Source organism: Salmo salar, chromosome 27 (assembly GCF_965601325.2).
Source record: "Salmo salar chromosome 27, fSalSal1, whole genome shotgun sequence".
NCBI lineage: Eukaryota > Metazoa > Chordata > Actinopteri > Salmoniformes > Salmonidae > Salmo > Salmo salar.
The window spans coordinates 10,125,221-10,247,116 of record NC_138317.1 but is presented as its reverse complement, the minus strand read 5'-3'; the positions used below and the strand labels follow the sequence as shown (position 1 = coordinate 10,247,116).

The 121,896-nt window shown below is 42.9% G+C and overlaps 9 protein-coding genes across 38 annotated transcripts in view; 4 read left to right on the top strand and 5 right to left on the bottom strand.

Annotated features, from left to right (window-relative positions):
• Window positions 1–457: 457 nt before the first annotated feature.
• On the bottom strand, window positions 458–4,320 carry LOC106588290 (serine/threonine-protein kinase SBK1). The gene is made up of 4 exons (XM_014177124.3): window positions 3,731–4,320; window positions 2,410–2,554; window positions 2,094–2,296; window positions 458–1,556 (listed from the first exon to the last, which is right to left on the bottom strand). The coding sequence occupies exons 1-4, from the start codon at window positions 3,734–3,736 to the stop codon at window positions 753–755; spliced, it is 1,158 nt and encodes a 385-aa protein (XP_014032599.2). The 5' UTR covers window positions 3,737–4,320; the 3' UTR covers window positions 458–752.
• A 2,801-nt stretch (window positions 4,321–7,121) lies between these two features.
• LOC106588457 (uncharacterized) lies at window positions 7,122–27,373 on the bottom strand. Its single transcript, XM_014177489.3, has 5 exons — window positions 27,224–27,373; window positions 17,234–17,394; window positions 17,029–17,124; window positions 10,362–10,532; window positions 7,122–9,822 (listed from the first exon to the last, which is right to left on the bottom strand). The coding sequence occupies exons 1-5, from the start codon at window positions 27,369–27,371 to the stop codon at window positions 9,658–9,660; spliced, it is 741 nt and encodes a 246-aa protein (XP_014032964.2). The 5' UTR covers window positions 27,372–27,373; the 3' UTR covers window positions 7,122–9,657.
• Window positions 27,374–27,468: 95 nt separating this feature from the next.
• mag (myelin associated glycoprotein) lies at window positions 27,469–45,650 on the bottom strand. 7 transcript variants are annotated; one of them, XM_045709175.2, is made up of 10 exons: window positions 45,497–45,650; window positions 45,314–45,395; window positions 34,410–34,778; window positions 33,059–33,142; window positions 29,866–30,177; window positions 29,117–29,383; window positions 28,849–28,945; window positions 28,706–28,724; window positions 28,304–28,393; window positions 27,469–28,136 (listed from the first exon to the last, which is right to left on the bottom strand). In XM_045709175.2, the coding sequence occupies exons 1-10, from the start codon at window positions 45,518–45,520 to the stop codon at window positions 28,053–28,055; spliced, it is 1,428 nt and encodes a 475-aa protein (XP_045565131.2). In that variant the 5' UTR covers window positions 45,521–45,650; the 3' UTR covers window positions 27,469–28,052.
• LOC145850381 (formyl peptide receptor 2) lies at window positions 36,853–42,564 on the top strand. Of its 2 annotated transcripts, XM_082969985.1 has the most exons (3): window positions 36,913–37,077; window positions 38,384–38,699; window positions 40,298–42,564. In XM_082969985.1, exon 3 carries the CDS (start codon window positions 40,299–40,301, stop codon window positions 41,340–41,342), a length of 1,044 nt encoding a protein of 347 aa, XP_082826111.1. In that variant the 5' UTR covers window positions 36,913–37,077; window positions 38,384–38,699; window position 40,298; the 3' UTR covers window positions 41,343–42,564. The 2 variants fall into 2 exon arrangements, with proteins under 2 accessions (XP_082826110.1, XP_082826111.1); XM_082969984.1 differs by lacking the exon at window positions 38,384–38,699 and having other exon boundaries at window positions 36,853–37,077.
• On the top strand, window positions 36,947–57,431 carry LOC106588455 (formyl peptide receptor 2-like). Of its 2 annotated transcripts, XM_082969987.1 has the most exons (3): window positions 36,947–37,077; window positions 44,233–44,328; window positions 54,162–57,431. In XM_082969987.1, the coding sequence occupies exon 3, from the start codon at window positions 54,163–54,165 to the stop codon at window positions 55,204–55,206; it is 1,044 nt and encodes a 347-aa protein (XP_082826113.1). In that variant the 5' UTR covers window positions 36,947–37,077; window positions 44,233–44,328; window position 54,162; the 3' UTR covers window positions 55,207–57,431. The 2 variants fall into 2 exon arrangements, with proteins under 2 accessions (XP_082826113.1, XP_082826112.1); XM_082969986.1 differs by lacking the exons at window positions 36,947–37,077; window positions 44,233–44,328 and adding an exon at window positions 46,205–46,591 and having other exon boundaries at window positions 54,162–57,430.
• A 19,122-nt stretch (window positions 57,432–76,553) lies between these two features.
• On the top strand, window positions 76,554–86,399 carry LOC106588458 (zinc finger protein 706). Its single transcript, XM_014177490.3, has 4 exons — window positions 76,554–76,670; window positions 77,575–77,716; window positions 84,546–84,676; window positions 84,817–86,399. The coding sequence occupies exons 2-3, from the start codon at window positions 77,582–77,584 to the stop codon at window positions 84,639–84,641; spliced, it is 231 nt and encodes a 76-aa protein (XP_014032965.1). The 5' UTR covers window positions 76,554–76,670; window positions 77,575–77,581; the 3' UTR covers window positions 84,642–84,676; window positions 84,817–86,399.
• A 46-nt stretch (window positions 86,400–86,445) lies between these two features.
• Window positions 86,446–101,140, bottom strand: LOC106588459 (bone morphogenetic protein 8B-like). Of its 2 annotated transcripts, none has more exons than XM_014177492.3 (7): window positions 99,531–101,140; window positions 97,789–97,981; window positions 97,215–97,363; window positions 96,769–96,963; window positions 96,516–96,595; window positions 96,170–96,280; window positions 86,446–87,228 (listed from the first exon to the last, which is right to left on the bottom strand). In XM_014177492.3, exons 1-7 carry the CDS (start codon window positions 100,102–100,104, stop codon window positions 87,079–87,081), a joined length of 1,452 nt encoding a protein of 483 aa, XP_014032967.1. In that variant the 5' UTR covers window positions 100,105–101,140; the 3' UTR covers window positions 86,446–87,078. The 2 variants fall into 2 exon arrangements, with proteins under 2 accessions (XP_014032967.1, XP_014032968.1); XM_014177493.3 differs by having other exon boundaries at window positions 96,784–96,963.
• Window positions 91,589–95,235, top strand: LOC106588460 (uncharacterized). Its single transcript, XM_014177494.3, has 14 exons — window positions 91,589–92,090; window positions 92,352–92,489; window positions 92,596–92,667; window positions 92,754–92,837; window positions 92,961–93,107; window positions 93,197–93,277; window positions 93,399–93,548; window positions 93,666–93,715; window positions 93,837–93,906; window positions 93,998–94,084; window positions 94,178–94,276; window positions 94,399–94,479; window positions 94,580–94,684; window positions 95,127–95,235. Exons 2-14 carry the CDS (start codon window positions 92,367–92,369, stop codon window positions 95,211–95,213), a joined length of 1,236 nt encoding a protein of 411 aa, XP_014032969.1. The 5' UTR covers window positions 91,589–92,090; window positions 92,352–92,366; the 3' UTR covers window positions 95,214–95,235.
• Window positions 101,141–102,514: 1,374 nt separating the features above from the next.
• The window catches only part of LOC106588461 (microtubule-actin cross-linking factor 1, isoforms 1/2/3/4/5), a 278,087-nt gene continuing 258,705 nt past the window's right edge, over window positions 102,515–121,896 (bottom strand). For 12 of the 21 annotated variants that reach the window (XM_082969975.1, XM_082969977.1, XM_082969979.1 and 9 more), the window contains 17 exons: window positions 121,453–121,647; window positions 120,906–121,178; window positions 120,608–120,796; window positions 120,390–120,501; window positions 119,980–120,137; window positions 119,585–119,747; window positions 118,642–118,796; window positions 118,396–118,470; window positions 118,253–118,273; window positions 117,066–117,083; window positions 116,072–116,189; window positions 112,600–112,662; window positions 112,072–112,104; window positions 110,559–110,770; window positions 108,052–108,162; window positions 105,054–105,165; window positions 102,515–104,863 (listed from right to left, as the gene is read on the bottom strand). In XM_082969975.1, coding sequence (XP_082826101.1) covers window positions 104,619–104,863; window positions 105,054–105,165; window positions 108,052–108,162; window positions 110,559–110,770; window positions 112,072–112,104; window positions 112,600–112,662; window positions 116,072–116,189; window positions 117,066–117,083; window positions 118,253–118,273; window positions 118,396–118,470; window positions 118,642–118,796; window positions 119,585–119,747; window positions 119,980–120,137; window positions 120,390–120,501; window positions 120,608–120,796; window positions 120,906–121,178; window positions 121,453–121,647 — 2,253 coding nt within the window. In that variant the 3' untranslated portion in view covers window positions 102,515–104,618. The remainder of the gene's footprint in view (window positions 104,864–105,053; window positions 105,166–108,051; window positions 108,163–110,558; window positions 110,771–112,071; window positions 112,105–112,599; window positions 112,663–116,071; window positions 116,190–117,065; window positions 117,084–118,252; window positions 118,274–118,395; window positions 118,471–118,641; window positions 118,797–119,584; window positions 119,748–119,979; window positions 120,138–120,389; window positions 120,502–120,607; window positions 120,797–120,905; window positions 121,179–121,452; window positions 121,648–121,896) is intronic. The other 9 variants (XM_082969965.1, XM_082969964.1, XM_082969970.1 and 6 more) reach the window with 9 other exon arrangements.

Genomic DNA, 121,896 nt, shown 5'->3' with positions numbered 1-121,896 from the left:
TAGAGCATGGTGTTTGCAACGCCAGGGTTGTGGGTTCAATTCCCACGGGGGACCAGTATGGAAAGAATTTATGAAATGTATGCATTCACTACTGTAAGTCGCTCTGGAAAAGAGCGTCTGATAAAATGTAGTTTTCACATTTTAGTCATTTAGCAGACGCTCTTATCCAGAGCGACTTACAGTAGTGAATGCATACATTTCATACATTTTTTCTCCGTACTGTATTGTCTTGGTTAAAGTAATACAGTAGAGTAGCTAGATAACTTACTATAGAATCAACACAAAGTGCAGAAGACTGTAAATATCACAGCAATCTAGAGAGGAAAACTTTGAATTTATGAGTTTAATCCAAATGTTAAATCATAATAAACATTTTATTAGACTCAATTCCAACCACAGGACATTATGACATACAGATGATATTTACATATTATAAAAAACTTACTGTAGTCACACTTACTGTAGAATTTACTAGATTGAACACATCAACATGCTAATTTATAAAGTGCTTACAAGTCCCTATACTAACCAAATGCAACTGTGTCTATCCCCAAAGGCTATCCAGTATCAACAATGACTTGATGGCTATTTATCTTACAAAAAGTGCAACTGTAGTGGTATTATATTCTGTACAGGGTCTTTTTTAGCACCAATGTGACACATCAGAGGATATGGATTGTTTTCTGGAGGTCAGAAATATTGTCTCTTTCACCTCTGAGTGTGTAAGTTTATGATCTTGTGTCGCCACTCCCTTATCTCTCCACCCTTCCCTCCCTCTCTTTCACGTTTCTGATTACCTCTCTCCCTCTAATTTTCTTCCTCTCCTCTTCCAACCGTGTCTTCTCCTTCTTCCGCAACCAGTCTCCCCCGAGGTAGCCCAGTACATCGTCGGGCCTACTGCGAAGCCTAGGCTGTGGGTGGAGAAGTGCCTGGAAAAGGGAGCAGGCCAGTGGGGTGAAATAGGCAAACTGGGGGGCGACCGGATTGGATTTTTTCTCGTTCAGATTCTGCTTGTCTTCATCCAAACTCATCATGATGTCCTCGTCTTTTCCTTCCCCCCATAGGTCTAGTTCGTCGTCCTGACCATCTTGATCTTTCTCCTGGTCAAACCACTCTTTGTACTTGATGTACGAGCGGTCGTCGGATGCGGTCTCCGTCCAGGGTAGACTGCCAGTCAGCATGGCGTAGATGAGGATCCCCAAGGCCCAGCAGTCCGTACTGGCCTCCACCGACACCCACACCCTCTTGATCTTGTTGTGCAACCCATTTCCTCCATCAGGTTTTGAAGCAGTATTATGTCTACTATCCTCCGACTCCTTCGCTATCTCTGCCTCGGGTGTACAGTAAGCAGAACTGTACCACACACCGGGTACCTTGGTTCCCGTGGCCTTGGCCATGCCGAAGTCGCCCAGTTTGACCCAGCGGCAGGCAGCGTCGACCAGGAAGATGTTCTCGGGCTTGACGTCGCGGTGGACGAAACCCAGGGAGTGGAAGTGGGTTAGGGCACTGCTCAGCTGGGACACGACCCTCTGGACACAATCCTCCTCCACACCCACCTGGGAAAAAGACAGAGGCAAAGTTGAACTACATTTCCCACTCTTACGGCTCTGTTCAATTAGATCCACTTTAGTTGACTTCCATAGGGTGGGTGTTTTGACAGTGTCGGGAGGTGGAACTGCATTATAGGTCTCAAATCCACAAGTGGCTCCCGGCATTATACCTGAAGCGGGCATTGCTATTGGCTGCAGGGAGTCACATGAACAGAAATCCCATGCAGCCTTGTTTACAAGTTTGAACACTAGAACGTGAGATGTAATCTACACCTCCAATACGATGATAGAAACCCTTATAATTTTATTTCAGGATTTTTCAATTTGAGCGTCATTATTTCTATATAGCCTACACTTTCTAGTTTTGAATTTGTAATGTGTGGATCGCAAGAGCAGCTGCTCACCGATTTGACATTACACCTCCAAAACAGGCTCTATGCAGGTGTCTGCCATTGCCGGTTAATTCTTGATCTGATTGGATCTAGACCTTAGTTAACAAAGATGCATACGAGAATAATGACACATTTCCCACATACACTATACCTCGGGGACAATGACGTCGTACAGATCACCGAAGAGGCTAGCTTGCTGGGCGAAAACGTAATGTGAGGGGGTGGAGAAGGCAATGCCGAGGGCCTTGGTCAGGGACGGGTGGGTGCAGAAGGAGAGGGAGAGGTTATACTCTCGCAAAAAGGCGAAGAGATTTGTGGAATCACGAGGAAAGAACTTCAGGGCCATTGGAGTTCCTTGAGGGAAGGAAGAGAGAGTGAAAAGTGATCAGAACAAAAGAAAGAGAGAAATTCGGTCGATATGAGGCCAGACAAACTGGGTTTAGGGTTAAAACAAACACGTAGTTTACCTCTTTTCCTATGTACAGCCAACATGACCTTCCCGTACGACCCCTCCCCTAACATCTTGACCACCTGGAAGTGGTCCGAGGTCTCCAGTGATGTAAACGACTGGACGGTGAGATGGCACATCTCGTCCAATAACCTTGTGGCAGCCTGCGGAGATGGGAACATATATCTGTTATGATGCTTGTCGTCATGACGATTTTGGCAGCACTAAACCAGGTATAAACACATCCCTTTATAGCTCTATGAACAGCTCAAAGGCTCTTATTGGACAGTTTTTGGACACCCCCCTTTTCAACAAGCCTTTGATTTATCCGTTCGACTGTTTACTTTTTCATTGGCTGGCACCAGGCAGGCGATTGTGTGATTTTTCTATATGAGCCAACCGGATTGACCCCAAGACATCCCATTAATACATAGAGAGCCATGGATATATATACATCTCTGAGTGGCATAGCTAGCTCCACAGGGGTAAGCCCTCCCCGGACCCCTGCCAGAGCGGCATAACCTGAACAGCCTGTAGGGACATGGGCTCAACACCTTGGTTATGTAACTTCGTGTTGGGGGAAACGGAGGCGTATGGTTTGGGTTTAAAGTTGTACTGCACTGTACCCAACTTCTGACTACTGCGCCATATGTTAATGAATTACAACATGCAATGCTTAGGAACATTTGGTATCAATAGTGTATGCATCAAAAGTATAGGGATTGATTAGATATGAATATGAATAAATATAGCGGGTAAGCATTTTATAATACCTATCATGAACAAGCATTAGTATACAGTTAATAGGTATTTCATTATACATGTTTATTTATTTATAAGCATTACAAGGATTCCAATTCATAAGCTTCTATAACGTTTCTAATAATTAATACAGCATTTAAAAACATGTATAAGCATTTCAAATGGCTTTTGCATGAACGTTATTATAAAGTGTTACCAAATAGTACATACTACATAACCAATTTTCCTTATCTAATAACCTGCTGTCTAATATCAGTAACACATTTGATCCCATTTTGTCACATAATGGGGACATCTCACATCGGTTTAAGGCACTGCTGTTGCCCCCCCACACGCAATAATTGAATACATTTCCCTGTTTATATAATGGCGCAATAAAATGTTATTTTGAAGTAATACATTTCGAAAAAATAAAGGAAGTAAAACTATATTAAATCAATTTCATAAGAAGTCAGCATCTTAGAAAACTACTACAAATGTCTACCTAAACATTGATGAATGTTGGCTGAATGAAACACATTGTTCATAATTCTTTCTTGGTTGCAGAGGAAAATGGGGTGAACGGATAGCTTCCTTACTGTCATTTTGGCTCTGTGGTTGACTTCAGTCTCTTTCACAGTGATATTGTGATGTTCCTCACAGACAAGTTACAGTGAATCTGTATCCCTGCCCACATCGACCAAGTAGTGCACCTTTCAATACCGCTTCCACAACACATAGGCTGCACATTAGCTCTTCCAACTATAAGGTAAAAGAGTTGCTCTAGAGATCTTGTAGAGTAGTTGTCCGCGTCTGTCTTTCTCAGCAGAGGCTCCACTATCTCTCCTGTTTGTGAGTTTTGATATCTCCAACCCCTACTTTGATCCCTGCATTATCTCGCTCCCCTTTTCCTCTTCTCCTGCACTCCTCTCACATTCTCTCCATCCCACCGGATTCTCTGGTGAGCTGTCTGTCCCACCAGTCGACGGCCAGCCCCTCCCAAGGCCAGTCAATATTTTGAGTTTGTTCTGTCAATCAGTAAATGAACGCCTGTGTCTATCCAAACACTTGTCTAGACTCTCTCCCTTTTTCCAATGGCACCTCTCACTCACTCACTCACTCACTCACTCACTCACTCACTCACTCACTCACTCACTCACTCACTCACTCACTCACTCACTCACTCACTCACTCACTCACTCACTCACTCACAAACACATACAGTGGACACACATTCTCTCTCTCTTTGTCTCTCTTGCTCGCTCTCTCTCTCTCTTGCTCTCTCTCTCTCTTGCTCTCTCTCTCTCTCTACGCTTGCTGCATTCCACCTTTGAAGAGGAGCGAGAGAGGGCATGCCACTCTGACAAACGTGTGCTTGAATAACCACTTCTGACCTGTGCTTGGATAACCACTTCTGACCTGTGCTTGGATAACCACTTCTGACCTGTGCTTGGATAACCACTTCTGACCTGTGCTTGGATAACTACTTCTGACATGTGCTTGGATAACCACTTCGGACTTGTGTTTAACAAGCGGCTCACACTCGATCACAGGCTTTCAAATGACTGCCTCTTTTTTTCTGAACTTTTCCACCTGTTTTGTGCCTCTTTCTTTCTCTCTCTCCAACTCCCTCCCTCCCCTCGTTTGACAAACCGAACAGCTGAAGGAGGTCGCGCACCAAAACAGCTTTATAGTGCGATCCTCTCGTACCTTGAGTGCCTGTCAACTCTATTTCCTCCAGCTTGCCAACTATCCAAATATCTCCCCCACCTTCACCCATCCAACCAGCTATCCTGGCCAACATATTTTCTAACTCCTCCAGTCCCAAGGAGGATCCCTTTCTCTGCGACTAGAATTACCACGCAACTTACACCTGTACTGTCACTTTAGCTGTGTTAGCAATATGTCATCTGTGTTACGTGTTCATGTGTAGCAGTGTTCTGGGTGACACTTCCTTCAACGGGTACCTACATAAATACTTATTAACACAATCATAACCTATACGTAATGAATTCATAAGCAGTTCATAAGCATTAATAGAACAGTCTGTGACTCAGGTGGCTGGGGTCCCTGTTGATTGTCTTAGCCTTCCAGCAACACATGCTGCTGTAGGTGTCCTAGAGGGCAGTCAGTGTGCACTCACTGGTGCGTTCGGCTGAGCTTACCACCCTCTGTAGCGCCTTGCGGTGAGCGGTGGAGTTGCCATACCAGGCTGTGATGAAGCTCGACAGTATGCTCTCGATGGTGCTCCTGTAGAACACTGTGAGGGCCATTGGGGACAGGCAACATTTCTTCAGCCTCCTGAGGTTGAAGAGTCGCTGTCGTGCCTTCTTCACCACAGTGTCCTTGTGGTTTGACCATTTCTGCTCCTCTGAGAAGTGTACGCCAAGGAACTTGAAGTTTTTTACCGTATCCACAGCGGCCCCATTGATGAGGATGGGGGCGTGCCCAGCCTGGTTTCTCCTGAAGTCCACAATCAGCTCCTTTGTTTTGCTGACATTGAGGGAGATGTTGTTTACCTGGCACCAGGCCATCAGAGTGCCTACCTGTAGGCCGTTGTTGGTAATCAGGCATACTATTGTCGTGTCATCAGCGAACTTGATGATGGTGTTGAACCTATGTGAGGCCACGCAGTCGTGGGTATACAGAGCATACAGGAGGGGACTGAGGACACACCCTTGTGGGGCCCCCATGTTGAGGAAACGTGTTGAGAAGGTAATGTTCACCACCTGAAGGGCAGCCCATCAGGAATTCCAGGACCCAGTTGCATAGGGAGGACTTCAGTCCCAGGGCCATGAGCTTTGCTGTGAGCTTCGAGGGCACTATGGTATTGAAGGCCGATCTGTAGTCTATGATCAGCAGGTAGCCTGGCGGGTAGGAGCATTGGGCCAGTAACCGAAAGGTTACTAGATCGAATCCCTGAGCTGACAAGGTAAAAATCTGTCATTACCATCCCTGAGCAAGGCATTTAACCCACTGTTCCCCAGGCGCCGGTGATGTGGATGTCGATTAAGGCAGCCCTGTGCACCTCTCTGATTGAGACAGGTTGGGTAAAATGCGGAAGACACATTTCAGTTAAATGCATTCAGTTGTACAACTGACTAGGTTTCCCCCTTTCCTCACATATGCATTCCTTTTGTCCAGGCGGGTGAGGGCAGTGTAATGGCGATTGCGTCATCCGTGGATCTGTCAGGGCGGTAGGCGAATTGGAGAGTATCGAGTGTGCCAGGGAGGGAGGAGGTGATGTGGTCTTTGACTAGCCTCTCGAAGCACTTCATGGTGACAGAAGTGAGTGCTACGGGTCGGTAGTACTGCTATGAAAGCATGATGAATGTGTTATGAAGTCATATGTACAATTAAATGAAGTTACCCAAACAGTATGTCATTTTACATTGAATGATGTAAAGAAATGCAGGACAACATGGTAATATATCACTGTCTTTAATTTTAGATGGGCAAACCCCACGGATATTATAATGTATTTGTATAAAAATATGTGATGCCAGCATCACAAATATAATAGGCTCATATATGACACACTTGGGTCATAAATAACTATACATTCAGTAAATACAAAACAAAACAGGGTCATAGGCTCAGTCAGATTTAGGGTTATGATCAAGGTTAACCCTAATTCAAGCACATTCTTCAGTAACAGCACTGTAATAAGGATATAATAAATTACTGTATATTAAAGAAGAGGAATTTGCATTTCAACATGTAAATGACCTAACATGCTGACTAGACTTGACACGCACGTGCGTCCGTATGCGCCATCGCGTGCATGTTGATTTTGTCCATCCACAATAGATGGGATCAGGATGTGCAGGTTTAAATATCAAAACGAACTCTGAACCAACTATATTAATTTGGGGACAGGTCGAAACGCATGAAACTTTCATGGCCATTTAGCTAGCTTGCTGTTGCCAGCTAATTTGTCCTGTGATATAAACATTGGGTTGTTATTTTACCTGAAATGCTGAAAAGGTCCTCTACTCCGACAATTAATCCACAGATAAAAGGGTAAACTGAGTTAGTTTCTAGTAATCTCTCCTCCTTCAGTCTTCTTCTTCTTCTTCATCTTTGGACTTTATATGGCGGCTGGCAACCAACTTTAAGGTGCATTACCACCACCAACTGGATTGGAGTGTGGACCTCAGTTCAGCTTTCAATCACCCACATGGGTATATGCTCCCTAAAAACCAATGAGGAGATGGGAGAGGTGCGACTTGCAGTGCATTCGCGAGCATAGCAAAATAAATGTACACATACATGTTATTCAATCATTTCATCCAAACTGCTCATGCGCGTCAACGAGCATCTGCACAGCCAGGCGCTAAAATAGAAATTGGCTTTATTTTTTACGATTGACGCGCTCCAGTCCAGTTGGTGGTGGTAATGCACCTTAAAGTTGGTTGCCAACCACCATATAAAGTCCAAAGAAGAAGAAGAAGAAGAAGACTGAAGGAGGAAAAAACCTACACTCGATCCCTCCGATGTCAACAACTACAGACCAGTATCCCTTCTTTCTTTTCTCTCCAAAACTCTTGAACGTGCCGTCCTTGACCAGCTCTCTTGCTATCTCTCTCAGAATGACCTTCTTGATCCTAATCAGTCAGGTTTCAAGACTGGGCATTCAACTGAGACTGCTCTTCTCTGTGTCACGGAGGCTCTCCGCACTGCTAAAGCTAACTCTCTCTCCTCTGCTCTCATCCTTCTAGACCTATCTGCTGCCTTTGATACTGTGAACCATCAGATCCTCCTCTCCACCCTCTCCGAGCTGGGCATCTCCGGCGCGGCCCACGCTTGGATTGCGTCCTACCTGACAGGTCGCTCCTACCAGGTGGTGTGGCGAGAATCTGTCTCCGCACCACGTGCTCTCACCACTGGTGTCCCCCAGGGCTCTGTTCTAGGCCCTCTCCTATTCTCGCTATACACCAAGTCACTTGGCTCTGTCATATCCTCACATGGTCTCTCATATCATTGCTATGCAGATGACACACAATTAATCTTCTCCTTTCCCCCTTCTGACAACCAGGTGGCGAATCGCATCTCTGCATGTCTGGCAGACATATCAGTGTGGATGACGGATCACCACCTCAAGCTGAACCTCGGCAAGACGGAGCTGCTCTTCCTCCCGGGGAAGGACTGCCCGTTCCATGATCTCGCCATCACGGTTGACAACTCCCTTGTGTCCTCCTCCCAGAGTGCTAAGAGCCTCGGCGTGACCCTGGACAACACCCTGTCGTTCTCCACTAACATCAAGGCGGTGACCCGATCCTGTAGGTTCATGCTCTACAACATTCGCAGAGTACGACCCTGCCTCACACAGGAAGCGGCGCAGGTCCTAATCCAGGCACTTGTCATCTCCCGTCTGGATTACTGCAACTCGTTGTTGGCTGGGCTCCCTGCCTGTGCCATTAAACCTCTACAACTCATCCAGAACGCCGCAGCCCGTCTGGTGTTCAACCTTCCCAAGTTCTCTCATGTCACCCCGCTCCTCCGCTCTCTCCACTGGCTTCCAGTTGAAGCTCGCATCCGCTACAAGACCATGGTGCTTGCCTACGGAGCTGTGAGGGGAACGGCACCTCCGTACCTTCAGGCTCTGATCAGGCCCTACACCCAAACAAGGGCACTGCGTTCATCCACCTCTGGCCTGCTCGCCTCCCTACCTCTGAGGAAGCACAGTTCCCGCTCAGCCCAGTCAAAACTGTTCGCTGCTCTGGCACCCCAATGGTGGAACAAGCTCCCTCACGACGCCAGGACAGCGGAGTCAATCACCACCTTCCGGAGACACCTGAAACCCCACCTCTTTAAGGAATACCTGGGATAGGATAAAGTAATCCTTCTAACCCCCCTTAAAAGATTTAGATGCACTATTGTAAAGTGGTTGTTCCACTGGATATTATAAGGTGAATGCACCAATTTGTAAGTCGCTCTGGATAAGAGCGTCTGCTAAATGACTTAAATGTAAATGTAAATGAGGAGAGATTACTAGAAACTAACTAGGTTTACCCTTTTATCTGTGGATTAATTGTCGGAGTAGAGGACCTTGTGCATTTCAAGTAAAATAACAACCCAATGTTTATATCACAGGACAAATTAACTAGCAACAGCAAGCTAGCTAAATTGCCATGAATGTTTCATGTGTTTCAACCTATCCCCAAATTAATATAGTTGGTTCAGTGTTCGTTTTGATATTCAAACCCGCGTGTCCTAATTGCGTCTTTTGTGAGCCCGTGCTCGGTCTAGTCAGCATGTAAAAGTTGAGTACCCCTGATTTAAGACCACAGGGGGAAGTAAAAAGCAATTGACCGTATAGAGTGCATTATGTTTGAAAGAACGACAACATGTTACAGTAAGCTGAATCTTAGATACTCAAGTTGAACACTTCTCATTCACAGTAAGTAAGCGTACCTAGAAAAGTGGCAGAAATCTTTAGTTAAATTCAAAAAGTTAACAGCGCTTTGGAGGAAGGCATTTGTTGTCGCAAAGAGTAGGAACCTAGGTGGCGGGAACCTTGATGTCAAAGGCCCTGAACCTGTGACTTAAGGAGGACCAGCACTCTGGTAGACCATTGACAGTAGAATCCTAACCGTTCAGGAATCTCGTAGGAGAGGAGGACCACGTCCCAGGTTGTGAGTCGAGTTGGGAAAGAAGGAATGGAAATCTGGGGTAGTGGGCACGCGATCTATAATGGTGGGAAAAAGCGGGGTGGGAAAAGTTAGAATGGTGTCAACTAAGAATGTTATTTTACTGTCAAATATTACATCTTAACATACCACAGTCAATTATCAAAATCCAAACAGATTTTCCATATTTGTTATATTATATAGGTCGTTTTTTCCCCACAGAGTGACTAAGCTAAAATGCTTGGGTACATTAAGGTTTCTACCACTGGCATTAGTCAGCTCTTTTTGTGCCACCTCAGCTGTGCGTCATATTGATCTGAGTGGAGTAGGATGACATTGCCCCTATACTCTTCTAAGGTCAGTTATTTTTTCTCTCACTTATGGATAAGGTTAGGAATCTGAGAGCATAAGTGGATCCTAGATCTGTACCCAGTCTAACTATTACGGTGGCAAGGCATGTGAACTAAACGGTTATAGAGCAAACAACCTAATTATGACAACACATAGGTTGTAATATGGATTTATTTTTCTGGCCTGGCTTCCCCAGTGATTTTCCACACACACCGCTACTGTACCCAGAGTATATTGAGCTACCTACCTGCTGTAGCGCAGTGGAGCAGAGGCTTAAGATATGCTGTAGGCCTCTAGTGACCTCTACTGTCTTGAGAGAGACCGGCAGGCTCATACTGACTCGGACATCAATCAGCCAATCAAGGTGCAGCTTAAAGGAGCGGAAATCCGTGTAAAGTTGGGAGAGAGAGTCGTTTAGCTGGCAGAGGGGAGAGAGGGTGACAAGGTGTGAGTTCTAAAGACTCGGGACTTGACAATGTGTTATAAACACATGATTTAGTACAACATCAAAAAGCTTCTGAAAAGTGTTCCGGGTGAATTGATAAAGCATCCCTGAAGCATTCCTCACAATATAGTAAATAAACCGAGCGGTGATGAATTATGGAATACATTTATGTCGCTTTAAGTCACCACATTTATGTCACTTTGTCAATTTCACTCAATGTAGCACTGTATACAGTGCCTTGCAAAAGTATTCAGACCCGTTGGATTTCTTCACATTGTATTGTGTTACAAAGTAGGATTACAATTGATTTAATTGTCCGTTTTTGTCAACAATCTACACAAAATACTCTGTCAAATTTGATTTTTTTTTTTTATATAGATGAATAAAAATGAAATAACTAAAATATAGTAGTTGCATAAGTATTCAGCTCCCTGAGTCAATATATGTTAGAAACACTATTGGCAACAATTATAACTTGTTGGGTAAGTCTCATAAGAGCTTTGCACACCTGAATAATTCAGGTGAAAAGAATAATGGCCAAATATAGTGCAATATTTGACCATTATTCTTTTCAAAATTCTTCAAGCTTTATCAAGGTGTTTGGGATCATGACTAGACAGCAATTTTAAAAGTCTTGCCATAGATGTTCAAGCAGATTTAAGTCAAAACTGTAACTTGGCCACTCAAGAACATTCACTGACTTCTTGGTAAGCAACTCGAGTGTAGATTTGGCCTCGTGTTGTAGGTTATTGTCCTGCTGAAAGGTGAAAACCTCTCCCAGTGTCTGGTGTGAAGCAGATTGGAGCAGGTTTTCCTCTAGGATTTTGCCTGTGCTTAGCTCCATCCCATTTCTTTTCATCCTGAAAAACTCCCCAGTATTTGTCGATGTCAAACATACCCGTACCATGATGCAGCCAACAGTATGCTTGTAAATAAATAGGCAGTTACTCAGTGATTTGTTGTATTTGCCCCAAACATAAGGCCTTGCATTTATGCCAAAAAGTGTATTCCCTTGTCGTTTTTTTTTTTGCAGTATTACTTTAGTGCCTTGTTTACTTTAATGTTTTGGAATATTTTTATTCTGTATATTTGTATTCTTCTTTTCACTCTGTCATTTAGGTCATTATTGTGGAGACACAAACTTGTTGTTGATCCATCCTCAGTTTTCTACCATCACAACCATTGAACTCTGTAGCTGTTTAAAAATCACCAATGGCCTCATGGTGACATTCCTAAGCAGTCTCCTTCCTGTCCTGCAGCTCAGTTCAGAAGGACGACTGCATCTTTGATGTTCTGGGTGGTTTAATACATCATTCACAGCATAATTATTAACTTGACCATGCTTAAAGATATATTCAATGTCTGATTTGTTATTGTTAACCATCTACTAATCACTGCCCTTCTTTATGAGTCTTTTCCCATGGTCTTTGTAGTTGAATCTGTGCTTAAAATTCAATACTTGACAGATGTTGTATGTATGAGGGACAGTGGAAGGGGTAGTCATAAAAAAATTATGTCAACCTCAATTGTTTCACACAAAGTGAGTCCATATAACTTATTATGTGATTTGTTAAGCCAAATTTTACTTCAAAACTAATTTAGTCTTGCCTTAACAAGAAGGGTGAATACTTATGCAACGACTATATTTGTGTTATTTAATTTGTAGAATTGTCTCTTCACTTTGGCATTATGGAGTATTTTGTGTAGATCAATGATAAAGAATTGCAATTGAATCTATTTCAATCCCACTTTGTAACACAACAATACGTGAAAAAAGTTCAAGGGGATGTAGACTTTCTATAGGCACTGTATGTACTGTGTCTTCTGAAAGTGTTCACACCCCTTAACTTTTTCCACATTTTGTTGTGTTACAGCCTGAATTTAAAATGTATTACATTTTGATTTTGTGTCGCTGATCTACACACAATACCCCATCATGTCAAAGTGGAATTATGTTTTTGGAAATTTTTTGCTAATTAATAAAAAATTCAAAGCTGAAATGTCAGTAAGTATTCAACCCGCTGTTACGGCAAGCCTAAATAACTTCAGGAGTACAAATGTGCTTAACAAGTCAGATAATAAAGTTGCATGGACTTTTAATGACTACCCTATCGCTTCTCTACATCTCACACAGAATTATCTGTAAGGTCAAAATCAAATCAAATCACATTTTGTTGGTCACGTATACATGGTTAGCAGATGTTGACGCGAGTGTAACTAAATGCTTGTGCTTCTGGTTCTGACAGTGCAGTGATATCTAACAAGTAATCTAACAATTCCCCAACAACTACCTAATACACCCAAATCTAAAGGGGTTAATAAGAATATGTACATATACATTTATGGATAAGCGATGGCCAAGCAGCATAGGTAAGGTGCAATAGATAGTATAAAATACAGTATATACATGTGATATGAGTAATGTAAGATGTGTAAACATTATTAAAGTGGTATTATTTAAAGTGGCATTGTTTAAAGTGACTAGTGATCCATTTTTTTTTAAAGTGGCCAGTGATTTTGTCTCAATTTAGGCAGCAGCCTCTCTGAGTTAGAGATTGCTGTTTAGCAGTCTGATGGCCTTGAGATAGAAGCTGTTTTTCAGTCTTTCGGTCCCAGCTTTGATGCACCTGTTCTGATCTCGCCTTCTGGATGGTAGCGGTTTGAACAGGCAGTGGCTCGGGTGGTTGTTGAACTTGATGATCTTTTTGGCCTTCCTATGGCATCGGTTGCTGTAGGTGTCATGGAGGGCAGGTAGTTTGCCCTCGGTGATGCGTTGTGCAGACCGCACCACCCTCTGGAGAGCCTTGCGATTGAGGGTGGTGCAGTTGCCGTACCAGGCTGTGATACAGCCTGACAGGATGCTCTCGATTGTGCATCTGTAAAAGTTTGTCAGGGTTTTGGGTGACAAGCCAAATTTCTTCAGCCTCCTGAGGTTGAAGAGGCGCTGTTGTGTCTTCTATACCACACTGTCTGTGTGGGTAGACCATTTCAGTTTGTCTATGATGTGTACGCCGAGGAACTTAAAAACCTTCCACCTTCTCCACTGCTGTTCCTTCGATGTTTATAGGGGGGTGCTCCCATTGCTGTTTCCTGAAGTCCACGATCATCTCCTTTGTTTTGTTGACGTTGGGTGAAAGGTTGTTTTCCTGACACCACACTCCGAGAGCCCTCACCTCCTCCCTGTAGGCTGTCTCGTCGTTGTTGGTGATCAAGCCCACTACTGTTGTGTCGTTTGCAAACTTGATGATTGAGTTGGAGGTGTGCATGGCCACGCAGTCGTGGGTGAACAGGGAGTACAGGAGGGGGCTGAGCACGCACCCTTGTGGGGCCCCAGTGTTGAGGGTAAGCAAAGTGGAGATGTTATTTCCTACCTTCACCACCTGGGGGCTTCCAGCTTGATGATGAGCTTGGAGGATACTATGGTGTTGAATGCTGAGCTGTAGTCAATGAACAGCATTCTTACATAGGTATTCCTCTTGTTCAGATGGGATAGGGCAGTGTGGAGTGTGATGGCAATTGAGTCGTTTGTGGACCAGTTGGGGCGGTATGCAAACTGAAGTGGGTCTAGGGTGGCTGGTAAGGTGGAGGTGATATGATCCTTGACTAGTCTCCTTAAGCACTTCATGATGACAGACGTGAGTGCTACGAGGCGGTAGTCATTTAGTTCAGTTATCTTTGCCTTCTTGGGTACAGGAACAATGGTGGCAATCTTGAAGTATGTGGGGACAACAGACTGGGATAGGGAGCGATTGAATATGTCCGTAAACACACTGCGTATGCTCTGAGGACGCGGCTAGGTATGCCGTCTGGGTCAGCAACCTTACAAGGGTTAACACGTTAAAATGTTTTACTCACGTCGGCCACGGAGAAGGAGGGGGGGTGCAGTCCATGTTAGTGGGCCGCGACGGTGGCACTGTATTATCCTCAAAGCGGGCAAAGAAGGTGTTTAGTTTGTCTGGAAGCGTGACATCGGTGTCCGTGATGTGGCTGGTTTTCTTTTTGTAGTCTGTGATTTCCTGTAGACCCTGCCACATACGTCTCATGTCTGAGCCGTTGAATTGCGACTCCACTTTGTCCCTATATCGGCATTTCACTTGTTTGATTGCCTTGTGGAGGGTATAACTACACTGTTTATATTCAGCCATATTCCCATACTTCTTTCCAAATTCGATTGTTCGCGCGTTCAGTTTCCAGTCTGCGTGATCAAAACAATCTTGAAGCTTGGATTCCGATTGGTCAGATCAGCGTTGAATAGTTCTAGTCACTAGTACATCCTGTTTGAGTTTCTGCTTATAAGACGGTAGGAGCAAGATGGTGTTGTGGTCAGATTTGCCGAAGGGTGGGCAGGGGAGGGATTTGTATGCATTGCGGAAGTTAGAGTAGCGGTGATCGAGTGTATTACCACTGCGCATAGTGCAATCAATATGCTGATAGAATTTAGGTAGCCTTGTTCTCAAATTTTCTTTGTTAAAATCCCCAGCTACAATAAATGCATCCTCAGGATATATGGTTTCCAGTTTACATAGAGTCCAGTGAAGTTCCTTGAGTGCCATCTTGGTGTCTGCTTGAGGGGGAATGTACAAAACTGGGACTGTAACTGAGGAGAATTCTCTTGGGATGTAAAATGGCCGTTTGATTGTAAGGAATTCTAGTTCTGGTAAGCAGAAGGACCTGCATGTTGTTATGATTACACCATGAGTCGTTAGTCATGAAGCATACACCCCACCCCCGCCCTTCCTCTTCCCAGAGAGGTGTTTATCTCTGTCGGTGCGATGCATGGAAAAGCCCGGTGGCTGAACAGATTCCGACAACATATCCCGAGAGAGCCATGTTTTCGTGAAACAGAGAATGTTACAATCTCTGATGTCTCTCTGGAAGGCAACCCTTGCTCGAGTTTTGTCTACCTTGTTGTTAAGGGACTGGGCATTGGCGAGTAGTATACTCGGGAGCGGTGGGTGAAGTGCACGACTATGGAGCCTGACCAGGAGGTCGCACCGTCTGCCCCTTCTGCGGCTCCGTTGTTTTGTGTCGGCTTCTGGGATTAGATCCATTGTCCTGGGTGGTGGTCCGAACAGAGGGTCCGCTTCAAGAAAGTTGTATTCCTGGTCATAATGTTGGTAAGTTGATGTCGCTCTTATATCCAATAGTTCTTCTCGGCTGTATGTAATAAGACTGAAGATTTCCTGGGATAACAATGTAAGAAATAATACATAATAAAACTAAATACTGCATAGTTTCCTAAGAACTCGAAGCGAGGCGACCATCTCTGTCGGCGCCATCTTGCTCAGTTGAACAGTTTTCCAATGCCTCGCAAAGAAGGGCACATATTTGTAGATGGGTAAAAATTCAAAATTAAAGCAGACATTGAATATTTCTTTGAGCATGGTGAAGTTATTAATTACACTTTAGATGGTGTATCAATACACCCAGTCCCTACAAAGATACAGGCGTCCTTCCTAACTCAGTTGACGGAGAGGAAGGACACCGCTCAGTGATTTCACCATGAGGCCAATGGTGATTTTTAAACCAGTTCCAGAGTTAAATGGTTGTGATAGGAGAAAACTGAGGATGGATCAACAACATTTTAGTTACTCCACAATACTAACCTAAATTATGGAGTGAAAAGAAGGAAGCCTGTACAAAATAAAAACGTATTCCAAAACATGCATCCTGTTTGCAATGAGGCACTAAAGTAATACTGCAAAACATGTGGCAAAAAAAACTAACTTTTTGTACTGAATACAAAGCATTATGTTTGGGGCAAATCCAACACAACACATCACTGAGTACAACTCTTCATATTTTCAAGCATGGTGGTGGCTGCATCATGTTATGGGCATGCTTGTCATCGGCAAGGAATAGGGTGTGTTTTAGGATAAAAAGAGAAGGACTGGAGCTAAGCACAAGAAAACCTGGTTCGGTCTGCTTTCCATCAGACACTGGGAGACAAATCCACCTTTCAGCAGGACAATAACCTAAAACACAAGGCCAAATATACACTGGAGTAGCTTACCAAGACGACATTGAATGTTCCTTAGTGGCCTAAATACAGTTTGGACTTAAATCGGCTTGAAAATCTATGGTAAGACTTGAAAATGGTGTCTAGCAATGATCAACAACCAACTTGACAGAGCATGAATTTATTTTTAAGAATAATGGGAAAATATTGAACAACACAGCTTTGCAAAGCTCTTTGAGACTTACCCAGAAAGACTCACAGCTGTAATCGCTGCCAAAGGTGATTCTAACATGTATTGACTCAGGGGGTTGAATACTTATCGAATCAAAATATGAGTGTTTTATTTTCCATTAATTATTATTATTATTTGTATTTTTTTATTTACATTACGTAGTATTTTGTGTAGATGTTGTAACACAACAAAATGTGGAAAGGGTCAAGGGGTGTGAATACTTTCTGAAGGCTGAAAGCATGCAATAAGGACTGGACTCGAGAAGACGGGATACATACCTTCAGTGAACTGAGGTGATTTGCCGTGTGTTCCATCTCTGGAAGAGTGTCAAGGTTGTATTCCAGAAGCTCTATACCGCTGAACTCACTTTCACTCTGAAGGAAGAGGGCATAGGTAAGAGTTATATTGGATGGTCAACTAATGAGAGTATGTTGACTAGCATTGACTGTGCTGTGCCTAACAAAATACGGTCAACTCACTCACCTGAAGATTCCTTGTCAGCATCTGCAGGTTTCTCATTTGCTGGACCATCATTGTCAGACGGGCACAGAGGGGGAACTTGTGGCTTGGGCGTGACCACGAAAGGACAAGCAGCTGGGCTAGTAGCAGCAACAGGAGGAGAGACTGTGTTGAGTTAAGCCACGCTGCAGAGATAAGAAAAAAAATCCTCATTTTAAAGAGGTACATTGTATGAGGCATTGGATCAGGGTTACATTCAAGATCGCAGCATTCATTTACGTTTCAAAATAGGTTTGCTTTGAACAATTGCCACTGTTTACAATGCTATGAAACATTATTCAACAATTACAAAGCAGTGATTTAATAGCCTGGTACCAGACCAAATGGTAGGCCTACATTAGAGTGAGTGGACATGCTGATTGGTTGCCACGTAACAGGGGTTTGTCTTCCCAGAGAGCAAGAAGCCATCGTGGAACCAGATATATTTTTTTTACCTGGCCACTCTCCCCTTCACTTTGGCACAACATGCCTTTACCATGAGATGCCATATGCTACCATGAGCAGGAAAAACATAGATATGATAGGTTCCATTTCAAAAAGAGGTTCCGTTTGATGAAGGAGTCATCCAATCACCATGGAGTCCAACTGTTTCATCATTGACTCATCAAGCCGACAACTTCAAATAATATTTTCTAGACTAGGGGTATATTGCTAGCTAGCACTATGACTCAGAGTTTAGACAGTAGGCTAGTGATTCATTTGATGCAACCAAATCATGAGTATTGATGTCAACTGTTTTCCTAGCCAGCAGACTGCATCAGAAACACTGCAACCAAACCTTCATATAAATCCCCAACCAGAACTAAACAAGATATTTCAGTTGAAGCCAAGTCATTGATGAAGAATGCTGAGTATGTTGTAATAGACATCTTAGGTTCCTTGTAAACATAAAGGAGCAACATGTTGATGACCAGTACACCACCAGTAGAATAATACAGTAGCATCTATATCCCCTATACACTTCTTATAAACCATTATCAATGCTTGAGAAACAGGATAGGGTTTGAAACAACTTCAAAGAAAGTCACCATTTCCTGTACAATACTTTCACTTGATTGAAAAATGCATTTGTCATTTCATTACCTGATAAATAGAACGCAGTCTGACGCAGGCAAAAGTCTATGATCCTTTTAACATCTTCTTAAGGTTAGAAACAACGTACTTATGTTGTTAAATGTCATCAATTTAGCCATGGAGTTAAAGAGAGTAACCTTAGAGGTAACCATTTCCTGTTCAGTCATTTCATGTAAAAATGATTGTCACTTGCACTGTCAAAAAGTTATTTCTGACCCAGTTTTCATACAGATGTTCAGCTGATTCAGATACCACTGAACTGAAGTTTCATGTAGCCTTGGGCTGACCTAACACACCCCCATGTATTTGAGAATTTCCTTAGAAATTCTCCACACATTGTTGCTTGTAAGTGCATTGCCTTGTCTACGTACAGTGGATTAGTATTCTGGAAATGTATCATTATAGTGTGTTGGATATGCCTATATTACTCTCCTAAATAGAATAAAATTGCTTAAGTTATAAGTTCAGTGGTTTTATATATTTATTTATTTGTGTATTTGTTTCCATGTTGTTTGCCCAAATCCTCTCTTAAATGGATTGTGTTGATTTCAAATCCTATTTAGATGATTGGGAATGAAATTGCAAACGTTCTAAATGGTGAAGATTGATTTACATGAGGAATTGGTCCAAAAGTGCTAGTGTGGATTGCAATCACTCTTTGTCCATAGACTGCTTTCAAGGTAAAAAATCAAATACAGACATGCTCAAATTTGTTGGTACCCTTACAGCTCATTGAAATAATGCTTCATTCCTCCTGAAAAGCGAGGAAATTAAAAGCCAATTTTATCATGTATACTTGCATGCCTTTGGTATGTCATAGAATAAAGCAAAGAAGCTGTGAAAAGAGATGAATTATTGCTTCTTCTACAAAGAGATTCTAAAATGGCCTGCACACATTTGTTGGTACCCCTTAGAAAAGATAATAAATAATTGGATTATAGTGAAATTTCAAAGTAATTCCTTTCTTTAATTAGTATCACACGTCTCCAATCTTGTAATCAGTCATGCAGCCTATTTAAATGGAGAAAGGTAGTCACTGAGCTGTTAGGTATCATTGTGTGCACCACGCTGAACATGGACCAGAGAAAGCAAAGAAGAGATTTGTCTGAGGAGATCAGAAAGAAAATAATAGACAAGCATGGTAAAGGTAAAAGCTACAAGACCATCTCCAAGCAGCTTGATGTTCCTGTGACAACAGTTGCAAATATTATTAAGTTTAAGGTCCATGGAACTGTAGCCAACCTCCCTGGGCGCGGCCGCAAGAGGAAAATCGACCCCAGATTGAACAGAAGGATAGTGCGAATGGTAGAAAAAGAACCAAGGTTAACTGCCAAAGAGATACAAGCTGAACTCCAAGGTGAAGGTACGTCAGTTTCTGATCGCACCATCCGTCACTTTTTGAGCGAAAGTGGGCTCCATGGAAGAAGACCCAGGATGACTCCACTTTTGAAAGAACAACATAAAAAATCCAGACTGGAATTTGCTAAAATGCATATTAAAAAGGCACAATCCTTCTGGGAGAACGTCCTTCAGACAGATGAGTCAAAACTGGAGCTTTTTGGCAAGTTACATCAGCTCTATGTTCACAGACGAAAAAATGAAGCTTTCAAAGAAAAGAACACCATACCAACAGTGAAACATGTAGGAGGCTCGGTTATGTTTTGGGGCTGCTTTGCTGCGCCTGGCACAGGGTGCCATGAATCTGTGCAGTGAACAATGAAATCTCGAGACTATCAAGGCATTCTGGAGCGAAATGTACTGCCCAATGTCAGAAAGTTCTGTCTCAGTCGCAGGTCATAGGTCCTCCAACACGATAATGACCCAAAACACATAGCTAAAAGCACCCAAGAATGGATAAGAACAAAACATTGGACTATTCTGAAGTGGCCTTCTATGAGTCCTGATCTGAATCCTATCGAACATCTATGGAAAGAGATGAAACTTGCAGTCTGGAGAAGGCACCCATCAAACCTGAGACAGCTGGAGCAGTTTGATCAGGAAGCGTGGGCAAAATTACCTGTTACAGGTGCAGAAGACTAATTGAGAGCTACAGAAAACGTTTGATTGCAGTGATTGCCTCTAAAGGTTGTGCAAAAAAATATTAGGTTAGCCTCTCTAGGGTAGGGGGCAGTATTTTCACATCCGGATAAAAAACGTACCCGATTTAATCTGGTTATTACTACTGCCCAGAAACTAGAATATGCATAGAATTGTTTGATTTGGATAGAAAACACCCTAAAGTTTCTAAAACTGTTTGAATGGTGTCTGTGAGTATAACAGAACTCATATGGCAGGCAAAAACCTGAGAAGATTCTGTACAGGAAGTGCCCTCTCTGACCATTTCTTGGCCTTCTACACTCTCTTTATTGAAAACAAAGGATCTCTGCTGTAACATGACACTTCCTACGGCTCTCAGAAGGCGCCAGAACGTTGAATGATGACTTTGCAGCCCATGGCTGAAAAACAGTAGCGCATTTGGTAAGTGGTCGATCTGAGAACAATGAGACGGGTGCGCGCGTGCACGTGAAGAGGCCATTTTCAACTTTGAGTCTTTGAACGAAAACAGGGTTTCCCGGTTGGAATATTATCGCTTTTTTATGAGAAAAATCGCATAAAAATTGATTTTAAACAGCGTTTGACATGCTTCGAAGTACGGTACTGGAATATTTAGAATTTTTTTGTCCACCCTTCGTCACCCTTCGGATAGTGTCTTGAACGCAAGAACAAAACAGAGGATATTTGAACATAACTATGGATTATTTTGAACCAAAACAACATTTGTGGATGAAGTAGAAGTCCTGGGAGTGCATTCTGACGAAGAACAGCAAAGTTAATCCAATTTTTCTTATAGTAAATCTGAGTTTGGTGAGTGCCAAACTTGGTGGGTGTCAAAATAGCTAGCCCGTGATGGCGAGCTATCTACTCAGAATATTGCAAAATGTGCTTTTGCCGAAAAGCTATTTTAAAAATCGGACATAGCGATTGCATAAAGGAGTTCTGTATCTATAATTCTTAAAATAATTGTTATGTTTTTTTGTGAACGTTTATCGTGAGTAATTTAGTAAATTCACCGGAAGTTTGCGGTGGGTATGCTAGTTCTGAACATTTACATTACATTTAAGTCATTTAGCAGCCACTCTTATCCAGAGCGACTTACAAATTAACGTCACATGCTAATGTAAAAAGCTGGTTTTTGATATAAATATGAACTTGATTGAACAAAACATGCATGTATTGTATAACATAATGTCCTAGGAGTGTCATCTGATGAAGATCATCAAAGGTTAGTGCTGCATTTAGCTGTGGTTTTGGTTTTTGTGACATTATATGCTAGCTTGAAAAATGGGTGTCTGATTATTTCTGGCTGGGTACTCTGCTGACATAATCTAATGTTTTGCTTTCGTTGTAAAGCCTTTTTGAAATCGGACAGTGTGGTTAGATTAACAAGAGTCTTGTCTTTAAAATGGTGGAAAATAGTCATATGTTTGAGAAATTGAAGTAATAGCATTTCTAAGGTATTTGAATATCGCGCCACGGGATTCCACTGGCTGTTGAGTAGGTGGGACGATTTCGTAGAGAGGTTAAAAGTGCTTCCCTCACAATCTTAAATAAGCATGCCCCATTCAAAAAATGTAGAACTAAGAACAGATATAGCCCTTGGTTCACTCCAGACTTGACTGCCCTTGACCAGCACAAACACATCCTGTGGTGTTCTGTATTAGCATCGAATAGCCCCCACGATATGCAACTTTTCAGGGAAGTTAGGAACCGATGTACACAGGTAGTTAGGAAAGCTAAGGCAAGCTTTTTCAAACAGATATTTGCATCCTGTAGCATTAATTCCAAAAAGTTCTGGGACACTGTAAAGTCCATGGAGAATAAGACCATCTCCTCCCAGCTGCCCACTGCACTGAGGCTAGGAAACACTATCACCACCGATAAATCCACGATAATCAATCATTTCAATAAGCATTTTTCTACGGCTGGCCATGCTTTCCAGCTGGCTACCCAGACCACGGTCAACAGCTCTGCACCCCCCATAGCAACTTGCCCAAGCCTTCACCCAAATCCAGATAGCTGATGTTCTGAAAGAGCTGCAAAATCTGGACCCCTACAAATCAGCTTGGCTTGACAATCTGGACCCTCTCTTTCTAAAATTATCCGCCGCAATTGTTGCAACCCCTATTACTAGCCTGTTCAACCTCTCTTTTGTATCATCTGAGATCTCCAAAGATTGGAAAGCTTCCGCAGTCATCCCCCTCTTGGGAGACACTCTAGACCCAAACTGTTTCAGACCTATATCTATCCTACCCTGAATTTCTAAGGTCTTTGAAAGCCAAGTTAACAAACAGATCACCGACCATTTTGAATCCAACCGTACCTTCTCCGCTATGCAATCTGGTTTCCGAGCTGGTCATGGGTGCACCTCAGCCACGCTCAAGGTCCTAAACGACATCATAACCACCATCGATAAAAGACAATACTGTGCAGCCGTATTCATCGACCTGGCCAAGGCTTTCGACTCTGTCAATCACCGCATTCTTATCGGCAGACTCAACAGCCTTGGTTTCTCAAATGACTGCCTCGCCTGGTTCACCAACTACTTCTCAGACAGAGTTCAGTGTGTCAAATCGGAGGGGCTCTTGTCCGGACCTCTGGCGGTCTCTATGGGGGTGACACAGGGTTCAATTCTCGGGCTGACTCTTTTCTCTGTATACATCAAGGATGTCGCTCTTGCTGCTGATGTTCCTCTGATCCACCTCTACGCAGACGACACCATTCTGTATACTTCTCGCCCTTCTTTGGACACTGTGTTAACAGACCTCCAGATGAGCTTCAATGCCATACAACTCTCCTTCCGTGGGCCCCAACTGCTCTTAAATGCAAGTAAAACTAAATGCATGCTCTTCAACTGATTGCTGCCTGCACCTGCCCGCCCGTCTAACATCGCTACTCTGGACGGTTCTGACTTAGAATATGTGGACAACTACAAATACCTAGGTGTCTGGTTAGACTGTAAACTTTCCTTCCAGACTCACAATAAGCATCTCCAATCCAAAATTAAATCTAGAATCGGCTTCCTATTTCGCAAGAAAGCATCCTTCACTCATGCTGCCAAACGTACCTTCGTAAAACTGACTATACTACCGATCCTAGACTTTCGCGATATCATTTACAAAATAGCCTTCAACACTCTACTCAGCAAATTGGATGCAGTCTATCACAGTGCCATCCATTTTGTCACCAAAGCCCCATATACTACCCACCACTGCGACCTGTATGCTCTCGTTGGCTGGCCCTCGCTTCATATTCGTTGCCAAACCCACTGGCTCCAGGTCATCTATAACTCTTTGCTAGTTAAAGGCCTGCCTTATCTCAGCTCACTGGTCACCATAGCAGCACCAACCCGTAGCACGCGCTCCAGCAGGTATATTTCACTGGTCACCCCCAAAGCCAATTCCTCCTTTGGCCGCCTTTCCTTCCATTTCTCTGCTGTCAATGACTGGAACGAATTGCAAAAATCACCGAAGCTGGAGACTCAAATCTCCCTCACTAACTTTAAGCATCAGCTTCAGGGCAGCGTACAGATCATTGCACCTGTACATAGCCCATCTGTAAATAGCCCACCCACCTACCTCATCCCCATTTGTTTTGCTCCTTTGCACCCCAGTATCTCTACTTGCACATTTATCTTCTGCACATCTATCACTCCAGTGTTTAATTGCTAAATTGTAATTATTTCACCATTATGGCCTATTTATTGCCTTACCTCCCTAATCTTACTTCATTTGCACACACTGTATATAGACTTTTCTATTGTGTTATTGACTGTACGTTTGTTTATGTGTTACATTTATGTTTAACTCTGTGTTGTTTGTGTCGCATTGCTTTGCTTTATCTTGGCCAGGTCGCAGTTATGAGAAGTTGTTCTAAACTGGCCTACCTGGTTAAATAAAGGCAAAATAAAAACATTTTAAAAAAGTCCTCCGACACATTGGTGCGGCTGGCTTCCGGGTTAAGTGGGCATTGTGTCAAGAAGCAGTGCGGCATGGTTGGGTTGTGTTTTGGAGGACGCACTGCTATTGACCTTCGGCTCTCCCGAGTCTGTACGGGAGTTGCAGTGATGAGACAAGACTGTAACTACCAATTGGATACCATGAAATTGGGGAGAAAAAGGGGTAAAAAAATATATATTCTAAATGTAAAAATGTAAAAATAAATAAATATGGAATAAACAATGGTGGATGCCAATTACTTTTGTCAGTTTAAATTTTTTTCAGAGAAAATAGTGCATTCTTCATTTTTGTGGAGGGGTACCAATAAATTTGAGCACTTCTGTATATAAATATATCATAATCGCGGAACTATACATTCAATTTGCACCCCCCCCCCCCACACACACACACACACACACAGACATACATCCCCAGTCAATAGTATATCAGAAATACTTACTTTTCATTGTCACCCCAAAATCCAAAAGCTGTAAAAAAAAACTGTCAGCAGCCTCAATCGTTCGTCCCTCTAAATGAGTTCACAAATCCAAACGTTCTCTTTTATAGAATCTGTACGATGACACGTCACCTGAGTCACCCTCTCCATTCATAGAAGAATGCCCCCGCAATTCTCCTCTCCCTCCTCCCTTCTAAAACACGGCTATTCACTTTCTTTCTTTGTTTTCCATCATACCGGTTGGGTTCTTTATACTGGTTGGGTTATTTTTACTGGTTGGGTTCTTTATACCAGTTGGATTCTTTATACTGGTTGTGTTCTTCGTACTGGGTGGGTTCTTTATACTGGTTGGGTTCATTAGTTGGGTTCTGGTTGGGTTCTTTAAACCAGTTGGATTCTTTATACTGGTTGGGTTCTTTATACTGGTTGGGTTCATTAGTTGGGTTCTGGTTGGGTTCTTTAAACCAGTTGGATTCTTTATACTGGTTGGGTTTTTTATACTGGTTGGGTTCATTAGTTGGGCTCTGATTGGGTTCTTTAAACCAGTTGGATTCTTTATACTGGTTGGGTTCATTAGTTGGGTTCTGGTTAGGGTCTTTATACTGGTTGTGTTCTTTATACTGGTTGGGTTCATTAGTTGGGTTCTGGTTGGGTTCTTTTTACCAGTTAGGTTCTTTATACTGGTTTGGTTCTTTATACTGGTTGTGTTCTTTATACTGGTTGGGTTCTTTATACTGGTTGTGTTCTTTATACTGGTTGTGTTCTTTATACTGGTTGTGTTCTTTATACTGGTTGGGTTCTTTATACTAGTTGGGTTCTTTATACTGGTTGTGTTCTTTATACTAGTTGGGTTCTTTATACTAGTTGGGTTCTTTATACTGGTTGGGTTCTTTATACTGGTTTGGTTCTTTATACTGGTTGTGTTCTTTATACTGGTTGGGTTCTTTATACTGGTTGGGTTCTTTATACTGGTTGTGTTCTTTATACTGGTTGGGTTCTTTATACTGGTTGGGTTCTTTATACTGGTTGGGTTCTTTATACTGGTTGGGTTCTTTATACTGGTTGGGTTCTTTATACTAGTTGTGTTCTTTATACTGGTTGGGTTCTTTATACTGGTTGTGTTCTTTATACTGGTTGTGTTCTTTATACTGGTTGTGTTCTTTATACTGGTTGGGTTCTTTATACTGGTTGTGTTCTTTATACTGGTTGGGTTCTTTATACTAGTTGGGTTCTTTATACTGGTTGTGTTCTTTATACTGGTTGTGTTCTTTACTGGTTGGGTTCTTTATACTAGTTGGGTTCTTTATACTGGTTGTGTTCTTTATACTGGTTGTGTTCTTTATACTGGTTGGGTTCTTTATACTAGTTGGGTTCTTTATACTGGTTGTGTTCTTTATACTAGTTGGGTTCTTTATACTAGTTGGGTTCTTTATACTGGTTGGGTTCTTTATACTGGTTGGGTTCTTTATACTGGTTTGGTTCTTTATACTGGTTGTGTTCTTTATACTGGTTGGGTTCTTTATACTGGTTGTGTTCTTTATACTGGTTGTGTTCTTTATACTAGTTGGGTTCTTTATACTGGTTGTGTTCTTTATACTGGTTGGGTTCTTTATACTGGTTGGGTTCTTTATACTGGTTGTGTTCTTTATACTGGTTGGGTTCTTTATACTGGTTGGGTTCTTTATACTGGTTGGGTTCTTTATACTGGTTGGGTTCTTTATACTGGTTGTGTTCTTTATACTGGTTGTGTTCTTTATACTAGTTGGGTTCTTTATACTGGTTGGGTTCTGGTTGGGTTCTTTATACTGGTTGTGTTCTTTATACTGGTTGGGTTTTTTATACTGGTTGTGTTCTTTATACTAGTTGGGTTCTGGTTGGGTTCTTTATACTGGTTGGGTTTTTTATACTGGTTGGGTTTTTTATACTGGTTGGGTTCATTAGTTGAGTTCTGGTTTGGTTCTTTATGCTGGTTAGGGTCTTTATACTGGTTATGTTCTTTATACTGGTTGGGTTCTTAAAACTGGTTGGGTTTTACTGATTGGGTTCTCCTATCAGGCTGTTCTATGGAATAATCTTGGCTTTGAATTAGTGATGCAATCAGACACTGGAAAAAAAATTGTCCCACTCCTTAACGCTGATATCATATGAGTTGCATTGAGGCTCACCTAAAAGAGATTATTCAAAACTAACATTTATCAGACATGTTTGATACTGTATTTGAAACGGTTGCTAAGTGGTGATTCATTTTTATCTGAATTTTAAATCGTTCTCCTCCCTTAGTAAAATAATCCCCAAAAATGTCCCCACACTGCACCCCACACACAACCCACCCAACCGTCTCTGTAGCTATCAAGTACTGTCAGATCTCCCTGTTAGCATTCTGCCTGTTGTTGTTTCATGGATGGACATGAACGCAAAGAGACTCACACAGAGCAGACAAAGGAGATGAGCGCGCCATGATGTCATCAAAGATCCCCCACTTCCCTCCTGGTGGGAAATCAGGGGGCCCCAAGGGGAGCAGGGAGGGGGGAGGGTCAGAAAGTGATGTCAGATCACGCCCTGCTTCTTTTGCCATTCCCCCCCGACCGGCCACCCACTCCTCTACTTTCTTTCCTGTTCATTGATGGAGGCAATGGAATGTGTGGAATTTCAAGAGAGAAAACACGGTAGAATGGCATTAACAGATTTATCCGACTGATTACCACACAACCCACAATCCCCTGCATGGTTTAACATCCTTTACAGAGAAGACGACAGCAATACACTGATGATGCTCAACCACAAACCAAAATCCTTCAAGAACAATTTAGTACTATTTTAGGAAATACAACTATCAGTGCATAAAGCATTGCATTAATCCAGATACACAGTCTTACACATTGAGATGTAAATACATAGCTCACAGGGGCAACACAGAGGCATTATGCCCATTGAGTTTATCCATTTGTACACTGAAAATACAGAAGTTATGGTTCATCTTACGCATGAATCCAAAGATATCCAATTTGGCCATCAATGCCCCCTTTTTTTAAAAATCAGGTGCATGACGCCTCTGAATCATTTTGAACTCTTTCAGGCGAAGTACAGTAGCAGAGGTGATGACATTCAGAAAACATCAGGTTAAAATATATAATATCATGTCTTTTGTGACTAAAAATGATATAGTATAATCCGAAGCAAAAGATACAAGATGATCATTTTCCATACGAAAGCTAAAATGAAAAGGTCAAATCTGGAGCTGTTTTGCCATGTGGTTTCAGGGCGCAGCTATTTCACTTCTTCTGCCAATTCCATTGGGGTTTTCATGAGCGTGAGCTTTACCTGGGGCAGCCCTAGTCATCTGTCAGAGGAAAACATTGTGTATGGACACACAAACACATTTATGATTTTTAACTGTACCTTATTCAAATGAATCCTCACACATAACAGTTAGCTTAAATACCTAAAAACTCAAACTTGGTATTTTGTTGTTTTGAGTTTATATTTGAGGTTTTTCTTCATAGTCACCTGGAGTTCGTCATAGTCAGAGCTGGTGCTGGCGATCCTTAGGTTGGTGTATGTGTTGTCCGCTTTCCCTGAGAGGGAGAGCTCGATCTGCTAAAATTTTGAGGATAAATCATTTCATGTAAACAGAGGAGTCATATTACCCAACAGAGGTAGCAATACTATATAATATTTAATACGAAATAGGAGTATTAGCGTTACACGTTTTATACAAAGCCCCAGTAAATTTTGTCAAAGACGCAACATGTATAATAGTCATACTGAGAATTGTTAAAGTTTTGACGTGGAATTTAACACATCAAACTCTGAGTATCAAACCGCGTCATCAACTGCCAATGTCTTAAAATTGCTCAGTGGTTGAGGTTGGTTAAACAGAATATTATGAAATGAAAATGTTCCTCTTACTTTCAGTCTTCTGGAGAGACTTAATAGGGAAGGAAAAGGGGGAACTTGGGTTAGAACAAAGAGGATTGGAACAGTCCTTCAAGAAATCTATTATATAAATCTATTCCTAAACTCGATGGGCATGACTACGTAAACAATGATACCTTTTATATTTATACACATCCACGGTGACGGTCAGAACATAAAGCAACACCATCACTCCACAGATGATGTAGGGGGCCATCTTAAAAAATTGGTCACCTGAAAACAATCGGAATAGAACATGTGTTTTTAAAGTTAATTTGTTGTCCATTTGTCTTGAGTGTTATCCACAACAGCACTTTTCAACAAATCAAATGGCACTCTATTTCGTATAGTGCACTATTAGGTCAAACGTAGTGCGCTATTCATAAAGTGAACAAAATGGCTTACTTTCGAACTCCAGAGGCATGGCCTTTGACCTCTGTGATCCGTTCTGGTTGTGGGCCTCACAGAGGTAGAGCCCGCTGTCCGCCTTGCTGACCAGGAGGACTAGTGTCTGCCCATTGGCCTTCCAGGTCACCTGCCCACTGATGTCTTTGTACCAGGAGTAGCGCTCCACCGGTGGGTTGGCATCACTCTGGCAGGTCAGGGTCACTGCCCTACCCTCAGGCACAGGCCCTGTTGGGTTGGACAGGGCTACAGTGTTTTTAGGGGCATCTGGAAGACAAAATCCACACAGTTAATTCAACTTCCTGTGAAGTATACAAGCTCATTTTGATTTGAAATATTAAACACCAATTCCCACGGGGAACGTTCGTCATGTGAGCGTCAACAAGCGTGCGAATGATAGAAATATAACGTATTGAAGTGAATGAGAGAAAACAGAAAAAAATACAAATTATTAGTGTCATTTTGAAGTCTCACTAGTGAGCTGGAAGGTTGCCATAGTACTGAGAACTTGATCTCGAAAGCACTATTGAGAAGATACACATACAGTGTACAGTATGAGGATGGGAAGAATCCTTGCACAGGTATGATTAGCTTAATCACTGCCTATTATCTGCTAATTCATGTCTAACCAGTTCGTTTGTTATGCCCTGTGCTCTTTAATACTGTTAGCACTTAACAGTTAAATCACTAAACATGTTTAAACACAGAATAAGGAGATTACACTACTGTTTATGGTTGTGGTCTCTCACACAGAACATTGAGGGTCAGGTTCCCCTGAGTCGTCTTGGTGGTGCCCCCTGGCTGCAGTGTGTAGCGGGCAGAGCATTTGACCATCAGCCCGTGATGGGGGAGGGAGGCGGTAAAGGTCAGGGTGGAGATCATGGTCATGAGCCCATCTATACCCTCCTGTAGCTGGCTCTCAACACTTCCACCCAGCCCAGAGGTCCAGGTCAGGGAGGGTGGCAATGTAGGGCAAGGGGCGGGGGCAGAGCAGCTCAGTGTACCCTGCTCCCCCTCTATGATGTTGCCCATAGGGATCAGTTGGGGTCTGGGTGGGGTGACTGGGTGGATGAAGATATGTGGGAGAAAGGGTGATATTGAATCAATAACATGACAGAAAGTGGCCTGGGTATAGCTCAATGGCATGCCGTGTGGGGCAACCAGGTTGAAACTAACTTTGCTAACAATATCACTTTCATGTTGAGTATTTGATTCTAGGGGCTCGATTCAATCAGATCCGCTTTAGCCGACACCCGCAAACGGTTGTTTTGGTGATTTCTGAGGTGGAATAGTTCAAATCCACAAATGGATCCTTGCGTTACCTTATCTGGGACACTGAATTGGACCACCCGATTTCACAATTCGACAAATCCCATGCAGACACATTAGAAGTAGGCAGTTCTGAAAATGTTGCCTCATTGTTGACTTTCAACTGCATAAATAAGGAGAACGTAACCAGGTGGCTTTTGTTGGCTATAGCCCATTTAGTTTAATGATATTACTTGAGAGTAATTATTTCTATCATCGATAGAGCCTACACTTTCTATCACTGTTTTGAACTTCTAAAGTGGTAGGGATAATAAGGAAGGAAGTGGTTTGTGACACACAAGAGCAGCCACTCACCAATTTGTCAGCTCTTACCGCAGTCACATGTCCAACACCACCAAAACATCCATTATGCGGATGTCGGCCAACACGCGTTAACGCTCCATCTGACTGGATCGAGCCCTATGTTTGCTGTTAGTATTCATAAGAGTTCAATCTAGTCATTTTGTTAGAATGTTTAGCCCTAAGGGTATAATTCAATTGGAAATCATATACAGTGCATTCGGAAAGTATTCAGACCCCTTGACTTTTCCTACATTTTGTTATGTTACAGCCTTATTCTAAAATGGATTAAATTGTTTTTTTTCCCTCATCAATCTACACACAATACCCCATAATGACAAAGAAAAAACACGTTTTTAAAAATGTTAGTAAATTTATTACAAATAAAAAAACGTAAATATCACATTTACATGAGTATTCAGACCCTTTACTCAGATCTTCGTTGAAGCACCTTTGGCAGAGATTACAGCCTTGAGTCTTCTTGGGTATGACACTACAAGCTTGGCACACCAGTATTTGGGGAATTTCTCCCATTCTTCTCTGCAGATCCTCTCAAGCTCTGTCAGGTTGGATGGGGAATGTTGCTGCACAGCTATTTTGCACAGCTGTGTGTTTAGGGTCATTGTCCGGTTGGAAGGTGAACCTTCACCCCAGGTTGAGGTCCTGAGCGCTCTGGAGCAGGTTTTCATCAAGGATCTCTCTGTACTTTCCCTTGATCCTGACTAGTATCCCAGTCCCTGCCGCTGAAAAACATCCCCACAGCAGATGCTGCCACCACCATGCTTCACAGGAGGGATGGTGCCAGGTTTCCTCCAGACGTGACGCTTGGAATTCAGTCCAAAGAGTTCAATCTTGGTTTCATCAGACCAGATAATATTGTTTCTCATGGTCTGAGAGTATTTGGGTGCCTCTTGGCAAACTCCAAGCGGGCTGTCATGTGCCTTTTACTGAGGAGTGGCTTTCGTCTGGCAACTCTACCACAAAGGCATGATTGGTGGAGCACTGCAGAGATTGTTGTCCTTCTGGAAGGTTCTCCCATCTCCACAGAGAAACTCTGGAGCTCTGTCAGAGTGACCATCGGGTTCTTGGTCACCTCCCTGACCAAGGAAGTATCACGTTTCAGGTATGACCCAGATGCAGACAGTGTCAAAGTAACAAAAGTTTATTTCTAAATACAGGGGCAGGCAAACGACAGGTCAAAGGCAGGCAAGGGTCAGTAATCCAGAGAAGATGCAATGGGTCCAGAACAGCAGGCATTCTCAGGGTCAGGGCAGGCAGGGGTCAATAATCCAGTGAGGTGGGGCAAGGCATAGAACGGCAGGCAGGCTCAGGGTCAGGGCAGGCAGAAGGGTCAAAACCAGGAAGACTAAGAAACAGGAGCAAGAAACAGACAGGAGCAGGGGAACAAATGCTGGTAGGTTTCACAAACAAAACGAACCGGCAACAGACAAACAGAGAACACAGGTATAAATACACAGGGGATAATGGGGAAGATGGGCGACACCTGGAGGGGGGTGGAGACAAGCACAAAGACAGGTGAAACAGATCAGGGTGTGACAGGAAGAGTCTTGGTGGTTCCAAACTTATTCCATTTAAGAATGATGGAGGCCACTGTGTTCTTGGGGACCTTTAATGCTCCAGAAATGTTTTAGTACCCTTCCCCAGTTCTTTGCCTCGACACAATCCAGTCTCTGAGCTCTACGGACAATTAATTCGACCTCAAGGCTTGGTTTTTGCTCTGACATGCACTGTCAACTTGGGACCTTATATAGACAGGTGTGTGCTTTTCAAAATAATTTCCAATCAATAGAGTTTACCACAGGTGGAATCCAATCAAGTTGTAGAAACATCTCAAGGATGATTAATGGAAACAGGATGAACCTGAGCTCAAATTCGAGTCTCATAGCAAACGGTCTGAATACTTGTATAAATACGGAATTTCTAAAATCCTGTTTTTGCTTTGTCATTATGGGCAGGGGCGAAAATCTGATATCAACTTTGGAGGGGACAATTACATTAAATTTTCTCAAGAGCAATTCCTGAGCGTGACACCAAAAGTAGTGCTGTAACACATAGCCTACATTGTAATATGGTAAATGTATATTGAGGAACCAAAGAAATAAGGTGTTTGCCGTACTCCTAACTACCGGTACCCAAAACTACACAACTAATTACAACAGCACTACCATTGCCTTTAACAAATCTTAGTTCAGTCACCAGTTTAAGTTGAGAGTGGGGGTATCCATGGCATTTTCCAATTATGTTCCTATTTTACAAGTCAAAAAAATGGAGAACCTTTCATAATGTTGCCAAACAAAGACTCAACAAACTTACCTGAGACTCCCTGTCTCTGCCAGTCTGTCCCTGCATATCTGTCCCCAACTCTGCTGTCTGTGTGCCATCTGTTGCCTGCTCTGCCTAATGACATCATTGTGAAACATTTCCATTAGAATTTCATTTCTTTCTTATGAACATTGTATCAACTAGTCTTGGAGATATTAGGCTACTCGGGTTCTTACTTTGCGTTTTGGTGTACTGAAAAATACTCTGATGTCCGTCTTTTATTTTTCTGCCATTTTTCTACCTGGCTGGCTGGCTGGCTACACACACACACAGTGTGTAGGTTATTTACAGTAGGAGATGGGCTTCTATCATCTTCTATCATTCTATTTGGGCTTCGATCTAAAAGGTAGCTAGCAAATGTGAAACAGATTAAAATGACAAGAGTTGACAGCTGTATGAGTTCACCATTTACACAACATATGCTGCAACCTTTTATAATTTTAATAGTTTGTTTCATATTGGCTGGCTTCCAACAATAGCTGAATTTGCAAAGCTAGCGAGCACCAATTCCGTTTCAATGGTGTTTGCTATAATCTTTGCTACCCGGGTTAAATAAAGGTGAAATAAAATAAATAAATAAAAGTTCCCTTGTGACAATTTAGCTTTTGCAACGAGACCATTAAATATATTTAAGACAATGGTAGAAGAGAGTGTAGTTCTGTTCAGTTTGGACTTCAGTTTATCGCTAACCTTATCGCAGGGACTTTGAAGCACTAACTTACATCATCTGCATGATGATCTTGGAATAAATTGACGATAGCAAAGATTCCATCTTTGACGAGGCCACATAAATGGAATAGGTACTAGCTAGCGTAATAGTTAATATTTGCGCGCTAGCTCTGCATATTCAGCTAGTGTGTGTGCGCGATTGACTGGATTAACCTCACGTCAGTTACGTTCATTGAGTGCCTTTCAGACAGTAGACACGACCCCTCTGTTACCTTGCCAACTAAGGAACTGGCAGTGGATCAAACCATTGTGAGGCAAAGGGTGGGGGGGTCGCAATCTTTTGAAACTTAAAAACGCGCTATTAAGTGTCTATAATCAGCACAATTGCTTTCATTGCGTATTATTAATATTATTTAAATTACATAGTTATGTTTCAGTGATATATTGGGGGGGACAAATCATATTTTTCCAAGGATGGGGGGGTCGTGTCCCCCCCGTCCCCCCCGGGATTTCCGCCCCTGATTATGGGGTATTGTATGTAGATTGATGAGGGGAAAAAAATATATAATCCATTTTAGAATAAGGCTGTAATGGGACAAAATGTGGCAAAAGTGAAGGGAGCTGAATACTTTCCGAAGGCACTGTATTTCTTAGGAAAGGTAAAATGCAGTACCTGTATGATTGATATTTACACCTGGTAGAAAGCTATACTTGAGGGGATTTGTTCCAGCACATTCCAGCCTAAAGATATACGTGTCATCATATCCTGCAGAGAAACTGTTGAAAATAGTGGTGCAGTTCTTGTTCAACAGATTTCCCAACATCACTCCCTTGATGATGTTCTTGGCATCCGTTTGGGCTGAGTGGAAAACGATATTTCCCCATTCTGAATGTTTCTTCCAAAGCCCATGGAGTGTGCAGTTTTTCAAGGGAGCATCAAACTCGGCAGGGATCTGGAATCTACATGGGACCATTAGGCAGGATCCACCAACAGCCACAATGCTTTGGGGCATCCACAGACTCCACTGTTGGCAGAGAGCACCTGGAGAACACCGCACCATCAACAAACACTGAACCGCAAAACCTGGACTCAGGGATAGACGTAACATTGTAAACATAAAATCTGTCTGCCTTCATTTAGTATGATATGTTACGAATTACAATTCGTTTATGATATATCACGCATTTCAATTTGTATAGTATGTTAAGAATTTGCAAAATGTATGATATGCTACGAATTCCACTTTGCTGTGCAAATGTTAGCTACAGTTGGTGGCTATGTGGGGTTAGGGTTAAAATTACGGTTGAAGTTAGGGTTAGGTGTTAGGGGTTAGTTTTAGGGGAAGGTTTAGCTAACAGGCTAAGTACTACTGTAAGTAGTTGCAAAGTTGCTATTTCGTTAAAATGCTAAAGTTGTCCGTGATTTGATTAAAAAATGAGACCTTTGGGTTGCTAGACGTTCACCTCTACCCATCCTCCCCGACCAACCTCCCTCCTTCCTTTCGTTTTTTTTGGCATTAATAACCTTCTGTCTTATATTACGTTTGGTATGGTTACATATCATACTAATTTGAGTGTCACAGATTTACGTTTATTATATTACGTCTAGTCTATGAGACCAGGCTGAACAGCAAAACAAATTTCTCTACACACACACACACACGAAGATTTATCAATCTCACACACATTTGTTCAAACGTACAAGCACACATTGCAGAGTTGTTATCAGTAAAATGTCAGTAAAATTGTCAGTAAGTCTAAGTGTGTACCAGTTAAGAGGGACGTACAGTAAGCACAATTAGGGAGAAACTGACCTTTCAACAGAAAAATGGTGAAAGCAATAAACCACAGACCCATCTGTGATGTTGAGGTGCCTTTCACAGTAACAATACACCTCAAATAAACATAGAGACAGAAAAATACTGTGTTTATTGTGTAATGCTTCTGAGATACTCTAAATGTGTCTTTTAGATTAAATTAGGAAAAGGCCTTACCTGTGACTGAATAATAGAGATCATGGATATTGAGATGACAGATATATCCAAAATGGCACAGGGTGTTCAATCAAAGCAAGAAGCTGTCTTTTCTTTTATATGCATTGTGAAATAAAGGGAAATCCAAACCCTGTTTGCTTAATGCTGAACCAATGACAAACATCAGAATAAAGAGGATGTTTGCTACAGTTGATGGAACATTGGAACATTTGCAATTGGTTGCAACATTCTGACAGGACATCTCTGACTTCTCTATTGTAATAAGGCACAACGTGATGACTTGACACAGTCTGCCACCGGAGTGCAACATCCCCTTGTAGGAGCCACCAAAACTATCAGGGGCCTGAGGCATCCTGCAGATAGCTTTTATAAAGCTCTGTATACAGTCGTGCAGTACATGCATCAGTAAGACAGCTATTGGTACATTTGGAAAGTGATATACTCTAACTAATCATAAAGTCATAATTTATTACTATTGATTTTGGGCGCATTCGCCTCATTCTGGGTGTGTCTGTTGGCTGAACATAGAGAATACAGGCAGGAAGTGGACACTAGGTGTCACGGCTGTCGGAAGGATCGGACCAAAGTGCAGCATGGTTGTGGTTCCACATATTTATTCCGTGAAACATTTGCGATGCACCAATAACTTGAATAACAAAAACAACAAACCGTGACGCAGAGAGAAATAAACACTACTCAAAAGATAACAACCCACAAACACAAGTGGAAAAACCCCTACTTAAATATGATCTCCAATTAGAGACCGAGGACAGGCTGCCTCTAATTGGAGATTATCCCAAAAACCCCAACATAGAAATAGAAACCTAGAATAACCACATAGAAATAGATAACATAGAAAACCACCCAAAAACACCCCCTGTCACGCCCTGACCTACTCTACTATAGAAAATGACATCTTACAAGGGTCAGGACGTGACACTAGGACTCCAGTTGAAGAGGGAAGAGCGTCTAACAACCGAGTAAGGCATGGGCAGTAGTACACATCCCCTTCCACACCCCCCATCTGCGTGAGCAGAGAGAGGGGATGGGAAAGCCGATGGGAGCGAGAGAGATGGAACGTGAGAAAGAGAGAGCGAGAGACAGGAAGTTCACAGATCTGATCACTTTTCTCTGGCCACTTCACCCAAGTGACACAATGATTTATGGCTGGAGTTCACATCACTTAGACACACAGACACACTCACACACACAGGAAGGACAGAGGAGATCGTGAGGATTGTCTGTAAACTAAAGACACACAGCTTAGAACTATGAACCTCCACACTTTGGTCAACCTCTGAAGCTAAACATGCTGGACAGCTACTACTGAAGCATCTCAACTCATAGGTAAGTATTATCAGTATGAATAACAACAACCATATACAGCGTTTTTTTGGCATTACTTTTCATATAGTTTCTTAAATCACTTTATTTGGATATTTTCAAATACAGGAGAGAATATTCTCTAGATGTTCTGACTATCTATACTGGCCACCCAAACTGTACACGTACGTAGTTGTAGCATGCTATAGCCTATTCTGGACAAATGATGAGATTCTGTGGATAGTTAGCTGAACAGATCATCTGTCAGGGACTATATAAAGAAATATGTTACCCTTTATCTGTGTCCATTGCTTTCCATTGCAATATCACCACTTGCCAGCTCAAATTGAGTTGCCAACAAAACGGATAATGATTAGCCACTGATATACATTACTAGATTAAAATATTGAGTAAAATCTAGGCTAGATATGGACGTTTTTTTTTCAGCATTCATTGAAACTTAATTTAGCCAGCAACAGTAAGTCATTGTGAACAAAGTTTCTTCTACCTTTACGAGCAGGGGCGAACAGCAGTTAATCACGTAGGCGAGCATAAATATTGTAGTAACACAAACAGTGCCATAAAACAGGAGGTGTAACAGAACAATGTAATCTTCATCATGTATACAATGAAGTCCAGAACAATCAGTCCACTGTGCTAGACACATTGCTCATGAAGTCGCCAGTACATACAGTATGTCAGTCACATCTAACGATATGACATAATTCTTTATCTTGACAATAAAGAAATGAAGCAGAAAGGATTTTACTTTGTAAGGTCTATTTACATGAATGAAATACATCCTCAAACTGATAAAGAACAACCAATGAATGTAGCCTGTCAATATTGACTTTGACCTAGTGCAGAGAGCCAGCTTTATGACAACGCAAGAATTTAGGGGGATTCAAATCGTATTAGCGTCATATCAAAGAAGCCTCTGCTCATGAAACAACACAAAACCGTACGAGAGGTGGAGTGAGTCCTTGGCTCATGGCACAATAACACATTCCTAATAGTCTTGCTCCTAGGTAAACCCCATCCCTTATATAGACTGGAAGCTTATTGGTTGCCAGACAACAGGACTATGTTTTGTTTTACTGTTTGCTCACTCATGGGAATATATATACAGTGCATTCGGCAAATATTCAGACCCCTTGAGTTTTTCAATATTTTGTTACATTACAGCCTTATTCTAAAATGGATTAAATCGTTTTTATTTCTCATCAATCTACACAAAACATCTGATAATGACAAGGCAAAAAAAAACTTTTATTCATATCATATTCTTTGCTGAGTGACTCAAGAACCCGAACTGGTCACTCTGACATAGGTCCAGAGTTCCTCTGTGGAGATGGGAGAACCTTCCAGAAGGACAACCATCTCTGCAGCACTACACCAATCAGGCCTTTATGGTAGAGTGGTCAGACGGAAGCCACTCCTCTGTAAAAGGCACATGACAGCAGCTCGCTTTGTCCTTTTAAAAAGGGTGCCTAAAGGACTCTCAGACCATGAAAAACAAGACTCTTTGGCCTGAATGCCAAGCTTCACATCTGAAGGAAACCAGGCACCGCTCATCACCTGGCCAATACTATCACTACGGTGAAGCATGGTGGTGGCAGCATCATACTATGGGGATGTTTTCAGAGGTAAACCAAATTAATTAATTTTAGAATAAGGCTGTAACCTCTTCTGCAGATTTACTATCTCACCACCAGGGGGTGTTGCAGCACCCCTACTTCTCGCAGCTATGACGCAGAGAGACTGGTCAAATGAGTCATAAGCCAAAAACATTTTATGATTCCTGTCTATGCATGCCTCTGGAAAGGAAATGGAGATACTGTATGCGAAGAGGATCAGGATGGCAGTCATGTTCAGACAACATTCCTTGTTGGACTGATATGTTTTAGGGGGATTGCAGACAGTATGTCAATATCCGATGAATTGTATAGTATGGAGGTTGGTGGAACCTTAATTGGGGCTCGTGGTAATGGCTGGAGTGGAATCGGTGGAATGGTGTCAAATACAAAGTGGAATGAGTGGAATGGTGTCAAATACATGAAACAGGTGTTGATATTCCATTTAGTCCATTCCAGCCATTATTATGAGCCGTCCTCCCCTCAGCAGCCTCCTGTGGTGTGCACTTTGGGAAAAGGTTAAAAAAAGGGTCAAACTGTGGGTAGTTCACAGTCCCAGACCCCCGCCACATACTCACAAAAATACACACACACGCCTTCCCAGTCATAGACATAGGAATGGACTGTCATGAATAGATTACATCATGCCTGGTACACAACATCCCATCTGAAGATTCAGAATACTTCCTAAACAGCAAAATATATTTCATTTTAATCTTAAAGTCAAGAATTTATAGAGTTCTGTTCATTTGTGACTATGAGTCCTCTTCCTGATAATATTAAACCTCTTAAGGATCCGCCCCGTTTTTAAAGTTTTTGCCTAAAATGACATACCCAAATCTAACTGCCTGTTGCTCAGGCCCTGAAGCAAGGATATGCATATTATTGGTACCATTTGAAAGGAAACCCTTTGAAGATTGTGGAAATGTGAATATAACACAATAGAACATGGAATGTAGGAGAATATAACACAATAAATCTGGTAAAAGACAATACAAAGAAAAAAAACGAATGTTCTTTTGTATTTTTTGTACCATCATCTTTGAAATGCAAGAGAAAGGCCATAATGTATTATTCCAGCCCAGGTGCAATTTAGATTTTGGCAACTATATCGCAGCAGTGTATGTGTAAAGTTTTAGACTGATCCAAGGAACCATTGCATTTCTGTTCAAAATGTTGCATCAAGACTTCCCAAATGTACCTAATTTGTTTATTAATAACTTTTCATTTTCAAAATTGTGCACTCTCCTCAAACAATAGCATGGTATTCTTTCACTGTAATAGCTACTGTAAATTGGACAGTGCAGTTAGATTAACAAGAATTTAAGCTTTCTGCCAATATCAGACATATCTATGTCCTTGGAAATGTTCTTGTTACTTACAACCTCATGCTAATCACATTAGCCTACGTTAGCTCAACCGTCTCTTGGACAGGACACCTATCCCGAAGAAGTTTTTAACTGACTGGCTGCTGGCTGTGACAAAGTGTTCTACCATTAGAGGAAACAGTGTTACACAATATGACTCATCTATAGGAAAGCCATTAAGTATAATGTAGATTAGAAGGAAGTCATTCTGTGTATTCAAACTATTGTCGCCCTTTTTTACAGAATGACACCAAACGCCACACTTCTGTTCTTCCTCGTCACCTCAGCCGCCCGAGATGACGAAGCCAAGGTGGTGGACATCGATGCCGTCATGAACAAATTAAACATTGTCCTTCTCACGCTGACCATTGTATTGGGCACCACGGGCAACTCTGTAGTCATCTGGGTGGCAGGCTTCAAGCTCAATCCTACCGTCACCAATGTGTGGCTGGTCAACCTGGCCGTGGCCGACCTCATCTTCTGCCTGAGCCGTGTGCTCTCACTGACCAAGAAGCTCTTCTTCGACTACTGGCCGTTCGGCATCTTCTTATGCAAGTTCAATGGCTTCTTCAGGTATACCAACATGTTCTGCAGTGTGTTCCTGCTCGCCGTCATCAGCATGGACCGGACGCTCTGCATCTGGTACCCCGTCTTTACCAAACGGCGTAGGACGATCTGCGCCGCCCGCCTGGTGAGCGCCGGCGTGTGGGCAGTGGCGGCCATTTTGAGCGCCCCCTACTTCGCCTACCGCAGGGTTTACTTGGACAAGAACAACCTGAGCAAGTGCTCTCTGGAGGACAATGAGCCGAATGGCGATAATAGCGCTAAGCTAGCGCTCTACCTAATGCGCTTCCTATGCGGTTTCCTGCTTCCTTTCCTCATCATCCTCTGCTGCTACATCCTAGCAGGGTTAGGCATCCGACGCACCCGCCTGTTGGGCAAGTCACGTCCACTCCGTATCCTGGTATCGCTGGTCTGTGCCTTCTTCCTGTGCTGGGCGCCATACCACTGCCTCCTACTGGCAAAGATGGTGAACAGCAACAGTACGGTGGTGAAGGTGGGGCTGACAGGGGCCACAGGCTTTACCTACTTCAACAGTTGCGTGAACCCGCTGCTGTACTTCTGTATGGGGTTGGACATGAGAGGGTCGAGGTTCAGGCAGACCTTAGTGGGGGTGTATCGGAGAGCACTAGCCGATGACAGAGATGGTCGCTCCACGCAGTCCAACGAGCGCACAGTGGATGATAGCTCTGGCTCTGCGTCACAACCTACACTCAGTCTCAAGTGAATGTGGCCCACATCTGAGGGAAGTCACATTTGAATTTTCCATATTGCTGACACCTCATTCACTCTCATTGATGATACAAAGAGGGGAAAATAAAGAGTTGAGAGAAAATAGGTAGAGGGGAGTCAGAAGAAGAGGATGTGATCTGGACAACTTGACTTGAGGAAGCGTGGTGGTCGCTTGTTTCTCTTTTAGTCACCACATTGCTCCTCCTAGTCAGACTGTCTCTATCATGTCTCAGTCATATGACTGGTCTCTCCTTCAGACTAACTGTATCAGAAGTGAACAAAGTGGCTTAGCTTAAGCTCTGTGGTTGCCAGATCAGATAAAACCGGAGGGCCACGTTTCCACTTAATATGCAACGTCAGACACCACACTCACAGCGGAAGAGAAATGAAAACCACAATTCACTTTCTGACTCTCTCTCGCTCTCTCCCTCCTTCCCTCTCACTCACTCTCTCTCTCTCTTTCTCTCATTCTCCTCTCTCTGATTATATTTTTCAGGACTCTTGTACTAAAATAAAAAGTGTGAAAGAGACAATTCAGCCAAGATCTATTTATCTTTTGATAAATATTCTCAATGAGAATCAAAACTGTTTTCCTGTATTGTCTGAAACTGTGTAGCTGGCGGTGTCATTCATGAAAGGCCTAAATGCCCAGGATGCAGAGAAACAGAAATCCCCCTCAGCACAATGGAGGAAAGGAACATAAATGGATGGGAACAAACAGAACAGACCAGCCAGCCGCACCCTCCTTCCTCTCATCTTTTTGATGCTCTGTCCTTTATCGATGTAAATTTCTTTTTTTAATCAATGTGTCACGTCCTGGCCAGTATAAGGGTTAATTGTCATTTTAGTTTGGTCAGGACGTGGCAGAGGGTATTTGTTTTATGTGGTTCAGGGTGGTGTGTTAGTTAGGAGGGCGTTTGATTTATTATTTCCGGGTTTTGAGTTATGGTCTATGTTGTATTTCTATGTGTAGTCTGGTTGATCTATTTCTATGTTGAGTTAATTGGGGTGGACTTCCAATTGAAGGCAGCTGTGTGGTGTTGCCTTTGATTGGAAGTCCTATATTAGTTGGGTGTGTTTGTCTGTGTATTTGTGGGAGATTGTTCTGTGTTTAGCCTTGTCAGACTGTTTTGTTGATCGGTTGTTCTTTTTTTTGTTGTTGTTATTTTTGTACGTTCATTCTGAGTTTATTAAATGTCAAGATGAGCTTACACATACCTGCTGTGTTTTGGTCCTCCATTACCAACGACAATCGTGACACAATGTGTGTAAAACAAATTGACCAATTGCCATTGTCGAGAAAGTACCATGCCACATTCTTCAACCAACATGTTGACCTATAGGAAGAGGGAACTCCTACTGTATGTCTGATTTGTCATGAGTCAAAAGGTCTTGAATTGAGCAACATGTGAAATAATAAAATGGGTTGAAGGCAGTGGGGTGAAGGGTGCTGCTGTGTATGTAAGTACACAAGTTATGTTTTTCTTTGCTTCTGTTTCAGCAACACACATCCTCTATAGTTGTTTTTTTCACTGATCATCATTCACAAGGGGGCGACAAAGGTTTTCTTGATGTCTTCTCATTTGTTGTGAAAGCAAAAGAGTCCCTCTTGTCTCGTTGTCTTCCCTTGCTAGCAAGTTGGCTGAACACTGCAAGCTAGCTGGCCTTTTGAAATAATTGGATGTCTAATCAAATAATATTAAATGGCAAATACTTTCCGGTGTAACCTACAACATTATCCCAATTTGATTTGCTGCTTCAATGTATTGGCTCCCATATCAGCTAAACATAGAATGTCAGAATTCTTTTGTCGGAGCCCCTCCTGTTTTAAGCCCCACCTGTTTAGCTAAAAAAAGTAATGTTGCCTGTTTTGCATGCTATTTTGGCATTAATATTATATATCAAAATTATTACTGAGTTAATAAAGCTGCATACAAACATGTTCTCTTTGTTGCACTCTTGAGTAAGACAGCTCCAAAATGTAGGTGTTTCAGCCTAGCTCAGTTTTTTCTGTGGTGGAGAGGCAGCCAGTGGAAAATACAGAGTGTAGGGGTTGGTAATCTTCTCTAGTTGTGCCGTGATTGGCTCAGTGTTCTGTCACTCATGGGGACACTATGTCACCACAAAATCTACAGGGAGAGCTAGAAAGTTCAAGCCCCCTTGGGAGCTGTCATAGATTTACATTAGAAGTGCCCATCCAAGAAGGCTCAAGGTCATTGGCCACAGATAAAATGACATCAAATCACGTTATATCTACCGTAGCTTTGATTGGACATGTCCACATCATACTTTTAAAATCTTAGCTAGCAAGCTAGACAAGCAGTCATCATGAATCACGTCGGCAAATCCTTTTCAATCCTTGTTATATGAATAGAAATGATAGATAAAACGTATCAGTGCTCATCGGCCATTGGATATTAACATTACACAACAAGTTGGAAATCGCAAATTCAGCAATGAGTGGTTTGGAAGGAATCAGTGGCTAACTGCAAGTGTTGCAAAGTAATCACTATTTTTCTTCCACTGCCTGCTATTCGGTGGTGGTGTGTGGTCTAAGTCTGTGTTTAAGGGTCTCTTTTCCAAGCTTAAAAGGATAAACATTCACACGCAACACCATGGACCAGAAAAGGTTGAATACATAGGCCATGTTGTTAATCCAGCATGACTTCTGCCGTCGTCAAAACAGCTGGAAACTCAGAACTGGGAAATCTCAGACTACAGTGAGTTCAAGACAACTGGGAACTTTGAAAAAAACAAGCTCCGACTGAGAAAAAAAGTTTTGAATGGTCATCCAACTCGGAATTCCGAGTTGAGAACTCACGCCTCCTTCTAGAGCTCCGACCTGAAGATCACTGACGTCATGATTCAACCTTGTTTTTTTTCAGAGTTCCCAGTTGTCTTGAAAGCACCATAAATCCAGAGGATGCCAGACTTTGATGATTTTCCCACGAGAAGGACTGCCACGCAACCTTCCTGTTCAGGTGAGCACAGCACAACAAGTCCAAAAATGTATTGTATGCTGCTGCATAAATTATGTAATATGCCAGGGAGATGTGTATACTTTCGCTTAGAAAATAATACTAAGTGTATGTTGTGTAGTAAGATGTTAGTAGCCCATGTGCCTCACCCAATAGTTTGGTCCCTTTCCCCTTCATAACTTAGCCTACTGTTCTGACTTGGTGGTGCACATTTAGCCTATAGCCTGTTTTAGAGAAACGTTATCATCGAATATTGTAAGAGCTTTCATTGTCTGCTTATATGCCCCCTTTATTTGTCCTACAGTTCTGACTTGGTGTACAGAGAGTATATTGTAAAAATGGCCCATGTTCTGAACTCTGTCGCTGTACATTTCAAAAGTGCTGAACAAATAGTTATATTGACTACGTCCGTATTAGCTCGCTCGTTAATGTCTTAATCCAAATTACGGATTGCCTCTTATCTGCTCATTGTTCCCTTATGTCATAGTTTGTACAACTCAATTGTCAGTAGAAACCACATTTGTCAGCCATATCAGCTATGTTTTTTAAAAAGGATTCACTCCATGGTGCTGAAAAGAAAGCTCTGCTGTTGGGACAGCTTAAAGTAGGCCCTAACAGTTTGTGGGCACTGTTTGTCACCGTTATAGTGCAATTCATGTATTGTTTAGTGTTGTGTTGTGTAGTGGCGTTGCTGGCATGCATAAAAAGAAATAACAATGTTACGTTTGCCCCATGCTAAAATCGACACTGATCTTCTTTGATTTATTGTTTGAACAGTCGCTAAGATTATATTTATTTATCAATGCCAAATAGGCTGCTTATTTAGTGCCAAGCTAAACTGAGACCGTAATCTTGAAATTTAAGTGATTTTAAAGATGATTAGCTGTGAAATAATCACATTTATAATTAAACAATATGTTATCAGTAAAATGTCAGTAAAATTGTCAGTAAGTGTATCAGTTAAGAGGACAATCAGGAAGAAACTGACCTTTCAGCAGAAAAATGGTGAAAGCAATAAACCACAGACCCATCTGTGATGTTGTTGAGGTGCCTTCCACAGTAACAATACACTTCAAATAAACATAGAGACAGACAAATACTGTGTTTATTGTGTAATGCTTCTGAGATACTCTAAATGTGTCTTTTAGATTAAATTAGGAAAAAGCCTTACCTGTGACTGAATAATAGAGATCATGGATATTGAGATGACAGATATATCCAAAATGGCACAGGGTGTTCAATCAAAGCAAGAAGCTGTCTTTTCTTTTATATGCATTGTGAAATAAAGGGAAATCCAAACCCTGTTTGCTTAATGCTGAACCAATGACAAACATCAGAATAAAGAGGATGTTTGCTACAGTTGATGGAACATTAGAACATTTGCAATTGGTTGCAACATTCTGACAGGACATCTCTGACTTCTCTATTGTAATAAGGCACAACGTGATGACTTGACACAGTCTGCCACCGGAGTGCAACATCCCCTTGTAGGAGCCACCAAAACTATCAGGGGTCAGGGGCATCCTGCAGATAGCTTTTATAAAGCTCTGTATACAGTCGTGCAGTACATGCATCAGTAAGACAGCTATTGGTACATTTGGAGAGTGATTAACTCTAACTAAAATCTGCAATAAAACAAAATATTGTGATTGAATGATGCATTTAGATCCTTATATAAAGTAGTATCATTTGATACTTTGAGATTGGGATGGCACCATGAAAAAGCCCTTATCTTGACCTAATTAGCTACTAACTACACCATCATTCATCATAAAGTCATAATTTATTGAGGCATTCACCTCATTCTGGGTCTGTTGGCTAAAAATAGAGAATACATGCCGGAAGTGGACACTCTAGGACTCCAGGGAAGAGTGTCCAACGACCGAGTAAGGCATGGTCAGTAGTGCACACCCCCTTCCAACTCTTGCCCCTTGTATCTGTGTGAGCAGAGAGAGGAGGTGGGAGATAGGGAATGGGAGCAAAAGAGATGGAGCGTGAGAAAGAGAGAGCGAGAGGCAGGAAGTTCACTTTTCTGTAGCCTTTTCACCCAAGCGGCACAATGACTTGTGGTTGGGGGCCACATAATTTAGACATGCACACACAGACACACTCACAGGAAGGATAGAGAAGATCGTGAGGATTGTAGGGACCCAGACCTATCTGTAAACTAAAGACACACAGCTTAGAACTATGAACCTCCACACTTTGGTCAACCTCTGAAGCTAAACATGCTGGACAGCTACTACTGAAGCATCTCAACTCATAGGTAAGTATTATCAGTATGAATAACAACAACCGTATACAGCGTTTTTTTGGGATTACTTTTCATTTAGTTTCTTAAATCACTTTATTTGGATATTTTCAAATACAGGAGAGAATATTCTCTAGATGTTCTGACTATCAAGAGACGATTGCTTTGATTTAGTAAACTCTTTTGACATGAAGCAACTTCGTCTTCTGACTATCAATACTGGCCATTCAAGCTGTACACGTACGTAGTTGTAGCATGCTATAGCCTATTCTGGACAAATGATGAGATTCTGTGGATAGTTAGCTGAATATATACAGATCGTCCGTCAGGGACTATATAAAGAAGATACTGTACGTTACTCTTTATCTGCGTCCATTGCTTTCCATTGCAATATCATCAAATGCCAGCTCAAATTGAGTTGCCGACAAGACGAATAATGATTAGCCACTGATATATATATAACTACTGTAGATGAAAATATTGAGTAAAGTCTAGGCTAGATATGGACTGTTTGTTTTGCAGAATTTATTGAAACTTAATTTAGCCAGGAACAGTAAGTAATTGAAAACAAAGTTTCTTCTACATTTACGAGCAGGGGCGAACAGCATCTGTCAGTCACATCTAACAATAAGACATCATTCTTTATCTTGACAATAAAGAAATCAAACAGAAATAGTATCTCATGTTTATCAAAGACAAATTATCGGATTTTACTTTGAAATACATCCTCAAACTGATAAAGAACAAACAATGAATCTACCCTGTCAATATTGACTTTGACCTAGTGCCAAGAGCAAGCATTATGGCAACGCAAGTATTTACATGGGAATGCAAATTGTATTAGCGTCATATCAAAGAAGCCTCTGCTCATAAAACAACACAAAACCGTACGAGAGGTGGATTGAGTCCTTGACTCATTGCACAATAACACATTCCTAATAGTCTTGCTCCTAGGTAAACCCCATCCCTTATATAGACTGGAAGCTTATTGGTTGCCAGACAACAGGACTATGTTTGTTTTACTATTGGCTCACTGAAGGGAATATACATATACAGTGCATTCGGAAAGTATATGAGTAAAGAATCTGAATACTTATGTAAATGTGATATTTCAGTTTTTTTGCTTTTATACATCTCAAAATGTTTCTAAAAACCTGTTTTTGCTTTGTCATTATGGAGTATTGTGTTTTGATTGATGAGTATAAAAAACAATTGAATCCATTTTAGAATAGGGCTGTAATAACATAACAAAATGTGGAAAAAGTGAAGGGGTCTGAATACTTTCCAAATGCACTGCTCACTGATTGGAATATTCAGCTCTTCTGCAGTTTTACTATCTCACCACCAGTGGAGCTGCAACACCCTCAGCACCCCTACTTCCCACGGCTATGATCCAAAGAGACTGGTCACATCAAGGCTGTTACCGCCACAGCAGCGGTCACGAGTCATGGAGTTAGTCAAATTCAAATTTCATGTGAAGTCACGGTAATTCGGCTTCTCCAAGCTCTGATGCTGCTGATGGTCATTAGTAGCCTACCAAACTTGCTAACTGCCTGGTACTCACCACTCTATTGTCACTCTGAGATCAATGCAAATGTCATCGAAAATCTAATCAAACACTAAATGAGAGCCCATCAGCTCATTTTGCACAATAGGCTATGCAATTGCGTGAGAAAACAGAGTGATGGCCTCTACTAAAAAGAAGAGGATCCCATCAGCTAGGGCTACTATATTTATTTCTCAACTTTCCTAATATTGAGCACCTTGCTTCTCTTTACAGCATGAAAATGAACCTTGGGAAAAGCGTCCTCCATTCACTATTTAAGTGCATAGATGAAATATGTATTTTTTTTACCCTGCCCCTGTTTCGAGACAGGTGCATGATAATGGTCCATTCCAAATCAAAACAAATTTCACAGATATTATTTAGTATATGTAAATGCAATATTAAATTAAGAATAGTGTGATGAGTGGCAATATTAGCCTACTTGTGAATGAAATATTATCACTTGTGAATGATGCCCAGCATAAGGCAAGAAACAGAGCAGACCTTTTTTTTGCTACTTTTTCAAATCATAGTCCCACACATCATGTAGCCTAGCCCATCGGCCTATATGTTTTGATAAGGTTTGCATCACAACTAAAGTGGTCATGTAACTGTAGATTCTAACTGGCTTACATACGCAGTGCGTGAGTTTCAAGTTTGGGGAAGATCATTTTCACCTTTAAAATGCACCTTTATAATAGAAGCATTACATGGGTAATCCCATTTCTTTCACATTTGATAATGGTGTTTTCCAGCTAATGGAACATTCGGTTTATAGCCTACTGCCGTTTGTGCACTGCTGCACAAATAGTTTGTCAACATTTTAAGCTAAACGTTCTGATCTGTTGCATCAGCCTCATTGCGTTTTTCTTTTCATGCTAGCAGTTGTATAAATTTGGGATCTATCGCATCCCACAACTGTCCCAGACTATGTTTGGAATATTTATTACTCGCACAGAATAGGTCAACTTTTGTACTATGGGGGATAGTAGATTGACATAGGCTAGTGCTTTTGTTGTTCATTAGGCCTACTCATCTTGTTGGCTGACGAAAAGTAAATTCTTCCAAAATCTTTAATACGTTAATACGTGCCTCGGAATTGGATGAGGACGCATGCAGTTGCCACCCCGATATGTCTGTCTTCAACCTGTGAGAAAGACCCGATCACTTGACTGAGAGCCATGTGAGTGAGAGGTGCTTTAGAGCACGCAGCACGCAGGGAGAAGGGAATTATAATTATCGTATTCAGCCTAAGGGCACAACCGCCACTGGCCGCAAAATGTATGGATTCTTTTAGGGGGCATTATGGTCAAACAAAGGGGATGCCACTGGGAAATTCGAGGCATTATCAAGTGCTTGTCAAATTGTGAATGAGAGACTGATGCGGTATGTACAGCCTGCACAAAAAATAAAGCAGAGCTCATGCCTTTCATGTGACTTCTTTCAAATCATCATTAGAGTCTCATCATGCAGCCTTACAATGTATTAAAAATCAAACCATATACCCCAACATTTGTATCGCAACTAAAGTTACATAAATAACTCTAAATTAAGCATATAGGAGTACCTGTTTCTTTGTTAACCACTCAACACAGAATTGCCACATGTGCGCACTCCCTCAAATTGTTTGGAGAAAATAGCATAGCCAGATCAGGATCTAACATAAGGACAACTCAGAGTATGCTATTCTGTTCTTCTGAAATAGACTACATTTTCTTCATATCATGTTTCTTTAGACCTGTCTAAAATAAATAATGGATTTATTGTGAAGGTGTAGGCTATATTGTGTGGAAGCCAGGAGATGCAAAATGTGTTTGTTAATTAACTGTCACATACCGTGAGACCGGCAATTATTTGCTAGACAATCACCGGCTGATGAAATTTCATGACCGCCACAGCCCTAGTTATAAGCCAAAACCATTATACGATTCCTGTCTATGCATGCCTCTGGAAAGGAAATAGAGATACTGTATGCAAAGAGGACCAGGATGGCGATCATGTTCTTACAAGTTCCTTGTTGGACTGATATATTTTAGGTGGAATGCAGAGAGTATGTCAATATCCAATGAATTGTATAGTATGTGAGTGTGCACCACAGGAGGTTGGTCAAATCAAATCAAACTTTATTTGTCACATGCGCCGAACAGGTAGACCTTACCGTGAAATGCTTACTTACAAGCCCTTAACCAACGATGCAGTTCAAGAAAAAGTTAAGAAAATATTTACCAAATAAACGAAAGTAAAAAATTATCAAAAGTAACACAATTAAATAACAATAACGAGGCTATATACAGGGGGTACCGGTTTCCGAGTCAGTGTGCGGGGGTACAGGTTAGTCGAGGTAATTTGAACATGTAGGTAGGGGTAAAGTGACTATGCATAAATAATAAATAGCGAGTAGCAGCAGTGTAATAACAAATGGGGTGGGGGGGCAATGTAAATAGTTCGGGTGGCCATTTAATTAATTGTTCAGCAGTCTTGTGGCTTGGGAGTAGAAGCTGTTAGGGAGCTGTGGGGACGTTGTATTGATTAATGTGATGACTGCTGTTCCTCGATTGATTAACTGTTTATAGTTATGTGATTAAATTAATCAGGTACTTATTAACTCAGTAACCTGGGGCACCATGGGAAAGTTTGGTTTTATTGAGTTTCTATTTCCCAAATTAACTAAAAAAAATATCAGAATATCAATTTTACAACAGTTGCTAATTAATTAATTTCCTTTACAGTCTTATCCTGAACATCGCATAATCTGGGAATCTGCACAAATCCGAGTCCCACTAAATAAGTCTGTACCATACCAATTGAGTTTATTATTTATTTACTAACAAGCTAAAAGGATAATATAAGATACACAAACACACAGTCTAGGCTATTGATTAGAACTTAATACAATGAAACAGGTCCCTAGCGGGCCAACACAATATGACACATTACACAAATGGAGATTTAAAAAGAGAGAGAAAGAGAGAAAAGCACACTTGGGTACATTTGTAAACTATGCTTAGTTTAGCCCTAACCTTGCCCCGAACTGCCGCTCTTATGGGTCAGAATATAATGATGTAATTACGTGTCAAAGGTCTCGGATGGGGTATCTCCTCATGGACCGAGATCCTCCTTCTCCTCTGATGGCGACACCTGTTGTTACCGGGTGTAACTATCTGATTGTCCACACGATGTCAGTGTCACATTGAGGGAGAGGTTGTTGTCCTGGCACCACACTGCTAGATCTCTGACCTCCCTATTGACTGTCTCATCGTTGTCAGTAATCAGGCCTACCACTGTTGTGTCGTCAGTTGTGGTCTTGGAGTCGTGTTTGGCACGCAGTCGTGGGTGAACAGGGAGTACAGGAGGGGACTAAACACGTACCCCTGAAGGGTCCCCCGTGTTGAGGATCAGCATGGCAGACGTGTTGTTGCCTACCCTTACCACCTGGGGGAGGCCCGTCAGGGAGTCCAGGATCCAGTTGCAGAGGGAGGTGTTTAGTCCCAGGGTCCTCAGCTTAGTAAGGAGCTTTCTGGGCACTATGTTGTTGAACGCTGAGCTGTAGTCAATGAACAGCATTCTCACATAGGTGTTCCTTTTGTCCAGCTGGGAAAGGGCAGTGTGGAGTGCAATTAAGATTGCGTCATCTGTGGATCTGTTGGGGCGGTATGCGAATTGGAGTCGGTCTAGGGTATTCGGGATGATGCTGTTGATGTGAGCCATGACCAGCCTTTCAAAGCACTTCAAAGCTACCGAAGTGAGTGCTATGGGGAGGTAATCATTTAGGCAGGTTACCTTCGCTTCCTTGGGCACAGGGACTACGGTGGTCTGCTTGAAACATGTAGGTAGTACAGACTCGGTCAGGGAGAGGTTGAAAATGTCAGTGAAGACACTTGTTTGAATGTTGACCTGCTTAAAGGTCTTGCTCACATCGGCTACTGAGAGCGTTATCACACAGTCGTCCGGAACATCTGGTGCTCTCATGCATGCTTCAGTGTTGCTTGCCTCGAAGCGAGCATAAAAGGCATTTAGCTCGTCTGGTAGGCTCGCGTCATTGGGCAGCTCGCAGCTGGGTTTCTCTTTGTAGTCCGTAATAGTTTTCAAGCCCTGCCATATCCGACGAGCATCAGAGCCGGTGTAGTAGGATTCAATCTTAATCCTGTATTGACGCTTTGCCTGTTTGATGGTTCGTCTGAGGGCATAGCGTGATTTCTTATAAGCGTCCGGATTAGTGTCCCGCTCCTTGAAAGAGGCAGCTCTAGTCTTAAGCTCAATGCAGATGTTGCCTGTAATCCATGGCTTCTGGTTGGGATATGTACGTACGGTCACTGTGGGGACGACGTCGTCGATGCACTTATTGATGAAGCCGATGACTGAGGTGGTACACTCCTCAATGCCATTGGATGAATCCCGGAACATATTCCAGTCTGTGCTAGCAAAACAGTCCTGTAGCGTAGCATCCACGTCATCTGACCACTTAGGTATTGAGCGAGTCACTGGTACTTCCTGCTTTAGTATTTGCTTGTAAGCAGGAAGCAGGAGGATAGAATTATGGTCAGGTTTGCCAAATGGACGGCGAGGGAGAGCTTTGCATGCATCTCTGTGTGTGGAGTAAAGGTGGTCGAGAGTTTTTTTTCCTCTGGTTACGCGTGACATGCTGGTAAAAATTTGGTAAAACGGATTTAAGTTTGCCTGCCACTATGAACGCCGCTTCTGGATGAACATTTTCTTGTTTGCTTATGGCCTTATACAGCTGGTTGAGTGCGGTCTTAGTGCCACCATCAGTTTATGGTGGTAAATAGACGGCTACGAATAATATAGATGAGAACTCTCTTGGTAGATAGTGTGGTCTACAGCTTATCATAAGGTACTCTGTCCTCAGGCGAGCAATACCTCGAGACTTCTTTAATATTAGACATTGCGCACCAGCTGTTATTGACAAAAAGACACACACCCCCACCCCTCATCTTACCAGACGTAGCTTCTCTGTCTTGCCGGTGCATGGAAAATCCTGCCAGCTCTATATTATCCATGTCGTTGTTCAGCCACGACTTGGTGAAAAATAAGATATTACAGATTTGAATGTCCAGTTGGTATTATAGTCTTGATCGTATAACATCCATTTTGTTTTCCAATGATTGCACGTTGGCCAATGGTAGTGGAGGTTTACTCACTCACCTACAAATTCGCAGAAGGCAGCCCGATCTCCGCCCCATTTTTCTCCGTATTTTCTTCATGCAATGACGGGGATTTGGGCTCGTTTCTGAGAAAGAAGTTATTCCTTTGCGTCGGACTCATTAAAATAAAAATCTTTGTCCAGTTCGAGGTCAGTTATCGTCGTTCTGATGTTCAGAAATTATTTTCAGTGATAAGAGATGGTAGTAGCAACATTATGTACAAAATAAGTAAAAAAATAAGTTACAAACATCTCAAAAAAACTAACAAAATAGCACAGTTGGTTAGGAGTCCGTAAAATGGCAGCCATCCCGTCCGGCACCTTAATTGGGGAGAACGGGCTCGTGGTAATGGCTAAAGCGGAATGAGTGGAATGGTGTCAAATACATGAAACAGGTGTTTGATTCCATTCCATTTACTCCGTTACAGCCATTATTTTGAGCCGTCTTCTCCTCAGCAGCCTCCTGTGGTGTGCACTTTGTCAAAACATTTTTTTTAAAGGGTAAAACTGTGGGTAGTTCACAGTCCCAGACCCCCGCCACATACTCAACCAGATACATACACACACAGACAAAGAATGACACAGACATAGAAATAGACTGTCATGAATAGATTACATCATGCCTGGTACACAATATCCCATCTGAAGATTCCATATACTTCCTAACGTCAAGAATTTATAGAGTTCTGTCCATTTGTGACTATGAGTCCTCTTCCCGATAATAATAACTGACTGGCTATTGGCTGTGATAAAGTGTTCTACCATTAGAGGAAACAGTGTTACACAATATGACTCATCTAGAGGAAAGCCATTAAGTATAATGTAGATTAGAAGGAAGTCATTCTGTGTATTCAAACTATTGTCGCCCTTTTTTACAGAATGACACCAAACGCCACCCTTCCGTTCGTCCTCGTCACCTCAGCCGCCCGAGATGACAAAGCCAAGGTGGTGGACATCGAGGCCATCATGAACAACTTAATCATTGTCCTTTACACACTGACCATTGTATTGGGCACCACAGGCAACTCTGTAGTCATCTGGGTGGCAGGCTTCAAGCTCAAGCCCACCGTCACTAATGTGTGGCTGGTCAACCTGGCCGTGGCCGACCTCATCTTCTGCCTGAGCCGTGTGCTCTCACTGACCAAGAAGCTCTTCTTCGACTACTGGCCGTTCGGCATCTTCTTATGCAAGTTCAATGGCTTCTTCAAGTATACCAACATGTTCTGCAGTGTGTTCCTGCTCGCTGTCATCAGCATGGACCGGACGCTCTGCATCTGGCACCCCGTCTTTACCAAACGGCGTAGGACGATCTGCGCCGCCCGCCTGGTGAGCGCCGGCGTGTGGGCAGTGGCGGCCATTTTGAGCGCCCCCTACTTCGCCTACCGCCAGGTTTACCTCGGCAAGAACAACCTGAGCAAGTGCTCGCTAGATGTCAAGGAGTCAACGAAAGGCGATAACAGGGCTAAGCTAGCGCTCTACCTAATGCGCTTCCTATGCGGTTTCCTGCTTCCTTTCCTCATCATCCTCTGCTGCTACATCCTAGCAGGGTTAGGCATCCGACGCACCCGCCTGTTGGGCAAGTCACGTCCACTCCGTATCCTGGTATCGCTGGTCTGTGCCTTCTTCCTGTGCTGGGCGCCCTACCACTGCCTCCTACTGGCAAAGATGGTGAACAGCAACAGTACGGTGGTGAAGGTGGGGCTGACAGGGGCCACAGGCTTTGCCTACTTCAACAGTTGTGTGAACCCGCTGCTGTACTTCTGTATGGGGTTGGACATGAGAGGGTCGAGGTTCAGGCAGAGCTTAGCGGGGGTGTACCGGAGAGCACTAGCCGATGACAGAGATGGTCGCTCAGTGGATGATAGCTCTGGCTCTGCATCACGACTTGCAATGGTGAATGTGGCCAACATCAGTCTCAAGTGAATGTGGCCAAAGTCTGAGGGAAGTCACATTTGGTATGAGGAGGAGTTTCTGTCCTTATTAGCTCACAGGCTAGTTATAGCTGAATAGCTTGTGTAGACAAACATTTTTCATATTTATTTTCAGTTGGGATACATATAGACATAGAGTAACTGTGAATTTATGTAAATGCCTCAGGAAATAATTGTCACACTTTCGAAGTGTTATGTGATGAAAATCACAGGAAAAAAGTGGAACTGTGCCTAGAATATATAAAATAACATATCAGGAGGAAGTGGTACAACTTCTGGGGAAAGTCATAGATGACTTCAATCACGCTATGTTTTACTAAGTGTCATGTTTGGAAAACATGGAAAAGTGGGAAAACAAGGATATTTATTCCCATTTTTCATCCCATGAGACAAGATTGTAATTGGAAATGACGAAATTGGGGAGAAAAAGGGGAGTAAAATGTAGTTTACCGGTGTAAACTACAACATTATCCCAATTTGATATGTTGCTTAAGGGACAGCTCACAATTTACTGGGGGGAATGGGGTGGTCCAAAATAGGGGAGGGTTTGTGGTTTTTTATTGGGCACTGGGTTTACTAGATAATTTCTTCCATCCTAGCCAAATGTCCTCATCTGCTTGCATGCGCCTCCTCTATATCAAGGTGTTTTGTTACTCCCTTAAATGCACATGCTTTTCCGTGTGCTAACTTTAACTATACCACAGGTCAGTATAGTCTACCAGTCTAACGGTCTATCCAGCATTCATAGTGACAATAGTGGTAGGTGGGTCATTTGTCCAGATCTGCAATAGGCTAACTAACAATCACACCACACATAAAACCATTCAAAGCTGCACCTTAATTCACTCTCATTGATGATTCAAAGGGGGGGAAATAAAGTTGAGAGAGAATAGGAAGAAAGGTAAAGGGAGTCAGAAGAAGAGGATGTGATCTGGACAACTTGACTTGAGGAAGCGTGGTGGTCGCTTGTTTCTCTTTTAGTCACCACATTGCTCCTCCTAGTCAGACTGTCTCTATCATGTCTCAGTCATATGACTGGTCTCTCCTTCAGACTAACTGTATCAGAGGTGAACACAGAGGCTTAGCTTAAGCTCTGTGGTTGCCAGATCAGATAAAACCGGATGGCCACGTTTCCACTTAATATGCAACGTCAGACACCACACTCACAGCGGAAGAGAAATGAAAACCACAATTCAACTCGCTTTATGACTCTGTCGCTCCTTCCTTCCCTGTCTCTCTTTCTCTCTCTCTATCTTCTTCTCCTCTCTCTGATTATATTTTACAGAAAGAAAAGTGTGAAAGAGACAATTCAGCTGACATCTATTTATCTTTTGATAAATATTCTCAATGAGAATCAAAGTCCCACCTGTTTTGAGCCCCACATGTTTAACAAAAAAAAGTTACAATTATTTTTGACTTAATAAAGCCACATACAAACATGGTCTCTTTTTTGCTTTCTTGAATAAGGCAGCTCCAAAATGCAGGTGTTTCAGCCTAGCTCAGTGCTTTCTGTGGTGGAGAGCCAGCCAGAGGAAAAAACAGAGCGTAGGGGTTGGTAATTTTCTCTAGTTGCACCGTGATTGGCTCAGTGTTCTGTCACTCATGGGAACACGTTGCCAGAAAATCTACAGGGAGAGCTAAAAAGTTCAAGCCTCCTTGGGTGCTGCCATAGATTTACATTAGAAGTGCCCGATGAAGAAGGCTCAAGGTCATTGGCCACAGATAAAGTGACGCAGTGGCGACTCGTCATTCAGGGCAGAGCCTTATATTTTATATATCTTCTTTTTAGGGGGGCCTGTTTTGCATGCTATTTTGGCATTAATACATGTCACATATCAGTTTGCTAATAATGTAAAAAATATGAGTTAATAAAGCCGCATACAAAATGCAGGTGTTTCAGCCTAGCTCAGTGCTTTCTGTGGTGGTGGGGCAGGCCAGCAGAAAACCAAATCAAATCAAATTTTATTGGTCACATATCACATGGTTAGCAGATGTTATTGCGAGTGTAGCAAAAATGCTTGTGCCTCTTGTTCCAACAGTGCAGTAATATCTAACAAGTAATCTAACAATTCCACAACAACTACCTAATACGCACAAATCTAAGTAAAGGGATGGAATAAGAATATATACTGTACATATAAGTATATGGATGAGCGATGACTGAGCGGCATAGGCAAGATGTAATAGATGGTATAGAAATACAGTATATACATACAGGATGAGTAATGCAAGATATGTAAACATTATTAAAGTGGTATTATTAAAGTGACTGGTGATCTATTTATTAAAGTGGCCAATGATTTCAAGTCTGTATGTAGGCAGCAGCCTCTCTGTGTTAGTGACGGCTGTTAAACAGTCTGATGGCCTTGAGATTGAAAAATAACATCTGTCTCTCGGTCCCAGCTTTGATGCACCTGTACTGACCTCGGCTTCTGGATGGTAGCGGGGTGAACAGGCAGTGGCTCGGGTGATTGTTGTCCTTGATCTTTTTGGCCCGGTGATGCGCTGTGCAAACCGCACCTCACCTCCTCCCTATAGGCTGTCTCGTCGTTATTGATGATCAAGCCTACTACTGTTGTGTCGTCTACAAACTTGAGGATTAAGTTGGAGGCGTGCATGGCCACGCAGTCATGGGTGAACAGGGAGTACAGAAGGGGACTGAGCACACACCCTTGTGGGTCCCAGTGTTGAGGATCAGCGAAGTGGAGGTGATGTTTCCTACCTTCACTACTTGGAGGCGGCCCGTCAGGAAGTCCAGGACCCAAATGCACAGGGTGGGGTTGAGACCCAGGGTCTCAAGCTTAATGATGAGCTTGGAGGGTACTATGGTGTAGAATTCTGAGCTGTAGTTAATGAACAGCATTCTTACATAGGTATTCCTCTTGTCCAGACGGGATAGGGCAGTGTGCAGTGTGATGGCGATTGCATCGTCTGTGGACCTATTGGGGCGGTAAACAAATTGAAGTGGGTCTAGGTAGGCAGGTAAGGTAGAGGTGATATGATCCTTGTCTAGTCGCTCAAAGAACTTCATAATGACAGAAGTGAGTGCTACGGGGTGATATTCATTATGTTCAGTTACTTTTTCTTTCTCGGGTACATGAACAGTGGTGGCCATCTTGAAGCATGTGGGGACAGCAGACTGGGATAGGGAGAGATTAAATATGCCTGAAAACACACCAGCCAGCTGGTCTGCGCATGCTCTGAGGACTCGGCTAGGGATGCCGTCTGGACCGGCAGCCTTGCGAGGGTTAACAAGTTAAAATGTTTTACTCATGTTAGCCACGGAGAAGGAGAGCCCACAGTCCTTGGTAGCGGGCCACATCGGTGGCACTGTGTTATCCTCAAATCGTGCGAAGAATGTGTTTAGCCTGTCTGGAACCAAGACGTCTGTCTCTGAAACGTGGCTGGTTTTCCTTTTGTTGTCCGAGTCTGAGCTGTTGGAATTGCGAATCCACTTTATCTCTATGCTGACATTTCACTTGTTTGATTGCCTTGTGGAGTGAATAACTACACTGTCTATATTCTGCCATATTACCAGTCACCTTGCCATGGTTAAATGCGGTGGTTCGTGCAAATGCTACCATCTATCCATGGTTTCTGGTTAGGATAGGTTTTACTTGTCACAGTGGGTACACTGTACAATTCCTTATAAACTCAGTCATCGTATTTGTTTATGCGTCTAGATTACTTTCGCAAGCTACCCAGAACATATCCCAGTCCATGTGATCAAAACAACCTGAAGCGTGGATTCTGATTGGTCAGACCAGAGTTGAATAGTTCAAAGCACAGGTACTTCCTGTTTGAGTTTCTGCCTATAAAACGGGAGGAGCAAGACAGAGTCGTGGTCAGATTTACCGAAAGGAGGGCGGGGGAGGGCCTTGTAAGCATTCCGGAAGTTTGAATAGCAATGGTCGAGAGTCTTAGCAGTGCGAGTAGTACAGTCAATATGTTGATAGAACTTCAGCAGCCTAGTCCTCAGATTTGATTTGTTAAAATCCCCAGCTACAATAAATGCAGCCTCAGGATATGTGGTTTCCAGTTTGCATAGTCCAGTGAAGTTCTTTGAGGGCCGTCGAGGTATTGGCTTGAGGCGGGATGTAAACGCTATACATTTGACAAGTGCTGAAAAAATAGTTTTATTGACTACATCCGTCTTAGCTCGCTTAATAATGTCTTAATCGAAATTTCGGCTTGCCTCTTATCTGCTTATCGTTCCCTTATGCCATAGTTCGTGCATCTCAATTGTCAGTAGAAACCACATTTGTTTAAGCAAGTCAGCCATATCAGCTATGTTTTCTAAAAAGGCACTAAATTAAGATGAATGAACTGTTTCACTGCAAGACAACACTCCAGGGAAAGGGGGGATACCTAGTTAGTAGTACAACTGAATGTGTTTTCTGCATTTAACCCAACCCTTCTGAATCCTAGAGGTGCGGGAGGCTGCCATAATCGACATCCATGGCACTCACTGCCCTGCTCAGGGGCAGAACAACAGATTTTTACCTTGTCAGCTCAGGGACTTCATCCAGCAACCTTTTGGTTACTGGCCCAACGCTTTAACCACTAGGCTGCCTGCCACCCCTATAGCCAGGTGTAGTGGTGATAAGGATTCACTCCATGGTGTTGAAAAGAAAGCTCTGCTTTTGGGACAGCTTTATGTAGGCCCTAACAGTTTAGTGCTGTGTTGTGTAATAGCTTTGCTGGCATGCATCTTAATAAAAATGTTGAGTTTGCGCCACCAAGATTTACACCAAAAAATTGCTTCTGATCTTGTTTGATTTATTGTTTGAACAGTCACTGAGATTATTTTTTGGTTATCAACGCAAAATAGGCTGCTTATTTAATGGCAAGCTAAACTGAGACGGCAATCTTGAAGTTTAAGTGATTTTAAAGTTGATTAGCCGTGAAATAATCCGATTTATAATTAAATAACATGCCCTGAGTCTCCTGACTGGTGCAGTGGTCTAAGGCATTGCAGAGCTTGAGATGTCACTACAGACCTGGGTTCAATCCCAGGCGGTGTCACAACTGGCCATGACTGGGAGTGCAGTAGGGTGGCTCACAATTGGCCCAGCGTTGTCTCGGTTAGGGGAAGGTTTGGCCAGGGGGGGGCTTTACATGGCTCATTGTGCTCTAGTGACTCCTTGTGGTGGGCTGGGTGCCTGCAGGCTGACAGTGCTTGTCAGTTGAACAGTGTTTCCTCTGACACATTATTGCTTCTGGGCTAAGTGTGTGGGTGTTAAGGACTGTGGTTTGGTGGGTCATGTTTCAGAGGATGCATGACTTGGTCTTTGCCTCTCATGAACCTGTTGGGGAGTTGCAGTGATGAGACAAGATTGTAATTGGATATGATGAAAATGTGGGGTAAAATAAAAACATATTAATAAAATTCCCTGGCAAATATTCTTATACTTGCCGGTGTAACCTACAACATTATTGATATGTTGCTTAAGGGACAGCTGACAAATTACTGGGGGGGCTGGGGTGGTCCAAAATAGGGGAGGGTTGTCAAACTTATTTTATTTTTTTGCTTTGGGGAGGGTTTGTGGTTTTTACAATATAATTTCTTCCATCCTAGCCAAATTTCCTCATCTGCTTGCAGGCACCTCCTCTATGTCAAGGTGTATTGGTGCTTCCCTAAATGCACATGCTTTTCCGTGTGCTAACTTTTACTACACCACAGGTCAGTATAGTCTACCAGTCTAACGGTCTATCCAGCATTCATAGTGACAATAGTGGTAGGTGGGTCATTTGTCCAGATCTGCAATAGGCTAACTAGCAATCACACCACATATAGAACCATTCAAAGCTGCATCAATTTTCAATATAAATTGACAAGAACAAATAGGAATACCTGATAGGCAGCGGACAGGGCAGGTGCATCATGGCGCATGAAAGAACAGTGAAGACATGGAACACACAGCTCATAAGGAAAGTGGAACTGTGCCTAGAAAATAGAAACTAACCTATCAGGGGGAAGTGGTACAGCTTTTAGGGAAAGTCATAGATGACTTCAATCATGCTATGTTTTAATAAGTGTCATGTTTCAACAGTGGAAAAACAAGGACATTTATTCCCATTTTCCATTTCAGCTTTTCCATTTAGAATCAACGTCTACTATCCTTATGTGCCACTGGTGAATTTTCCATATTGCTGACACCTTAATTCACTCTCTTTGATGATTCAAAGGGGGGGGGGGGGGGGGAATAAAGAGTTGAGAGAGAATAGGAAGAAAGGTAAAGGGAGTCAGAAGAAGAGGATGTGATCTGGACAACTTGACTTGAGGAAGCGTGGTGGTCGCTTGTTTCTCTTTTAGTCACCACATTGCTCCTCCTAGTCAGACTGTCTCTATCATGTCTCAGTCATATGACTGGTCACTCCTTCAGACGAACTGTATCAGAAGTGAACAAAGTGGTTTAGCTTAAGCTCTGTGGTTGCCAGATCAGATAAAACCGGACGGTCAAGTTTCCACTTAATATGCATTGTCAGACACCACACTCACAGTGGAAGAGAAATTGAAACCACAATTCATCTCGCTTTCTCCCTCCTTCCTTCCCCCTCTCTCTCTTTCTCTCATTCTCCTCTCTCTGCTTATATTTTTCAGGACTCTTGTACTGAAAGAAAAAGTATGAAAGAAACAATTCAGCCAACATCTACTTTTGATAAATATTCTCAATGAGAATCAAAACTGTTTTCCTGTATTGTCTGAAACTGTGTAGCTGGCGGTGTCATTCATGAAAGGCCTAAATGCCCAGGATGCCGAGAAACAGAAATCCCCCTCAGGACAATGGAGGAAAGGAACATAAATGGATGGGAACAAACAGACCAGACCAGCCAGCCGCACCCTCCTTCCTCTCATCTTTTTGATGCTCTGCCGTTTATCATCATTGCTTTGCTTAGAATGAATGTAACATGGGTGAAAAGTCGAAATGTCCCATGCAAAAACACAAATGTTTTGACCGGGTTTGAATAGTGTAACTGGTGATACTGTAAATATTGTAATATATTTGGGGTGATTTTATCTCTTCAATGTATTATACAATGTGAAATACTTTTCTAAATCAATGTGTGTAAAACAAATTGACCAATTGCCATTGTCGAGAAAGTACCATGCCAACGTATATCACATTCTTCAACCAACATGTTGACCTATAGGAAGAGGGAACTCCTACTGTATGTATGTTTGATTCATTTGATTTGTCATGAGTCAAAAGGTCTTGAATTGAGCAACATGTGAAATAACAAAATGGGTTGAAGGCAGTGGGGTGAAGGGTGCTGCTGTGTATGTAAGTACACAAGTTATGTTTTTCTTTGCCTCTATTGCAGCAATACACATCCTCTATGGTTGCTTTTTCACTGGTCAACATTCACAAGGGGGCGACAAAGGTTTTCTTGATGTCTTCTCATTTGTTGTGAAAGCAAAAGAAGAGTCTCTCTTGTCTTCCCTTGCTAGCAAGTTGGCTGAACACTACAAGCTAGCTGGCCTTTTGAAATAATCAGATTTCTAATGAAATAATATTAAATGGCAAATACTTATACTTCCCGGTGTAACCTACAACATTATCCCAATTTGATATGCTGCTTCAATGTATTGGCTCCCATATCAGCTAAAAATATGTCATCATTTTTTGTCATGGAGAAAAAAAAGCACATAGATATCTGTTTTTACATTTCCGAATAGCCTTTTGTTTAGAAGTTATCAATTCTAAACAAAATATATTTTGGGGGGATTCTAATAAGGCTACAATCTTGTTCAGTAGCAACCTGTCAATCAGGTCACCACATTTTAGCAAATAATAGAGTCTCACCTGTTTAGCAAAAAATAATTATATTAAATGTTGCTTGTTTTGCATGTTATTTTGCTTGTTTTGCATGTTATTACAAGTCACATATCAGTTTGCAAACACTGCAAAAAGTATTCTTTAGTTAATAAAGCTGCATACAAGCATGGTCTCTTTTTTGCATCTGTCACGGATACTTAGGGCAGGAGGAAGGAGCAGAGTCAAATGCAGGAGACTATTGTCCAATAGTGCCGAAGTTTATTCACACCCAAAACACTCGGTGGTCAAAAGGCACAGGGAGCGCACAATACCCCAAAAGGGAAAACAGGTAATTCCACCAATGAAGAAAATTACTCACGGGGCGCAGCCCGGCAAGAAATAATAATCCAATATAATACGCTGGAGGAAAACCCAGAAACAGCGTCAACCACCACTGCCCGCTGACAAACAATTAATCCCGCACAAAAAGCAAACCCAAAGGAACAAACTAAATACCCCCCACTAATGACAGAAAAGGAAACAGGTGCGGACCTAGACAGACAAAACTCAACGAACACAGAAACATAGATCGGTGGCAGCTAGTAGACCGGCGACGACGACCGCCGAGCGCCGCCCGGCCGAGGAGGGGCACCATTTTCTGTGGATACTGTGACAGCATCCTTGAGTAAGGCAGCAAGTTGGAAATTGCAAATTCAACAATGAGTGGTTTGGAAGGAATCAATGACTAACTTCCTTCCTTCCAAACCACTCATTGTTGAATTTGTAATTTCCAACTTGCTGCCTTACTCAAGGATGCAAAAAAGAGACCATGCTTCTATGCAGCTTTATTAACTCAAGAATAATTTTTACAGTGTGCTGCAAAGCAATCACTATTTTGCTTCCCCCGCCTGCTATTCGGTGGAGAGGGTGTGTGGTCCAAGTCTTGGTTTAAGGGTCTCTTTTCCAAGCATAAAAGGATAAACATTCACACAAAATAACATGGTCCAGAAAAGGTTGAATACATTGGCCATGAGGTCAATCCAGCATGACTTCTGCCGCCTTAAAAACAGCTGTAAACTCGGAACTGGGAAATCTGAGACTTTTGTGAGTTCAAGACAACTGGGAACTCGGAAGAAAACGAGCTCAGACTGGGGGTAAAAAAAAAACATTTTAAACGGTCATCCAACTCGGATTTAAAGTTGGGCCCCTTTCTAGAGCTCTGACCTGAAGATCACTGAAGTCATGAATCAACCTTGTTTTTTTCTGAGTTCCCAGTTGTATATTGTAGCTTAGATAGTAATACTAAATGTATGTTGTGTAGTAAGCTGTTAGTAGCCCATGAGCCTCACCCTCATAATTTGGTCCCTTTCCCCTTCATAACGTAGCCTATTGTTCTGACTTGGTGGTGCACGTGTAGCCTATAGCATGTTTTAGAGAAACGTTATCATCAAATATTGTAAGAGCTTTCATTGTCTGCCTATATGCCCCCTTTATTTATCCTACGGTTCTGACTTTTTTTTAGAGAGTAGATCAGCTATAATATTACAGATAGATTGTAGCTTCCATCAATGTCATTGTCTGCATTACTTCCAATCCCCCATATATTTTTTGAAAATATACATATACAATCATACATACAGTTGAAGTCGGAAGTTTACATACACTTTAGCCAAATACATTTAAACTCAGTTTTCACAATTCCTGACATTTAATCCTAGTCAAAATTTACTGTTTTAGGTCAGTTAGGATCACCACTTTATTTTAAGAATGTGAAATGTCAGAATAATAGTGGAGAGAATGATTTATTTCAGCTTTTATTTCTTTCATCACATTCCCAGTGGGTCAGAAGTTTACATACACTCAATTAGTATTTGGTAGCATTGCCTTTAAATTGTTTAACTTGGGTCAAACATTTCGGGTAGCCTTCCACAAGCTTCCCACAATAAGTTGGGTGAATTTTTGCCCATTCCTCCTGACAGAGCTTGTGTAACTGAGTCAGGTTTGTAGGCCTCCTTGCTCGCACATGCTTTTTCAGTTCTGCCCACAAATTTTCTATGGGATTGAGGTCAGGGCTTTGTGATGGCCACTCCAATACCTTGACTTTGTTGTCCTTAAGCCATTTTGCCACAACTTTGGAAGTATGCTTGGGGTCATTGTCCATTTCTAAGAGCCATTTGCGACCAAGCTTCAACTTCCTGACTGATGTCTTGAGATGTTGCTTCAATATATGCACTTAATTTCCCATCTCATGATGCCATCTATTTTGTGAAGTACACCAGTCCCTCCTGCATCAAAAGCACCCCCACAACAAGATGCTGCCATCTCCGTGCTTCACAGTTGGGATGGTGTTCTTCGGCTTGCAAGCCGAAGATACTTTTGTACCTGTTTCCTCCAGCATCTTCACAAGGTCCTTTGCTGTTGTTCTTGGATTGATTTGCACTTTTTGCACCAAAATACGTTAATCTCGAGGAGACGGAACGCATCTCCTTCCTGAGCGGTATGCCGGCCGGGTGGTCCCATGGTGTTTATACTTAAGTACTATTGTTTGTACAGATGAGCGTGGTACCTTCAGGCGTTTGGAAATTGCTCCCAAGCATGAACCAGACTTGTGGAGGTCTACAATTTTTTTCTGAGGTCTTGGCTGATTTCTTTTGATTTTCCATTGATGTCAAGCAAAGAGGCACTTGAAATGTAAAGGTAGGCCTTGAAATATATCCACAGGTACTCCTCCAATTGACTCAAATGATGTCAATTAGCCTATCAGAAGCTTCTAAAGCATGACATCATTTTCTGGAATTTTCCAAGCTGTTTAAAGGCACAGTCAATTTAGTGTATGTAAACTTCTGACCCACTGGAATTGTGATACAGTGAATTATAAGTGAAATAATCTGTCTGTAAACAATTGTTGGAAAAATGAGTTGATGTCCTGCACCAAGTTGCTGTCCTAACCAACTTGCTAAAACTATAGTTTGTTTACAAGAAATTTGTGGAGTGTTTGAAAAACGAGTTTTAATGACTCCAACTAAGTGTATGTAAACTTCCGACTTCAACTGTATTTGCATATTTCCGTTAGGGAACGCCTCATCTGTGAATTGCAGATGTGCACAACTCAATTTGACCTTGCACTCCTACTAAACAGTGGCGACCCCTAATTCAGAGCAGATGGGGCAGAGCCTGTTTTGAGCCCTACATTTTTAGAAACAAAATTATAAAAATGAAAAATATGTTTTTTGGGGGGCTTGCCTGCTTTACATGTTATTTGGGCATTAATACGTGTCACATATCAGTTTGCAAACAATGTAAAATATATATATCATTGAGTTAATTAAGCTGGATACAAACATGGTCTCTTTTTTGTTTTCTTGAGTAAGGCAGCTCCAGAATACAGGTGTTTCAGTCTAGCTCAGTGCTTTCTGTGGTGGTGGGGCAAGCCAGTTGAAAATACGGAGCGTTGCACCGTGACTGGCTCAATGTTCTGTCACTCATGGGGACCCTACATCACCGCCAAGTCTCAGGGTAGAGCTACAAAATTCTAGCCCCTTGAGTGCTGCTATAGAGTTACATTAGAAGTGCCCATCCAAGAAGGCTCAAGGTCATTGGCCACAGATAAAATGACGTCAAATCACGTTATATATGCAGTAACTGGTCTGTAAAAAGATAATTTAGTTGTTCCATGGAATTGCTCGGCTTTGTTACTTTTTGTAATAAAGTCTATTTGAATTCACATGCTCCGGTATCTGAGAAATATTTGATTCAATATTTCCTTGACAGCAGTCATCATCATGAAACAAGTCGACAATCTACTGGCAAATCCGTTTTAATCCTTGTCATATGGAGTAATAATGAAGTGAAGTTGGAAATCGCAATTTCAACAATGAGTGGTTTGGAAGAAGTCAGTGACAGTGGCTGCAAGCATTGCAAAGCAATCAAGCATTGCAAAGCAATCACTAGCCAAATCTGAGATTAAGAGGCTCTTTTCCAAGTTTAAAATGATAAACATTCAACATTTTCCATGCTGTCAACAAAGCATGATTTGTGCTGCGCTCGAAACAACTGCGAAAACTTGACTTCAGTGAGTTCAAGACAACTGGGAAGTCGTGAATAAACAAGCTCCGACTGGGAAAACAAGTTTTGAAAGGTCATCCAACTCGGAATTGTAAATCCGGCCTCTTTCTAGAGCTACGACCTGAAGATCAATGACGTCATCATGATACGACCTTGTTTTTTCAGAGTTCCCAGTGGTTTTGAAAGCACCAGAAATCCAGAGAATGCCATACTTTGATTACAAAATTTGCCCACGAAGGACCGCAGCACCACCTTCTTGTTCAAGTGAGCACAGCACAACAAGGTGAGTCCCAAAATGTATTGTATGCTGCTGCATAAATTATGTAATATACCAGGGAGATATGTATACTGTAGCTAAGAAAGTAATACTAAGTGTACGTTGTGTAGTAAGATGTTAGCATCCCATGTGCCTCACACTAATAATATGGTCTATTTATCCCTCTTAATTTTGCCTACTGTTCTGACTTGGCGGTGCACATGTAACCGATGTGAAATGGCTAGTTAGTTAGCGGTGGTGCGCGCTAATAGCATTTCAATCAGTGACGTCACTCGCTCTGAGACTTGAAGTAGGGTTTCCCCTTGCGTTGCAAGGGCCGCGGCTTTTGTGGCGTGATGGGTAACGACGCTTCCGTGGATGTCAGTTGTTGATGTGTGCAAGGGTCCCTGGTTATTTATCCTATGGTTCTGACTTGGTGTACGGGGAGAACACCATAAGAACGGTCCATGTTCTGAATTCTGTCGCTGTGTCACGTCCTGACCAGTAAAGGGGTCATTTGTAATTGCAGTATGGTCAGGGCGTGGCAGGGGGTGTTTGTTTTGTGTGTTTTGGGGTTTTTTGGTTCTAGGGGATTTTGGTTGTAGTTTTTCTATGTTTCTTTTTCTATGTGTGGCCAAGTATGGCTTCCAATCAGAGGCAGGTGTCTTTCGTTGTCTCTGATTGGAAGCCATACTTAGGCAACCTGTTTTTCCTGTGTTTTTGTGGGTGGTTGTTTTCTGTATAGCCGTGTGCCTTGCAGAACTGTTGATTGTCGGTTTATTGTTTATTAATAATAATAAAAGATGAGCACTATACCCGCTGCGTTTTGGTCACCTTTCATCGACGCATGTGACAGAACCACCCACCAGAAGAAGACCAAGCAGCGGGGTAAGGAGCTGGAGAGGAGGTATTTTGAGTCATGGACGTGGGAGGAGATCCTCGATGGCAAGGGTCCATGGAGCCAGGCTGGGGAGTACCAGCGATTGAAGGAGGAGCTGGAGGGAACGACGGAGGTACGAGGCGTTGTATCCTCTTATTCAGGGGGTGAAGAGGCAGCCCCAAAAAAGTTTTTTTGGGGGGGGCATAAGGGGAGTGTTGCTAGGTCAGGGGTGAACCCTGACCTAACTTCTCGGGCTATACGGAGGGAGCCATGAAGGAAACCAGAGCCGGTCGAGGAGTCAAGAGCGTATGACGACGCTGGATTCCAGAGAAAGGGACTGGTGGAGAGCGTACGACGGAGCAGACGCACAGAGGGAGGAGCTAGGCAGTATGGAGGTATGCGCACTATGTCGCCCATATGCACTCAGAGCCCGGTGCGGTCGATACAGGCTCCGCAACGTTGTCGTTCGACAGCTAGCCGGCAGCCAGGAAAAAGTGCGCCGGCGCAGCGTATCTGGCCTCCAGTGCGGCTCCTCGGCCCAGGATATCCCACGCCTGCTCCACGCACAATACCCTGCATTCCCCAGCACAGCCCAGTTCGTCCTGTGCCAGCGCTTCGCCCTTGCCAAGCTAGAGGGAGCATTGAGCCAGGACGGGTTATGCTGGCTGTAAGTGTCAGACCTCCAGGGAGAATCCTGGACCCTCGATATCCTACGCCTGCTCCAGGTACGGTGCCCCGCATTCCCCAGCACAGCCCAGTTCGTCCTGTGCCAGCGCTCTGCCCTTTCCGGGCTATAGTCAGCATCGGGCCAGGACGGGTTGTGCCAGCCCTGAGCGCCAGACCTCCAGTGCGCCTCCAAGGCCGAGTACGTCCTGTGCCTGCTCCGCGAACTCTCCGTCCAGCGACGCTCCCCAGTCAGGAGCCTCCAGCAACGCTCCCCAGTCAAGAGCCTCCAGCGACGCTCCTCAGCCCGGGGCCTCCAGCGACGCCTCTCAGCCCAGAGTCTTCTGAACGGGAGCTACGCCCAGAGCCAGAGCCACCTCCGTAGTGGGAGGATTGGCAAAGGGGAGGTGTAGCACAGGAACCGTTGTTGACGGTGGCCACCCTCCCTTCCCTCCCTTTAGGTTTGGGGTTGGTTTTGTGGGGTTCTTTGTTTTGGAGGTGCAGTCGGGGTCTGCACCTTCGGGGGGGTACTGTCACGTCCTGACCAGTACAGGGGTCATTTGTAATTGTAGTATGGTCAGGGCGTGGCAGGGGGTGTTTGTTTTGTGTTTTTTTTTTTTTTAGTTGTAGGGGATTTTGGTTTTAGTTTTCTATTTCTATATTTATTTTTCTATGTGTGGCCAAGTATGGCTTCCAATCAGAGGCAGGTGTCTTTCGTTGTCTCTGATTGGAAGCCATACTTAGGCAGCCTGTTTTTCCTGTGTTTTTGTGGGTGGTTGTTTTCTGTATAGCCGTGTGCCTTGCAGAACTGTTGATTGTCGGTTTATTGTTTTCGTTTAAGTGTTCTCTTTAGTAATAATAAAAGAAGATGAGCACTATACCCGCTGCGTTTTGGTCACCTTTCATCAACGCATGTGACACGCTGTACATTTCAAAAGTGCTAAACAAATAGTTATATTGACTATGTCCATCCTAGCTCGCTCATTAATGTCTAAATCGAAATTACGGATTGCCTCTTATCCACTTGTTGTCCCCTTATGCCATAGTTTGTACATCTCAATTGTCAGTAGAAACCACATTTGTTTAAGCAAGTCAGCCATATCAGTTATGTTTTTTTTAACCTCTCTGGGCTAGGCGGGATGAATTCGTCCCACCTACGCAACAGCCAGTTGAATCCCGTGGCGCGATTTTCAAATACCTTAGAAATGCTATTACTTCAATTTCTCAAACATATGACTATTTTACAGCATTTTAAAGACAAGACTCTCGTTAATCTAACCACACTGTCCGATTTCAAAAAGGCTTTACAACGAAAGCAAAACATTAGATTATGTCAGCAGAGTACCCAGCCAGAAATAATCAGACACCCATTTTTCAAGCTAGCATATAATGTCACAAAAACCCAAACCACAGCTAAATGCAGCACTAACCTTTGATGATCTTCATCAGATGACAACCCTAGGACAATATGTTATACAATACATGCATGTTTTGTTCAATCAAGTTCATATTTATATCAAAAACCAGCTTTTTACATTAGCATGTGACGTTCGGAACTAGCATACCCCCCGCAAACTTCGGGGAATTTACTAACAATTTACTAAATTACTCACGATAAACGTTCACAAAAAGCATAACAATTATTTTAAGAATTATAGATACAGAACTCCTCTATGCACTCGATATGTCCGATTTTAAAATAGCTTTTTGGTGAAAGTACATTTTGCAATATTCTAAGTACATAGCCCAGCCATCACGGGCTAGCTATTTAGACACCCAGCAAGTTTAGCCTTCACCAAAATCAGATTTACTATTACAAAAGTTTGATTACCTTTGTTGTCTTCGTCAGAATGCACTCCCAGGACTGCTACTTCAATAACAAATGTTGGTTTGGTCCAAAATAATCCATCGTTATAACCAAATAGCGGCGTTTTGTTCGTGCGTTCCAGACACTATCCGAAATGGTAAATGCGGGTCGCGAGAATGGCGCAATTCGTGACAAAAAAAATCTAAATATTCCATTACCGTACTTCGAAGCATGTCAACCGCTGTTTAAAATCAATTTTTATGCCATTTTTCTCGTAAAAAAGCGATAATATTCCGACCGGGAATCTGCGTTTAGGTAAACAGAGGAAAGAAAACAAAGCATTCGGTCGACGCAGGCACGAGCCTGAGTCTCACAGTACTGTAACCAGCCACTACCCAAACGCGCTACTTTTTTTCAGCCAGAGCCTGCAAAGCCACCATTCAGCTTTTTGCCGCCTTCTGAGAGTCCATGTGAGCCGTAGGAAGTGTCACGTAACACCAGAGAGCCTTTGTAATGGATAGAGATGGCAAAGAAGGCCAAGAAATGGTCAGACAGGGTACTTCCTGTACAGAATCTTCTCAGGTTTTGACCTGCCATTTGAGTTCTGTTATACTCACAGACACCATTCAAACAGTTTTAGAAACTTTGGAGTGTTTTCTATCCAAAGCCAATAATTATATGCATATTCTAGTTACTGGGCAGGAGTAGTAACCAGATTAAATCGGGTACGTTTTTTATCCAGCCGTGTCAATACTGCCCCCTAGCCCTAACAGGTTTTTTTTAAGGCTGTAAATGAGGCTGAATGAACTGTTTCGCTGCCAGACAAGATACCGCTGATAGCCAGGTGTAGCCAGGTGTGGTAAGGTGTTGGGACTGCTGTTGGGACAGCTTTATGTAGGTCCTAACAGTTTGGGGGAACTGTTTGTTCACGTTATAGTTCAATTAATGTATTGTTTGGTGTTGTGCTGTGGCTTTCTGGCATGCATCCCACTAATTTTCTAAAACTTTGGTAAAGCGTCAAGTCTATAAAACTTAGTGCACTGTGTTCATAACATATTGCAGTTTTGGGAACAGAAAAATGTATTGAGATCAGATTTTTCATCGATTAGAAAATCAGCAGAATGTCGGCCCAGTTTCACCTAGTTCCTGCCTCGTCCCACTACCTGTGACTGAATTCCTCTCAGTACCATAGTTGGTGGTGAGAACATTTTTTAAACGGATGCTTCAGCTTTATAGCCCCTGTGACGTGTCTGGGTTACCCCTTCTGTCTGCGCTATTACATGCTGTGGTCCTGTGACAAACTGACACAATTTTGGTATAATGTCTGTGCTATCATATCATTGTGTCTAGGAATTTATATCAATTCAAATAAAATTGTATTTGTCACATGCTTACTTACAAGCCCTTAACCAACAATGCAGTTTTAAGAACAATACCTAAAAATGTATAAATAAAAGTAACAAATAATTAAAGAGCAGCAGTAAAATAACAATAGCGAGGCTATATACGGGGGTACCGGTACAGAGTTAATGTCACAGGCGTCGAAATGAGTTGACCAAGGCGCAGCGTGTGAAGTCCTCATACTTCCTTTAATGAATACATGTAAAACAGAAAACAACAAAACGGCCAAACAGTTCCGTCAGGTACTACAGACAAAATGGAAAACAACTACCCACAAGAAACAAAGGAAAAACAGGCTGCCTAAGTATGGCTTCCAATCAGAGACAACGATAGACACCTGCCTCTGATTAGAAACCATACACGGCCAAAACATATAACACAAAACATAGAATGCCTGCCCACCTATCACACCCTGGCCTAGCTAAACAGAAAACACAGCTCTCCTAGGTCAGAGCGTGACAGTTAATGTGCAGGGGCATCGGTTAGTCGAGGTAATTGAGGTAATATGTACATGTAGGTAGAGTTATTAAAGTGACTATGCATAGATAATAAACAGAGAGTAGCAGCAGCATATAAGAGACAGGAGCAGCAACATTATGTACAAAATCAGTTACAAAATATGCGAAAAAACTAACAAAATAGCACGGTTGGTGAAGAGCCCATAAAACAGCGGCCATCCTCTTCGGCGCCATCAAGGCCCATCCATCTCCACGATTATGTCTGTTGGGAAATGTATATATTGGTGACCAATATCAAAGAAAGTTTTGTAACTTTGGTCAAATTGCAGATTTTTTTTATAGCTATCAATTGGAAGGCATTATACTCACCGTCAATAACGAACTGGAGGACTGACCTATATAGTTACATTCCATTAGATTATGTGTTTTACAAAATTAACCAAAGCAAAAGACACGTTTGATCAAATCTGGAAACCGTATATTGACCGTTTTGAGGAGTGTGACATTTCCCAACGGACATAATCGTGTGTGAATTTCAAATGTATATTTGATACATTCAAGTACAGGTGTGGGCATGTTGAGGTGTGTATTATGTGTGGTGGTTATGTTTTTTGTTGTTGTGTTGTTTCTGTTTGTGTTTAGAAAAAATAAAAGGTGAAAAAAAATTAAGAATGTGAGATGGAAAGTAGCCTATCAATTTTTCTGAGAAATTAAGCTTTGCTGCTTTTGTGTAACTTTGGGTTTCACCAACATTGTAAATAAACATTAAGGGTGTTTATGAAACATAATTGAAATTGCCCATTTAGTTACTAAACTCACAGAAAAATGCATATAAGTGGAAGCCTATCTGGAATTGGGGTGTGAGTGGGTAGGCGATACCAAGACAGGCCTTGTTCTCATCCGGAGAAACAGTGTGTCATGTTTCTCATGACGCATAGTGACTAGATGGTTCGTTTGTGGATTTTCCACAAAACCATTGTGTGCTGGGTTTTCTTTTATGGGAAATCCACACGTTACCATGTGAATTCATGAATAGATTTCATGTTGTTTCATGAAACTAAGCCTAAAGCAGCAATCAGCTGCCCTGATGCAGAAGCATTCACGCCATACATACCCATAGGAATACTGTGGAATTTTGTCACCTAGAGGTCCCTTTTGGTGTTTCCAATGAGATCACCCCCGCACCAGTGGGTCGCCAGTGTTTCATGTTAGTGTGTGCTCTAGTGTTATTGTGCTTCCATCAGGTGTGTGACACAAAAGGCTTGTGGAGAGCAGAATCAACAACCTCTGCATAATTCAAGCAGTTGCTTTTTGAGAAGGTGTTAAAGTTCACAGTTAGCCATAGTTTCGCAAATGTCACTGAAAAGTAAGAGTGGCTTGGCTTTGGGCCCCAATTAGAGAAGGTCCGCAGGAGTCATGGCCCAGTGAGACACAGGTGCCAGGCTGCGTAGATTGAAACAGAAAAGTGAGCCTTTTGGGTAAAACACTGAGGTAAACCTTCACTGGAAATGCGCCAAAAGAGTATATTATAGTCAAATAGATAGTCTTTTTTTTTTTTTTTACTCACTCAGTTTAATCCTTTCATTACCATTGTGATTATGCGAAGGCACAATGGATTATCGCCAACTAGAGGTATGGGCACGATAAGAACAAATATAGAACACCCACGCTGCCAGGTGGCGCTGCAAAGAAAGGTCAAGGGGGAGGGATCCTGAGAGGAGTGGTGTGAGAAATATATCTGTACCAGTACAGAGGGATAGGCCAACAGGTGATATATGTTTCAGTAAGATTGGATTTTTAGCATTTATAGCAATGGTTATCAACTTTACTGCAGGGATGGAACGTAAGTCACAGAATATTGAGGTTGTGGTGGCAGCTGCATAGAGGTATTTGGGTGTGTGAGTCTTGACATGAGAAGAGTTACAGGGTGTGTTAAATGGTGGTGTCCCATTCTTTAATGGAGTGTCTATGTTTTTCCCCCGTGTTCCCACCATAAATCCAGAGAATGCCAGACTTTGATGACAAAATTTGCCCACAAAAGCTTATTTAACGCGTCAAATAGTATTATATGACATGTATCTTTTTTCACACGCAAAGACCCAAACGGCATTCAATGTGCCTCACCCTAATAATTTGGTCTATTTTCACCTCTTACAATTTTACCTACTGTTCTAACTTGGTGGTGCACATGTAGCTTATAACCTGTTTTTGGCAGGAATCAAGGTAAGACCTAGATGCAGACACGTCAAATTGATAATTATTTAATATTCCAACAGGGGCAGGCAATAGACAGGTCAAGGCAGGGGTCAGTAAACCAGAGGTGGGGCAACGGTACCGGACGGCAGGCAGGTTCAGTGTAGGCAGAGGTCAACAATCCAGAGGTGGGGCAAAGGTACAGGTCGGCAGGCAGAGTGGTCAGGCAGGCGGGCTCAGAGTCAGGACAGGCAAGGGTCAAAACCAGGAGGGTGCAAAAAAGAGCAACAGGGGAAACCCAGGCGCTGAGAACAAAAATGCTGGTTAACCTGACATACAAGACAAACTGGCAATGGACAAACAGAGAACACAGGTATAAATGCACAGGGGATAATGGGGTAGATGGGTGACACCTGGAGGGGGGTGGAGACAATCACAAGGACAGGTGAAACAGATCAAGGTGTGAAGGTTTAGAGAAATGTAATTATTTAATATTGTAAGAGCATTGTCTGTTTATATGCCCCCTTTATTTATCCTACGGTTCTGACTTGTTGTATAGGGAGTACACTGTAAGAATGGCCCATGTTCTGAATTCTGTCGCTGTACATTTCAAAAGTGCTGAACAAATAGTTATGTTGACTACGTCCGTCGTCACTCACTCATTAACGTCTTAATCGAAATTACGGATTGCCTCTTATCGTCCCCTTATGCCATAGTTTGTACATCTCAATTGTCAGTAGAAACCACATTTGTTTAAGCAAGTCAGCCATATTTTTTTTAAAGGCGGTAAATGAGGCTGAATGAACTGTTTCGCTACAAGACAAGGCTCCGCTGATAGCCAGGTGTAGCAGTGGTAAGGTGTTGGGACTCTGCTATTGGGACTCTGCTGTTGGGATAGATTTATGTAGGCCCTAACAGTTTATAGGTACCGTTTGTCACCGTTGTAGTGAAATTCATGTATTGTTAAGTGTTGTGTTGTGTAGTGGCTTTGCTGGCATGCATCCCATATGTACTTTTTTTGCCCGACCAAGATTTACATGCTAAAATCGCCACAGGTCCTCTCCATTGAATAGTAGGCTAATGTTAGTGGTTGCTTTGCAATGGTTGCATATAGCCATTGATTCCTTCCAAACGACTCAATGTTGAATGATACGTTTTATCTATAATTTCTCTTCATTATATGACAAGGATTAAAAAGGATTTGCCAGTAGATTGTCGACTTGATTCATGATGACTGCTAGCTAAGACTTTGAAAGTAAGATGTTGACATGATCAGTCCAATCAAAGCTACTGTACATATAACGGGATTTGCCGTAATTTTATCTGTGGCCAATGACCTTGAGCCTTCTTGGAAGGGCACTTGTAATATAACTCTATGGCAGGACCCAAAGGGCTGAAATGTTGGATGTCTACTCTTAATAAGGACATAAACTCGGCGATGACATACTGTCCCCATGAGTGACAGAACACAGCCAATCACGGTGCAATGCTCCTATTTTCTGCTGGCTCGCATCACCACCACAGAAAGCACTGAGCTAGGCTGAAACACCTGCATTTTGGAGCTGCCATACTCAAGAAAACAAAAACTATATGTGACACATATTAATGCCAAAATAACATACAAAACAGGCAAGCCCCCCAAATATATATATATGTATGTGTGTATATAATTTGTATTGCTAAAAATATGTGGCTCAAAACAGGTTGGGCTTTAAAAAAAAAAGAAGAAAAGTGGTGAATGTTGTTTGATGGTATGGTGTTTTTTTGGTTTTGTTTTTTTCGACCAAAGTATAAGGGAGTTGTACTCCAGTCTAATAGCTAGCGGTAATGCAACATTTATTGTATGCCAACCGCCGGTAAACCTCATCGAAGAAGAAAAAGAAGGCGGCGCTCCGTAGTTTTGATACTCCTGGCCAACTTCCGATTCTGGTACAACACCCAAGGAGAACGAAGACGGGCGAAACAACGCGAAGGTATTTTATAAAAATAAGCGTTTTATTTATCAGATTGAACAGCACACATGTTGGTGTGTTCAACTTGTAGCCAAATAAAACTCTTTGGTAACATTCATTTTGGTTTAGCTATCCAGTTCTGCGACGGTAGTTAAATAGCTAACTAAGCCACACTTGAAATGGCTGTCTAACTTGGCTAGCTAGTTAAGAACTGTTAGAACTGGCTAACCATGCTGTGTTTTGTTTCAGTTCGCGCCGCAGACGTGTTTGTCTTAGTTATTACGCAACTGTTACTAATCAATTGGCTAGTTTACTAGCTAGATGTGCTAGTTATTTTTGCCAGCCGAACTAACGTTAGTTAGCGCTAGTTAGCTACAATGCGAGGTATACGGGGTATAATCATGAGTGCACACCGTAGCAAACAGTTGCAAAACATTTCGCAACGAAAACGAGATTCTATTGGACATATTCACATAGGTCAGTTTCGTCCCGTTTTCTTCTGTGTATACACCGCAGTTAGCCACTACAGTGGAATGTTTTGGCTCTTGCTTTATGCTTATCACATTCTTCTCAGAACAGAAGATAATAAGCTCAGCCACACGCTTCTCTAGTGACTAGAGTCACACCTGACAATCCAGCTGATGCCTTCACAAAATATGTTAGCCATTAGATTGTATAGCACGCCTAAATCTTATAGTTTAAAGCTGTTAAATAAAAAAACTATTGTTTACTAAATACAACCTAGCTAGGTATAGAATCTTACATAATCTATTGTTTAGTTGTCAGCTGGTTAGTCACTTGTTTAGCTAAATTCACTTGTACATTTTCTTTATAGATGGCTAGATTGCTGACAAGACTGCGATACTAGTATCAACGGATAAATATCAATGCTATGAGTTGCATTTTTAGAAGTCTGTTCTTTCAGGTAGGCTATGGCTCGCGGGCAGCAGAAGATTCAATCCCAGCAAAAGAACGCCAAGGCGGCGGCTGCTAAGAAGAAGGGAGCGGCAGCAGACCAGAAGACTGCAGCCAAGGCAGCACTTGTCCACACCTGTCCCGTCTGCCGGGTGAGTGTTAGTGGTTGGTACTTTATTTGCCTTTAGTAGGCAGGGTTAGGGCTGTTACGGTGACTGTATTACCGCCACACCAGCGGTCACGAGTCATGACGGCAGGCAAATTGCACGTGACCGTTTAGTCACTAATTAGGCTTCTCCAAGCTCTGATGCTACTGCTAGTTATTAGTAGCCTACCACACTTGCTAACTGCCTGGTACTCAGCACTCTGTTGTCCCTCTAATTACTCTGATATCAATGCAAATGTAATCAAATCTAATCAAACACTTCATGAGAGCTCATGTTGCGCAACATTTCTATAGGCTATGCAATTACTTATGAAAACATAGTGATGGCCTTTATTAAAAAGAGGAGGATCCCATCAGCTTTCTATAGGCTAGGCCTACTATATTTATTTCTCAACATTCCTAATATTAAGCACAATACTTCTCTTTACAACAGGACTATAGCCTACATGGCTGGCATGAAAATGAACCACGGGAAAAGCGTCCTCCATTCGCTATTTAAGTGCATAGATTACATATTTTTTCCGCTGCCCATGTTTCGAGACCGGGGTCCATTCTAAATCAAAACAAATTTCACACATTATTTAGTGTGTGTATATATAAAGACAAGATTAAATCACAAATAGGGAATGATATATTATCACTTGATGGAATGATGCCCAGCTTTTTCAAATCATTGTTGCACACCTCATGTAGCCTAGCCCATAGGCCTATATGTTTTGATAAGGTTCGTATCACAACTGAAGTGGCCAAATAACTTCTTAAAATGAAGCACACTGGCGTACATACGCAACTCATGAGTTTCAAGTTTGGGGAAGATAATTTTCACCATAACACACCTGTGGTCACTTGAGTTGTGTTTTCCTGCTAATGAAACATTTGCACTTATAGCCTACAGCGCATTGCAGCGCTTATAATGTGAAGAAATAGCCTAATAGTTTCAACATTTTAAGCTAAAAGTTCTCATCTGTTGTGTCAGGCTCATTGCTTAAAACAGTTTTTTTAATACTAGTGGTTGCATTAACCTCTCTAGGGTATGTGGGACGAAATCGTCCCACCTACTCAACAGCCAGTGGAATCCCGTGGCGCGATATTCAAATACCTTAGAAATGCTATTACTTCAATTTCTCAAACATATGACTATTTTACACCATTTTAAAGACAACTCTCGTTAATCTAACCACACTGTCCGATTTCAAAAAGGCTTTACAACGAAAGCAAAACATTAGATTATGTCAGCAGAGTACCCAGCCAGAAATAATCAGACACCCATTTTTCAAGCTAGCATATGTCACATAAACCCAAACCACAGCTAAATGCAGCACTAACCTTTGATGATCTTCATCAGATGACACTCCTAGGACATTGTTATACAATACATGCATGTTTTGTTCAATCAAGTTCATATTTATATCAAAAACCAGCTTTTTACATTAGCATGTGACGTTCAGAACTAGCATACCCACCGCAAACTTCCGGTGAATTTACTAAATTACTCACGATAAACGTTCACAAAAAAACATAACAATTATTTTAAGAATTATAGATACAGAACTCCTTTATGCAATCGCTATGTTCGATTTTTAAAATAGCTTTTCGGCAAAAGCACATTTTGCAATATTCTGAGTAGATAGCTCGCCATCACGGGCTAGCTATTTTGACACCCACCAAGTTTGGCACTCACCAAACTCAGATTTACTATAAGAAAAATTGGATTACCTTTGCTGTTCTTCGTCAGAATGCACTCCCAGGACTTCTACTTCAATAACAAATGTTGGTTTGGTTCAAAATAATCCATAGTTATGTTCAAATATCCTCTGTTTTGTTCGTGCGTTCAATACACTATCCGAAGGGTGACGCGCCCAGCGCGTATCGTGACAAAATAATTCAAAATATTCCATTACCGTACTTCGAAGCATGTCAACCGCTGTTTAAAATCAATTTTTATGCGATTTTTCTCGTAAAAAAAACGATAATATTCCAACCGGGAAACCCTGTTTTCATTCAAAGACTGAAAATCTAAAATGGACTCTTCACGTGTACCCCCGTCTCATTGTTCTCAGATCGACCACTTACCAAATGCGCTACTGTTTTTCAGCCATGGCCTGCAAAGTCATCATTCAACATTCTGCCGCCTTCTGAGAGCCTATGGGAGCCGTAGGAAGTGTCATGTTACAGCAGAGATCCTTTGTTTTCAATAAAGAGAGTGTAGAAGGCCAAGAAATGGTCAGAGAGGGCACTTCCTGTACAGAATCTTCTCAGGTTTTTGCCTGCCATATGAGTTCTGTTATACTCACAGACACCATTCAAACAGTTTTAGAAACTTTAGGGTGTTTTCTATCCAAATCAAACAATTCTATGCATATTCTAGTTTCTGGGCAGTAGTAATAACCAGATTAAATCGGGTACGTTATTTATCCGGCCGTGCAAATACTGCCCCCTACCCTAGAGAGGTTAATTTGGGATCTATCGCATCCCACAACTGTCCCAGACTTTGTTTGGAATGTTTATTTCTTGCATAGAATAGGTCAACTTTTGTACTATGTGTGGTTGTAGATTGATATAGGCTAGTGCTTTTGCTGTTCGTTAGGCCTACTCATCTTGTTGGCTGGCGAAAAGTAAATGTGGACAGTTTTTTTCACAAAATCTTCAATATCCTCAGAAATGGATAAGGATGTGCACAGTTGTATCCCCGATGTGTCTGTCTTCACTTTTAGCCTGTAAGAAAGACCCGATCCTCTGACGGAGCCATGTGAGTGAGAGGTGCTTCGGCACCCAGCCGGGAGAAGGGAATTGTAATTATTATATTCAGCCCAAGACCACGCGGCCACTGGCCGCAGAAGGCATGGATTTTTTCGGGGGCATTATGGCCACATGGGATGCCACTGGGAAATTCGAGGCATTATCAAGTGCTTGCCAAATTGTGAATGAGAGACTGATGAAGTGTGTACAACCTGCACAAAAAACAAAGCAGAGCTCATGCCTTTTATGCAACTTTTTTCAAATCATCCTTAGTCGCATCATACAGCCTTAGATTGTATTAAAAATCAAAATATATAACGCCCAACATGGGTATCACAACAAATATTACACAAATAACTCTAAATTAAGCATATAGGAGTACCTGTTTCTTTTTTAACCACTCAACACAGAATATGCGCACTCCCTCAAAATGTTTGGGAACATATTCTTTCTATTTTATTCAGCTATGTTTAATTGTTGTTCATACTGTAAAATAATATAAAATAATTCCATGCAATTCTAAGCAAATCTTGTCTGCTAAATTACTACTAGTGTAGCCCACAGCCATATGGCATAGCCAGATCAGGGCTTAACATAAGGACAACTCAGTGTATGCTATTCTGTTCTTCTGAAATGGACTACATTTTCTTCATGTCGTGTTTCTTTAGACCTGTCTAAAATTGATTTATTGTGAAGGTGTAGGCTATATTACATGGATTTATTAGACTTTTTAAAGTGTAGATGTTCCAAAGGTCTGCATCAGTGGCTTGTATGCTATGCGTGGAAGCCACTGATGCTAAATGTGTTTATGTTAACAGTCAATTACTGTGAGACCGCCAGTTATTTGCTTGACAATCGCCAACTGACAATTTCATGACAGCCACAGCCCTATGCAGAGCACACCTGTTTTGGTGATTTCAGGTATATCATCAAATAAATCGCAGCATGTTTTTGGGTTCATTTAGTAGTTTTTACCAGATTTTTAAGTACATAACCATGAATGTTGAGTACATAACCATGAATGTTGAAAGTTACATTTGTCCAAAACTTAAGTTGCTGCTTCTGTTTTTTTTCAACATGCACCGTATAAACTGTACACTCACCAATAACCCTGTTGTTTTGATAAATAACTGATATCGATTAGGGTGGAAATCAGGTTGTACGTGCTGTTGAAGTTATTAACACAACTAAAAAAAAACACATGGAAACTGGAGATGTTTTTTACATCACTGGTTAGAGAACAACCCGCAGAAGACAGTCGGCTACATTTTTAAGGGATGCAATTTCATTTGGGGGGGGCGCCAAAATGAAAAGAGATACGCAAGACTTATTTGTCAATCACTCGTCGATATCACGTTGAAATCAATTGCGCGAGAGGGGGAGATGAGGTGGCACGTCCTGTTAAAACTAGCCTGGCTCAACCATCACAGTATCTGGAAATAATGTGTACATCACTGGTTAGAGGACAATTTTGTAGAAGACGCCTAACTACATTTTTAAGCGTTGAATTTTTAGTCAAGTGTGTCGCCAACGTGGTAAGTAACGCAACACTAACAAAAATCGCTTCCATCGATATCCCGCTGAAATCAATAGAACAGGGGATATACGTTTTGGGTGTAGTGTTTGAACTAACACTATTCAAAGGCCACACGTAGACTTGGAATAACCTATAAATGGTCGGTTAGATGAGCACTTGAAGGCTTATATCTATATTTTTGAATGTTGGATGTTGATTTCGGGAGGCTTCCATCATGGAAAAGGGACCAGACCACTTTTGTTAGTTAACCTAAACGAATCACGACCCTCTATAGAATAACAACAGTTGACTGCTATTTAACCTGTTATGGCTAGGGGGCAGTATTTTCACGGCCGGATAAAAAACGTACCCGATTTAATCTGATTATTACTCCTGCCCAGAAACTAGAATATGCATATAATTATTAGCTTTGGATAGAAAACACTCCAAAGTTTCTAAAACTGTTTGAATTGTGTCTGTGAGTATAACAGAACTCATTTGGCAGGCCAAAACCTGAGAAGATTCCATGCAGGAAGTGCCCTGTCTGACAATTTCTTGGCCTTCTTGATTATCTCTATCCATTACAGGGGATCTCTGCTGTTACGTGACACTTCCTACGGCTCCCATGGGCTCTCAGAAGGCGGCAAAAAGCTGAATTGTGGCTTTGCAGGCTCTGGCTGAAAAAAAAGTAGCGCGTTTGGATAGTGGCTGGTCACAGTACTGTGACACTCATGCTCGTGCCCGAGTCGACCCCATGCTTTATTTTCGTCTGTTTACCTAAACGCAGATTCCCGGTCGGAATATTATCGCTTTTTTTACGAGAAAAATGGCATAAAAATTGATTTTAAACAGCGGTTGACATGCTTCGAAGTACGGTAATGGAATATTTAGAAATCTTTTGTCACGAAATGCGCCATGCTCGTGACCCTTATTTACACTTCGTATAGTGTCTTGAACGCACAAACAAAACGCCGCTATTTGGATATAACAATGGATTATTTTGAACCAAACCAACATTTGTTATTGAAGTAGCAGTCCTGGGAGTGCATTCTGACGAAGAACACCAAAGGTAATCAAACTTTTCTAATAGTAAATCTGACTTTGGTCAGGGCTAAACTTGGTGGGTGTCTAAATAGCTAGCCGTGATGGCTGGGCTATCTACTCAGAATATTGCAAAATGTGCTTTCACCGAAAAGCAATTTTAAAATCGGACACCTCGATTGCACAAAGGAGTTCTGTATCTATAATTCTTAAAATAATTATGTTTTTTGTGAACGTTTATCGTGAGTAATTTAGTAAATTCACCGGAGGTTTGCGGGGGTATGCTAGTTCTGAACGTCACATGCTAATGTAAAAAGCTGGTTTTTGATACAAATATGAACTTGATTGAACAAAACATGCATGTATTGTATAACATAATGTCCTAGGTGTGTCATCTGATGAAGATCATCAAAGGTTAGTGCTGCATTTAGCTGTGGTTTTGTTTTTTGTGACATTATATGCTAGCTTGAAAAATGGGTGTCTGATTATTTCTGGCTGGGTACTCTGCTGACAATCTAATGTTTTGCTTTCGCTGTAAAGCTTTTTTGAAATCGGACAGTGTGGTTAGATAAAGGAGAGTCTTGTCTTTAAAATGCTGTGAAATAGTAATATGTTTGAAAAATGGAAGTTTTTGTATTTTTGAGGAATTTGTAATTCGCGCCACGCCTATCATTGGATATTGGAGCAGGTGTTCCGCTAGCGGAACGTCTAGATGTAAGATTAAGTAATAGTTTGACTGTCAAATCCATGTATTGGTGTGTGGCCACTGACTTTTATGGAGAGACCACCTCAAATGTTCTGTGACATTTCCTGGGAATTTTATTAACTCCGCGTTCTATGTTCTGCGCATCCCTGCGCTTGGAAAAATCAATGGTACCAAACCTAAGATATTGATCTGTTTAAAACAATCAATCTTATGTCATCGTGATGTCTATAAACTTTTAGACTAACATCACCAATCTGAGGTAAAAATCTAGTTTAATTCCACTAAGTTTTATAGGGTGAAAATGCAAGCTTGTGTAAGGTAGTAACACAAACTGTCCGCATTAGGGAAATTTGCGCCATAGACAATTTACTATGGCAAAATAATTTAACATGTCAATTTAAGATGATTGTATTTGTTGCCTACTCACAAAGTATTACCAAAAGTACATATATTTCAGGGGACATAACACTGAGACCCCTGGACATGGGTGGGGGAATATTTGTGTGATGACCTAAAATAGGGGCAGAAGCTCACCAGCACCAGCATTCTCTCCAACCAGCCCTGAAGGTCAGAGTCATTTAACCATTTAGAGAGTTGAACAAATGCCTGGCACTCTAGACTAGAGCCTCCATAGTCTGTGCAGCAACCTGAACATTTCACCTGCCTACCTTTAGGTCTCTCTCAGTGCAGTCCAGTGTACTGGCCTGTGTGATGTGTAGTAGTTTGATGCATCTTATTGCTTCTTGTTTGTCACCTGAAAATTCAGTCTCAGCCAATGATTAATATCCTCCATTCCTTACCTGACCCTTACAGACGCAGATGCCGGATCCGAAGACATTCAAACAGCACTTTGAGAGCAAGCATCCCAAGTCCCCAATGCCACCAGAGCTGGTTGATGTTGAGGCTTAAAACGATCACACACACACAATGGACCTGCAGCTGGGGTAAGATGCTCTCATCATTCAGACTTGCAGTATACATGTCAGCAGCAAACTCTTGCCCTACTGTGTGCTTCAGTTATATGTTGTATGGCTCAATATGTGGAAATGTTGTCACTCATTGTCTTTCATGTTGTGATTCACAGATACACGATTTGAACACTGCGGCTGGTATAAGGGCGTCAAGGGACATAACTCTGAGACCCCTGGACATGGGTGGGGGAATATTTGTGTGAAGACCTAAAATGGGGGCAGAAGCTCACCAGCACCCCATCTTATATGTCCAACCACCCCTGAACGTCAGACTCTATTGAAACACCCATCTTACTTCTATGAGCCCACTCTACGTACATCCCATTTCCCTATGCTGCTTCCTTCACTTAATTCCTGTTTCAATAACATCTAGACTAATTTACAAGTTTCATTACTTTTTTTGCTACTTTTTCTCACCTGTGTACTGCTGTCCTACGTTTGCCCCCAACTCTTTTCTATACCTCCTCCCATACATTCTTGTTCAGATGTTCTTGATCATTTCTGCTTTCTTTGAGAATGGTGTCATGGTGGAATGCATTTCATATAAGGTCAAGACCGAGCCTGGTTCTGCCTATATAAAGGCCCTGGTTGAAACAAGGCCAAATCCTGTAAGTAGTTTTGGTCTGTGTATGCAAAGATCACTTTTGATAATCCATGTTGTAACATAATTTTTATTTTTTTGCCTTTTCCATTTCCAATATATAGATAGATAGATGGATAGAGAAAAGCATTCCTCTGCCTATTTGATCCATTCTGAAGGAAAGCAGTGAGTAAGTTTTGTATGTGTGAGAGGTTATGTATGCCTTGTAATCCAACCAGAAAATCGGGACTTCCGAATGCAAGTTAAACGCAATTCCATCTATACTGATACCAGACAAATGCGTACTTAACTGTTTTCTAATGTATTTCCAATATACTGCAAGGCTATGTAGCTGAATAGGGGTGACACTGTCTAGGATAGGCCTGTCTTAGTTTCTGGAGGTCTGTGTTCACTGGCACTTACTCTCACTTCTGCATCAAATCAACCTCTTTCAATAAATATTATATACTGAGCATAAATATGAATGTAACAATTTCAACGACTTTACTGAGTTTCAGTTCATATAAGGAAATGATAAATCAATTCATTAGGCCTTAATCTATGGATTTCACATTACTGGATGAGGGCACAGCCAGCCTGGTAGGGCATAGGCCCACCCACTGGGGAGCCAGGCCCAGCGAATCACAATTAGTTTTTATTTGTGAAAGACAGAAATACTCTTCAGTTTCATCAGCTACCCGGTTGGCTGGTCTCAGACGATCTAACAGGTGAAGAAGCCAGATGTGGAGGGCTGGCGTGGTTGCGGTTGAGGCCGGTTGGACGTACTGCCAAATTCTCTAAAATGAATGTGACTTATGGTAGAGAAATGAACATTAAATTCTTTGGCAGCAGCTCTGGTGGACATTCCTGCATACATATTTGCATGCTCCTTCAGACATCTGTGGCATTGTGTTGTGACAAAACTGCACATTTTAGTGGCCTTTTGTCCCCAGCAAAAGGTGCACCTGTGTAATGATCATGCTGTTTAATCAGCTTCTTGATATGGCGCACCTGTCAGGTGGATGGATTATCTTGACAGAGAAATGCTCACTAACAGGGATGTAAACAAATTTGTGCAATAAAAATGAGACAAATGAGCTTTTTGTGCATATGGAACATTTCTGGGATTTTTTATTTCAGCTCATGAAACATGGGAACAACATTTTACATTTTTTGATGTTGAGTATATTTATTTTATTACAAACATGGCAGTATACAGTCCTCCAGATATCTGTTGACAAGGCCATGCATCACTCTGTATTCGTTCCTCTGTACATACAAAAATGGCCAAACATTTATTTTCTCAATTATCCATTGCTACCAATTTGTACTGGTTAAAAGTATGATTAAAGAAGAGAAAACAAAAAGTAAGTTTTGTGAACCATGTTTAGTACATCTAAAAGAGACAATGAGAAATTCATGGTTCATTAAGATATTATAGCCATCAAAAGGGTAGAATTTTAGCATTGATTGCACTTATGATACAGTACTTTACAGCTTTGATTGGTCACAGAATATATGACATGAAGGGGTGATGTAATTATCTGAATTACTGTAGATTTGAATAGTTTAGTTAATCAAAAGTGAAGTATGGTTATAAGTCCAATGGGTGTTGTTCATATACCACTCTGACTCAAAATCAATATATTAGATACATACTATTTATCAGCATATTGACAGATTATTGCTATCAACTGCTGGTTGCAAGTTATATTACCCTGTTTGTATCTTTTGGAACAATGGCAATTAGGTTGATTAAAATGATGTAGAATAGATAGATGGGCTACCACTGGTGTCACAGGCATCCACAGGTCTTGACCACCATGTTGCGATGCTTCTTTAAGATCACGTTGTTGTTGTCATCGTAGAAGAGTACAGAGATGGGACTGAGCTTGGTGGGTGCGCAGCACGCTTTGGGAACCTCATCCGGCTTCAGAAGGTGAACCTGCCATTGAAAACGGAAAATCAGACTCATTCATACATGCACTTTCAATGATAATATCCTGTTATAAAAGAGATATGGGTTATTTAAGCAATAAGGCCCAAGGAGGGGTGGTATATTGGCCATATACCACAAACCTCAGAGGTGCCTTATTGCTATTAGAACACCTACTTAATCAAGGGTTTTTCTTTATTTTTACTATTTTCTACATTGTTGAATAATAGTGAAGACATAAACTATGAAATAACACAAATGGAATCATGTAGTAACCAAAAAAGTGTGAAACATATCAAAACATATCATATATTTGAGATTCTTCAAATAGCCACCCTTTGCCTCGATGACAGCTTTGCACACTCTTGGCATTCTCTCAACCAACTTCACCTGGAATGCTTTTCCAACAGTCTCGAAGGAGGTCCCACATATGCTGAGCACTTGTTGGCTGTTTTTCCTTTACTCTGCGGTCCTACTCATCTCAAAACATCTCAATTTGGTTGAGGTCGGGGGATTGTGGAGGCCAGGTCGTCTGATGCAGCACTCCGTCACTCTCCTTCTTGGTAAAATAGCCCTTACACAGCCTGGAGGTGTGTTGGGTCATTGTCCTGTTGAAAACCAAATGAATTCTCCTCAGTGGCACAGTGGTCTAAGGCAAGCTATGAAGTTAGAGATCCTGGTTGTAGTCCAGGCTCTGTCACAGCCGGCCGCGACCGGGAGACCCATGGGGCGCACAATTGGCCCAGCGTCGTCCAGGTTACGGGAGGGTTTGGTCGGCAGGGATGTTCTTGTCCCACCGCGCTCAATGCACGCTGACAGGGTTGCCAGGTGTATGGTGTTTCCTCCGACACATTGGTGCGGCTGGCTTCCGGGTTAAGCAGGCATTGTGTCAAGAAGCAGTGCGGCTTGGCTGGGTTGTGTTTTGGAGGACACACGGCTCTCAACCTTCGCCTCTCCCAAATCCATACGGGAGTTGCAGCGATGAGACAAGACTGTAACTACCAATTGGATACCACGAAAAGGTGTAAAAGTAACAAACAATTGTTTTAATTTTTTTATAATAATTTGTAAAAAGAAATTATAGTCCCACTAAGTCCAAACCAGATGGCATGGTGTACAAATGGAAAATGAAAAGTGGATCTGCGATGGCTAGAAGGAAGGTGACGTCGACCGCCGAACACCGCCCGAACAAGGAGAGTGACCGGCGGAAGTCGTGACAATAGCCATGCAGGTTAAGTGTGAATTCTTAATAAATCACAGACAGTGTCAACAGCAATGCACCCCCACACCATAACACCTCCTCCTCCATGCTTTATGGTAGGAAATACACATGCAGAGATCATCTGTTCACCCACACCGCATCTCACAAAGACATGGCGGTTGGAACCAAAAATCCCAAATTTGGGCTCCAGACGAAAGGACAAATTTATTGTGTTTCATGGCCCAAGTAAGTCTCTTCTTCTTATTGGTGTCCTTTAATAGTAGTTTCTTTGCAGCAATTCAACCATAAAGGCCTGATTCACACAGTCTCCTCTGAACAGTTGATGTTGAGATGGGTCAGTTACTTGAACTCTGTGAAGCATTTATTTGGGCAGCAATATCTGAGGCTGGTAACTCTAATGAACGTATCCTCTGCAGCAGAGGTAACTCTGCTGTGGTGGTCCTCATTAGAGCCAGTTTCATCATAGCCCTTGATTGTTTTTGCAACTACACTTGAAATATTCCGTAATGATGGACTGTTGTTTCTCTTTGCTTATTTGAGCTGTTCTTGCCATAATATGGACATGGTATTTTACCAAATAGGGCTATCTTCTCTACCTTGTCACAAAACAATTGATTGGGTCAAACGCATTTAAAAGGAAAGAAATTCCACTTTTAAGAAGGCACACCTGTTAATTGAAATGCATTCCAGGTGATTTTCTCATGAAGCTGGTTGAGAGAATGCCAAGAGTGTGCAAAGCTGTCATCAAGGCAAAGGTTGGCTACTTTGAAGAATCTAAAATATATTTGGATTTGTTTAACACTTTTTTTTTTGGTTACTACATGATTCCATATGTGTTAATTCATCATTTTGATGTCTTCACTATTTTTCTTCAATGTAGAAAATAGTAAAAATAAAGAAAAAGCCTTGAATGAGTAGGTGTTCTAAAACGTTTGACCGGTAGTGTAGATGCTTCTTTCCGGTGGCTGTGGCCCCCCTTGTCTGAATTTGGTCAATATGTCCTCCAAAAGACTGTGGCAAAGACTAGACTTTCAGGAGTAAAACACAATAAAAAATAAATCACCTTGTTTGTCTCATTCTTCCAACCTAGCTAGTGACTTTATAAAACACAATATTTGGTATTTGTATATATATAGGGTGTACACCAGTAAAATAATTCATTCATTCAAGGTTTACAAATATGCCCAATCAATAGAACATTATGTCAGAAAACAATAGTCTAAACCCAAATTCTCTACCATATATGGTTGAAAAGTTACCGACGATTTACTCTGAGAATTTAACCTCACAACACCAAATATGGAACACATACAACCAAGTGCGGTGCAGTCTAAACTAGCAATGGTCACAGCAAATGATCGTTATTATTTCATCAACACTGTCAAGTACAAGTATATTAATGTTATAATATTGTAGAGAACAAGCTAATTATTAATTCTATGTAAGTTCTAATGACATCAGGCAAAGAAAACGACGTTTGGACATGAATGTCGTAGCTCCCTCTTGAATTGACCCTTTTTCTCTCTAAGTGAATATATACTGCTCAAAAAAATAAAGGGAACACTTAAACAACACAATGTAACTCCAAGTCAATCACACTTCTGTGAAATCAAACTGTCCACTTAGGAAGCAACACTGATTGACAATAAATTTCACATGCTGTTGTGCAAATGGAATAGACAACAGGTGGAAATTATAGGCAATAAGCAAGACACCCCCAATAAAGGAGTGGTTCTGCAGGTGGAGACCACAGACCACTTCTCAGTTCCTATGCTTCCTGGCTGATGTTTTGGTCACTTTTGAATGCTGTCGGTGCTTTCACTCTAGTGGTAGCATGAGACGGAGTCTACAACCCACACAAGTGGCTCAGGTAGTGCAGCTCATCCAGGATGGCACATCAATGCGAGCTGTGGCAAGAAGGTTTGCTGTGTCTGTCAGCGTAGTGTCCAGAGCATGGAGGCGCTACCAGGAGACAGGCCAGTACATCAGGAGACGTGGAGGAGGCCGTAGGAGGGCAACAACCCAGCAGCAGGACCGCTAAATCCGCCTTTGTGCAAGGAGGAGCACTGCCAGAGCCCTGCAAAATGACCTCCAGCAGGCCACAAATGTGCATGTGTCTGCTCAAACGGTCAGAAACAGACTCCATGAGGGTGGTATGAGGGCCCGACGTCCACAGGTGGGGGTTGTGCTTACAGCCCAACACCGTGCAGGACGTTTGGCATTTGCCAGAGAACACCAAGATTGGCAAATTCGCCACTGGCGCCCTGTGCTCTTCACAGATGAAAGCAGGTTCACACTGAGCACGTGACAGAGTCTGGAGACGCCGTGGAGAACGTTCTGCTGCCTGCAACATCCTCCAGCATGACCGGTTTGGCGGTGGGTCAGTCATGGTGTGGGGTGGAATTTCTTTGGGGGGCCGCACAGCCCTCCATGTGCTCGCCAGAGGTAGCCTGACTGCCATTAGGTACCGAGATGAGATCCTCAGACCCCTTGTGAGACCATATGCTGGTGCGGTTGGCCCTGGGTTCCTCCTAATGCAAGACAATGCTAGACCTCATGTGGCTGGAGTGTGTCAGCAGTTCCTGCAAGAGGAAGGTATTGATGCTATGGACTGGCCCGCCCGTTCCCCAGACCTGAATCCAATTGAGCACATCTGGGACATCATGTCTCGCTCCATCCACCAACGCCACGTTGCACCACAGACTGTCCAGGAGTTGGCAGATGCTTTAGTCCAGGTCTGGGAGGAGATCCCTCAGGAGACCATCCGCCACCTCATCAGGAGCATGCCCAGGTGTTGTAGGGGGGTCTTACAGGCACGTGGAGGCCACACACACTACTGAGCCTCATTTTGACTTGTTTTAAGGACATTACATCAAAGTTGGATCAGCCTGTAGTGTGGTTTTCCACTTTAATTTTGAGTGTGACTCCAAATCCAGACCTCCATGGGTTGATAAATTGGATTTCCATTGATTATTTTTGTGTGATTTTGTTGTCAGCACATTCAACTATGTAAAGAAAAAAGTATTTAATAAGATTATTTCTTTCATTCAGATCTAGGATGTGTTGTTTAAGTGTTCCCTTTATTTTTTTGAGCAGTGTATAAATATATATCAGACGCTTTTATCCAAAGCGAATTACAATAAAACCTGCTATCGGTTATGTATGGGTGGTGATGGGAATCAAACCCACTACAATGGCGTTGCAAGCGTCATGCTCTATCAACTGAGCTACGAAGGAGCACGTCAACGTAATTAGAATGATGAGCAATTTTAACGGATTCTAAAGGGAATCATAGAATTCCAAACTCATTTCTATGGCAACACAGTTGGCAATTTTGTAAACAATACTTTTCGAACGTGTGTTGCCAAGAGACGTCTAACCGACGTTCTATGGAACGTTTTCTGTGCGAAAACAACAACTTCAGTTTGCTGCTGATAACAAACTTGATAGATTTTTGACACCTGAGATAGAAGAACAATCGACTGGAAAATGCCTGGGTGCTTTTCAAGACTGGCGGAGAGAGTGCGTGGACGTCGGCGGACTACTGCGTCGACAGGTTGTTCAAATTCATTTGTGGCTTGTTTTTCTTGTATTTTTCTGTTTTGCAGGGTTCGTGATCGTCGACAGGTGGACAGCGACTTCGAAGAGGGTATGTGGAGTTTAAAACTCTTATTTTACTACATTTAACAATGTAATTATAATGTGCGAAATGTTGTGTATTTCTATCATTCAGACTTGGCAAAAATGCTTGTGCTAGAGATGTTGTAGCTAGCTAGCTTGCTAGTTAACATTAACTTTAACTGTTGCTAAGCGATCGACTTTTGCTACCTAGCTAGCTAGTATTAGCAATCTTGCTACGTTTTATGTCCTAACAATTGTTTATTTTATATTCCAATGTTCCTAATTTTAGAACAAACTGTCCTGAATGAGGTCGTTGGATGTGCCATTGGATGATGTCCCAGATGTTCCACAGCTGCCAGTCCTCCTTGATGTCCAGAATGCTGCTATCATCCTTGAGGATGTGCCAGATGTGCAGACTATCCTTGAGGTACAATTTTCTGAAAGTTTGGGGTTTTATGTTTGAAAAATATCCCAGATATTCAAGTTGTGTCTCTTTGACATTAAACAAATCTCTTGTCTGCTTTCTGCTTCAGGAGACCACTGGCAATTGGCAGTTGATTCCGATTAGGTTCAGCCCCCTGTACTGTGGGCCTGTTGTGATCAGGGTAAGAGACCCCCAACACACACACACACAGTCACATCACGGTTACAATGTTTACTGTTTCCAACATGAATGTATTGTAATGTGCAGAACAATGCCGGTCCGGTGGTTAAAGCTTGGGGAACTTTCCAGTTCATCAGCCCCATCATCACCTACATGCGTGGGGGATCCCAGGTATGTGTCTTTGTAACTACCTAATCCTAATCTACATTGTCAGTCATTTGATCTTGATGGAAATGTGTCACAGCAATTGCTGAAGTGGTTCTGTTGATGTTGTCTTGTTGTTTATCTCAACAGCAGGTGGTGGTGAGGATGCACCACGTGAGTAGGGTGAGAGGCCTGGAGACTCAACTGGTGTGGGCCATCTCCAAGGAGACAGCCAGGCTTAGTCCAGAGGGTATCCCCTACTGTGCCACCAAAGTGCAGTCCATCACTTGGATCCAGGTAAGACGTAAATACTACTGAAATAGTATTAGATAAGGCTTTTCTTCACTTATTCCATTTGGCCTTAACATGTATTCTCTCTCTGTCAGCGTGTGGCTGGCAGGGTGACCCACTATGCGTCTCACCTCCGCCACGAGACGTCTGTGGACGTGACGCTTGGCTGCTACCAGGTAAATAAACGATTTCCTATCTATATAGACTAGACATTACTGGGCATTTTTGCATTAGATTTGGTGTGTTTTCTAATAACGTGCGTGTGGTAAACAGGTGTGTTGTGTGTGTTTTGAGCAGCAGACTGATGTCTCAGTGGTGTACACCACTCTCCACATGGGGCTGGACGGGCTTCTCTCCTCTTCAGCGTGGTCGGAGGCTGCCTCCTTCTCTACGCCCACCACTCAGCAGTTCACTGACCCAGAGCCTGAGGGCCACAACTGCTATGAGGTCAGACGTTACACACACATACTATTGACTAGGAGCATTAAGATCCTTCCATTGACCGATTGTTTGTTATGTCATTGCATTGGTCACTGATTTTGAATGCTTGTTTTGTTGTCGTAGGGCTGGGAGGAGGACCTGCTGCCTGAGGAGAGGGAGGTTCCTCTGCTAAAGTGAGTTCCTGTAAATGTCTGTGTAGTCTGGGCTTGTCAGATGCTGAAGGATAGTGGTCATAATGCTGTTATCCCCCATTGACTGTAATGGTTGACATGCTCCATTCCCTCCCTTTCACAGCCTCTACCTTACCACCAAGAGAGTGGAGGACATCGCCCTGAGGCTCGTCTCCCTGCGCCAGGCCTTCACTGTGAGTGGACCCACTTTTCTTTTTCTCTCTGGACTTCTTGTTCTGTCTCCTAGAGGAAGATGTCTCACCCTAACTCTTCCCTCTTCCCTAGACCCTGCTTGGTTCCACCCTGAGCAGGAACCATCTGTTTGTGGCGGGAAAGGTCCTCCTGGGCGCACTGGTTCAGGCCAACCACATGGTAACTCACTAACTCATTCTCTTTCAAGGGAAAGAGAGCGTCCCTGAGGGGAAATGTGTTCTGTTCACTAAGATGCTCTTTTCTTTGTCATAGGACGAGGCCAAGTTCATCCGTACCTATAATGACTTTGTGGACTACCTGAGTGACCCCTCCAAGCGGAATGACATTGAGAGGGAGCTGGCTGAGGCAAAGGTGAGTTCATTAACTCTTTAAAGTCTCACTGAGTTCTTCCACATGCATGTCTTTTATAAATCACAGTAGCTGATCTATATGAAATCATTCCTATTTTCTCCAAATGTGTTTTCTTGTCCTAGATCCATCATGTGAACATGATAGATGTCCTCTTTGAGCTGGTGCTGTTTGGGATGATGACAGCTCAGAAGTCCCTGATGGTGGTAAGTAGCATCTCACTGGTACATGTTTTGATATCTCTCTATTAGCAGTTTCACTTAAATTCCTCTTCTCTTCTATTCTCTCCTCCTTTGTTTCCTTTAGCACCCTGGTGGGTTCGTGGAGCGTCTGTACGCTCTCCTGTACTCCTTCCTGCCCACTGCTGCCAACATGGAGCCAGAGGCTGACAGATACCTGCTGCTGCTCAATGTAAGAGTCAAGAGGTTACTTCCTGTTTACTTCCATATTCTTAGTGTACTTCCTTTTTACTTCCTTATTCATGGTTAACCAGGTTCCAATGCCATTTTAGGGGGAGTATTTCTAATTGTCTCTCTCCTCTTGATAAGCTAGTAACTCAGAGCCATTTTCTATGTGTTGTGTGGTGTTCTCTTCAGGGCGGGCTGATGGCTCTGCTAGATGACATGTTTGGCCAGCAGCTGGCCTGGTACTTTAACCCAGAGTCTCTGGTCACTGAGCTCTCCAGCCTCCTGGAGTACCACTTGGAGAACCTCATGGCCAGCATGTAGTCCTACTGCAGGGACCATAATCCTTTCTCCTTCTCTCTCTCTTTTGAAGGAATTGAGGACTTGAAGTGCTTTGTTGAACCCTGATTAGTTACCACCCATTAATTGAATGTTTTCTCTCCCCACAGGATTCTTGTGACACTTTGCCACCCAACAGGGATCTAGACACCAATGCACTACATTACTTTGCACTGAATTTTACATTTTTAAATTAAAATAAGTTGTAGTTCAAAAACATTTTGGTTTCTGTCTTTTCATTTATTTGATTTTATGACCATTTCCTCTTCCCTGAGTTATAATGCTAATATTAGATTATTCAATGAACAATGATGCTTTATTATCTGCATATGGAAATAAAAAACTATGTTTAGTTGATTTACAGATACTACAGGCCCACACTTTATATGGTTTTGTACTGTGGTTTGTGATACTGTACTATTTAAAAACATGTAGGACTACATACACTGAGTGCACAAAACATTAGGAACTTCTTCCTAATATTGAGTTGCACACCCTTTTTCCCTCAGAACAGCCTCAATTCGTCAGGGCATGGACTCTACAAGCTGCCCTAAGCGATCCACAAGGATGCTGGCCCATGTTGTGTCAAGTTGGCTGGACGTCCTTTGGGTGGTAGACCCTTCTTGATAGACATGGGAAACTGTTGAGCATGAAAAAAGCAGCAGTGTTGCAGTTCTTGACACAAATAACCCAGTGCGCCTGGCACCTACTACCATACCCCGTTCAAAGCCAGTTAAATATTTTGTCTTGCCGATTCACCCTCTGAATGACACACAATCCATGTCTCAATTCTCTCAAGGTTTTAAAATCTTTCTTCATCTACACTGATTGAAGTGGATTCAACAAGTGACATCAATAAGGGATCATAGCTTTCACTTGGTCAGTCTATGTCATGGAAAGAGCAGATGTCCTCAATGTTTTGTATTATCAGTGTGTGTAGTAACCTGGTACAGTATAAAGTATACCACTAGAGGGGATAATTGCTTCAGTCTTGAATGTTACTTCTCACTATCCCTACTCTACATTAACAGTCTTCCATTGTAGACTCCGGTAACTTGGGTATCTTAGTTTTTTATATTTGCCATTAATATCTTAACCATTTACCATCTTTCCCACTGAAACCAGTAATGTTAGCGTTCATGTGCATACTGACCACTAGTTGGATCATAGCGTGGTTGGTGGCGTTCATGCAGGAACCCAGAGGGTAGAGGCATTCTCCATCACAGTAGAAGGCAGAGTAACCCGTAGGAGCCAATACCCAGTCCTAATGGAGAGAAATACCATAGAAATCGAATGACAAGATTAGATGAATGACTAGAATAGACTCTTTCTATGAGAAATACATGATAAAGAATGCAAAGAACATACTCTACAATGCACATCTTACACAAATGCCTTGCTTCCCTTAAAATACTGTGTGTTACAGCAAATAAGGTGGTACAACGTTAGCTCATGATTATCTATTCAGTACAATGAGTAGTTAATTTAGAGAATCTCACCTTCCAGCCTAGATCACTGAAGCTCACATATAATTCATGTCTCTTACAAGCCTGACGTCCACTGTTGACATGGCTGTGATCTGAAAGGGACCGAAAAATATGTTATGAACCAGCAGAGACTAATGTACACTTTGGATTTCAAATGTAATGTAAATGCAATTGAAGTAATTTTGTAATTGAGATGAACTATCCCTTTAAACTGTGCATAAAACAACTTTAACAACAAGATGAAAAACCAGTGTTGTCCCCTGACCTTGTAGGACCTCACCATGTATACTGGGTAAGGGCAGGTCGTATTTGGGCTTCTTCTTATGTGGGTTGGGTTTCACGGCCCGCGGGGGGCGACAGGGGGCCTGGCTGGCCCTGAAAAAGGTCACCATGAAGGGCTGTTTGGAGCGGGGGCCCCTACGACCCACCAAGCCTACCCACCCAGCTGACAGGGACCGGTCTGAGAGAGAAAGAGAACAATCTTGAGGTAAACCAAAACAGCATATCTCCATTTCTATGTATTTACTGAACAACTCCAGACACTATATGACATTACAGTGTTACTGCACAGGTATCAGTGTTGTATTCTAAGTGCACTTCCCTCCTTATTCAAAGGCATAATAATCCAGAAATCCATTTTGTGGGAAATAGCCTCCACATCTGCAGAGCATTTCCTGACCCTGACCATAGTATTAACTCTATGAGGCTCACCCTCCTCTGTCTCCACATAGAGCCGGATGCCCAGGTTACTGCGGGGGTGCAGGAGCCATCGGTTGCTGGCCGAGGTCACGTCAAAAGCCAGCCAGCCCTCCTGCCCCGCCGGCACCGACTGCATGTCCAGCAGCACCAGCTCTGGCTCTCTGAGGAACGTCGAGGAGTAGCATGAGGCAACACATTCGGGAGAGATACGCAAAACACGTTGCATGGCCATGCAGTAGAGAGAGACGGCCACTGAGCTTCAGCTCTCCAGAACCAAGCTTGTACATGGCGTCCTCACAAGCCACAATGTGGCCAATGAGTTATTTTGCAAGGAGTTCTATGTGGCCAGGGTGAAGAGCAAAACAAATTCGACATTGAATTTTGCCAAAGCAACAAACAAAAAACATCTGGAACGATAAGCCAAACCATTGTGTATAGAGAGAAGGGAGAGCATGTAAAGAGTGATGGGAATCATAAGAAATCCCCTATTGGATCTCTTTCATTCTTTTTAATGCGAAAAAAACAAAGTTGATCATATAAATGTGAGAGAGAGAGCGAGATAACCAGGTGATCTAGTGGCAGGAACCTGTGTTTGTTCTCCCGTTGGATCTCGTAGACGGAGATGTGCAGGCTGCGGTTGGCCCTCTGGCCCATGGTCAGGGTCTTATAAATGCGAAATTCCGCAGCTGTGACCGTTTCCCCCTGGGGGAGGGGTGTCAGGTCAAAACGGAACTCCTTCCAGTACGGCCGCGGCTGCAGCAGGTCACGCTCTTGCTCCACTGAGAGAGAAGAGGAGAGAGGGAGGTCGATGTAATGCCAAAGACATTTTCTCGCATTTAAACAGCGCAATGCCCCATTCACACGTGCTCACATCTACTCTACACATTACTTCCACTCCCCTCAACATGCCCCGAAAAGACCAACACAGAGATATACTCATTGTATGTTACATAGTGTATGATAAAGACATTCCCACATGACACAAGGAGGAGGGAGAAGAGGGGGACGAAAGAGCAATTCATGGAGCAATGAATCTAACATGAAAGTGGTGAATGAGAAGACCGAGGGAGAGAGAAGAGCAACAGAAGTGGGAAGATGGGTGACTGAGTCAATGGAAATTAGGGGGAAAGAGCGGAGCAGACATGTGGAGAGAGGTGTGCAGGCGATGCCCGGTGAAGGAGGACAGGATAGTGATAATGTAGCGAGGGGAGAGAGAGAGGCAATAGGGAAAGACGGAGAAAGATAAGGAAGGACACGCACACAATGGTCTCTCGCCACAGACGCAGCGTCTCAAGCAAGACTGCGCACACGCACCCACACACTCTCTCGGGAGCCCTGCAGAGCACATTAACAACCACGATCGGGCCCCTGTTGTGTGCTGTAATTAGAGACACTAAGGGCCTTCAACCGCAGCAGCTGCTCAACAGACACACCACTAACTACAGGTTGGGGAGTATTTTTAGAGCGGTCTTCTGCTGTTTCTCCATTTGTGTGTGTATATCAGTGTGGCCTGTAATTCCTTACAGCTGTGTCCCCTACGCACTGTCTTGAGCGCGTTGCTTGGCCTTGACTGGGTCGGATTGATAGGGTGTGTGTGATGGGTGTATTTTTGATTCCAACTGACACGGGCTATAAATGAGAAACTGTCTAGATTGGTAAGATGGCCTTAAAATGGTGGTTCAAGGCGACACACCACACATTGTCAAAATAAGATCTAGTGAAACATTAACTGAAATGTATAATTACGTTTGTTATTTTTGTGTAATGTATGATACAGTAATATACATTATCATGCATGTCAAAATACTGTAGAAAAACTAGCATATCAAGTGTCGAAGCAATGCAAAATGTGAAGAGAAATAACATGGAATCATGTTTTCCCACGGTAACAAGGTTTCCCATCGTATTCCAGGAGAGATAGCGGAAGGAAATGACTGGGAAAAGGATGTTTAATTTGTAATGCTGTGTCAGATAAGCATCTGTAGGTCTACTGTCTGGGCTGGTGCAGCACAGGAAAAGTATCTCATGGGATAACAAGACTGTCCCTGAGAGGTGAACTGGTTCAAAACTACATAACATTGCCAGGTTGGCCTCGTTTCTCATTGAACAATCCAACAATATGTCCTTTATTCAGTTTCTGGGCTCTTCTGCAAGACATGTAAAGGATCACAGGAGAAGTTTTTGGCCAGATCAGGCCATGGGGCTTCTATTTGGAAATCCATTGGCTGAACAAACAACTCCCAACTAATTGGATAACGAGTCACAAACAATAGCCAATTAAAACACAGGAATTTTAAATCGCAGGTGTATCAACGGTCAGTAACTCACCCAGGTTGACGAAGCTCATGACCGTATCGGCCTCACTAACCACTGTCCCCAGCGGCGCAGTGTACGTGTTGAGCGTGGGCAGGGCAGCATGACTGACGTGGCCCGTCAACCCATCTGCACCGCCGAACCCCAGACCCCCTACCCAATTCCCCATTCCGTTTCCCTCATCCCCCTTGGCCGACACAGCGTGGTACAGGTCCAGCATGAAGAGAGGGGCTGAGGAGGGCGGTCGGAGGGGAGGATGGGGTCTGGGCCGACCCGGTAGACCCAGGATGGACAGGATCTCCCTCTGCATCTCCTTCTTCTCTCGGCTGCTGAGGCGGCGGAAGCTGGAGTGGACGACTCCTTGGGCCTGGTGGCCCCAGAGACAGAGCAGCAAGGGGACGAGGAGGAGAGCCATAGGGAAGAGTGGGAGTTGGAGAAGGCGCCTGTAGGTGCACTTGCTGTTGTTGTCATGGATGTGTCTTCTTCCTGTACACGGGCAGGCGTGGGTATAGACGTACGTTCTGAAGCCATCCGGTCTGTCCAAGCTCTGTGTGGTTTGAGGGAGATCTTCCAAGGTGTCCGTTGCCATAGTGGAAGAAGCTCTATCCGGATGTTTTTCTATTCTCTCTATTTGTAACCTACAAGTCTTTGGTTGGTTTTTCTATGTTCTTTTGGCCTTCAGTCCACAAGAGAGCAAATAATATTCTGCAACGCACACCAGAGAGGGACTGTTACTGTGTCTCAAACAATTTGCATGTCCCCTGTCTGTCTGTGGACGCCAAACTGTTTGTCTTGCACGTATCCGTCACTGACAAATGCACCTCTGTGATTTGTGATGAGATGTGTTTAGATCAACGGTGGACACTAAGAGATGTTTACTCCTTTAATTCTCTGTTTATCTGTCGTCTCCTCCCTTCCTCTACTACTTTAAATCTCTCAACCACCGCTTGTCTTTTCTCTTCCACCCTAACACGGCTCTACTCATGTGATACACACAGACAATAAAATGAAAGCAAGGGTAAAATTGCAACTTTTCTTATGTGTTTTGATGAAAACAAACTATCTCTTTGAAATCTCTCCCTTTGGAGAAGTACATTTCAAGGAGGTTGAAAGTGGATAAGTCAAAGGGCAGGTGCTACCAAGATTGGTAGTCAATCAAATTTGAGAGAATCAAATAATCAGACCTGTTTTCAGTCGAATTGGTCTTCAGAAGGATAAGGAAAAAACACCACACCTGTCGCACCTCAACGTTGGCTGGCAAGCAACAACCTGATCCCACGCAAGGAACAAGGAGTCAAATCCTCAGTGGGAAAATGATCTGTCGTCCACCTCTCTTGATCTAGAATTCTTTAATCCACATTTCTGGGGTACTTTTTATTAATTAAAGATCCTTTGTTTGTTACGTCCACTTGCGTCTTTAACTCCAGATGTCTTCCTCAACCTTTGTGTAGCTTCTACTTAAAATCCTTGGTGCGTTCAGTCATTTAAAAAAAATATATATATTTTTGATTAGTTCTTTATTCCTTCGCTATTGTATTATTCTTTTGGATTCCCCCAAACCACCTGTTTCAAGTGGAGAACAATGCCAGTATGTTTGTCAGCGTACTGTAGTGTGCCCTCTGAGAGTTTACCTCATGTAAGGGTGTTTCAACACTGGTTGAGTTGTCCATCACCAAGAGGGAGTGTCCTATACAGCCTCCTCCCTCTCCCCACATCCTCTCCCAACTCTCTCCCTTTATCCCTCCCTTTGGGCTTTTTAAAATCTCCCTCGCTTTTATCTTTTCGTCTTCCCATGACCACTTCCTTTCATGGGAAAGCATTATGGAATCCGTGTCAGTTTGGTGAAAAATACATACACCGAATATATTTATCTATATAGAACACATGGATTAGCGATCCTGCCGTATCTTTAAACCCAGTACTAACAGCATGAATGGAGACTGCTGTAGCTTAAGGTGTACTGACAAAACGTGTAGCCCCATAAAATTGTTTGTTTTTGGTATTTATACGTTTTAATTTCCTGTTAAACAGATTGCGAGTTGCCTTTACCTCCTTACAGTTTGACTGCAATCCTGTGTGTGGGCTAGCAAGGGATTTGAGGGGAGAAATGACACGGACTCAAATATAGTAGTGAGGGTCAGTTCAATGCCAGTTTGTGTTTGTTTGACTTCAAAAGCACCCTAGGACTTGCGGCCACTTTGAACAGCAAAAATACTGACAGACCAAACCAAAGGCCATCTTTTCTAAGGCCGGGGAGTCAGAAGTGCCAGGAATGAGTATTTTCTGTGGTATTTTTGTTTTTCTTTCTCCAGTGTTGAGGGATTTTACGGCCGGAGAGAGGAATGACGGATGGAGAGGGAAGGGTGAGAGAATGATAGTGAGTCCGTCAGTCTGTTGTCAGAGTAAGGATAGGTGGTGAGGACAGATGGGGATGGTGGGAGAGGATGTGAGTGGGTTTGGATAGTTCCATGCAAACACAGACACACAGCTGCACAGGGAAGACTATAAAGACCAAACCCCATCTGCCAAATAAACCAAGGTGATTTTCATTTTCTCTCTCTAACGGAAAGGACGTAATAGCTCCATCTCCTCCTCTAACACATACAAACCAAGTCTTATATTTAGCTACTGTGTAAGCAGAGAATGAGATAGACCTCAGCTACATTTCCCACAACATACTGTAGAATAAAAGGCAGCAGACAGAGACCTCCCTCTGTTGAAGATCCTACTATAGGGCGTGTTCTTATCTCTGGACACGCTAATTGTACCCCAACCCTAATTACCAAGCCATTTCCGGTGTGCAGAGACTGTGGTCTACAGACTCAAGGACACGCATGGAAACACACATGTGAACATTGCATGTAAGTACACACACACACACACACACACACACACACACACACACACACACACACACACACACACACACACACACACACACACACACACACACACTTTCCCCCCAAATGAAATTAAAATCAATCCACAATGACAAAATATTTCTTTTTTACTGCAAGCATATTTTTAATACAAAAAGAGAACAAAAGGGTTTATAATCTTGTATTTTAATTTTACACAATTGACTTCTAACCGCCCCCCCCTCCATATTTTCTATTCATCACACTGTGAATAACACCAAAAGGTGAGTTCTTCTCCTGCACTCGGATCCCCACCCCCAACGGGACAATAAATAAATAAAAATCACCTTAAGATGTCATTTGCGTTCATTAGGTTTTCATATACTTCAGCTCTCACATCAACAAACAGGGAAGCACATTTGCAGCCATCAAAGACACGACAATTCAAATGCCTATAAGGCGGGACACTAGGGGTTCTCTCATTGGCCCCTTCAGCTCCCTTGCATTCATATTGGTATTTTTTTTTGCCAACACAATGAGGGCAACCCCCTTTGGTCATGTTCTGGGAGCTGTAGTCATTAGCAAAAAAAAAAAGGCTGCCAAGGGAATCAGCTTCCGGGTCGAGTAGTGTTATGAAGAAGTAGAAACATACAACGTTGAAGAGAGGAGCGGACATTTTCCTTGGTACAAAATATGACTTCATTCATCTTAATACTAATCATTCTCCCCGGTGAGATGATACAGAACTGAAAAATAAATACAAATGTTTTCTTCAGCTAGAAAAGCAACAAACAAAAAAATACAACAGGATTATAAATTAACCAGAATGAAAGAAAGACATTCACAAATCAAATCTTTGCATACAGTGATGCGCACGGACGACCTCTGATTTCTGTAACGCGGAACAACGACACGCGTATACACAAACGTTTGCGTTTGTTGCTCTGGGGGTTTCCAGCGGCAACGGAAGGGAGAGGGGCGAAGTGGAATTACAGCGATACAGACCGTCAGTGTGCGCCGGTTTTCAATCTCTAATCTGGAATAAGCGTAGCTTAAATTGTGTTAAATTGTGCATGTCCTTACAAGCCACTTCATTGTTACACATTGTCACGTTTTTGCTGTTAGTTGGGACCCACCAAGAAGTCATCTTTAAATTTGAGTGTTAGCTTCAGACTAAAGGGGCCATATGACAAAACCCTCCCACCTACAAAACACACTGATTGTTGCAGTGGTGTGTGAGGACATTGCAGTGTGTATGTGTGTTTCCCACCACTTCCACGGTCTCCTAGGCTTGAGGTTTAGGCAGTTAGCGAAGTTCAGGAAGTTGTCAGAGTGGGGCAGCCCACACACTGAACATAAATCCACGCTAGTCCCGTTGTTCCCGACCCACAGACGTGCTGAAGTGTCATTCCTCTTCACTTCCCAGTCCAGGAGAGTAAAAAAACAAGATGGCAGTCATTGGATATTTTCTGTTTAACTCCTGGTGAGAAACAATTCCCACAATACCCACAATCCAGTTCTTCGGAGTGCCATTCTCCAGTAAGTTCTGAGTCATTTCATCACTACCCTCAATGTGTGTGTGTGCATTTCAGTTGTGTGTGTGTCAGTGTGTACATACACAAAGTAGTTACAAGGCTCTACCTAACGCTCTGTGGAACTCAGATTAGGTAAAAGTAAGGACAGAAATGTGCAACACAAATAAGGCAGCATCATGTTGGTTGGTTGTCGGTTCAAACTGCTGTGGCTTTCTCTGAAACAGTCTAGCACAATCCCGTTACGAGAGAGAGCGCACAGGAGACTGGAAGGCAAACTGGGATCTGGGTTTTAAAGGGGGAAGTTCTGTCCTGTTTCACCCCAGTCTAAGTGCACGAACCCGGGCCTCGATGCCCCCAGTGAGTGTATTCGAGTGTGTGTACGAGAGCGGGGAAAAAGAGAAAGATATTTCTCCCCCTCTCTACCTGCCCTCCATACAGTAGTCTTGGTGCATGAATCCCATGCAAGCCCTATGGATGGATGTTTGGATCAAATGTGACACCCAATATGGCTGCCAGTAGTCTGTCCACTATAGAGCATCTCTTTGAATGGGAGACGGTCCATTCTACTTGATCTAATTCTATAGTCTGGACATCTTCCTCTCCATTTCATCCTGGCTGGTGTTTGGGGGGCTGGGGTAGCCTGTGGAGTCAAACCAGCTCTATAGTTAGATGTATGACGTTTTTACGACGTCTTTTTGACATCTCCTTCACTATTTCTTCCCAGAAGTGGGTGTCTTGGGGCTTGGGGCCTTCTTGGAGATGGTAGGGATCTTAGAGGGCTTGGCCGCTCCTGGTCGCCGGGGGGTGTCCGAGGTGTCCGAGCAGGCCGAGCGCGTCTCCAGGAGCTCTGAGGCATCCGAAGCGTCGCTGCCCCGCCGGCTGCTGGCCCTGCTGCCCGCTCTGCTGCCCGCCCGGCTGGCAGCACCACTGGCCCCCGATGGGGTACGCCTGGGGTCTGAGAGGAGAGGAGGAGAGAGGGAGAAAGGAGGAGGGTAGGTAATGAGAGAGAGAAAGTGAATAGAGAGGGAAAAAAATGATGTTTAGTCTCATTTTCATTACGGGAATCACATGTTCCAAGATAACACAAATAGAGAACTGAAAATAGGAAATAAAACTGCTATGAAAAATCAGGACTTTGGCCTTACCGGTGCGTCCAGGTTTAGTAGAAGTAGGTGTCGCTCCTCCATTCTCTCCAGTCAGAGACCCTCTGCTGGAGTGGAACGTGGGCCTCTTCAGCTTGGACCCCGAAACTGCCCCCTATAGACAGACACAGGGAATGTCAGACAGTGGCAAACTGTGCTACTGAATACATTAAAGCAGTGTTTCTTAATCCTGGTCCTGAGGACCCAAAGGGGTGCACATCTTTGTTTTTGCCTCAGCACTACACACCTACTCGGGCAAAAACCAAACTGACCCTTCGGGTGCCCAGGACCAGGATTAAGAAACATTTGTTTAAAAGTTCAATGCAGATGTTTTTTTTAAAATCTCAATATCAAATCATTTCTGGGTAACAATTAAATACCTTACTGTGATTGTTTTCTATTAATATGGTTAAAAATAAACAAAAATAGCTTCTTAGCAAAGTGCAAGTTCTTAAGCAAGAATTTTACTAGGACTGGTTTGAGTGGGGATGGAAAACTGAAAATTGGCTGCTATTGGCAGATGTTTGGAATTCTTTCTCGTTGGTCTATTATCTCATTTACTGCATGGAAGGCCAAAACTCTCATCAAAACAGGTTGACATTTCAGACAAACTTTTCAAACAGCTCTTACACTAAAGGGGCATTATCCTCATTTTCACAATTTAAACGTTTTCCAACTCATAGTGTGAGAAAAATTATGACATTTTATATATACACTGCTCCAAAAAATAAAGGGAACACTAAAATAACACATCCTAGATCTGAATGAATGAAATAATCTTATTAAATACTTTTTTCTTTACATAGTTGAATGTGCTGACAACAAAATCACACAAAAATAATCAATGGAAATCCAATTTATCAACCCATGGAGGTCTGGATTTGGAGTCACACTCAAAATTAAAGTGGAAAACCACACTACAGGCTGATCCAACTTTGATGTAATGTCCTTAAAACAAGTCAAAATGAGGCTCAGTAGTGTGTGTGGCCTCCACGTGCCTGTATGACCTCCCTACAATGCCCGGGCATGCTCCTGATGAGGTGGCGGATGGTCTCCTGAGGGATCTCCTCCCAGACCTGGACTAAAGCATCCGCCAACTCCTGGACAGTCTGTGGTGCAACGTGGCGTTGGTGGATGGAGCGAGACATGATGTCCCAGATGTGCTCAATTGGATTCAGGTCTGGGGAACGGGCGGGCCAGTCCATAGCATCAATGCCTTCCTCTTGCAGGAACTGCTGACACACTCCAGCCACTTGAGGTCTAGCATTGTCTTGCATTAGGAGGAACCCAGGGCCAACCGCACCAGCATATGGTCTCACAAGGGGTCTGAGGATCTCATCTCGGTAACTAATGGCAGTCAGGCTACCTCTGGCGAGCACATGGAGGGCTGTGCGGCCCCCCAAAGAAATTCCACCCCACACCATGAGGATGTTGCAGGCAGCAGAACGTTCTCCACGGAGACTCCAGACTCTGTCACATGTGCTCAGCGTGAACCTGCTTTCATCTGTGAAGAGCACAGGGCGCCAGTGGCGAATTTGCCAATCTTGGTGTTCTCTGGCAAATGCCAAACGTCCTGCACGGTGTTGGGCTGTAAGCACAACCCCCACCTGTGGACGTCGGGCCCTCATACCACCCTCATGGAGTCTGCTCAAACGGTCAGAAACAGACACATTTGTGGCATGCTGGAGGTCATTTTGCAGGGCTCTGGCAGTGCTTCTCCTGCTCCTCCTTGCACAAAGGCGGAGGTAGCGGTCCTGCTGCTGGGTTGTTGCCCTCCTACGGCCTCCTCCACGTCTCCTGATGTACTGGCCTGTCTCCTGGTAGCGCCTCCATGCTCTGGACACTACGCTGACAGACACAGCAAACCTTCTTGCCACAGCTCGCATTGATGTGCCATCCTGGATGAGCTGCACTACCTGAGCCACTTGTGTGGGTTGTAGACTCCGTCTCATGCTACCACTAGTGTGAAAGCACCGACAGCATTCAAAAGTGACCAAAACATCAGCCAGGAAGCATAGGAACTGAGAAGTGGTCTGTGGTCTCCACCTGCAGAACCACTCCTTTATTGGGGGTGTCTTGCTTATTGCCTATAATTTCCACCTGTTGTCTATTCCATTTGCACAACAGCATGTGAAATTTATTGTCAATCAGTGTTGCTTCCTAAGTGGACAGTTTGATTTCACAGAAGTGTGATTGACTTGGAGTTACATTGTGTTGTTTAAGTGTTCCCTTTATTTTTTTGAGCAGTATATATATATATATATAAAAATATAAAATGTTTAACTGCATTGGCCCTTTAAAATGTAGACTCCACAATATGACATCATACACGGCGGGACGACATCAACCAAAAAAAGTACAAGTCTGCAAAGGCTGTCACACTTTGGGCTCTTCCGAATTTGAGTCTTGAGGCATGCCGACATTGGGAAGTCAATAGTGGATTTGAATTTCGTTGTTGTTGATGCTTGTAGCCAGGATGTTGTCCCGTTGTGTATGATGATGTCCTATTGCTGCATCTACCTTTAACTAAAGGAGCAGGTACTACTTTTAAGCATCATCCCCATACTAGCATAATACAGCAGACACGCCATTTGAAAAACGACCAACAGACTACCAAACTAAATCCCTAGAACTACAAGACGGAGTTCGCTAATAATTATACAATTTCTCACTACTTGCTGTCACTTTGAATCATCTCTTTCTATTGACCTATCACCAGTCGCTTCTTGCCGGGGGCCTAAAATATTGTGACAATACACATATTAATACATTTAACTGGATATTGAGCAAAGAAACGGTGAAACAAGATATGCCGCAAATATATTCAGTCTTAAAGCTGAATTTTAAATGTCACGTCTTTTATGTCTTCATGGTCCCATTGCACAGTGTGCACTATGCAGCGTGTATGGCCACCCCGTGAGTGAGTGACAGTGTGTGTGAGTTAGTGCATCATTAGTTCGCTGGGGCTTGGGACGGGTGGCGGGAGGGGTCAGTGTGTTACCTCGTGCCCAGGGGTGGTGTGGTCGTGGTCTGGGCAGGACTGGCACTTGGTTGGCGTTGGAGTTTTACTGTGTGCCAGCCAGGGCTTGGCATAGCCACGCGAGTTTGAGGACTGGGATAACCAAAGGGAAGGAGGGAGGGAGGGAAGGAGGGAGGCAGCCAAGGAGAATAAAAGGAGGAGGAGAAGCAAGGAGAGGAGCAGGAAAGTAGAGGAAAGGAAAATAGGGAAAGGGAGGAAGGGGTAGGAGGGGAGGCAGGTAGCATAGCGCAGTGTGTTTTTGGTGCGACAGTGGAAGGATTTAAAAACACAGAACGAAAAACAGTACATTTTCCAAGCGAGGTTAGCAGGGGGTGGATTTGGAGGGATTTAGGAGACAAAAGAAAGACAAAAACAAAGCAGAACCAGAAATAAAAATGTCACAGTTAAGGACGTGGTGATTGTTGTTGACATGTAGAAACAGGACCATTTCAACACAGACAGACAAAAGACACACAATACAAAAATCACACAATAAACAGACTACACAACTAACGATCAGTGACAACAATACAGATAATTATGGGTATTCTGGGTAATATGGCTTCATGCTTTGTCCTCCAAGACTGGCTGAATATCTTCTTTAGACTGTTCATTCCTCATTTCATGCACCTTGGTTGGACTGCTACACTAGGTAGCGATGAAAGTATACTTGCGATGACCATATACTTTTCCATTTTGACTGAGGCTACAGTAACCTGACTGATTGAATATATGACCAGTGGTGCTACACTAAGTAATACAAAGCATAATTGTCTAGGGTTTAGGATTCAGTGGTATACGTGAGAAAGGCCAGAGAGGTGTGTTTCATTGAACTGAGCAGTGGAGGTTTCTCAGAGGAGGACCATCCTCCTCAGTGAACTTCCTAAAAATATATATTTTTTTTAGCATTTAAAAAGTTGTCCTTTTTAGATTAATATATTTTGTATAGTTTTATGTCACAAAACAATTGATTAAAATACACTGTTTTGCAATGAATGTCTACAGTAGCATCAGCAGCACTCTGTGGGGTAGCACCATGGTGTAGCCGGAGGACAGCTAGCTTCTGTCCTCCTCTGGGTACATTGACTTCAATACAAACTCTAAGAGGCTCTTGGTTCACACCCCCTTCCATAGACTTACACAGTAATTATGACAACTTCCGGAGGATGTCCTCCAACCAATCAGAGCTCTTGCAGCATGAACGGACATGTTGTCCACCCAATCAAAGGATCAGAGAATTAATCTAGTACTGAAAACATAAGACAGCTAGCTAGCACTGCAGTGCATAAAATGTGGTGAGTAGTTGACTCAAAGAGAGAAAAAGACAATAGTTGAAGAGTTTTGAACAAATTAATTTCTTCCAAAATGAAGCAGAGGCAAGAAACTCTCGTTTGCAACTGCTGGACTAATGATTACACCCTAGATCAGCTAGATGCAGGCCATGTGTCACTATCTGTCACACAAATTTCTCTCGAACTGTGTGCACCTACGTTGTAAACTTTCATTCATAGTAGAAGCTTAAACCTATCGTTGTTACACTGAACTGGATGAATGGAATATGAATGACAGTCATCCAATATACTGTAATAGAAATAAGGCCATGCTCATGAAGAAATATATATAAAAAAAGAAAAGAAAATGGTCTTCCCTCATCTTAAATGGCACTGACCGCCACCGGAACTGAGATCATCAAAACTCCACCTTCGAGTGTAATCGATACACAATTAGTGCAATGAAGAACCAGTGTGACAACAACCATTGTATGAAAGTGGGTGAGAAGATGGGCCACCGAGACAAACAACAAGACATGGTCAGAACGTCAGTTGAACAGTGTTTCCTTCGACACATTGGTGCGGCTGGCTTCCGGGTTAAGCGGGCATGTGGCGCGGTTTGGCGGGTCATGTTTCGGAGGAGTCATGACTCGACCTTCTTCTCACCCGAGCCCGTTGGGGAGTTGCAGCGATGAGACAAGATTGCAATTGGATATCACAAAATTGGGGAGAAAAAGGGGGTAAAATACCAAAAATTCAACAAAACAATTTGTGACATGACTGACGTGACATTGATTGACTGCAGTTTGTGAACATGTATTGTAGTATTGTTATGCATACGTGTCGTGTACTCTTGCAGTTTCCATTTTAGTCTTTGTTTGCATTAGGAACACTTAGAGAGAAACCATGTCCACTTCCCTTTTCCACAGCGATTAAAGTAGCTTGTGTAATTGCTCAGGTCTATATTTAAAGACACTACCGATCTTTGTGACTGACTTCTACTGTAACCAACATGGTAACCAACATATGACGTGAAGAGAAGCAGGGAGATCTCTCTTTAAGGGCGATATAGTTATATCACCTCGCTCCCATAGAACATAATACCATATTGAGTCAACCATGAGTACACCGGTTCGGTCAAGTTGTCATGGTCTGGGGAGCTTTTCCCATTCTAGTAATTGTATTTCTACGGGGAAGAAGGGGTTTGGGGGCACTTACTCTGGAGGAGGCGGTAGGGGTGGCGGGAGTGGAGGGCAGGGAGGCGCAGCTATGTGCGCTGTGCGAGGCTGAGGAGGAGGAGCGGGTGGGCGAGGCCGTCCGGGAGCCGGGTTTGGAGCGCCGGCCCCGGGAACGGAACGCCGCCAGGCCCTGGGAAGCCCCCTCCGGTAGGATGAACTTCTCACGCAGCTCCAGGTTGGTACGGCCTCGGGCTGGAGTGTGGGAGGAAGGGAAGAAGGAGAGCGAGAGAGAGAGAGTGTGAAAGAAAGAGGGAGACAAAATAAGAGTCACGTTCAGTCAACTACGGACGCAGTGCATTGAGGCAGTGAGTCAGTGCTTCCCCGGCGAGTCACTGCTCTCAGAGTCAGTGCACTGTGTGGTCGAGTCAGTGCTGAGTAGGGTAGGGGGAAGGGAGGAGAGGGAATCAGAGTCAGTGAAGTGCACTTCTGGCTGGGCTACATTTTAAGGGGAAGAGGGAGTGGGTGTGTTTGTGACGGTGTAGAGGACAGAGGAAGGCAGCAAGGCATCCTCACACAGAGGTTAGAGGTCAGTGTATCCAAACTACTAGAGAGAAAAATGTTTCCAAGTATGGAAGTATGGACCTAAATAGTACATTTTTATTTGTTATAGCCACACTAATAGAACAACTGTTCTATGTCTGGTTATATAGCTAGAACACAGAGGTCTGTCTGTAAACCAAACCACAGCCTCTCTTCTCTCACTGCGAGGGAGTCGCTCCGTTAACTCATTCATTCTTTCCCTAATTCATAAACAGTGTGTTTGGCGCGTTTATGTGGGGCATGCCCGGTTATGCTTTGGGGGAGCCCCAATACAGTACCATGGGGGACTCCCCTCCCATCGACACTCATAGAAGCATTCTTAGACAAGATAGTTCAGCAGCCCCAGCACACAACAACTTAAGCCCAGAAAAGCCAGCCATAGTGAGAGAGAGAGAGAGAGAGAGAGAGAGAGAGGGCTGCAGCTAGCATTAGTAGCAGGTCACCGGAGCCGTGGTCAGCAGCTATACCCAGGACAGGACACACCCCCTCAGAGTCATCCACCAGCAACAGCAGCAAAGGCCAGTCAATAATAAATGGGTGCGCGCCCTGTAATTACATCCCCCAGCGAGTCAGGTGCACCCTCTAATTCAGTCCCCACCCGCCATCACATTTAAAGAGTGCTAATAGAAACCCAGGCTGGCCACACCCAGGTCTTAGACGGGCTCTGTTTTTTAATGGGACTGGCCCGTCAAACCGTGCAACCATTTTGGATCCACATGGCAACCATCACCACCAAGACCAGGGCAGGCCAATCCTTTTTTTTTTTCTTTTTTGAGTGGGAAGCGTGACGTGGACTGGCACACGGACAAGACTTAGACGTATAAACATACACACGCCCGCACATAGATACAAGCAGATGGGCAGAGCGGTTAGAACGAGCGTTTTAGAGCCGGGTGGCTGGACAGAGTGAGAGAGAGAGCGAGAGCAATGGAAGCGAGAGGGAGTGTAGGTACCTCTGCAGCAGAAATAGCCAGGAGTGACCGTCACTGAGAGACACAAGAGACAAGGTGAAATAGTGGCGTGCTCACGGCGAGATGGAAATACATCGACAAGACACATACATTCCTTCTACTTAGCGTTCTCTCTCGCGCGCGCGCACGCACACACTCTCTCTCTCTCTCTCTCTCTCTCTCTCTCTCTCTCTCTCTCTCTCTCTCTCACTTCAACACAGAAGACAGTGGCAAAGGAGTAAAAAGACAGGTGAAGTCCCCAAGGTTGAGGAGGTGGACACGTCAGGGACCCAAGTGGCTACAACAACTTCAAAACAAATACACAGGTCAGTGACAGACCTATAACCTGGGATACGGATCCCCTCGCGCTAGCATTAGCATGTAGCCGGAAAGGGTAAGAAACGTTAGTTCAGTGTCACAGACAGCAAAGCACAGCAAAAAGCCCAAACCAAAAAACAACCAAGAGGGAGTGAGAGAGAAAACAGAGGCGCAGGGAGAAAAAGGAGAAAGAGAGCGAGAGAGGAACCCAACCTATACGAGATGAAATGGTGCTACTGGAGTCAGAGCGAAGGATCTTAAGTCCAGGATGTTGAACTGGAAGGGGAGAGAAAAGGAGAGAGGGAAGAAGGGAGGGGGCAAAAAGGAAAGGTAAGGGAGGGAGAGAGAGAACTGAAGATCATGCACCATGCAATACTGCTTTGAAAGAATGATTGTGTAGCAGGAGAAAAAGAGTAAGAGAGAAAGGCCATGCATATACAGAAAACAAAGTCGGAAAAAAAGAATGAGAAAGAGGAAACGAGAAAGAGAGAGAGATATGGAGAGAGATATGGAGAGAGAGATGGAGAGAGAGATGGAGAGAGATATGGAGAGAGAGAGAGATATGGAGAGAGATATGGAGAGAGAGAGAGCGAGAGCGAGAGATATGGAGAGAGAGAGAGCGATATGGAGAGAGAGATGGAGAGAGAGAGATGGAGAGAGAGATGGAGAGAGAGATGGAGAGAGAGATGGAGAGAGAGATGGAGAGAGAGATGGAGAGATGGAGAGAGAGAGATGGAGAGAGAGAGATGGAGAGAGAGAGATGGAGAGAGAGAGATGGAGAGAGAGAGATGGAGAGAGAGATGGAGAGAGAGATGGGGAGAGAGAGCGAGAGAGAGAGCGAGAGAGAGATATGGAGAGAGAGAGCGAGAGAGAGATATGGAGAGAGATATGGAGAGAGATATGGAGAGAGATATGGAGAGAGAGATGGAGAGAGATGGAGAGAGATATGGAGAGAGAGATGGAGAGAGAGATGGAGAGAGAGATGGAGAGAGAGATGGAGAGAGATGGAGAGAGATATGGAGGGAGAGATGGAGGGAGAGATGGAGAGAGAGATGGAGAGAGAGATGGAGAGAGATGAGAGAGAGATGAGAGAGAGATGGAGAGAGAGATGGAGAGAGATATGGAGAGAGAGATGGAGAGAGAGATGGAGAGAGAGATGGGGAGAGAGAGCGAGAGAGAGAGCGAGAGAGAGATATGGAGAGAGAGATATGGAGAGAGATATGGAGAGAGATATGGAGAGAGATATGGAGAGAGAGATGGAGAGAGATATGGAGAGAGAGATGGAGAGAGAGATGGAGAGAGAGATGGAGAGAGAGATGGAGAGAGAGATGGAGAGAGAGATGGAGAGAGAGATGGAGAGAGAGATGGAGAGAGAGATGGAGAGAGAGATGGAGAGAGAGATGGAGAGAGAGATGGAGAGAGATATGGAGAGAGATATGGAGAGAGAGATGGAGAGAGAGATGGAGAGAGAGATGGAGAGAGATATGGAGAGAGAGATATGGAGAGAGATATATGGAGAGAGATATGGAGAGAGATATGGAGAGAGATATATGGAGAGAGATATGGAGAGAGATATGGAGAGAGAGATGGAGAGAGAGATGGAGAGAGAGATGGAGAGAGAGATGGAGAGAAAGATGGAGAGAGAGATGGAGAGAGAGATGGAGAGAGAGATGGAGATGATTCAAGCCCACCGACTCTTGAACTATCATAGAAAGGGATGGAGAGAAAGAAGGGCTGATGGAGAGAAAGAGAGAGATTGCCCTGAGGACCACACCAGACAGACCGTAGACAGCTATGGAAAAGACAGAACTCTGAAAACCTCAAAGGTTAGATGTAGATGTGCGACTAGTTGTTAGTTTAAACAGTGGACCGTAGTACCATATGTTACACTTTGACCCCCACAGTGTAACCAGCGCCTTGCATTTTCTACTCTGTAACTGTGTGTGTATGTGAGTATGTGTGTACGTGCATTCTGTATTTGTACTCCATATTTGTATGTATGTATAGTTGAAGTCGGAAGTTTACATAAACCTTAGCCAAATACATTTAAACTCAGTTTTTTTAAATTCCTGACATTTAATCCTAGTAAACATTCCCTGTTTTAGGTCAGTTAGGATCACCACTTTATTTTAAGAATGTGAAATGTCAGAATAATAGTAGAGAAAATGATTTATTTCAGCTTTTATTTCTTTCATCACATTCCCAGTGGGTCAGAGTTTACATACACTCAATAAATATTTGATAGCATTGCCTTTAAATTGTTTAACTTGGGTCAAACGTTCTTGGTAGCCTTCCACAAGCTTCCCACAATAAGTTGGGTGAATTTTGGCCCATTCCTCCTGACAGAGCTGGTGTAACTGAGTCAGGTTTGTAGGCCTCCTTGCTCACACTCGCCTTTTCAGTTCTGCCCACAAATTTTCTATAGGATTGAGGTCAGGGCTTTCTGATGGCAACTCCAATCCTTAAGCCATTTTGCCACAACTTTGAAAGTATGCTTGGGGTCATTGTCCATTTGGAAGACCCATTTGCGACCAAGCTTTAACTTCCTGACTGATGTCTTGAGATGTTGCTTCAAAATATCCACATAATTTTCCTCCTCATGATGCCATCTATTTTGTGAAGTGCAACAGTCCCTCCTGCAGCAAAGCACCCCCACAACATGATGCTGCCACCCCCGTGCTTCACGGTTGGGATGGTGTACTTCGGCTTGCACGCCTCCCCCTTTTTCCTCCAAACATAACGATGGTCATTATGGCCAAACAGTTCTATTTTTGTTTCATCAGAGCAGAGGACATTTCTCCAAAAAGTATATTTGTCCCCATGTAAAGTTGCAAACCGTAGTCTGGCTTTTTTATGTCGTGTTTTGGAGCAGCGGCTTCTTCCTTGCTGAGCGGCCTTTCAGGTTATGTCGATTTTGGACTCGTTTTACTGTGGATATAGATACTTTAGTACTGGTTTCCTCCAGCATCTTCACAAGGTCCTTTGCTGTTGTTCTGGGATTGATTTGCACTTTTCGCACCAAAGTACGTTCATCTCTAGGAGACAGAACGCGTCTCCTTCCTGAGCATATGACGGTGCGTGGTCCCATGGTGTTTATACTTGCGTACTATTGTTTGTACAGATGAACATTGTACCTTCAGGCGTTTGGAAATTGCTCCCAAGGATGAACCAGACTTGTGGGGGTCTACAATTCTTTCTTGGATGATTTCTTTAGATTTTCACATGATGTCAAGCAAAGAGGCACTGAGTTTGAAGGTAGGCCTTGAAATACATCCACAGGTACACCTCCAATTGACTCAAATGATATCAAAAGCTTCTAAAGTCATGACATCATTTCTGGAATTTTCCAAGCTGTTTAAAGGCACAGTCAACTTAGTGTATGTAAACTTCTGACCCACTGGAATTGTGATACAGTGAATTATAAGTGAAATAATCTGTCTGTAAACAATTGTTGGAAAAATGACTCGTGTCATGCACAAAGTAGATGTCCTAACCGACTTGCCAAAACTATAGTATGTTAACTAGAAATTTGTGGAGTGGTTGAAAAACGAGTTTTAATGACTCCAACCTAAGTGTATGTGAACTTCCGACTTCAACTGTATGTATGTATGTATGAATTTATGTATGTATGTATGCATGTATGCCTGCGTGTGTGTGTGGCTGTGCATAAATAAGCCCCACTCACCTCTGCAGGGATCGTTCTTGACCAGGAACTCGTCCAGGGCCATCCAGCCCCCTCCGACCCGCACCATGACCGTACTGCGCAGGATACGCACCAACCGCAACTGCTGCGAGTCACCAAACTAACACAGCAACGGAGAGGAGAAACAGAGAGGAATTCAGTGAGTTCAACCAAGTACAACGATTATTGACATGAGATTTTAAGAATCCAAAGCCATTATACACAGCAGCCCATACCAATCTGAGCAAAAGTATACGCCGCTCCATGCAAATTATACTACAACACCCATGCACTGATGATACTACTAAATCACCTACTTGTCAAAAGCCCAGCTTACCCAACAATCTAAAACAAAAGATTAGTTCCCATAGTAATCCCTAAACGATTTCATTCTACCTTATAGTCAGCTTTGTTTCATGCAGAAGGACATTTACACTTCAGAGAGTTACTACGGTAAACTGCTCCATCACCCAGCAAGCAGAACTCTATGAAGCAATACCAAGTCAGAGCGATCTTTGATTAGCCTGTCTCTTTTTGTGCTGTCTTGTCAACTCTTTGGTAATTTATGATCATTGTGACAATGGCCATAGAGTTGGCAAGACAACACAAACAGATAAGGGACCAATGTTAATTTTGAATTTCTCTCAGAACAGCATGATTTTTCAATTTTCCCCAGTCCAAAGCGAATCGGATAGGGTAACCCCTGGTTATCATTATAACCCATTCCAGTTTGCCAAATTGATGTCATTCTCAAAATAAGTCTTCCAAATCTGCAAAATCACACCAAGAGAACAACCTCAATGGCCTATGAAACCCACTTCCATAATTCGCACCAACAGTGTAGTGCTATATTTGATGGCGTTATGTCATTTCCGGTCAAACACGAAATGCATTGTCACCATGGCAACAGTTTTTGTGGCGGTAGAATTGAGGCCACTACATTGGTGGAGATCCAGGAAGCAGATTTCAAAGGACCATACACTCGAGTCAACTTTACCTGGTTTCCAAGGAAGAACTACAATAAATCCAGCAGACGTGGAGGAGGAATAAACAAAGAGAAAGAAAAAGAATGAAATAACATGTACAGACAAAAATATTTCAGACTAAACCTGGCATTGGATAAGACCTAATTTGGAAAGAGAAATTAAACTGTAGCTCACTCTAAGTTCTACGTAAGACTTTTTACAATTCACAGCGAGATGGATCAGTCAGTGAAGGGTGAAGCCGGACAGACAAACATACACAAGGAGAGAGTCAGACAGACAGAGAGGTGTGATGTCACGTGACAACGTGACCCAAGCTCGGTGCAGTTAGTTTATAGTCCAGCGTCTTTGGCCAGACACTGGATGTCATTAACCCATGGATAATGATGATGTAGATCACAACAAAAAAACTGCGATGGTAGTAGTTGCTAATCCTGGAGCTGTTGATAAATGTTATGGTTTAAAAGTTATATTTAGTGTTATATTATGGTTATATTAGTTTGTTGGTGGGAAGCACACACAGCATATCAATCCCATAGTGCTGTGATTAGAGATATGTATACAGAGATACCATACGTTGAAGCGCTTCGGGGTGCACAACATACAGTCCGCGGGCCCGATGCGGCCCGTGAGACGCTCTTTTTTGGCCCGCAGATTTCTTAGTAATTATCAATAATATGTGACCACCTTATATCAGTATATGGCAAAGCTTAGAGAAGCTTGCTTACAAAGCCGGCATTTCCATGGATACAGCTGTGTGCTACTGCTATTGGCTAACATTTGAATGCGTGAGGAATGGAGTGATGTCATTCGTTAGTTCAACAGCAGTTATTGGTGCTCAAAGAAGTAGTGACACACAGCCAGCATCAGCTAACAAAAACTAGGGTGTGTCCGAAATGACAACCCATTCTCTTCTATATAGTGCTCTACTTTTGTCCAGGGCCCTGTTCAAAGGAAGTGCACTATGGTCAAAAGTTGTGCACTATATAGGGAATAGGGTGCCATTTTAGATTCAGTCCTAGACCCACCATGACTGCAAACTTTAAAAAAAATACACATTATTCTTAACATTACCAAGACTCACTCCGTCAAGTAGGATCTGAAAACTGTATTTAGCTAAGTAGAAGCTGTCCAAGCAAAAAAAGCTTTTAAGATTATTATTTTTTACGTCCACAGCACTGTAGACTCAAGTGTAACTCACCTTGTAATTGCTCTGGCCCATCTGTATTTAAAAATACAATATCTCATACCTAATACTAAGTCATAGTATGCAGACAGAATATATAATAATGTGTTTATTAACTGTTGATAAATGTATACAGTCACTGGCTGAGGAGGACTTACTCTGTACTTGTTCTCTCCTATCTGCTCCACCTGGAAGCGCTTGGCACATTTACACTGTGCCACCTGTCTGGTCACCTGCACAGAAAGAGAAAGAGGCAAAGTGACGAAGCTGGCGCCGTTAACCTCCAATTCATGAGCTATTGGATTCGGCAAATCAAAGGTCCAAGCTTTGTAATTCAAAATAAGTGTTGTTGTGTGTATCGTTTATGATGTGTGGGTATATCTGTGTGTGTCTGTCTCCCTCACCTCGTCTTCTATCTTGTCAGCGTCGGTGGTGGGCCGGTAGGCGTCCTTGTTGGGGTGTAGCGCCGCCACAAACTCGTAGTAGTCGATGTAACCGTCTCCGTCCTGATCAAAGATGTCTGCCACCGCCGTCATCTCCAACCTGCTGGTGGGGAACTCTGCACAACACCACCAACAGTCAGGGAACGATATAGGACTAATAACCAAGACATAGGACTTACTCTATGACCAAGATATAGGACTTATGACCACAATATAGGACTAATCGCCAAGACATAGGACTTACTCTATGACCAAGATATAGGACTTATGACCACAATATAGGACTAATCGCCAAGATATAGGACTTACTGTATGACCAAAATGTAGGACCAATCACCAAAATATAGGACTATCAAAGATATAGAACTTACTGTATGACCAAGATATAGGACTTATGACCACAATATAGGACTAATCGCCAAGATATAGGACTTACTGTATGACCAAGATATAGGACTTATGACCACAATATAGGACTAATCGCCAAGATATAGGACTTACTCTATGACCAAGATATAGGACTTATGACCACAATATAGGACTAATCGCCAAGATATAGGACTTACTGTATGACCAAAATGTAGGACCAATCACCAAAATATAGGACTATCAAAGATATAGAACTTACTGTATGACCAAGATATAGGACTTACTGTATGACCAAGATATAGGACTATCACCAAGATATAGAAGTTATTGTATGACCAAGATATAGGACTTACTGTATGACCAAAATATAGAACTATCACCAAGATATAGGACTATCACCAAGATATAGAACTTACTGTATGACCAAGATATAGGACTTATCAGAACGACATAGGACTTGACTAGCGTTTAAGTTGGAGCAGGCTATGAGCAAAGAACAGAGCTAACAACGTGTAGCCAGCTCTGAAGAACATACTTGAGGCCAGGATGCCGTCGATGAACTCCTGGCGAGTGATCTTTCCGTCCTGGTCCTTGTCGATGCGCCTGAAGAAGTCCATGACGCGCGACTTCTTGTGGTTCATCCAGCGCATGTACTTCTTCCTCCACACGTCAAAGTCAAAGCTGGCAAACTCTTTCAGCTGGGGACAAAGACAACGAACAGAAATGTGAGACAAATGAGGAAGAGCAATACAATATCCTTTGAGGAAATCCTGTGTCTGTTTTGACAAGACACTATATAGGAGGGGAAAAAAACACCCTGCAAACATAGACATCCCCCTTTTGAAACCAGTGGAGCGAACGTGACAGTGATGCAGGTCTCAAACCCTCTACGGTTCTAATAGGGGAGATCATGTTGTTACAATACAGTACCTCTTCAAGCCTGTCGAGGGCATCGTTGAGCTTCCGCTGGCGGTCGAGGGCAAGCAGCCACACCTGCTGCCACCTTGAGCAGAGCTGGGTCAGACGGGGATTGCCCCCGGCGACCTGCATCGCCGCCTGTTGATGCTGTTGTTGCTGCTGGTTTTTACCTGTAGGGAGAGGTGTCATGGTTACTGGGTATTATATGGGTTTGAATGTTGATGATGCTCGATGGAACGTTCGATCATATTTCGGTGACTTTTACTGTTTTTCTCCTTCAGTGAAGTCAGTCAGGATGGACTGTGAATGTTTGGGGGGGGATAGGCACCCACTGTATCTTTGCTTATGCATTTCTAGGTACATATGCAGTCAATATAACATATTATAAATGCATCTCTGTGAGGTCAAATAAGGTGACGTACGAGCTCCTCTCCTCTCAGCTAGGCTGCTAGGGGGCTCTGCTGGTTTCCTCTTGTAAGTCTTGGTCACTTTGTCCACGTCAGGCTGCTTCCGGGTCATCTCCTCCATAAACACCTGGGAACAATGGATTGGCATTAGACACAACCAATCAGAACGAGTGAAAACAATTATAATAGTGACTTAGCCAATGAGGGTTTTGAGAAAAGTAGACTCCTCTCACCTGGTGTTCTGTGATGAGTGTTTTGAGCTGAGGGATGTCCTGTGGAAGGGTCTCTCCGTCACGCTGGACTAGGGTGGTCTCCGCCCACTGCAGCCATGACAACAGCTCCTCCAATAGCGTGGCGTTGTTGAGTAGCTCTGTCAGAGCCGTCTCCAGACGCTGCTCGTGCTGTTTGGCCCATGTGAGGACCTATTGAAGCAAAATGCACCAATTAAATGGGAGAAATACTTGAAATGGCCCAACAGGCCATTTCTCTCTCTATACATCCCTGTCCCGTTACCCCCTCTAGCCAACCTACCTCTTCGAAGCGGGCGCGGATAATGGTAATCCAGTGTTTGATGGTGGTGATGCAGTCGGCCTGGCACGCGGTGAGGATGGCCTCGCCCTGGCCCGCTGCCCGGTTCACGTCTGTCCTCTTCTCCTCCACCGTGGCCATGAAGTTCCGGTGGGTGTGGAGGAGCGCCTGCAGAGTCTCCGCCTCCTCGGGCAGCACGCCACGGAAACGCAGCGTCTGCTCCGCCTCCGACAGCCACTCCAGCAACAGCTGCACCGCCGTGCGGAACTCCTCCGCCTGACAGAGAGGGATGACAGAGGGAGGGATCATTAGAAGGCTAGAGAAAAAGGTTTGCAGTTTTATTGCGCTTTTGCAGCCCAGTTGAAGCTTTTATACGCTATACTGCGCTTCCACAGACAGCGCTAACGAAAGAAAAGACGATGGACTGAAATGATCTGTATCTTTACATTAAATGATCATAAAATTCTAAGTCTTGTAAAACTTGCAAGTATTGTATTAATACATAAAAACAGAAATGGCACAACCCCTTGGCTTCTTCTTCCCAACTGACCTGTTTGAGGGCCTGCTGGAGACGGGTCTGCTTAGTGACGGACAGGGCACAGACTGTGTCCCAGCGGTTGCTGAGCTCTTGCAGTTGAACTTTGACCCAGGCGGTGTCGTCGCGGCCCGTCTCCATCAGTTCTCTGGCTGAGCGCTTCAGGGCGTGGACACTAGTGGTCCTCTTCCCTAACTCCTTCTGGAAGGCCTGAGGAGACAAAACCAAACGGAAATAGTGTTGACCTAAACATAGAACACGGGGGTAAAATATGAATGAATATATACACTGCTGCACATTAGTCCCCAATGGGTCAAACATGATTTTTACCCCACATGTTCGATAAATAAGAATTCACATTTAAATGGGCAATGAGGCGCTGGGCCAATGTAAGCATAGACTTTTTGGTGGATTTTTTTGTTGTTGTTGACATAACCGATGGTAACCGATAGTCGTTAC

Bases quoted from the DNA above. Each gene is read 5' to 3' on its own strand.
- LOC106588290 (XM_014177124.3), bottom strand. The intron at 2,297-2,409 runs GTAAACTACGTG...CCTTCCCTCAAG, and splicing joins GGCTGTACATAGGAAAAGAG to GAACTCCAATGGCCCTGAAG. The intron at 1,557-2,093 runs GTATAGTGTATG...TCTTTTTCCCAG, and splicing joins ACGACGTCATTGTCCCCGAG to GTGGGTGTGGAGGAGGATTG.
- LOC106588457 (XM_014177489.3), bottom strand. From the start codon at position 27,371: ATGGCAAAAGAAGCAGGGCGTGATCTGACATCACTTTCTGACCCTCCC. The intron at 17,125-17,233 runs GTGAGTGAGTTG...CTCTTCCTTCAG, and splicing joins TGCTGACAAGGAATCTTCAG to AGTGAAAGTGAGTTCAGCGG. The intron at 9,823-10,361 runs GTAGGTAGCTCA...CCACCATTATAG, and splicing joins GCTCCACTGCGCTACAGCAG to ATCGCGTGCCCACTACCCCA.
- LOC145850381 (XM_082969984.1), top strand. From the start codon at position 40,299: ATGACACCAAACGCCACACTTCTGTTCTTCCTCGTCACCTCAGCCGCC.
- mag (XM_045709175.2), bottom strand. From the start codon at position 45,520: ATGATCTCTATTATTCAGTCACAG. The intron at 45,396-45,496 runs GTAAGGCTTTTT...GTTTATTTGAAG, and splicing joins TCTCTATTATTCAGTCACAG to TGTATTGTTACTGTGGAAGG. The intron at 30,178-33,058 runs GTAAGTTTGTTG...TCATCCACCCAG, and splicing joins GCAGAGACAGGGAGTCTCAG to TCACCCCACCCAGACCCCAA.
- LOC106588455 (XM_082969987.1), top strand. From the start codon at position 54,163: ATGACACCAAACGCCACCCTTCCGTTCGTCCTCGTCACCTCAGCCGCC.
- LOC106588458 (XM_014177490.3), top strand. From the start codon at position 77,582: ATGGCTCGCGGGCAGCAGAAGATTCAATCCCAGCAAAAGAACGCCAAG. The intron at 77,717-84,545 runs GTGAGTGTTAGT...TGACCCTTACAG, and splicing joins ACACCTGTCCCGTCTGCCGG to ACGCAGATGCCGGATCCGAA.
- LOC106588460 (XM_014177494.3), top strand. From the start codon at position 92,367: ATGAGGTCGTTGGATGTGCCATTGGATGATGTCCCAGATGTTCCACAG. The intron at 92,838-92,960 runs GTATGTGTCTTT...TTATCTCAACAG, and splicing joins ACATGCGTGGGGGATCCCAG to CAGGTGGTGGTGAGGATGCA. The intron at 94,085-94,177 runs GTAACTCACTAA...TCTTTGTCATAG, and splicing joins TGGTTCAGGCCAACCACATG to GACGAGGCCAAGTTCATCCG.
- LOC106588459 (XM_014177492.3), bottom strand. From the start codon at position 100,104: ATGGCAACGGACACCTTGGAAGATCTCCCTCAAACCACACAGAGCTTG. The intron at 97,982-99,530 runs GTGAGTTACTGA...CTTCTCTCTCAG, and splicing joins CATGAGCTTCGTCAACCTGG to TGGAGCAAGAGCGTGACCTG. The intron at 87,229-96,169 runs GTCAGTATGCAC...TTTCAATGGCAG, and splicing joins ACGCTATGATCCAACTAGTG to GTTCACCTTCTGAAGCCGGA.